The sequence below is a fragment of the Setaria viridis genome, chromosome 9 (assembly GCF_005286985.2).
Source record: "Setaria viridis chromosome 9, Setaria_viridis_v4.0, whole genome shotgun sequence".
NCBI lineage: Eukaryota > Viridiplantae > Streptophyta > Magnoliopsida > Poales > Poaceae > Setaria > Setaria viridis.
The window spans coordinates 11,736,537-11,846,303 of record NC_048271.2 but is presented as its reverse complement, the minus strand read 5'-3'; the positions used below and the strand labels follow the sequence as shown (position 1 = coordinate 11,846,303).

The 109,767-nt window shown below is 45.6% G+C and overlaps 13 protein-coding genes, 1 long non-coding RNA gene, 1 other non-coding gene and 1 pseudogene across 27 annotated transcripts; 8 read left to right on the top strand and 8 right to left on the bottom strand.

The window, feature by feature from the left end:
* Nucleotides 1–600: 600 nt before the first annotated feature.
* On the top strand, nt 601–7,902 carry LOC117838147 (lysine-specific demethylase JMJ26). Of its 4 annotated transcripts, XM_034718062.2 has the most exons (16): nt 777–1,978; nt 2,064–2,429; nt 2,811–2,990; nt 3,079–3,209; nt 3,490–3,589; nt 3,722–3,854; nt 3,933–3,996; nt 4,078–4,861; nt 5,284–5,616; nt 5,906–6,113; nt 6,202–6,413; nt 6,493–6,565; nt 6,649–6,734; nt 6,837–6,956; nt 7,052–7,116; nt 7,251–7,902. In XM_034718062.2, exons 3-16 carry the CDS (start codon nt 2,916–2,918, stop codon nt 7,534–7,536), a joined length of 2,670 nt encoding a protein of 889 aa, XP_034573953.1. In that variant the 5' UTR covers nt 777–1,978; nt 2,064–2,429; nt 2,811–2,915; the 3' UTR covers nt 7,537–7,902. The 4 variants fall into 4 exon arrangements, with proteins under 4 accessions (XP_034573952.1, XP_034573953.1, XP_034573954.1 ...); XM_034718061.2 differs by lacking the exons at nt 777–1,978; nt 2,064–2,429 and adding an exon at nt 601–735; XM_034718063.2 differs by lacking the exon at nt 2,064–2,429.
* Nucleotides 7,903–10,665: 2,763 nt separating this feature from the next.
* LOC117837548 (DEK domain-containing chromatin-associated protein 2) lies at nt 10,666–17,513 on the bottom strand. 2 transcript variants are annotated; one of them, XM_034717220.2, is made up of 12 exons: nt 17,331–17,513; nt 16,054–16,926; nt 15,945–15,978; nt 14,414–14,490; nt 13,657–13,716; nt 13,468–13,578; nt 13,305–13,382; nt 13,096–13,176; nt 12,491–12,866; nt 12,015–12,124; nt 11,290–11,320; nt 10,666–11,214 (listed from the first exon to the last, which is right to left on the bottom strand). In XM_034717220.2, the coding sequence occupies exons 2-12, from the start codon at nt 16,873–16,875 to the stop codon at nt 11,051–11,053; spliced, it is 1,944 nt and encodes a 647-aa protein (XP_034573111.1). In that variant the 5' UTR covers nt 16,876–16,926; nt 17,331–17,513; the 3' UTR covers nt 10,666–11,050. The 2 variants fall into 2 exon arrangements, with proteins under 2 accessions (XP_034573111.1, XP_034573112.1); XM_034717221.2 differs by lacking the exon at nt 17,331–17,513 and adding an exon at nt 17,018–17,157.
* An 894-nt stretch (nt 17,514–18,407) lies between these two features.
* Nucleotides 18,408–21,242, bottom strand: LOC117836010 (isoaspartyl peptidase/L-asparaginase 1). 2 transcript variants are annotated; one of them, XM_034715357.2, is made up of 4 exons: nt 20,833–21,242; nt 20,475–20,708; nt 19,524–19,688; nt 18,408–19,196 (listed from the first exon to the last, which is right to left on the bottom strand). In XM_034715357.2, the coding sequence occupies exons 1-4, from the start codon at nt 20,992–20,994 to the stop codon at nt 18,681–18,683; spliced, it is 1,077 nt and encodes a 358-aa protein (XP_034571248.1). In that variant the 5' UTR covers nt 20,995–21,242; the 3' UTR covers nt 18,408–18,680. The 2 variants fall into 2 exon arrangements, with proteins under 2 accessions (XP_034571248.1, XP_034571249.1); XM_034715358.2 differs by having other exon boundaries at nt 19,524–19,610; nt 20,833–21,238.
* Nucleotides 21,243–26,653: 5,411 nt separating this feature from the next.
* On the bottom strand, nt 26,654–31,573 carry LOC117836482 (uncharacterized). Of its 2 annotated transcripts, XR_004636108.2 has the most exons (3): nt 31,361–31,573; nt 30,977–31,263; nt 26,654–27,304 (listed from the first exon to the last, which is right to left on the bottom strand). It is a non-coding gene; the product is annotated as an uncharacterized lncRNA (long non-coding RNA). The 2 variants fall into 2 exon arrangements; XR_004636107.1 differs by lacking the exon at nt 31,361–31,573 and having other exon boundaries at nt 30,977–31,353.
* On the top strand, nt 28,147–30,578 carry LOC117836481 (scarecrow-like protein 9). Its single transcript, XM_034715917.2, has one exon. The coding sequence runs from the start codon at nt 28,193–28,195 to the stop codon at nt 30,374–30,376; it is 2,184 nt and encodes a 727-aa protein (XP_034571808.1). The 5' UTR covers nt 28,147–28,192; the 3' UTR covers nt 30,377–30,578.
* A 2,680-nt stretch (nt 31,574–34,253) lies between the features above and the next one.
* On the top strand, nt 34,254–39,507 carry LOC140221512 (uncharacterized; annotated as a pseudogene).
* Nucleotides 39,508–42,540: 3,033 nt separating this feature from the next.
* On the top strand, nt 42,541–44,748 carry LOC117835271 (scarecrow-like protein 34). Its single transcript, XM_034714637.1, has one exon. It carries the CDS (start codon nt 42,541–42,543, stop codon nt 44,737–44,739), a length of 2,199 nt encoding a protein of 732 aa, XP_034570528.1. The 3' UTR covers nt 44,740–44,748.
* A 5,881-nt stretch (nt 44,749–50,629) lies between these two features.
* On the top strand, nt 50,630–53,643 carry LOC117840968 (ACT domain-containing protein ACR4). 2 transcript variants are annotated; one of them, XM_034721518.2, is made up of 8 exons: nt 50,630–51,035; nt 51,325–51,397; nt 51,546–51,591; nt 51,691–51,805; nt 51,933–51,997; nt 52,085–52,684; nt 52,771–52,875; nt 52,993–53,643. In XM_034721518.2, the coding sequence occupies exons 1-8, from the start codon at nt 51,023–51,025 to the stop codon at nt 53,323–53,325; spliced, it is 1,350 nt and encodes a 449-aa protein (XP_034577409.1). In that variant the 5' UTR covers nt 50,630–51,022; the 3' UTR covers nt 53,326–53,643. The 2 variants fall into 2 exon arrangements, with proteins under 2 accessions (XP_034577409.1, XP_034577408.1); XM_034721517.2 differs by having other exon boundaries at nt 50,631–51,035; nt 51,918–51,997.
* A 1,061-nt stretch (nt 53,644–54,704) lies between these two features.
* LOC117840967 (uncharacterized) lies at nt 54,705–61,086 on the bottom strand. 2 transcript variants are annotated; one of them, XM_034721515.2, is made up of 14 exons: nt 60,784–61,086; nt 60,567–60,701; nt 60,223–60,355; nt 59,601–59,683; nt 59,449–59,511; nt 58,487–58,660; nt 58,024–58,152; nt 57,140–57,784; nt 56,840–57,032; nt 56,561–56,754; nt 56,178–56,282; nt 55,959–56,101; nt 55,605–55,883; nt 54,705–55,469 (listed from the first exon to the last, which is right to left on the bottom strand). In XM_034721515.2, the coding sequence occupies exons 1-14, from the start codon at nt 61,027–61,029 to the stop codon at nt 55,199–55,201; spliced, it is 2,793 nt and encodes a 930-aa protein (XP_034577406.1). In that variant the 5' UTR covers nt 61,030–61,086; the 3' UTR covers nt 54,705–55,198. The 2 variants fall into 2 exon arrangements, with proteins under 2 accessions (XP_034577406.1, XP_034577407.1); XM_034721516.2 differs by having other exon boundaries at nt 59,449–59,508; nt 60,784–61,085.
* Nucleotides 61,087–63,992: 2,906 nt separating this feature from the next.
* On the bottom strand, nt 63,993–66,010 carry LOC117836947 (BTB/POZ and MATH domain-containing protein 1). Its single transcript, XM_034716477.2, has one exon. It carries the CDS (start codon nt 65,503–65,505, stop codon nt 64,399–64,401), a length of 1,107 nt encoding a protein of 368 aa, XP_034572368.1. The 5' UTR covers nt 65,506–66,010; the 3' UTR covers nt 63,993–64,398.
* A 424-nt stretch (nt 66,011–66,434) lies between these two features.
* Nucleotides 66,435–68,194, bottom strand: LOC117836949 (uncharacterized). 2 transcript variants are annotated; one of them, XM_034716479.2, is made up of 3 exons: nt 67,508–68,194; nt 67,311–67,399; nt 66,435–67,007 (listed from the first exon to the last, which is right to left on the bottom strand). In XM_034716479.2, exons 1-3 carry the CDS (start codon nt 67,905–67,907, stop codon nt 66,708–66,710), a joined length of 789 nt encoding a protein of 262 aa, XP_034572370.1. In that variant the 5' UTR covers nt 67,908–68,194; the 3' UTR covers nt 66,435–66,707. The 2 variants fall into 2 exon arrangements, with proteins under 2 accessions (XP_034572370.1, XP_034572369.1); XM_034716478.2 differs by having other exon boundaries at nt 66,475–67,007; nt 67,311–67,402; nt 67,508–68,188.
* Nucleotides 68,195–87,060: 18,866 nt separating this feature from the next.
* LOC117837445 (E3 ubiquitin-protein ligase At3g02290) lies at nt 87,061–89,854 on the top strand. 3 transcript variants are annotated; one of them, XM_034717072.2, is made up of 5 exons: nt 87,061–87,367; nt 87,661–87,851; nt 88,464–88,845; nt 89,263–89,372; nt 89,465–89,854. In XM_034717072.2, the coding sequence occupies exons 2-5, from the start codon at nt 87,744–87,746 to the stop codon at nt 89,489–89,491; spliced, it is 627 nt and encodes a 208-aa protein (XP_034572963.1). In that variant the 5' UTR covers nt 87,061–87,367; nt 87,661–87,743; the 3' UTR covers nt 89,492–89,854. The 3 variants fall into 3 exon arrangements, with proteins under 3 accessions (XP_034572963.1, XP_034572960.1, XP_034572961.1); XM_034717069.2 differs by having other exon boundaries at nt 87,062–87,367; nt 87,524–87,851; XM_034717070.2 differs by lacking the exon at nt 87,061–87,367 and having other exon boundaries at nt 87,375–87,851.
* Nucleotides 89,855–89,988: 134 nt separating this feature from the next.
* LOC117837443 (uncharacterized) lies at nt 89,989–93,022 on the bottom strand. Its single transcript, XM_034717068.2, has 8 exons — nt 92,867–93,022; nt 92,021–92,165; nt 91,809–91,931; nt 91,674–91,717; nt 91,467–91,592; nt 90,627–90,711; nt 90,490–90,546; nt 89,989–90,395 (listed from the first exon to the last, which is right to left on the bottom strand). Exons 2-8 carry the CDS (start codon nt 92,150–92,152, stop codon nt 90,309–90,311), a joined length of 654 nt encoding a protein of 217 aa, XP_034572959.1. The 5' UTR covers nt 92,153–92,165; nt 92,867–93,022; the 3' UTR covers nt 89,989–90,308.
* Nucleotides 93,023–93,189: 167 nt separating this feature from the next.
* LOC117837442 (ultraviolet-B receptor UVR8) lies at nt 93,190–99,602 on the top strand. Of its 2 annotated transcripts, XM_034717066.2 has the most exons (9): nt 93,190–93,402; nt 94,995–95,252; nt 95,908–96,101; nt 96,195–96,242; nt 97,094–97,166; nt 97,427–97,598; nt 98,118–98,549; nt 98,662–98,853; nt 99,135–99,602. In XM_034717066.2, exons 2-9 carry the CDS (start codon nt 95,000–95,002, stop codon nt 99,211–99,213), a joined length of 1,443 nt encoding a protein of 480 aa, XP_034572957.1. In that variant the 5' UTR covers nt 93,190–93,402; nt 94,995–94,999; the 3' UTR covers nt 99,214–99,602. The 2 variants fall into 2 exon arrangements, with proteins under 2 accessions (XP_034572957.1, XP_034572958.1); XM_034717067.2 differs by lacking the exons at nt 93,190–93,402; nt 94,995–95,252 and adding an exon at nt 95,724–95,834.
* Nucleotides 99,603–99,818: 216 nt separating this feature from the next.
* Nucleotides 99,819–99,890, top strand: TRNAD-GUC (transfer RNA aspartic acid (anticodon GUC)). Its single transcript has one exon. It is a non-coding gene; the product is annotated as a tRNA-Asp (tRNA).
* A 1,095-nt stretch (nt 99,891–100,985) lies between these two features.
* On the bottom strand, nt 100,986–103,495 carry LOC117839023 (probable UDP-arabinopyranose mutase 1). Its single transcript, XM_034719254.2, has 4 exons — nt 103,013–103,495; nt 101,940–102,190; nt 101,680–101,848; nt 100,986–101,572 (listed from the first exon to the last, which is right to left on the bottom strand). Exons 1-4 carry the CDS (start codon nt 103,352–103,354, stop codon nt 101,240–101,242), a joined length of 1,095 nt encoding a protein of 364 aa, XP_034575145.1. The 5' UTR covers nt 103,355–103,495; the 3' UTR covers nt 100,986–101,239.
* Nucleotides 103,496–109,767: the final 6,272 nt, after the last annotated feature.

Sequence of the window (109,767 nt, the reverse complement as noted above, 5' to 3'; positions counted from 1 at the left end):
CTCAGCATCCAGAAGGCGTACTAGTACGTGGCTACCCTTGCGCTCCTGCTGCCTGTACTACCTGTACGGTTGCACAGCCATCCATGGGGGTGGGAATTGGAAACCGCGGCGCGGCGCGGCGCACGCAGGAACACGATCCGCTCCGCTCCGTTTCCCTCCACCCACCCACCTCGCTCGCACCGTTCGAAATTTGAAAACGGGGGTGCGAGGGCCCCGGGCCTTTTTCGGCGGCTTTCCCATCCACCTACGGCCGGGATCCTCCTGCCGCGCCGCGCGGACGGCCTGGATGCGCCGCGGCGCCTCGGTCGCCGCGCCGCCCAAACCGCCTCCCCGCTCGAACGCCGCCGGAGCGAATAAAGAGGGGCGCGGGAGGGGAAAATCCTCCACTGACGACTCCCCTCCTCCCCATTTCTCCAGGCAGCCCACCGCGCGCACGAGCGCGCGCGCCGCGTCGCGCTCTTTCTCCCTGCGCTCGTTCTTCGGCGCCGGCCAATGTCGGGGGAGCCGGTGGGGGCCGCGGCCGGGGACGGCGGCGGGGAGGCGAAGACGGGGATGAAAGGGAGAGGCAAGGGGGCGGCGAGGGGGAAAGGGAGGGGGAGGGGGAGGAGGCGGGGTGGCGGCGACAGGGCCGTCCCGGCGCCGGCGATGGACGGGGTGGCGGTCGGGGACAGGGTGCTCCGGGAGAGGAGGCATCCGCCCAACGCCCTGTGCGAGCGCGACACCGATGACGATGAGGTGGTGCTGGGGATTCTACCCTTCCCCCTCCCATTCCCCCATTTGTTTTCTCGGGATTTACGTCGTTCCCGCGTGTCTCTCCTAGTGTTGTTACTGTTGTTTGCCGCCTAGATTTTCAGTCGTGTCGTGCGCGGGGATATGAACTAAAAGAACATCACTTTTTGGTTGGGAGCGTGAAAATCTTTAAGAAGCCATTCTATCATTTCTTACGATTTTTCCATGTTTCCTTTTATGAATGATCTGCCAGTAACAAAGATGACCATTTTGTTTTGGGGAATCGAGTATTGTTCAGTCACTTGAGCAATTTTTCTGAAGACTCTTTGATGTACTGTCAGATGCACAGGGAAAGAAAAAAAAAGGGAACCTGTGTGCCACATTTTGCCATTTCTGTCTTTTCTTATGATCCGCTGTTTCCTACTAGATGTATGATTTGCCAGTTAAACTCAGATAATGAAAGATGACATTTTTTTGATCGAGCAACAGCTGAGTATTCTTCAGTCACCTGACGGATTTTTGTGAAAATTCTTTGCTGTACTTCCGATGCATACTAAAGGAAAGAAAAATCGTTTAACATTGGCATACTTCCTTGTTCCTTCCTCCCCATGCTCCATTGGCATAGTAGCATTAATTCTTCTACCACATGGTTGCGTTTTTACTTCGTATGTATGTTGATGTTGTAGCATCTTGTGTCCTATTCTCTGAAATACGTCTACTTGCCATTGTATTGATTTTATTCTTGTCGGGTGTTTATGTTTTGAGGCAGTTGACTAATTTCTGTTTTGTTTGAAACATCCAAACACCTTGTCACAAGTTCAAGGTCCTGTTCCAAACGGTTTAATACTTTGTTGGTTTTTTTTATTTGCTTTATGCTAAAGGAGCTTGTTTGCTTACTGTAAGTGTTTACTGTAACTAGCAACTGAGCAAGGATCAGCGAGTTGTTTGTGATTAGCTGATTACTGTACCTTTTCTCTTGCGTAAATGTTCCCTTGGCATTTAGCATCCCATTTCTGTCATCCATTAGAAGATTTACAGAAGATATTTTTCCTGATAATTTTGTTGCTGGGAGGGTACGAGTGACACGACAGTGAGTTGCTCGGCCTCTTGAGCCGCTCCAGGGGCGACTCAGGGGGCAACGACCCGCGCCGCCACAAGCCCCCCGCCAGCGAGCCTCCTCCCCGCTGCCCCCGCCCCTGGCTCCGGCGGTGGCGGGCTCCAAGCCACTGCAGCAGGCCCCTAGCACCCCGTACCTCCTTCCCCCCTCTACTTCCATGTTTTTTTCGTGCTTCTTCTTGCCTGGTGGCCAATCTCCTCCATTGGCGATGTGCTAGCTTGGAGATGTGACCAGCCGCTAGATCCAGTCCCTCAGGGTCTCTCGTCGCTGCGCGCTTTGGTGGGAGGGGCTTCGCGGCCGTCGCCAGCAACCGCTGGCGTGTCAACGCGTCGTGCTTGCTTGCAGATGTTGTCAGGCGTCGAATCCAGGCCCCTGGAGTCTCAATCTGGCCACTTGGCGCCGACGCCCCTTCCTCGCGCCGTCCTCCTCCCTCTACGGTTCCCAACCTCACTGCAAGTTCGTGTCCTCCATGTCCTGTCCTCCCATCAGTTCGTGGACATCATGATGAAAGGCTTATCTGCACAGATGTTCATTGATTTTAGGTCCAGTCTTTGTGTTCGTGATCCTCCTGCTGCGACTGCGGGTGGGTATTAGAGATTGTATAGCTGATTACGCTTTCCATGTATACTTAATTGTATTACCTTGTATACCAAGCCATATTGGCTATATATGAAAGGTTAACCCCCCTCATTAGGGTGTGTGGTGTTCCCCCTAATTCTGCCTCTCTACACCGTTGATTCCTCAAGAAAAAAGAATTTTGTTGCTACGTTACTGTAGCACTTCAGTTTTGGTGCTTGAGATATCTCACTGTTCTTTGGAAACTATTCTAGCATCTCACTACTTTGGCCATAGGATGTAAAGGAAATTTCCTAGTAATTCTGTCGCTACCTTGCTCTAGCATCTCAGTTTCTGTGCGTTTTGGTGTATCCAAAGAACGTTGCAGGCTAAGTACGTTTTCTTGCAGTATGGTGCTGAGACAGTTAGGGACAAGTTCTCAAAGAATGGTGAGGTTAAACAGACTGGAAAGAAGCGGAAGAAAGGGGATGCAGGGAAGTTTTCTGTTACAAAAATGTTGAAGAGAGAGAATGCAGAACAAAAGAAGGCTTCATCCTCCAAGGATAAAGATTGCGACGAAAAAAATAGGGTAAACTACTCATTCCCTGGCATAAGCTGTTTATGGAATGGTTTTCCCTAACTAATTGATGACTTTAAGTGTTGTTTCAATTGTCTAGAAAGGGAAGAAGATGTTGACTGGGGAGCAGGCCCTAATGTGCCACCAGTGCCAGAGGAATGATAAAGGAAAGGTGATCTGGTGTAATGCATGCAGGAATAAGCGCTTCTGTGTGCCATGCATTGAACGATGGTGTGTCAAGTTTTCACGATCCTGGTGTCTACTAATATGATTGCCCATCATGCAGTTTCCTTGAAATGTGACATTTTACATATACAAATTACATACACACGGTTAAAGTCATCATTTTATTCTATATGCATCTGCTAGTTTTTTGTGCTCTGTGCAATCGCTTTTGTCTACTGTGGTACAAAAAATAGGATGTTTTTGCTTCTAATATTTTCATTTCATGTGGCTATGTTATTTGATCTAGTTTATTGTACAATGCTAATCTGTCTTAACTATTAAACAGGTATCCTGATTTGTCAGAAGATGATTTTGCTGCAAAGTGCCCATATTGTCGCAAGAACTGTAATTGCAAGGGATGCCTACGAATGCGAGGAGTTGAAGAGGTTCACGCCTAGCATTCATTAAGTCCTTTTGCCTTTGCATTTTCTCCATTCTTCTGCTTATTAAGTCTATCTTTTTCTTCAAATCTTTCCTTTCTACTCTTCATCAATGTCTTTCCATTTCTCATGAAGCAGCCTCCAAAGAAGGAAATTTCTGAAGGAAATCAAATCCGTTATGCTTGTCATGTTGTGCACTTGTTGCTTCCCTGGTTGAGAAAACTGCAACAGGAGCAGATGGAGGAGAAGAAATTAGAGGCTAAAATAAAAGGTATTGTGTTTCTGTGTTGCACGACACAATCTGGTAACTAAGGTTGTTCATGCTGATTTGGTTTTTGTTTTTTTGCAGGTGTTTTGGTGAATGAGGTGAAGTTGGAACAAGTTGAATGTAATCTAGACGAGCGTGCCTACTGGTTTGGCCTTTCCACGTTTCCTTTCTGCCACAATCTTATAGCAGCAAGCATCTGATTTCTGTTATTCTTCTTCTATTGCAGCAATAATTGTAAAACTTCTATAGTTGATTTTCATAGAAGCTGCAAGTGTTGCTTTTATGATTTGTGCCTTGCATGCTGTGGGGAGATCCGCAAAGGTGAGATTCCTGGAGGAGAAGACATAAAGATGGTAACGCATGATGACTATGAAAATAGAGGCGAGGCTTATGTTTTTGGTACTGCTTATGATGAGAATACAAGGTTCTCTTTGAGAGGGCATAGCTCATCCCCAAACACTGAGCCTTCCAATGGAATGTGTTCTAGTGAAGGCCCAAATAAAACTCTGCTACTGTGGAAAGCAGAAAGTGACGGTAGCATACCTTGCCCACCGAAGGAGCTAGGAGGCTGTGGTGGTTCAGTTTTGGACCTCAAATGCTCATTCCCAGAGAAGATGCTTTCTGAGCTAGAAGAACGAGCTGAAAAAATTATGAGGAGTGAAGTATTTGCAAAAGCAGTAGCAGAAAGGAGTTATCAGTGCCCTTGTTATGACCATTCAGGTAACATAAGAACTCAGGATGTGCGAGAGGCTGCAAATAGGAAAGGCTCAAGTGATAACCACCTCTACTGCCCAGTTGCCACTGGCATCAAGGAGGGTGACTTGGTGCACTTTCAGATGCATTGGACAAAGGGTGAGCCAGTTATTGTTTCTGATGTTCTTCAGTTGACCTCTGGTCTCAGTTGGGAACCATTAGTTATGTGGCGGGCATTGCGAGAGAAAAAGACTAATGGCAGCATCGAAGATGAAAACTTTGCTGTCAGGGCAATAGATTGCCTTGATTGGAATGAGGTTAGGAACTCTTTCCCTGAATGTTTGAGTGCGTTTGTTGACCACTTTCTTTTTGTATATATTTATATATGTTTTTACTTTAGTGTTTCCCTTAGATCTGTTAGTATTCCTAGGTGCATTTGGAGGGTGGGGGTCATGTCCCTGACTTGTTGATGTTTGTGCTCTGTTGCATATCTTTGTCCCCATGCTAATTTTCATGGTGGTACATTTCTGGTAGAAGATTTTTATTACTATGTCAAGAAACAAGACATGCTTTACAAGTAAAAAAAATTACAATGTTGAGATATCAGTGAATTGGACTTCCATTTCAATCTTTAAGCAAATGTGTTATCTGTGTGCACACAGATAGACTGCTCACTGCTTTGTTATTAACAGCTAATCATAAATATTAAGCGCTTGACATGCAAAATTTTATGTTGCAGGTGGAAATTAATATACACATGTTTTTTGTGGGATATACGCGAGGCAGAACTCACCCTACGACACACTGGCCTGAGATGCTTAAGCTAAAGGACTGGCCGCCATCTAGTTCATTTGATCAGAGATTGCCTCGCCATGGTGCAGAGTTTATCAGCGCATTGCCATTTCCTGAATACACTGATCCTCGATATGGCCCACTAAATCTTGCAGTCAAGCTTCCTGATGGTGCCTTGAAGCCAGATCTTGGACCAAAAACTTACATCGCTTATGGATTTAACCAAGAGTTAGGCAGGGGTGATTCTGTGACCAAGCTTCACTGTGACATGTCTGACGCGGTATGCTTTGTTAATGGTGATCCTTTTTCTCATTTTATAACATTTGTGGTTATGTTGTACCTTCGATGTAGAATAAAATTGACTTATGCAATGCTATATCCTGGGTAACATGCGTCTCACTTTCTTTATGTTGCTATCTCTGGCCTACCTTTTCCAAGCTTTGGCTGTACACCCAGCTGGTAACAACTAACAATTGATTATTCTTTCTTTCTTTCTTATTTGCCAGTTGCTTGGGTTTCACTAGTTTACCATGGCAGTAATTAATTGTGAGAAGTGTCTTTTTTATCAGGTAAATATTTTAACACACACAGCAGAAGTGCCTGATGAGACCTATCCACCTAAGAAGATAGAGAAAATCAGAAAGAAAATGAAAGAACAAGATCTTCAGGAACTTTACGGTGTTTTAGAATCCAGCACTGAACATAACCTACCACCAACTTCTACTGATTCCCAGAATATAACTGTTGATGAAACAACCAAGACCTCATGTCATGATGGTATCTGTATTCTGATGGTGAATTGTACAGGTTCACTATGGTTACCCTTGACATAACTTACTGCAACATTCTTGTTTTCATTGTGCAGGCTTGGACACCAATGCTCTACCACCTATTGATACTGAAGGTGACGTTGAGGATAAACCTCCATCCCATGAATCTAAGGAGAGTGGAAAGCATGAGAGAACTGGTGGTGCCTTGTGGGATATTTTCCGAAGAGAGGATTCTGACAAGCTACAAGGTTATCTTAAGAAACACGCCTCAGAATTCCGGCACATCCATTGCAATCCTGTAAAGCAGGTATTGTTTTCCTTGCACTCATTACAAATTTATTTCCCCTGTTTTCCTATGCTGACCAATAGTTATTCTAATGATGCAGGTTATTCACCCAATTCATGATCAGACTTTCTACTTAACTGAGGAGCATAAGAGAAAGCTCAAGGAGGAATATGGTTGATGAACTATTCAGACCGCAGAAATGCAGTGCTTTATGCTGTTATGCTCTTTCTCTAATGTGATGGCATGCTTGCTGTAGGTGTTGAACCCTGGACATTTGAGCAAAAGCTTGGTGAGGCGGTGTTCATTCCTGCTGGATGTGCTCACCAAGTCAGGAATTTGAAGGTGTGACCGAACTTAACTAGCCTTATTTTTTGCTCCTGTTTATTTGAATTTAGGAACAAATATATCTTGTTGCTTAAACTATAGCTGTTTCTATTTGTGCAGTCCTGCATCAAGGTTGCGATGGACTTTGTTTCCCCTGAAAACGTCGACGAGTGTATCAAACTGACTGAAGAGTTTAGGCGGCTTCCATCTGGCCACAGGGCTAAAGAAGATAAACTGGAGGTTGGCATGCTGTGTTCTCAGTTATCTTGTTTCTGTTCCTGATGCTGTGCTATTTGATATGATGACTAACCTGGAGTGAAATCTGGTTCCTTCAGATTAAGAAGATTGCTCTTCATGCTCTGAACCAAGTTGTAAATTTCTTGGATGTTTCCTCTGACGGGTAAGCTGTAGATACAGAAGCCCAGTTTTAAAATTTGGCAAAAGTTTTGCTATAGAAGGTCTGAAGTTGCAACCAAAAAGGAGAAATTTTTTAAGGCATTCTGGTCACTGCTTGTTATGTGGTTGATCGATCAGGTTGAAGAGTGGGGCTGGCCAGCCCAAGAATAAAGATGAAGCTGGAGCTGAAGCTGAAGCTGAAGATGAGAAGAAGCCTAAAAGGAGGGGTGGTCACCAAAGGCGCAAGGTGAAGAGCGAAGGCAGGTCCCATGACAAAGCTGTTGATAAGAAGCCCAAAGGGCAGGGCGGTCGCCGAAGAGGTGAGCTGAAGAGCAAAGATGTGAAGGCCAACGGCAACGCTGCTGTTGAGAAGCCTCCTAAAAGGTGGAGCGGTCACTTGAAAGGCTCCGGCGACAGCAGGTGACTGATGGGTTAGTTTGACAGGGAAGTTGGTCGGCGTTGTTGTTGTAGGCCGACCGGGAAGTGTCTAGACTGCCAAGGCATTGGTCACCCCCTGACGCCATTTCGGCGTGTGGCTTTTGTTCATATGTGGTGATGCCGGCTGACACTATTTTGGAAGAATTGCGTTAGAAGCTAGATGCCCGCTGTACAAGACTCTCGATGTGGCGGGTGTGGTGGTAGGCTGTTCAGCGCATGTAATGCTGCTGCTGATAATTGGGTAGTACTTGACCTGAGTAGTACTGGTCACTCAAGACTCTTGTATTAGAACAAAAGATTCTGGTATATATAGTTATATATCCAGTCCATGGAATGAACCTTCTTTAGCTGATGGATGCAACTGGTTACGGTGATGTTTTTTCTGAGAACCAAGTTTGCCCTTGCACCTGGCCGGCCTGAGTAGTGGAGTAGCAGAGCTCCGACTCCGATGTGCTTTTCAGCTGTCAATTTGTCTGTGATTCCATCCATGATGTGCGTTTTGAATGCGTCCACGCGCGCCGGCCTCCCGGCGAGGAGGTTGGCCGCGGCTCCTTGAGCCGCGCGACCGCCGCTGGGGAATTGTCGCCGCCGCCTGCCAGCTCGTACAAGAACACGTGCACGCGCACGGCGGCAGGGACGCCGTAGACGGTCTCGATCGCGCCCACTGATCGATGACGGTTGACTGCTCGGTGGTAAAATGGTTCCTAGCACTACTTAAAACAGGGGCGCCCTATTTTCTCTAAGAGTGGGTGAAATTGCCAACGGTACCTGTAAAAGGAGCGGGGTTACTCTAACAACCGACCTGCTTGTTTTGCTTGTTTGAAGAGGTGGGTCACGGGACGATATGTAAATGGCGCCTATTTTCAGGGATGGACGATGGGGTGCTCGGCCCCTAGACATCATCATTTTCAGGGCGGGTCACCCCATCACCCACCTCTAGAAATGAGAACCGTTTCTAGGGACGGGTGATAGGATCACCCGCTCCTAAAAAAAATTCATAAATTTTTCATATGATCTTAAATGAAGACAAAATTTAAATCAAAATTATATAGCTCGACGAGATATAAAAGTTTGTAGTTGAAATTGTTTTCATTTGAGATTGTTTAATGCATCAAAATATCCGTTTAAGTTCTCTAATTTTAAAATTTAAAACTTTTGAATTTTCAAATAATTTCGGCTGTATAGAAGCTCAACATCAAACTTGTACAACTCAATGAGACCTAACAAGTTGGTATATTTTTCATTGAAATTGTTTAATACTCTAAATATTATTATAAGTTATCTAGTTTTGAAATCTACAAATTTTTTATTTTTCGAAGGAAAAAATATATGAAAGTTGTAACGCTCAACAACGTCTAAATGCATATAAGTATATATAAATAAATAAGTATATGTTAATGTATAAATATATATGAATGTATGAATACATGTGAATGAGTCTAATGGATGTCTTTTTTAAATACAAACTTTTTCATGTCATCTTGGATGAATACAAACTTTATATCAAAATTGTAGAGCTAGACAAGACATAAAACTTTATAGTTGACAACTTTTGTATTTGAGGTAATTTAATTGCTCAAAAACCGAAACTCTTTAAACTCTTTAGTTTAATTCAGTTTGAATTTCGATATTTTAAAATAAAATAAAAGTTGAGAAATATTTGTAGGGGCGGGTGATGGCGTCACCCGCACCTGGAAATAACATCTAAGATGGGTTATGCCGTCATCCACCCTTATAAATCATTTCTAGACGCAGGTGATGGAATGACCCGCTCCTGGAAATGGTTTTACACAAAAAAATCATAATTTTTTCATATGATCTCGGATGAAGATAAACTTTATATCAAAGTGAGTTCTAAAACTTTGTAGTTGATAACTTTTTTATTTCAGATTGTTTAATAGTCAAAAAAAATCCTCATAACCTCATGAAAGAAACACATTCTACCAACTCAGTGATTCATCCCTACTTAAGCCGTGGCCCCTTTTCTCGGCGCCAACCCCCCGCTCCTGTTGGGGCGCGGTGGCCGGCGGCACGCAGGAGCGCGCGGCTCCCTCTCCTCCCGTCCGTCGGCGCGCCCTGCTTCCACGCCCTCACCAACGACGAGGCGGTCACGGTGTTCGTGCAGGAAGGCGCCCTCACCAACGACGCGGCACGCGGGTTCGACGTCCTGGAGCTGGCGGTGCAGGCGCTGCCTAGCGGCGACCACGCGGCGTCCTGGGTGGAGCTCGACGGCGGCTTGGACGGGCGCGTGCTCTTCCTCGCGCGATGCTCCTCCAGGGCGTTCGAGGCGTCGCAGTTCGCCGGCTTCCAGAAGGGCGTCTACTTCTTGGACGACACAGGCTTCGTGGAGGCGCGGCAGTCGGCGGCACAGGCTCCCCGGCGGGGTGCGGCGGCCGGCAGCATACGGCTCCCTGGCGGCGGCCGGCGGCGAGGTTCCACGCGAGGCCAGCGGCCAACGAGGGCGCGCTGGAGCGCCCGCGAGGCGGCCGGCGAGGCGGTGCACGGGACCGGCGGGCAGCGGCACGCCCGCTGGCAAATTTTTCTTTTTTATTTTTTAATCAATTTCCAGGGGCGAGCCACCCCTTGTCTGCTCCGGAAATGGAAATGGTTCGCAGGAACGAACACAAGGCTTTTTTTTTTAAATCGTCCCTGGAAATGGTTTGCAGGTTGGCAGGGGCGGGTAAGGAAATCTTTGCAGAGGTGGACACCTTACCCGGCTATTACTGCAAACAGCTATTAGTTAATAAAAGCGGTCCTGCAAATGGTGTTTCAACCACTCCTGAAAATCCTGAAAACCGTTTTTAGCAGTGTACATAAATGCATGTTTCGGCAAATTTGTAAGCAAGAATCACGTTTAACAATCGAGCCTCATTTGGCACGCGGGTATTTTACAGGCTTTTGCATAAACTTTACTGAATTTTGCAAGAACTTCACATGAATCAGCTCGACTTCGACACGGGCCAAGGAGCAGGCCTCAAATGCTCAGCCTTGGCCCCCCTCTCCGTGCAATAGAGCTGTGCTCAGGCAGAGCAACGGGGCATATCAGAAGTTAGCAAGGCGACGTAACACAACACCACAAACACTACCAACAGAACACTGGCTGCACAGAGAATGCTTAACACAAATAAACCTTTGATAAAAAAAGAACTCACAGCAACAATGGCAATTACAACCTAACACGCCCGTCCATGTGTTATTTAAACCTATCGCGAACTATTTCAGTACATGCTCTGCCACAGCAAATGCAGAGTTTCAGACACCATTTGCAAATCTAGAGACACAAAAGTTACCTAGGAGTACCTCTCCTATCAGTCAGCTACAAGGTGTGGGGAGTGCTCAGGGCTCCCTACACATCATGTCTTTAACATACACAATCGAAGGCTGGGTTCTCAAGTTGGCGGCTATAATTAACATAGGATGCCTGTACAAGGCAAGGCATACATGTTAAGTACAGGATAATTAACAGCAGGTACTACAGCTACTGGGGGTTCCAGGAATCTTCATGCCTCGACCTCCTTCACTTGAGGCTGTTGCTGTTTCTTCTCAGCATCTTCACTCGCGTCCTCATCCTCACCTGCCTCCTCCGACATCTTGGTTAGCTCATCTTGGATCATAACTTTGATGGCTTCTTTCTTTGGAGTCAGATCCATTTTGTAGTGGTTGTCTACACGATGAAGTTTGTTAGAGCTTCTAGCATCAGTGACTCGAATTACAGCAAAAAGAAAGTTTAGAAACGTACCAAGCTTCTTAAGAATGTCACTGAAAGTTGCCTGCAAAATCAGGTTCCAAAGCATGTCAGGTCTTAACAAGACACTTTGATAACAACACAACATGTGTTTGATAAAAACAACAGCAAAGCCTTTTAAACGGAAATGGAAAAGTTGGGGGAAAATAAGGGCAACTCCAGCAGCTGAAATAAAAGGGTAAAGCGGGAGAATAATTGAGAAAGTACTTCTGCGAACTTTTCTGGAACACCGAATGTAAATTAGGAGAAAATGCTACATCGGTCATAACAAAACAGTCTCTTATCATAGAATATAAGTATGAACTTTATCACCAATTGCCGATGTATTCATAGCCAAACTTTAAATCTTGAACGTGAATGTATACTTTTCGGAAAAGGGACATCAACATACTGGATTCCAGAACAGATGTACCGAAGGACTTTCATGTAAGAAAATATTCTTGACAGCAACTAGGGTGCCATAGTTCTATCAACATTGCAGATATTTTTTTAATAAACTATAAAGTTGAAAAACTAATGGTCAATAGCCGTAACATTTTCTAGTCGTCCTCGCGATTAGTCATCCTAGTCAGTACTGAGGCGACTAGGTAAAACCCTGATTAGTCGGACTTATCGCCCGATTAATCCTCTGATCAGGGCCTGATCAGTGCCATGGCAACTAGGTTTGATTAGACGATCGTATAACACTTTTTCTGTCCTCTACATTAAAAGATACTCACCGTGTTGAAGTCAACTTTTTTGAGGATAGCAGTAATGGTCTTCCTCAATTCATCCTTGCTGGGAAGATCCACTCCGGCTGATTCTCCTTTACCCTTTGTCACCTTTTTACCTAGATGAATTACAATGTCAACATTTTTAGGACAAGTTAATAAATAACCTATGCCTGATTTATATTAAAGTGAAATACATTTCTTGATCATGTCACAAGCAGAACAATAATCATATGCAGTGCAATGCAATTATCACATGATAGTCTATACACTCTCAGTCCATGTGAAAATAAAAAAATGGCAAATAATAAAACCATACTAGTATTTACTAATTCGCCAGGAAAGGAAATAAAGACAGGAGGACGATTTGGCCTTGACATGTCCAGAAATGATGATCCAGTGGAGCAATATGAACTAGAGTGGAACTTTCCAAATATCAATGGATAGGGAGCATTCTGGGATGTTTATGACAGTCACAAACTTACCTGATGACTTTGTTTCTTTGATATCCTTTTCATCCTTTACTGTAGTTTTCTTCTTCCTAGAAAAGACCTTTGCACTGTCATTGGGGCTTTCTTTTTCCTCAGAAATCTTGGATGATGGCTTTTTTACTGGACTTTTACTGATTGTCTTTGAAGGACCTGTTTTATGGCCACTTGCTCTGTCTGTCTTCTTTTTGCCTGAAGATTCTTTTACTTCTGAGAACTTCCTTGCCTTTTCTTTCCCAGAGTCATAGTCATCTTCTTGTTCGTCTGCCTCACTGTCAGACTTCATGGATTCATCACCATCCTCATCTTCATCAGTATCATACTTAAGGGCTTTCTTCCTCCTTTTATCTGAAGTGGAGTCATCACCAAATTTCTGCAGCAATAACCAGCAATGAGAATGGTAGTAATAAAATGATGAAAGCAGGATGACCACTTGACCATGTGCTGTGTTAACATAACAAATCATTGGTTTGTACATGCATAAACTCAGATTAGGATTAAAATAACCATTAAGGACAGCTACATATTATTTTAAATCATATTCAAAGCTTTTGATTAGACTTGTAGTAGACACAATGTGTAAGATAATTTTGGCACTATACCTTCCTCGAACTACTAGGTGTGCCTTCAGGAGTCTTACTTGCACTTTTACCTCCTCTCTTGCGTTTCCTAGAATTTGATCCCTGGCAAGTGGGGAAGGATAAAGAACAGAGAGAATGATTTTGTAAGTTGTAGATTCCCATAAATTCTGATTTCAATCATTAAACATCAGCAACAGTACCAAGCACAGTGTAGGAATTCCAGTTCTCACCTGGTCATCAGACAGCCCAGAATCAGCTGCAGAGTGAGGTTCAGCAATGAAGTCCAACAGCTTTGACACGAGATCTTCCTATATGAGTTATCTCAAACTATATTAGAATCATGCATCAAATTACCCGAAATGTAATTCCAAGAACAAGGCATGAAAATGAAACCTTTCTAATGTTCGATTTTGGAACAGGAATAGCAAGGATCCAACAGAGGTCCAACAGCATGTCTTTCACACATTTGTCAAGCTTTTCCTTTGCCTTGGCCCTCTGCTTTTCCTACAAACAAGAAACTCTCCAAATTAATCAAATTGAATCAGCTGATGGCTATTTAAAATTTTGAGAAAAGAAGCTTACATCACTCTCATGCCAAACAAATCCAGAGAACTGGAGTATGTGCACTTTAAAATCAGGAAGCTGAAACATAAGAGTTAACAGAACAGTTAGAACTTAGCGTTCATATTATTCAAGAATAGTGTCACACTTTTGGAGTTGTTTAAAGTAAGCAAATGGAAGAATACAGCAGCATACTTCACTTTGATCCAAGCCAACAACTACTCATTTTAAATTAATAGGGCTGAAAGTCCATGAAATGGACCAATCCATTGTACAAAATGAAAGGCAAATAATCAGTGAAACTAGCCTCTCGACGTAAAACCTTAGTTTTGCTACTTATAGATAATCCTGCCATACAGGCACGCTATGACCCGTACACACTTTAGTAAAATTCACTTTAGCAAGCATCTGCAAATTGAAACAGCATGCTAATCAGTTAGGGTGCTGTATTATTATTATTATTATTATTGGAGTTTTTAGTTTGTTTACTTCTTTGTTTCCAGAACAGTATATGTACATGACTGAAAGGGTTAACACTTAACACAAATACACAGCCAGTGGTGACGTGGGTAAACTCTTAAATGTGCTTCCTTGTGCTTAAACCTACCGGAGGGACTAGCACTTATTAGGAAATTCAGTGTGGCAGTCTCCATACAGCTGGCCTTGATAAGCCTTGATAGTTTGATACAACCAAGTGCTTGGGTAATACATAATAGATAAATTTTACATCAGGTAGAGGTAGATCCAAAGGAGCATTCTACTACGTCAAAGATTTTACCTTGCCTTTCCTGCCAAAAAGAATATTATGAAGAAATTTAAGATCACCAGGTTTCTTCCTCCCTATTCTGTGTGCCACTGTTCATAAGTTTCAAAAGAAAAGGCAAATCAGGGAAAGAGAACATTAGAAAACTACAGAAATTTCAGAGACTTAAGCATTTGGTGAAACCCTAAAAAGAGAACAAATGTTTGTTCTAATCAAAGACATTGTGAACATAAGAGCAATGCATAAAGAGAGATAAAAGTGAAATCATAGTAGTCAATTAGCTTGAAATCAACATATTTATCTCTTGGATAAGCCAATAATAATGCAGCAATGCTAGAAGATAAACTATTCATAATAATGATGGGGACGAGGAAAAGAAAGTACGTAAAGTGGAAAATGAATGCACCAATGTCAATGAAAAAGAAAGGAAAGAAAATGCTTAATACATATCATTTTTCATGTACTCAAAATAATGGAATACATGGTAGCAAGATGTAACTATAACAGTCATTCAATACTGTGTATAGTCCAAATTGCTGCTTCCCACATAAATTTCAGCAGTAAGGATCAGAAAATACAAATGAAATCTAGTGCTCATCTAAGGTAATGAAAAAACAAAAGCGAAATTGCTATGTGATATACCTATAAGATAATAGGCTCACAAATTTTTTGGCCTTGTCTTACTACTGGTGGACACATATTTAGAGCAGATACCAGAGTACGCAAAAGATATGCAACATAGCACCTATATAGGAGCTTCAATGATGGTTCTGTGCTAACGTGAATATGGGGATACCGTATGGCTTAGTGGTAGAGCATTTTTGTGGTTGAGGTCGGTTCCAAGTCCCCAACCTCCTAAAACTGAAGATGCACAGTAACATGGACCCCAGGACTCTACAGTTCTGCTGCGATCTAACTTGGTTATTGCCTTACACCTCAATTTAAAGCCAACAGCAGATTACCAGATAAACACCCCAACCTACTTTATTCATATAACTTCTTTCTGGCAAGAGGTCATCTGATTAATTATCCAAAATAAAGAATCATACGAGATGCTATAAACAATTTCTATTACAGAAGCTAGTGGAACTGAATATAAACTTTTGAAAGTGCTGGGGTAATATTGGAAGTATGCTTTATGTTGGTTATTAAATATGTCAATAACATAATCACAATAGCAAATAAATTTAAGAAAGATAGGCACATCATACAGGAGAAACAAACAAAAGTTCTATGATTCAACTGACAGATCACAAGGTTCTGTTCTCCAGTTAGACCACAAGGTTCTATTTTTTTCTTTATAGTGCATAATCAAAATAGAAGATGGCCAAAACACAGGGAAAACAATTACAGTTCCACTCGTACCTACAAACAACCAAGTTTCAAAACATTTTCTATCAAGAATTCAAAAATCAGTAAAACAAAACACATCATGTGTAACTTGAAAGAATCTCTTTCCCATAGTAAAGAACAGCAGGGATGGACTGCTATGTAGCTTAACAGACAGTAGAAGCAAACAGTGCTGAGAATGGCAAGGGGCACATACCAGTTGGTATATCCTTCAGAGGAGTCCCACGTCCCTGCGATTAAAAAAAATCAACAATTACATGCGGAAACAAAAAAAAATTGGGACAAAATGGATGCAAGCAGCGAACCTTCTCAACAACGAAATTCCTGTTGGGTTCCTTCTCAATCACCTCAACCAACCTCTCCACTGTTTTCCTCTCACGTTGAGGGCGATCAATACCATATGGGCTCGGGGTCTCCAGCAAACTTTTGGCTTCCCTGGATTTGGACCCATACTGTTTCTTATCCTTTCCCTGGCTTCTATCCCTGGCACTCCTTGCTTTCTTGTTCTTCGGAGTCTCCTTATTCTCTTCCACCTTATCAGCTTCATCTTTCTTATCAGCAGAGTCCTTTTCTTCTCCTTCCTCTTCCTGTTGCTTCCCATCAGCACCATCTTTCTCTTCCTTTGCATCTTCCTGTTGCTTATTCTCTTCTGTTTCTTTTACTTCTTTTTCCTCTTGCTCTGCAGAACCCTCTTTCTCTTGCTCCTTCGATTCATCCACCTTATCCACATTTGTGTTGTCAACATTATCTTCCTTCTCTTCTTTATCTTTGACCTCCGCATTTCCTGCCTCAGCCTCAGTCATCTTTGTATCCTCGCCTTCTTCTGTCCTGGCACTGGTATCTTCCTTGGCATCTGCATCCATTGTGACATCCTCAGAATCCACCTGCTTTGCTGCAGCTGCATCACCATCACCTTCCTTTGCATCCTCAGCCTCTGCCATCTTGACATCTCCATCCGACGCACCCTCGGTGCCATTTTCTGAGCCTTTGTTCTGTTCTTCAGCATCCTTATTCGCTACTGCAGGCTCCTTGCTCTTGCCAGCTTCTACCTTGTTGGCTGTATCCGTGTTATCAGGAGCAGTAACATCAGCAGCTGCTGCGCCATTTGCGACGGCCTTCTCCTCCATTGCAGGTGCTGGGTCGGCCTCAGGCAACCAAGCCGACCCTTATTGCTCTACCTGCAGAGAAGTGGTAACCCTAGTAAGGAAACACGAGGTACAGGATCTGAAAGGGAATTCAAAACCAACAGAAAAGGAATTGACTGCATACTGCCTTCCGCGTCCAAACCCTAGCAATTCGGACCAAAATTGCCGAATTCGGGCGCCACCAAACAAACCCCAGCCTCGCCCGCAAACCAGAGATGCTCCGGAGCTCACAGAACCGCGCTCCGCAGCTACACTCTACCCGAGCGGCGAAGCGACGCCTCCCGTCCCAAAACCCTAGAAACCCCAAGCCCAGCTCCCGCGACCGCTCTCACGGCGCGCGCCCACCCCGACAACAACACCCCCCGACCCGGAGCAGCGAGCAATCTCAAGCGAGAGAGAAGAACAAGACGTGATTTTTTTCTAGCTCCTGCTCTCACCTGGAGCTGGTGGGGGGGCGAGAAGCAACGGTCCGCTGGTGTGCTCGCGGAAGTGGAGTCGCGTCGCCCGCCTGCCGCCTCGCCTTCCCCGTTCTCCTCCTCCTCCTCCCCTCGCGAGAGAGAGAGCGAGAGCGAGACAGGGACAGGGAGAATTTTCGCGTGTTTTTTTTCCTCTCCCAGGGATTTTTAATTTATTTTATTTCTGGGGGCGTTTATCAGGAGCAGTGGTTGCGTCGCTGGGATCGGGACCGGACCCCAGCCCGGAGTCCAATCCGCTTTATTCGCCCGCGCGCGCTGGACGGCGTGGGGCCCTGCTGGCGCGAGAGGAGGCCGCCACGTGGGGCCGGGCGCGCGGCGACGCTGGCTGCGGGCCCCGCGCGCGTCCTCTGGCCGTTCGTGGGCGCTCTGGGCGTGCCTCCCCGGCGGGCTGGTGCTGCTCTTCTTGCCGTGGACCGTGGACCGTGGTGCCGTGCGTGGGCCGTGGCCGTGGCCGCGGGCCCACGAGCGTCGCTTTCCGATTCGAAATCCGGTACTTGGCTGCCGTTGAAACCAGAGGGCGCGCAGCAAAGTTCAAGGACCTCCCTCAAATCAATCAGAAAGAAATCAAAGCAAAGCTGTAAGTTGTGGGTTTTCTTACTTTTCAAAAAAAAAAGTTGTGGGTTTTCTATTTTTCTCCCATAATGGTAACAACGAGATCGGCGTGCATGTTCTACAGTTCTGGTCTCAGGGATGGGGGAGCTCTCCCTACCATCTAAGCAAGACGTGGGTCTCTTTTTCCCAGTAGAATTTCAAGATGAGCTCCAGAAACTTGTTACCAATTACCCGTACGCTTCTTAAACTGCTTTGACGTTGCTTGTTACTTCCATCGCATTGAAGAGATGAGGCCTGATGTGTGGGGCTCATCCGAGTCAACAAGGTGACATAGCGGGTGGATCCAACATGACAGTCAAAACTGCTTAAATCCAATCAAAACAGGGGTTGAAGGGGTGCGGTGGCTAATTAAACACGGTTTACACAGTTGAGTGGCTAAAAGTTTCCTGATTTTCGAGTTCAATGGTCGAAACCAAAATAGTTCAATGGCCAAAAATGAACTTTTTCCTCAACTTAATCCCACTTTGGGCCTTTTCTGGGAGGCCTTGAAATCTCGGTTCTATAATATTACATAAAACGGTATATGATAGAACACTTTTTTAAAACAAACAAATTCTGTTGCACTTACCAATCTTGCGTTATAAAGCCGAAACCAAAAAGTTTTTCTTCCACAACACTACTGAAACTACGAAACTAACCGAGAGGAACCGAAACGCGAATGCAGTAACAGAGAACCGAAACCACGCAGCTCTCACAGGCTCACAGCGCGACGCTGACGCTCTCCATCGGCGCGTCAGCGTCCGTCCAGATGCCGACCTCTTCGTGCCCGGCCTCGGTGGCGCACGCCCTGAACATGGCGGTGGTGTTGTGCGCCATGCACACCTCCCCGGTGCGGGACACTGCGACCAGGCCCACGGCGCCGCGGGGCGCCCCCGCCACGACGCGCGCCGCGGCGTCGCGCAGCCGCAGGCCGCGGTGCTCCATCAGCGCCGCGACGTCGCGCGCCACCGTGTGCCGCATGATCTCCTCGCCTTTACCCGTGGCGGAGACCGCGCACAGGGCGTTGGCGTACGTGCCGGCGCCCACCACGGGGGTGTCCCCGATCCGGCCGGCCATCTTGTTCACCAGCCCGCCCGTGGACGTCGCCGTCGCGAGGTTGCCCGCGGCGTCGACGGCCACGCACCCCACCGTGCCCGTCTGGCTGTTGTCGTCGGCTGGGGCCGGGGTGTCTTGGGGTGCCTGCTGCGACCCTTTCATTGGCTGGGTGTAATCAATCTGAGACGCAGGAGAGAAAATGAAAAGGAGAAGGATCAGCTGAAAAAACAACTCTTGAATATGAGCATGCGATATTTCTGATTTAAACAATGGCTAAATCAAAATCTCTTATACATGTCAAAGCAAACAGGATTCTGACATATCTGCTGAACATTCAAACTTGAAAATTGTACAAATTATTGAATGGGCCATAGATTTTGTCAGAGTCATGGACACAATATGAAACGTGAATCAATCTCAACAGGCCAAGAGGATACCGAATCGTGATAAGGTACCGAGTGTGCCACGCCTAAACTGAACAAGGGGACAGGAAAGTTTTGATGGTACCTGGACCCTGTTGGCCTCTTTGGCTTGTCTCAGTCGCTCGATGTTCTGCTCCGTGATAAAGTGGCTTGGATCCTTGGTCTCCACCCCCTGACGAGTGATAGGTGACCACCAACCAATCGAATGAGAAGCGTGTAGTATGTAAACTAGTATCTCTTGATCTGAAAGCTAAGGTAGGCAGAGCAGATCCTGAAGATATTCAGCTAGACTGACATGTATCATAAAAAAGTATATTGGTAATTTCGATCGATCAGTTTCGAATTGTATTGGTGTCGTTCAATCTGAAAGCAAAGTTTAGCCTTTTTTTATTTTGTTTCGTTTTCTTCCATGAATTCTGAATGCAGTGCACCAAAGAAAATGAACTTGATGATGGTTGCCAGTTGTCAGGTACTGTAGTAAAAAACTACAGGAGATACCGAGCAGTATGTAGCTAGGATCTACTGACCACTCCGTACTTTTTTTTGATAAATATCTACTGACGACTCGATTGACAAACATCAAGTTAAGAGAATGGTCAGGTCGCATTATATCGGTGCCGTTCAATCTGAAAGCAAAGTTCAACCTTTTTTATTTTGTTTCGTTTTCGTACGTATTATAATCGTGCCCTTCAATCTGCTCGTATTGGTGTAGCACAAAAGGTATCTTCAGAATTTTGATTGACGTGCATAAGTCAAGAGAATGGTCAGGTCGCATTGTATTGGTGTCGTTCAATCCGGAAGCAAAGCCCCTGAATTCTGAATGCAGTGCACGGAGGAAAATGAACTTGATGATGGCTGTCACTTGTCAGGCAGCAAAAAACTATAGAGGACACCGAGTACTATGTGGCTATAGGATCTAGTGATCTACTGAGTACCCGCTATGAAGGAGAAGTTCGGGAAGAATTGAACATGATTGATGATGAGCACGGACGACATCACGATTGATGAGCCATGCAGGGCGACGACGTACACGTACCTGTTCCCTGGCGAAGGCCTCGGCGCCGTCGAATGCGAGGTAGATGTGCGGCGTCTTCTCCATGACGAGCCTGGCGAGCGAGACGGCGTTGGCGACGGTGGAGAGGCCCGCGACGGCGCCGCAGCGCAGGGTAGCGCCCTCCATGACGCACGCCTCCATCTCGACGGTGCCGTCGGCGGTGAGCACGGAGCCCCTGCCGGCGTTGAAGTGCGGGCAGTCCTCCAGCTCCCGCACCTGCACGCACGCCACACCATCATCAGGCGCTCGGTCGGTCGGGCCTCGGGTCGGATCGGCTCGAGCATGATGAGCAGGCGGCACGGCCGGGGCCGGGGAAGAGCAAAGGGAACGAAGGACGTACGACGAGCTCGACGACGTCGAGCGCCGCGCGGCCGTCGCGGAGCGCGGCGGCGCCGAGGTCGAGGCAGCGGCGGAGCGCGGCGAGGCGGGGCTCCCTGGTCTCCGGCGGCAGCGTGCGCGGGACGTCCCCGGCGCCGCCGTGCAGCGCCAGCGCCCACCCCATGTCGCCGGCTGGGCTACCCGGGCGCGCACCTGCTCGATCTCCTCCCTCTCACCCGACGGTCACCTGCTCGTATCGTATGCGTGCACTGCAGCTGCAGCTGCAGCCGGCCCGGCCAGGACGGCAACAGCAAACACCGCGAGGCACACGGGTGCGCAACGGAATGGGGGGAAACAGACAAGCGAATAAGGAGCGCAGTCCGCACGTCACACGTCAGGCTCGGCGATGGCAGCCGTTGGTTGGCAGCCGTCCCATCCCACTTTGTCTCCCATCTAAACACACCCACTGCACCTCCTCGTGACGTACGGGGAAAAGAGATGGCGAGATGCCGAGATCGCATCGTCGTCACCCACACCGTGAGTCCGTGAGTCCGTGACGCCCGAGGTCGAACCAGCCCACTCCTAATTTGGCCCACATCCGTACCTGGCGCAGGCCTCCCATCCTATTCGGAGCCCACGATTTTTTCCAAGGAGTTACTATTGGAAAAACACATGCCCAAACTCCTAATTGGAAACCTTGAGATTTCATTATTGGCAAGCTAAGGAAACTAGATAGTAGATCTCAATTTTATGGTTGAGCATGAATATTTAGAGGGGAGGGTTTCTTCTACCGTTCACATTCCGCATTAAACATGTAGAAAAACAAGCCTAGTCCACACAGCAGAAAGGAGGTGTTAAAATTCTCTGTTTTTTTTTAACCAGGAACTTTGGCAATTCACCTTATGGAGGTTTTAAGAATATGTGTCCCATAGAACCAACTGTTCTGCACAAATTGTCACTTTAAACTATCTTCTTTAAGCTTCACCTCTTGATGTGCAATTTACTCGGCCGTGCGACCCACATTATGCTTACTGTAAAGCATCATCAGACAGATTATTAACATGGAAAGTTGTCATCTTAGTTCGTTGCTTTCTTTTAACGATAATATAAGCTATAGGGATCCTTTTGCTCGTTGTGAGTTGTCAACTGTGAACTTGTAATGAACTTGTATTATCATTCTTGCCACAAGAGCTTCAAAAATAAAATCTCATTGAGTGTACTGGGAAGTTCTATGTTTCTTATATAACTGACGTGTATCACTCCTATGTGGTCGAGAAAAAAATATATCTGGATGGTATTTCTAAAAACCATTTTCAACAGTAAAAAAATAAATTTGAGTTTGTTATTATTTGCTCTTTAGATTTCAAAAGCTTGCATAATGTTTGAACAACTTACGAAACCGAGTTGATTAAGTGGGTTAATGATGTGCATAGTGTAGTGTAAAGAGCGTATGAATGATGAAACAGAGGCGAGCATGTTCATTGTTTTTGTCCTTTCAGAAAATATCATCATTCCATAGCCACACAATAAATATACTTATTACATCGCAGTTTCTGAAAATCAAATCAAGTTTCTTTTAACACTCAAACTGAGACATCAAATTAAGCAAGCTAGTCCAACGTCACGGAACAGAAAAGGAGCCCGTCGCAACGTTTACAGCGCAACGCTGACGCTCTCTCCGTCGGCGTCGCCGTCCGTCCAGATGCCGATGCGGCCGGGCATCTTGTTCACCAGCCCGCCCGTTGACGTCGCCGACGCACCCCACCATGCCGGTCTGGCTGTTGTCGGTCGGGGGTTGGGCTTGCTGGGTGGCCTGGCCGGTCGTCGGCTGGGTGTAATCGATCTGAGAAGGAAGCAATGGAATTGGGTTTCTTCAGAGTGATGTGAAGGTTTCATCTCTCTCTTTCCCGCCCAAAACTGATGAACGGAGGGAAGACTGTACCTTCACCCTGTTGGCTTGTTTCGCCTGCCTCGGTCTCTCGATGTTGTGCTCCGTGATGAAGTGGCGAAGGCCTCGTGCGGCCGGGTGGGGCCGAGATGTGGTACACTTGCGTGGAAATTATAATTTGGCCAAGTGCGTAACGAGCGCGCGCACGCAAGAAAACCAAATTATCTCACGCAAATCGCCTCGTTGGCAGCGCCACCACAACCAACCTCGAGCACTAACCAGAAGAAGGTTGTTGTTAATGCGTTGACCTACGGTCAATTAATATGTGCCTTTGCATTTGAGGAGGCTGACAATGATGGGGTGGAAGGATCAGACAAGTTAACGGATCAGGGTTAAGGCCTTAAGGGGTAGTACAGTATACATGCGTCACTATGCACCACCTTGGAAGTTGGAACTTTGACTCTTCATTTCCACAAATCCTAATCCACGTGAATGGGGGAGGCCAGGATACATGCTCTATACTCATCAGGGGATCGGAAATTAAACGTACGGTTTCACTTGTCAGAAAACTGCATTGTGAAAGTGGAAAGGCTTGTAGTAAACCGCAAGACACGATTTGTGCAAGGTGTAGTAGGCTGCTTCCAAAGTGCTAACTTCCCTTGGAACATGCATGATTTATCCTGCACCGACTCACCTGCTCACGTATTAATTAACACTCCTTTCGTTTCAATTTGTTCAAATTGTAGGTCGTTTTGGCTTTTCTAAGTTCATAGATGTTTGTATGCATCTAGACGCAAGGAAAATACAGGTAGAGCGTTTTTTCGGCCCCCGCGTCATCTCCCTGGGGGCGACTCGAGCGGCACCCCACCCTCTGCCGCCGCCACCCCCTCACGGCCCCCTTTCCACCTCGCCGCTGCCAGAGCAGGGCACCGGAAGCCGGTGTGCCTGCTAGGAAGGCGGCGGCGGGGCCCCTACCGTCGGCCCAGGGCGCTTCCACCCCAAGTCAACGATGCGGTAGTGGCGGCCATGGAGGCGACGGCGGTGGCCCAGGGCAGCAGATTCGGCATCCTCGGGGACCGGCCCCCCCGGGCCGGATCTACATAGAGCGGCTGCCGACGGGGTGTGGGGGGCTCAGCGACTTCAACAAGGAAGGTGGCGCTCCGACGGCTCGACAGGGGCGGCGGGCGTCCTGTGCACACGTGTATCGGTGTGTTGGCTGGCGTCGGAGTGGCGCGGTGGCTGAGGACATCGCGCGCGGGGGCCACGGCCGGCGAGGAGGCAGCCCGGTGGCTTAGGTGGTGCACGCGGTGACCGCGTGGATGCGGTGGCGCTTTTGGCCAGGGGGTCCACGACGCGGGCTGCGATGCCCCAAGGTGAAGTTCGAGCGACGCGCGTGATGGTGTGGCAGCGCGGTGCTACGACGCCCTGAGGAGATGCCCCTACGATGCGAGTGATGGTGAGGCAGTGGCCGCGTGCGAGGAGCGGAGGTCGAGTGGTGGCGCGTTTGGGCGGCGAGCGCAGCGGAGGTGGAGATACGACGGCATGGCGCCGCCCCAGATGGGTTGCCGTGGCTGTGGTCCGGGAGTGCCAAGCCGTGAGTGTGCAACGAGGGGTTGGGATGCTCCGGGTGAAAGCCCTTGCCGGTGTTCTTGCTGATGGAGATGATGGTGGCGCCCTAGGGCGTCGTTTTCCCAGTTGGGTGTGTCATGTTGGAGATACAACCCTGCTGCACGGGGTTCTCTGGGTGAAAACCTTGTCCAAGTCCTGAACGAGCGACGGCGGCGCCATTGGCATCGTGCCCTCCTTGGAGGCGTCTTCTATTGAGACCCAACTCGGTTTGTTGCATTGCTAGTCCATTGGTCATGGGCGGCCACAGTCGGTGGTGGCCATACCGTCGTGTGGCAAGTTGGATGGTGTTGACGAGCCCACGTGGAGGCGATCGCAGTTATGGTGGTGGCTAGGGGTTGTCGCATGGTTGTTGGATTTGGCTGCTTGCAGCGAACTGCGGTGGCTGGCATTGCTTGGCAACAGTCAGTGTGGTGTGGGATTGCGTCAGAGGACGGCGCTTGTGGCAATAGCATCGTGGGATGACTAGGCTTGCAGCGGATTGCGACGGGTTGCTCAACTTGGCTAGGCTATTTGGTGCGGCACATCGTCATGCTGGCACGGCGGTTTAGGCTATGTGCGTGGGTGAAGCAACGTGACGAAGTTGATATGCGGTGGCGGCTTGGCAAATTGATGGAGATCTTGGGGAGCGGGGTAACAATGCTCACCACCCTGATGGCAACAGAAATGGATCTGTGACGTGGAGTACTGTGGTGGGCATGGCGAGCCCCCCCTCCCGCACAGTGTTTCTTCAAGGCGATGAGAGTGAGGTGGAGTACAACGACGGATGTGGCAAGGCCCCCGCATGTTGTGTTATCGTGGTGGTGACTGCGAGACAGCATGCGAGAGGTCCGGATTCGGTGGTATCACTTTGTCAGGTGGAGTGTGGTGTTACAGCGGCACTACGGCAGAGGGTCCCGCATGGCGGTGCCCTTCTCGGTGCAGTGCGGTCTACTTCTATCGGTTCCCTGTAGACGTAGGGTCACGCCTGGAGGTTTCAGCGATTACATGAGCTTGAATGTTGGTGGGTGCCATGGTAAGGCTTCAGTTCTGCTGCAGTTGTTGGGCGGTGTAAAATCCACTTGAGATGAGTTGAGTTTGTCGCGTGTTGATGTCCCAATCCAACCGGTCGATGTGTTGTTAAGTTAAGTTGAGTGCGATGGCGTGGCGCGGCATGTGTTGTTGACCCAATCCAACATGCCGGTATTTGTGTTATTTTTTCATTTGTTGTTTTCGCCCCGTCAGGACTTCATCTTCTTTTTAATATAATCGACAGCTCTCCTGATTTGTCAAAAAATTACATCTAAATATACACTATATAGATATATACAAGTATCTATATCTTATGATTTGGAATGGAGGGAGTACTTATTGGCAGCCAGACTGGGAATAATACGAGGCTCGAAGCTGAAACAACTTTCCATAGTTGCCTTTTCTAGCAGCATCAGCGTCCGACACAACACGCACGCACGCACGCACCGTGACCGAGTGCTCTTAAGGTGATAATATTCTTAAGCAAGCGATAAGAGGCCGTGCACGTGGGTGGATAAGTGTCGTATGTGTGCGTGGAGACACAACAAGACTGCATGCACGGTCGGAGCTTCAGTGGGCAGAATCATTTTTATTTCAACACTATCATATATATACATTATTTACAAAATTATTTCACGAATCAGAGTAATAGGAAAATATTATTCACGAAACATCTTCAGCCGCGTACGAAAATGTGTATTTTTGTATACTAGGCACACACGAAATCATATACGGAGAAGAATTACAGTTTTCATTCATTGAACCAACAAAACTCAACTTTCGGCAGACAAAAGTTGAGTTTTTATCATGTGAATCCAATCTGTCCATTCGGAGCATATTCACGTTAGACCTAGTGGGGCATATGCCCTTACTCATGTTTACCTTTTTAATATATTTTAGGCCTCATTCACTGCAGCCACACGACTAAGTAGGTTCTTATTGAATTTTTGAGCTAGATCTACCCCATTTGAGTGGGAAATCTCGTCCACGGAATTATCGCCCATCCACTATCCAATAGCCAAGAATGCTATTTTGGTCCCAAGTTGGACAAAAACCATCTAGTAGATGGTGCTCTATTTTTATAATTGTTTCATTTCGAGGAATACTAGAACATATGTAATAGTATTATTTCTTTAAAAAATAAGGTTATACAAACCACAAGATTAGTGCAAGATACACCATATCATTTTATAAGGCACATATGTATTTTAAGATTTAAACTCGGAAGCCTTTAGACAAGAATTAGCGTGCTGTGAGTTAGGTTCCATTAGTTTCAAAAGTATTTTTTTTTCTATAACTAATATACTACACGAGGAACTTACGATCATAATTTAGTTTTTAAGACCGCATGCTGTGAGTTTTGTACTTATACCACGTCCAATATTTACAAATGGAGGGAATAGCTTGCCCAAAGCGACTCCTTGTCTCGTACATTTCTGATTCAAAATGCACCACCTGACATTCTACTATTTTGTTCAAAGTCAAATTTACTTTCATCAGAGAAGATAGGGAATATTTCGTTGGCAGCCTGACTGCAACTCCGAGGCTCAAAGCTGGAAGAGCTCCCCGGCAGCGATGATATCTGCCGTAGCTGCCTGTCTAGCAACATCTGAAACGACGCCTCATCTCTAGAGCTCGTCTTGTCCCTAGCTCACGTGCAGGGAACACGATGACGAATTCAACCGTAGCTCTCAACGTTTGAACCTCGTCAGGCTCGCTCACCACTGGGCCACTCATACTCTCGTACTGCAAGCTGACATTGACTCGCTCTCGCTTCCCTCGGCACAGCTGAGTGACTGAGTCATGCTAGCTGATACTGCAGGCCAAAGACAACGCGAGAGCCCGTAAGACAGTTGCATCGTTCATCGTTGTTTTCTTTGTGCTCACGCCTCAGTTTGCCATTCCATCTGGGTCGGTCTTCACGTCCGGGTGTCCTCCAGGCCTGCGAATTCCATCGTGCGTGTTATACCTGCAGGAAGACAATGGTAAGACTCTCTTATCTTCAGTCCATTCCTTGATCAAATCAATGTCAAATTCGTGCCTTTGATTTTAGTTGCATATAGCATTTTCAATCAATTTACTAATTTATGTGCATCTGTAAGGGAATAACTGATGTAAGAATCAGTGATTGAGATGGTTATTGGGAAATAATTTTTTTTCCTTGACAAGTAGATGCTTCATGATCTGATAGAGTAATAACATGAAGGGTGACATCTTAGTTCGTTACCATCCTAAATGTTCTCTCGTGATAATATCCAGTATAGCGATACAACCTATTGGTTGCCTCCAATAAAGCTTATCTTTGGGATTTAAACTTAAGCCTAACAGTTTAGTGCTTGTGCAAAACATCAGAAAACTGTTTTCACGGATAGGTAGTTCATTTGGTCTTTTCATGTTATTGGGATGATATTTTCTTCTTGTAAAGTATGGCCAGCAAGGTAAGGAAAGCTGTCATGCATTTTTCATGAAGATTTGCTTTAACTTTCAAGAAATTATGTTACAAGTTCATGCACTCTACAGCTTTGTTCAATCCACTCCTTAGCAAGTCTATTCTCTTCAGCCTAGTTTTTGTTGTTCAATTGGGCATTTCATACTCTTAAAAAACATGAAATCAAACTGCTTTGACTACTTGGAGAATAGTACTCTATTATATACATGTATCATATATAACTAATGCAATCCAGTGCATGTTTTCAGAATTTCTCTTTCAAGAGAATATTAAGGAAACATAGTATCCACTATTATATTTATAATTCATAAAAGACTCTGTTTGTTATTTAATTTTACATATTAGCATTGTTTACAGGGGAGTTGCAAGGAACCCTATGACTTTTTGCTGTGACCAAGCACTCCACCAATGGAGTTCAACGGCAAATCTAGTTCTAACTTTGAGGATTTCCCAAGCAGCATTTCGAGTACTTCTGGGTGCTATGCCCTGTCTCAGAAATCCGTTGATCCAGCCGATGAGTCTAATGATTTGGAGTTATTTTTGCACCCACCAAGCTTCATGAATTATTATCCTCCTGTTTCAAGTACTTTTAACGATCATGGTCATATTACACTGAACAACTCCTATCCAAGTAAAATATATGGTCCCCAATGCTGTGAGGTCAGTAGCAATGCGGCACTAGATTGGTATGGAACCAGTGTGGCAGGTTCTTCTAAGAGCAGTTGGATCAACTCAGATATAACCCTCAACTACATAAACAAGCTGTTGATGCAGGAGGACAGTGATGGCAGGGTAAAATTACATCACGGAGAGAATGCCCTTAGAGATGTGGAAGAGCCTTTCTATAAACTTCTTGGACAAAATAGTTCAGCTTATCCTCTATTACCGCTACGTAGCTGTGATTATCCGAATAACCTCAATGGCTGCATCGACAAGTCTTGGCAGTCATGCAGTAGCTGCTCTGTTGCTATTGACTCAAGTAATAATCATTCTAACCACAACCTGCAAGCCTTTGAAGCTCCATGGAGTTTGTCTGACATTGTCAAAGAGACAAATCATCTCACTCAAGGTACAAACAACATGGAGCATGGTTTGAACATTGATGGCCTTTCCATTGCTGAAAAGCGTAGCCGAGATAATAAATCACTTCAGGTGAATGTCGCAAACACAAGCATGCATGCATCATTTGAGGTTCAATGTCAAAACTATCCACGCACAGAAGGTTTTTATTTGTTAGAAGGAAGGAGTAGCAAGCAGTTGGCCATTTCATTCAGCAGGCCAACCCGAGATGAGATGTTTGACAGGGTTCTACTCTTCTCTGAGCATAAGCCAACAGATGAAGGTATTGTTTTGCGAGAAATGATGACAAGCAAATCAACCAGAAATTCACAGAATGATCAAGAAAGAACATCAGCTCGGCGGAGGACAAGAGGTAAGAAGCAAGAAAAGAAAGAGGTTGTGGATCTGAGAACCCTTCTTATCCACTGTGCACAAGCAGTATCTGTGAATAATCACACCTTAGCAAGTGCCATACTGAACATCATAAGGAAAAACTGCTCTATAAGTGGGGATGATACCCAGAGGCTAGCATCTTGCCTAGCGGACTGCCTTGAGGCACGGTTAGCTGGAACTGGGTGCCAGCTGTATCAGAAGTTGGTCACTAAATGCAGAAATGCTGTGGGCATTTTAAAGGTATTCCAGTTATGTCCTTTCCAGATGGCACCAAATTATTTCTCAAATAAGACAATCCTTGATGTCTCAAAGGGAAAGTCAAAGGTGCACATCATCGATTTTGGCATTTGCTATGGTTTTCAGTGGCCATCATTGTTTGAGCAACTCGCAAGCAGGGAAAATGGACCTCCTAAGGTTCGGATCACAGGTATTGAGCTACCCCAGCCAGGATTTCGACCAGATCAAATGAATACAAACACGGGACACCTATTAGCTGAGTATGCTAGCATGTTCAGTGTGCCTTTTGAATATCACGGAATAACATCAAAATGGGAAACCATCCGCATAGAAGATTTCCACATTGAGGAAGATGATGTGCTGATAGTCAACTGTCTATTCCGAATGAAGAATCTCGGTGATGAGACAGTATCCATTAACAGTGCCAGGAATAGAGTGCTCAATACCATTAGAATGATGAAGCCAAAAGTTTTTGTTCATGGAGTCGTTAATGGATCATACAGCACCCCCTTCTTTTTAACACGTTTTAAAGAACTCATGTACCACTACTCTGCATTGTTTGATATCCTTGATAAAATTGTCCCACGAGATAATGAGTCAAGAATGATCATAGAGAGGGATATCTATCTGTGTACGATTCTCAATGTCATTGCGTGTGAAGGATCAGATAGGATTGAGAGACCAGAGAGTTTTAAGAAATGGAAGTCACGAAACCTGAAGGCTGGCCTTGAGCAGCTCCCATTAAATCCAGACATTGTGAAAGTGACAAGAGACATAGTGGGACAATATCACAAAGATTATGTTGTCGGCGAAGATGATCAATGGCTACTTCTAGGATGGAAGGGAAGGATACTGAAAGCAATATCCACATGGAAACCTAATGAGTCATACGATGGCGACTAAGGCCTAATAAGCTTGCTAGTGTTGCACAACAAAAACAGAGGTTTGAGAATTATATGTGTCAATGTTCTGAACTTGTGATGTACTCATATATGTTTTCTATTGTGTGCTGGTAATGCATTGCAATTGGTTGAATAGCTCGCCTCAATGGGCTTCCAGAGTACAAAACATGGCATAGGCAATGCTGTCCTGTTAAACATTTGCATTTACTGTGCGAGCATATCATTTCTTACTTACAGAGCCAACTTGTCCGGTGGCCTTCCTGTGATATATTTTATGGAATTTGCATTACACTTCACATTTTGATCTTCTAGCATAAATTATAGTTAAACCTTTGTTCTATATATTGTCCAAGCATGTTCTCTTTCTATGGAAGTAAAAGAAAAAAAAGGAACGAGTGGAGAATGGAATGGGCAAGTTAATGCTGAATTACTGATCCTCATGGTTGAAACTTGAAAGTAATTCTTTCGGAGCAACAGGAGGGTTTACCGCCTACTGATAGTATATTCACCAGTTAAAAAGTTATTAGCAGTATAACAACAGCAAGGCACAGCCATGCCCGCCGAGCCAAGCAAGGAAGAAGCGAAGGAGGCGTGGAAGTACCTGGCGAAGTCCGGAACAACCGCTTCTTCTCCTTAGTTTGGCGTACGGGTCAGGCATTGCATCGAACAGCTACCGGGCATCCACCCCGGCGTTCACGTTAGAATCACCCGGACGCGTCCTCGACCTACCTCCCCAGCAGAGCGAGCCCCCGAGAAGAATCGCGCAGCATCGGCTCTGATCTCGACGGAACCTACCGCGAGGAAGTTTAGGGTCGCCACTCGCCAGGCCAGAGGACCGGAGTGCAGAGGTGACTCCATGTTTAAATTTCTCGCAGGGAGAAGAGAAAACTGCAATTTCGCCATCCTCAAAAGTGAGCTTCGTTCAAATGCCATCCCGCAAATGGATTTCGCCATATTATCATTATGAAACGAAAACGATACCCACACGCTAGAATGCCTTTTCTTGCTTTTGTAATTGGTTTTCTGATTTCTCCCTTCTTTTGCCATGTGAGCTGACTGTTATGCCCCTGGCTGAGAGGATAAGGCTCACCCTACTTCCCGCGCCGCCGCCGTCTTTGCTTGGCCCGCACAGCCATGCCCACCAGCACACCGCACGGCCGCGCAGCAACACGTGCGTGCCGCACGTCGTCGGGTAGGCGAAGGTCACGACAAGGGGGGTTTGCTGCACTTCCGTAAGCCTGATTGTTTGCAAGGACAGTGGGTGGGGTGGCTGGCTGTAGGCCCATCGGTCCAGGACATTTCCAATCCGTATTCCAAAATTTACTCAAAGTTGCATTTCATGAAAAAAAAGCCGAGATTATACAAACAAGTGAGCTGGCAAAAGGGAAGGACTGTACAAGATCAATTTTATGGTTACACACATTATAACATAATGAGGTTTAATTAAAGTATGATGCGGAGACCCCACTGGGTCAAATAGTGTCTTGCATTTTGAGATGGAGGAAGTTTGTTGATGAGGACATCACCTGCTTGGATACAACTATATTAGCAACTTTTGATTTAAAGGTGAAACAATTCTTTGTCATGATTGTATTTGATACATTTGATGAATTGATACTGCACCATGACGTGTGTTTATTGTCATTTTCAGAAATACATACGTGGATCAAAAAGAGTGTTAAACACACATGAAAGGCATGGAGGATCAAAAAAGTTGATTGGGGACCAAGTCTAAATATTCCCAACATCCTACATTAGGCCACCACGTCACTTTTGGCTCAAGGAAAGAAAGAGATCAAATCCAACACGTTTCAGAGTTGGATTCGGACTGTAGAATAGCACCAACTTGTGACGGTTACCACGGTCGCATACGGACTCGGATTGGAGCGTTCAAGTACTTCGTGGAATCCTTATGAAGTCTATTTTTGTATGGATTTGGACTCATGTCCATATCTATTCTGAGGCGTCCGCAATGACCAAATTACTACCGAGAGATTTTTCTGTTCAAGGTGCTACGTTGCTTTATTTTGGCCTAATGGGCTGTGTATCAAGTTGGATCTATCAAGGACACGTCCTAAGGTTGGAGCACGACTCCAACCCCCTTGTGGTCATCCTCCCATGTACTTATACCCCTTAGCCACCACTAGGAACACTCCGATTTTGTTTAGATGTAAGTTTAGCCATTGCTACTTCCTTGTAGACGCGTGTGTCAACTAGACCATCCATTCTACTCGATTCAAAATCCCAACTTTGTGATTTCAGATTGGTTTTTATCTCTATATTTGCAATTGAGTTGCTTTGTTCTTGCTTGTTCCTCGATTGGTTGCGGAATTACCCTAGTGGTTTGGTTGATCGTGCTCCATAAGATCGCGATAACCATTGGAGGTGGTGTGATGAGGACATCCCTTCCAATGATACAACCACGCCTACTATGCAGCAAGGACCAATGACAAGAGCCCGTGCTCGAGAGCTAAATTATCAGGTTAACTCATTCCTCACTGTCCATAAACCCTCATCTCAGAATTGGATGCTACTAAGTCATTGTGATGATTTTATTATTATTAGGAATGATGGAGAGGAGCCTAATGGATCAACCAATCAGTTTGGGCATCAAGATCACACAATAAGAAAGCACAAGATCGGACATCAAGTTTAGACTTCAAGTTCGTACAGCCAGGCAACATCAAATTGACGTGGCAATATTTCTCAACTCCGGATGTTGTTTGAGGCATATGAGTACTCATTGGAAAGCTCTTAAAGTTCACTTTCAGATGGATCCAACCTCATGACGAAATTCCACCGGAGCTGAGCAGAATTGACAAAGAGACGTTCGGCCTTCCAGTCTTGGGCTGAAAACCTTATATCTCGTGCAGCCCACTAGGGGCCCTTTCCAGCTTAGGGTTTACACCCTCCCACGCCTCCTTGCTGTTGCCCATGTATAAATACATCTAGCAGCCACCAGGATGAACTTGGGTTTTGTTTTAGATGCAAGTTAGCTACTGCTACTTCCTAGTGAACGCGTGTGTCGACCAGACCACCCGATTTGCTTGATTCAAGACCCCAACTCGTGATTCAGGTTTCATTTGTTTCAGATCCGTGGGTTTATTTGCTTGTTCATCTTGTTCTTGCTTGTTCTCGATTGCTAGCAGGTTCAAGGGTGTTCTTGGCCCGGCAAGAACAGCCAACGTCGGAATCGGTGTACCTGTTGCTAAGGCGCAGCATCCTGTGATTGTTGTAGTCGGACAGCCAACGTTGATTCCACCCCCAAATCGAAGTTACCCCTCCTCTCACCGAAAGATTGGGAACAGCCCCTGCCATATCATGTGGTAATCAGAGCAAGGTTAATCGGTGAGAGTAACTACCCATTCTTTACTTTACCTACAGTCCAAAAATACCCAAAAAGATAGATGGTCTAGATCTGAAATCCCCAAAACAAAACTAGTTGGAGCCCTTGCTGTTCTACCTAGTTCTTGGCTTGTTGAGTTTGTGGTTGCATCATGGTGTCAAGTGCTGGTTCTTAAGTTCTAATCCATTAGAGTTTTGAGTTCTTGTCACGTTTTTATCACCATTAGATTCGCTGCCACTTTCCCCCCCACCTTTTCACGCTGCTGCATTTGCCCACTATTTTCGCAATCCCCACTTCCAGATCTGCATGAGAAGAAATCAGCTCTATTTCTTGCATCCAATCTCCGATTCAAGTGTTTAGATACATTCTGGAAAGGTTACTTTGTGCTCTTTCAGGAAAAATTAACCTTGCCGCCAAATTCTTTCTGAGCGCCTTGCAAACGCTATGGAGATTTCCGCATATCTGCTGTGTAATCTGTGCATCTAAAAGCAAGGAGGGCTATGTGAAGTAATTGTTTTTGTTCATTGTGCCAAACATAACATTTGAGGCCCCTGAAAAGAAAAAAAAAGAAAGAAAACAAAAAAAGAAAAAAAGAGGAAGAAACAAGAAGGAAAAGAAGAAAGGAAGAAAAAGAGTTCTTGTTGCTGCATTACTCTCTTTGTATGCCTTGTTTGCCGCTGTTGGGTGATTACATTTGTGTCTAGGCTCACGTCTCTAATATGGTTTAGCCTAGGACCAGCACAGTACCATTGTGAACATTTATTCAACTTGCTTTGGCTAACGTGGTTCTAGCTGTTCCTTGATTTTTTTTTCTTGCAGCCACCTATAGCTCCACAAATTATCTACTACGTCACAGGGCTGTGCTTGTGTAACATTTTGTGCTGTTCTTGCCGGCTGCCAACACCAACTTCCTAGCGTGGTAAGAACATGTAAGAACTTGATGGAACAAGATTGAGAGAATGGAGTTTGCTGTCACCTAGTTCCACTAGTTGGTAGGACATTTTTTTTTCCTTGTCTAACCATGGCAGGAAATGAGGATGATGGACAAGTTCATTCACCTCGAACAAGGGGCATCATTCAACACTTTGAACGCCAAGTAAGGGTGCATGTTGAACACCTTGATGAGGATGTTCGAGTTACCAACGAACGCCTTGGCCAATTGGAGGCCACGCAGATCGACACCAACACCAAGCTGACCTCAATGGCGAACACGCTTGGGGCTCTTACACCTCTCTTGTAGGTATTTTGGCACGTTTGGATAGGATGGACCAGGAGGGTCGTGATGGTTCGGGACGGCGCAACAACAACACTGAGGGTAGCATTGCTGGGCAAGATGAGGAAGAATATTCAGCTGACACGGAGCTTGATGGGGAGGTAAATGGCCAACATAACCAGCAGCAGCGCCGCCGTCGACATGGTGGACATGCTCGTCAACCACGACGTGAGGTACGCGACAATGATGATTCTTTAGGGAAGATTAAATTTAGCATGCCCTCTTTTGATGGAAAATATGACCCCAATGCATATCTCACTTGGGAGCTAGCTGTTGATCAAAAATTTGCATGTCATGATTTTCCTGAAAACAAACGTATTAGGGCTGCTACTAGTGAGTTTACTGATTTTGCTTCTATTTGGTGGAGCGAATATGTGCGCAGCCACCCAAACAACACTCCACAAACTTGGGATGCTATGAAAAGAGTTATGCGAGCTAGATTTGTTCCCTCTTATCATGCACGTGATCTTTTGCATAAGCTTCAGCTTTTGAGACAGGGAAACAAATCTGTAGAAGAGTACTATCAAGAGTTGCAAACAGGGATGCTTCGTTGTGGTTTGGTAGAAAATGAGGATGCAGCTATGGCTAGGTTTATGGGTGGGCTGAATCGGGAAATTCAGGATATTTTGGCTTACAAAGAATACAATTCGATCACTCGTTTGTTTCATCTTGCTTGTAAAGCTGAAAGGGAAGTTCAGGGACGGAGAGCTAGCACGAGAACTAACATTTCTGCAGGTCGTGCTACCTCTTGGACGCCATCCAACCCCGCTGCCCAACTGTACCGAGTCGCTGCCCCATCTTCATCAAGCAGCAAACCACGACCTTTGACAACGAACTCCTCACCATGCCCTCCTGAACCCACAAAGGGGGCAGCCGCTGCACCAACCAAGAGTTCATCCTCAATTGCATCCTCAGGGCGAATGAGAGACATTCAATGCCTCCGCTGCAAAGGTTACGGTCATGTGCGCAAGGACTGCCCAAGCGCACGTGTGCTAGTTGTGTGTCCTAATGGTGAGTATTCCTCTGCTAGTGATTTAGATGAAGAAACATATGCTTTGCTTGCAGCTAACAATGTAGGGGAAGATGAGGAGCACAACAAAAATGAGGAGCACATTGGAACGGAACATGCTGAAAACTATGAGAGCCTTGTGGTGCAGCGAGTGTTGAGTGCACAAATGGAGAAGGCTGAACAAAATCAGCGCCACACTTTGTTTCAAACCAAGTGTGTGATCAAGGAACGTTCTTGCCGAGTCATCATTGATGGAGGGAGCTGCAACAACTTGGCAAGTGCTGAAATGGTGGAGAAGCTTGCATTGTGCACCCAGCCACATCCACAACCTTACTACATTCAATGGCTAAACAGCAGCGGTAAGGTGAAGGTAACACGGTTGGTGAGAGTTAATTTTGCTATTGGTTCTTATCATGATTCTATTGACTGCGATGTTGTACCCATGCAAGCATGCTCTATGTTGTTAGGACGACCATGGCAATTTGACATTGATTCTTTGCATCATGGTAAAACAAATCAATACTCTTTTATGCATAATGACAAGAAACTTGTTTTGCATCCAATGTCTCCTGAAGCTATTTTGAAAGATGAACTTGCTAGAGCTAGTAAAGTAATGAATCAGGAGCATGCTAAGAGTGAAAATCAGATTGTAGCACATGAACTTAAAAAGCACACAAAGAAGAACACTAAATCTGCCCACAATAATAAAAATGAGATCAAGCTGAAAGGGTCATGTTTCATTGCAACCAAATCTGATTTGGATGAGATTGATGCTAATACTGTTGTTTGCTATGCTTTGATTTGCAAACAAACTTTGTTTTCACTTCAGGAGATACCTTCTTCTTTGCCTCCTGCAGTTACTAACCTTTTACAGGAGTATGCGGACATTTTTCCAAATGAGGTCCCACCAGGGCTGCCACCAACCCGTGGGATTGAGCACCAGATTGACCTTATTCCCGGAGCCTCATTGCCCAACCGTGCGCCATACAGGACCAACCCCGAGGAAACTAAAGAGATTCAGCGCCAAGTGCAAGAATTGCTCGATAAAGGTTATGTGCGTGAGTCTCTTAGCCCTTGTGCTGTTCCTGTCCTTTTGGTTCCTAAGAAAGATGGATCATGGCGCATGTGTGTAGATTGCCGAGCGATTAATAACATTACAATCAGATATCGTCATCCTATTCCTAGGCTAGATGATATGCTTGATGAATTAAGTGGCTCCATTTTGTTCTCAAAAATTGATTTGCGTAGTGGTTACCACCAGATTCGCATGAAGCTAGGAGATGAATGGAAAACAGCGTTTAAAACTAAATTCGGTCTATACGAGTGGTTAGTTATGCCTTTTGGTCTCACTAATGCACCCAGCACTTTCATGAGACTAATGAATGAAGTTTTACGCGCTTTCATTGGCAGATTTGTTGTGGTATATTTTGATGACATCTTGATATACAGCAGATCACTTGAGGAACATCTTGATCATTTGCGTGATGTTTTTAATGCTCTACGTGATGCACGTTTGTTTGGTAACCTTGAGAAGTGCACCTTTTGCACGGATCGAGTCTCTTTTCTTGGCTATGTTGTGACCCCACAGGGAATTGAAGTTGATCAAGCCAAGGTTGAAGCAATACATAGCTGGCCGGTTCCCACAACGGTCACACAAGTGAGAAGCTTTCTCGGGCTTGCTGGATTTTATCGCCGTTTTGTGAGGGATTTCAGCACCATTGCAGCCCCATTGCATGAACTCACCAAGAAGGGCGTTACATTCACTTGGGCTGCAGCACACAAGAGTGCTTTTGACACATTGAAAGATAAGTTAACCCATGCCCCTTTGCTCCAACTCCCTGATTTCACTAAAACTTTTGAACTTGAATGTGATGCTAGTGGAATTGGTTTGGGAGGTGTTTTGTTACAAGAAGGAAAACCTGTAGCATATTTCAGCGAGAAGTTGAGTGGGCCTAGTTTGAACTATTCTACTTATGATAAAGAATTGCTTGCTCTAGTTCGGACTTTAGAAACATGGCAGCATTATTTATGACCCAAAGAGTTTGTTATACATTCTGATCATGAATCATTGAAGCATATTCGAAGTCAAGCAAAACTGAACCGTAGGCATGCTCGCTGGGTTGAATTCATTGAGTCCTTTCCTTATGTCATCAAACACAAGAAAGGGAAGGAAAATGTAATTGCTGATGCTTTGTCTAGACGTTATACCATGCTTTCACAACTTGATTTCAAAATTTTTGGCTTGGAAACAATAAAAGAGCGATATGCCCATGATGGTGATTTTAAAGATGTGTTGTTGAATTGCAAGGAGGGAAAGACATGGAACAAATTCGTCCTCAATGACGGATTTGTATTTCGAGCTAACAAGCTATGCATTCCAGCTAGCTCCGTGCGTATGTTATTATTGCAGGAGGCGCATGGAGGAGGGCTGATGGGACACTTTGGTGCAAAGAAGACGGAAAGCATCCTTGCTGATCATTTCTTTTGGCCCAAGATGAGGAGGGATGTGGAGAGATTCATTGCTCGCTGCACAACATGCCAAAAAGCTAAGTCACGCCTTAATCCTCACGGATTGTACATGCCTCTAACTGTTCCTAATGCACCATGGGAGGATATTTCTATGGATTTCGTTTTAGGACTGCCTAGAACAAAGAAGGGGAGGGATAGTGTCTTTGTGGTTGTGGATAGATTTTCTAAGATGGCACATTTTATACCATGTCATAAGACCGATGATGCTACTCATGTTGCTGAATTGTTCTTTCGTGAGATTGTTCGTTTGCATGGTGTACCAAACACAATTGTTTCAGATCGTGATGCAAAATTTCTTAGTCATTTTTGGAGAACTTTGTGGGCTAAATTGGGTACTAAGTTGCTTTTTTCCACTACTTGTCATCCCCAAACTGATGGACAAACCGAGGTTGTGAATAGAACTTTATCTACCATGCTTAGGGCAGTTTTGAAAAAGAACATAAAATTGTGGGAAGAATGTTTGCCTCATGTTGAGTTTGCTTACAATCGTTCACAACACTCTACTACTAAAAAGAGCCCTTTTGAGATTGTTTATGGTTTTGTGCCTCGTGCCCCTATTGATTTGCTGCCTTTACCAACTTCTGAGAGATTGAATTTTGATGCTAAACAACGTGCTGAGTTGATGTTAAAAATACATGAGACCACAAAAGAGAACATAGAGAACATGAATGCTAAATATAAACTTGCTGGTAGCTTAGGAAAGAAGCATGTTACTTTCGAACCGGGTGATTTGGTTTGGCTGCACTTGAGAAAGGATCGGTTTCCTGATTTGAGAAAGTCAAAGTTGCTTCCGAGAGCTGCTGGTCCTTTTAAAGTTGTAGCTAAGATCAATGATAATGCCTACAAACTTGAGTTGCCTGCAGATTTTGGGGTCAGCCCCACATTTAACATTGCAGATTTGAAACCATATTTGGGCGAGGAAGATGAACTTGAGTCGAGGACGACTCACATGCAAGAAGGGGAGGATGATGAGGACATCCCTTCCAATGATACAACCACGCCTACTATGCAGCAAGGACCAATGACAAGAGCCCGTGCTCGAGAGCTAAATTATCAGGTTAACTCATTCCTCACTGTCCATAAACCCTCATCTCAGAATTGGATGCTACTAAGTCATTGTGATGATTTTATTATTATTAGGAATGATGGAGAGGAGCCTAATGGATCAACCAATCAGTTTGGGCATCAAGATCACACAATAAGAAAGCACAAGATCGGACATCAAGTTTAGACTTCAAGTTCGTACAGCCAGGCAACATCAAATTGACGTGGCAATATTTCTCAACTCCGGATGTTGTTTGAGGCATATGAGTACTCATTGGAAAGCTCTTAAAGTTCACTTTCAGATGGATCCAACCTCATGACGAAATTCCACCGGAGCTGAGCAGAATTGACAAAGAGACGTTCGGCCTTCCAGTCTTGGGCTGAAAACCTTATATCTCGTGCAGCCCACTAGGGGCCCTTTCCAGCTTAGGGTTTACACCCTCCCACGCCTCCTTGCTGTTGCCCATGTATAAATACATCTAGCAGCCACCAGGATGAACTTGGGTTTTGTTTTAGATGCAAGTTAGCTACTGCTACTTCCTAGTGAACGCGTGTGTCGACCAGACCACCCGATTTGCTTGATTCAAGACCCCAACTCGTGATTCAGGTTTCATTTGTTTCAGATCCGTGGGTTTATTTGCTTGTTCATCTTGTTCTTGCTTGTTCTCGATTGCTAGCAGGTTCAAGGGTGTTCTTGGCCCGGCAAGAACAGCCAACGTCGGAATCGGTGTACCTGTTGCTAAGGCGCAGCATCCTGTGATTGTTGTAGTCGGACAGCCAACGTTGATTCCACCCCCAAATCGAAGTTACCCCTCCTCTCACCGAAAGATTGGGAACAGCCCCTGCCATATCATGGTGTATCGGTTGCTAAGGCAGAATTTGTCAAAATTTTTCTTTTTTTTCTTAGCATCCTTGGATGGTTGTAGTCAGGCCGTAAACGTCATCTCCATCCCCAAATCGAATTATCCCTCTTCTCTCATCGAAAGATCAAGATTCAACCCCACAAGCTCACATCATTCGTTGAGAGTGTAGTACATGAAAGAAGCAACAGCGGGTCGTGTTGCTATAGTTTGCTTGAATCGTAGGACGATCATCCTCTTCTTTTCGACGTAATCAAATGCCGGCTTACATATATACCAAATCCAACATACAAGGACGAACATGACATCTTGTATTTACCATAAGCGCAGGATGGAAGATGACGAGCGTCAAACATGTAAGATTTGACGAAGAGACTAACACAAATTTGCAGAGACAGGCCAACTCCAACTTGCCGCCAGCTTGGTGCTCTCTCTTCTCCGGTCTCTCAGACTCTCAACCTCAGCTATATCCAGTGCATTGCATGGCAGTGAACTGTGTAGGAGTGAAATCTAAGTACTCCCTTCGTTTCAAATTGTAGGTCGTTTTGAATTCATAGATATTAGACATACACTATATCTACGTAATAATATCTATGAACTAAAAAAGCTAAAACGACCTACAATTTGGAAGGGATGATTATTATTACTAGTAAATAATTAGAGAAAATGACAGTGTGTTCCACGTATCGCCGGCAACCTGACTGCAAAATCAGAGGTTCTGGAACAGACCTCAGCAAGCAGCTACATCGAAAAGGACGCCCCTTCTCTAAAGCTTGTTCTGTCCTTAGCTTTCTTCAGGGAAAACGATGACAGATTCAACAGCAGCTATCAACGCTAGAACCTCGTCGGACTCGCCCGTGAGCAACTCATGCTGCAAGATGACATTGACTTGCTCTCGCTTTCCTCGGGCATATGAGTAATCGCCAGCCGGATCGCAGGCCAGCAGTGCCCAAGCCAGGCCATATAAGAGGAGTTGCCTCGTGGTGGTTTTCCTTGTGCTCACGGCTCCGTTCGCCATTCATCTCATCATCCAGTTCAGCCTTCGCATCTGGAACACCAGGCCTGCTAGTTCCATAGTGTGTGAAACCATCCCTGCAGGAAATAAAAACAATGGTAAGACCCTCTTACCCTCTGCTCACTCCTTAATCAGCTCCATGTCAAATGCCATCGACCAATGTATGTGCATGCCTAATTGCATAACTGAAGAAACGAAGAATCAATGATTGAGATGCTTGCTGCAAAACATGATCTAACATAGTAATAACATGAAAGGTGACACCTTAGTTTGTTGATGTCATAAGCATTCTTCCCATGCATGGTAATCTCCGTCTCCGGCAGAGAGATCTGCCGAACTAGCGCCCTCTGAGGCTATTTTTGGTATTTATACTTGAGCCCCCGTAGGTAAACACCTTTGCAAAGTGTGTGTGTGTGTGTGTGTGTGTGTGTGTGTGTGTGTAATATGATAGTTACTAGCTAATTTGGTCTTTTCATGTTACTGAGATGAATTTTCCCCAATGTAAATTATGGCTCAACTGTACTTCCACAAGGTACAGAAAGGTTTCATTTTTCATGGCGATGTGTAATAATAAACTAAGTTTACGAGTTACTCCACTCTACAGCTTTGTTCAACTGACTCCTTAATAAACTCATAATTTGATGATCCCTTCAGACCTATAAAACCCGGAAGCAATTCACTATATTAACAAAAAAAAAGGAATTGCAACAGCGAGATGATTCATTACATAACCAAGGTCCATTCTCCACCTATTTTTTGTGGTTGGATTGGACATTTCATACTCTACGGAAATTTGAATATTTGCTATGGTTACTCGCAGATTAATGGCTCTACATGAATAACTCATAACTTTTTCCTACACAGTGCATGTTTTCAGAAGTTCTCTTACAAGAATAAAATTAATGGAAGATGAATTTCTATTATATTTAAGCCTGATAGAAAAAACAGATAGAGTAAAAAGGATATATGATTTATGTATCCTGCATCAATTTTCATTTTCACATACTAAGTTCATTGTTTACAATGCAGTTCTAGACAATCTTGTGTACGGGGCGGTACAACTTTCTGCAATGATCAAACACCCAACCAATGGAGTGCAACGACAGATTTAATTGTAACTTTGAGGACTTCCCAAGCAGCATGGCAAATACTCCTGGGTGCTATGCCTCTTCTCAGAAATTCATCGATCCAACTACCGAGTATAATGATTTGGATTTACTTTCGCACCCAGCAAGCTCCATTAACCATTATCCACCAGTGGCAACTACGATTAACAATGATGGTCACGTTGCATTGAGCGCATCCTCTTCGAATAAAATATATGCTCCCCAATTCCATGGAGTGAGTAGCAATATGACACCAGATTGGTATGGAACCAATGTAGCAGAATATTCAGAGGACAGTTGGATCAACTCAGATATAACCCTCAGATACATAAACAAGCTGTTGATGGAGGAGGACAGCGATGACAAATTTAAACCACATCATGGTGAGTCTGCACTTAGAGCTATGGAGGAGCCATTGTATAGACTTATTGGACAAAATTATCCAGCGAATACTCAACTACTACCACTCTGTAGCTCTGATCACATGAAGACTCTTGATGGCAGCATCAGTAATGGGCAGCCATGCAGTAGCTTCTCTGTAGCTATTAGCTCAGGCAATAACCGCTACAATGACGACTTGCAAGCTTTTGAAGCTCCATGGAGTTTGTCTGCAATTGTTGGAGAGACAAGACAGTTCACTCAGGATACATACACAATGGAGCTTGGTTTGAATGTTGGTGGCCTTTCCATTGTCGAAAAGACTAGCAGAGATAACCAATCACTTCAGATCAATGATAGAGAGTCAAGAAAGCATGCATTATTTGAGGTTCAGTGTCAGAAAATGAATTCGTGCAAGGAAGACTTCGATTTATTAGAAGGAAGGAGTAACAAGCAGTTTGCCACTTCTTTCAATGAGCCGACTCGAAACGAGATTTTCGATAAGGTTCTACTCTGCTCTGACCATGAACTCATAGATCAAGGTATTGTTTTGCAAGAAGCTATGGCAAGTAAATCAACCATCAACTCACAGACTGATCAGGGAAGAACATCAGCTCAGCGAAAGAAAAAAGGTAAGAAGCAACAGAGGAAAGAGGTGGTGGATCTCAGAACCCTCCTTATTCATTGTGCAGAAGCAGTATCTGTAAATAATCATACCTTAGCAAATGACATACTGAGCATCATCAGGCAACATGCTTCAACAAGTGGGGATGATTCTCAGAGGCTAGCATTTTGCCTAGCGGACTGCCTTGAGGTACGATTAGCTGGAACTGGGAGTCAGCTGTATCGCAACTTGATGGCTAAAAGAACGAGTGCGTTGGGCACTTTAAAGGTATTCCATTTATGTATAGCAATCTGTCCTTTCTTGAGGGCACCATATTATTTCTCAAATAAGACCATCACTGATGTCTCAAAGGGAAAACCTCGGGTGCACATTATCGATTTTGGCATTTGCTTTGGTTTTCAATGGCCATCACTATTTGAGCAACTCGCAAAGAGGGAAGGTGGACCTCCCAAGGTTCGGATTACAGGTATTGAGCAACCCCAACCAGGTTTTCGACCAAACGAATCGAGTATGAATGCAGGGCATCGATTGGCTGATTATGCTAGCATGTTCAATATACCTTTTGAGTATCAAGGAATATCATCAAAATGGGAAACCATCAAGATAGAGGATTTCAACATTGATAAAGATGATGTGCTCATAGTCAATTGTATATACCGATTGAAGAATCTTGGTGATGAGACAGTATCCATAGACAGTGCCAGGAATAGGGTCCTCAATACCATAAGAATGATGAAGCCAAAAGTTTTCATCCATGGAGTTGTGAATGGATCATACAGTACCCCCTTCTTTCTAACACGCTTTAAAGAGGTCATGTACCACTACAGTGCACTGTTTGATCTTCTTGATAAAACTGTTCCACGGGATTATGAGGCAAGAATGATCCTAGAGAGGGATATATATCTGTCTGTAGTCCTCAATGTCATTGCATGTGAAGGTTCAGAAAGGATTGAGAGGCCAGAGAGTTACAAGAAATGGAAGCTACGAAACCAGAAGGCAGGCTTTGAGCAGTTACCACTGAACCCGGACACCGTCAAAGGAACAAGAGCTATAGTGAGACAATATCATAAAGATTACGTTGTCAACGAAGATGATCAATGGCTCCTAATGGGATGGAAAGGGAGGATACTCTACGGAATAGCCACATGGAAAACTAGCGAGTCATACAATGGCGACTAAGACCAAAGACATGCAACTGCGCCACAAAAGCAGAGGTTTGAGAATTTCATGTACCTATGTTCTGTACGACTGTACCTGTGATGAACTCGTATGGTTTTAACTGTACGCTGCTAATGCATTGCGAATTGGCAAACTAGCTGATAGGAATGGGCTTCCAAAATACAAAACATTGATACCGGCGATGCTGTCCTTTTGAAACATTTGAATTTGTGATGCGAATGTTTCCTTTCCTACTTACGGAGCCAATTTGTTCGGTTGCCTTTCTGTGATGTAATTCATGGTATTTGTATTACACCTTTAGATCCAAGCATGTCCTCTTCTACGAAAGTGGATGGAAAACGAAACGAGTTGAGAATGGAATGCACAAGTCAATACTGAATTGTTGATCCTCGTAGCTATATACGGTCACGAGTTATTAGTAATATGAAAGCAAGGCGCGGACGAGGATGGCCAAACAACGGGCCCTGCCCTCTCTGCAAACAGGCCACGGAGTCTGCCTTTCACCTGATGGCAGAGTGTAGATACACGAAGCGAATCTGGAATTCCATGGCAGAATGGACGGCTGAGCCAGGCCTACGCCCAATGGAATGGGGGCATAGTACAAACACCGTCGAGTGGTGGACTGCCATCACCACAACGCCACGTTTCACGAAAGGCAATCAGGTGCCTAGTGCTCCTCGCCTGCTGGGAAATATGGCTAGAAAGTTATACCAGAGTCTTCAACAGGACAGAATCCTCAAATCAAACTCTTGTAGCGAAGATAAAGGAAGAGGGGGGAGCGTGGAGAGTACCTGGGGTGAAAAGCCGAGTATGTCATGAGTAGTCGCTTTTTTCTCAGCTTGTACTTCTCCTTCTACATTAATGAAATAGGCACAATCTTATGTCCGATCGTTAAAAAAAAAGAAAGGAAGACGCCTGCCAAGCAAGAAAGAAACGAAGGCCACGTGGGATGGACAAGTTCATAGTACCTGGCGGAGTCTTGAACAACTACGTCTTCTTAGTTCTCCTCAATTCCTCAATGCCGGAGCACGTTTTTCATTAAGAGGGAAAGTTGAGCTCATATGCATCACTCTCATGCCATTTTGAAAAGACCTCACTCAACATCGGTTGTTGTAATAAGCACCATGCGTTATTCGTTCTTTGACGCTGACTGAAACATGCAGGAACAGCTAAAACAAACATGCAATCTTTTAAGAGCTCTTTTAAGGTGCATAATACTACCAGGTGGTAGTATAGAGTATAGACTGTTTTTTTGTATGGGTAAAATTGTAATTAGCACGATAGGTAATGTCACGGAGGCACGTCGCAGTGAGCCAATCCCGGCTGGTGGCGAGGGGGCGGTGCTGCGATGTGCTACCGGTCGAGCTCGACCTCCAGCACGTCCTCGAGCTCAAGCACAGCGGCAAGCGCCGGCCAGCACGCTGGATCTGCTCGTCAATAGCGGGCGCCGAGGGCTTGCAGACTAGCATTTGTCCACCCACGTGAGTGAGTCCCCTGTACCCTCTCTCTTTACCCCTTTCTCTCTTTCGTCCGGCTCTCATCCTATTCTCCACTCTCCTCTCTGTCTCTTTCCCTGACTCAGATCTAAGCCGCGGAGCGAGTGAGAGTGAGACTATGAAGGAAGGCGACAGTGGCGCGGTTCCCACGACGACACACTACAGGTGTGGCGAGGCAGTAGGAATAAGCTGGACGTCCCCAACGCGACCCCTGCTCCGATGATTAGTGCTCGGCGTTGGTGTTCTGGCACTGGCGCCCACGACGCACACGAGATATATTCAACAAGTCCATTAAACATATTTCCAATCATACATCTATATTATCCATACTACTGATGCATATTACCTATGCATATTACCTATACTACAGCTTAAGGTTTTAGTAGTATACGATTATTCTCAACCGTCAGATCCTTATATACGAGTTCTTTTCGAACAGTAGTATAAGGTAGTATTGTGTACCGTCAAAGACCTCATCTTCTGAACATGCATGTTCTACCGCTTTTGCAAAACCATGACCAGGTAAATTTCGATCGCATGCCATTTTGAAAAGTCCGCTTAGAGTCTGGATCTCAAATTCAACATGATGTACCGGCCACAGCTGGAGAGAGGATAGAAATATGCCGGGACAGACCAACTCAAATTGGCAACAGCTTGGTGTTCGTCTTCTGATCAACTGCATCCACTCAACAACATACTGAATTGTATACTAGACGCCTTATTGGCGGCGATCACGACAGGACATGGCCTAGCTAGCTAGTTGATGCCAAAGTCATTTTCTCTGATTCGAGTTTGGAATTTCTTGCTAGCTTATTCTCGCATGGAATCGTGGAAAGAAGATGCATGGTAACCGAGTATACATCGCCATGGCCCAATTTGCATTTTGGTCAAGCCTGCATTGGCCGCTTACAAACATAATAACCCCCTGTAGGCTGTACATCGATCACTGCCAATCAATATAATTCATCCTTCAAAGACAGGGGAAAATACGTACCTAATTAACTTTGTTTTCATGCCTTGATACGTGTCTTTGTCGTCCAATGTAATGATCGCCATCTGATGCTGCTTTCATTTGAAACAGGAGCATCATGCAACCAGCAAAACATTTTAGAACATTCTCTCATGGCAGAAGCACTTGATGATCGATCGGTAGGTCTGGTGATGACTCACAAACACCAACTTGCCGCATTGCTAATAAATGTACAACTTGTCTACTACTTCTTTTTGGCCCATGGCGTAACCGAATTAGTGCTCGAGATGGCACGCTTCCATTGCAGACTAAACACCATCTACTAGTTCTTGTGAGCGCTCTGCGCTCATCACCATCATGTGGTTGCATTGTCCAAACAGGCCCCAAGCATGAAAATTATGTCCTTAAGATACATACTACTTTGGAATGTAATTAAGTGAATTTATGAAATTTGTTCCAAGTTGTTACGAGTAGCAATTTTCCGGTGCCATGCATGGAGCAGAAACTCTCCTTTTCACTACTACCAGTTCAACTTGTTAGTTACGAAGTGATGATGATATGAATATCCTTCGAAAGCAGTACAATGCATAGGAGGAAAGGTGTTTTTACCGGTAATGATGCGACGCGATCGATCATTACTACTCCATCGTCTAGTCATACGCTGATATCTCTTCCGCCTTTAAAGGCTTCCTTCCATGGTAACACGTCACTGTCACCAACCGTATCATGGTAGGCCTAGTTAAAGTTGTCTACACTCACTGTGTGTTCTCCTTGATTCCCTCTCAGCTAACTCCAGAATCTTCTATAGATTAGGTGAAGAGCTGACCCAATATTGTGCCAGGGGTTCGTTCGTTGCTCCAAAAAGTGATGATATAGTTTATGGCCATTTCCGCACGAATGCAATCTCCCAACAGAAGTTGTACTATCTCTTCATATAATAAAGGGCCCTTGTCAACATGCATACGTGTTAATCTTTTGTATGTACATGTTACTTCCTCCATTCTAAAAATTGCAGGTCCGTTTTAGCATTTCTAGGTCTAGAAAAATCAAATATTAATAGCATAATGTTTTCATGAACTTTTATAGGTAGTATAAACCATTTGTGCCTGATCAGAAAGACTGGGACCCAAACCTCGTTATTTCTCTAATTCATCCAAAGCTCTGTTTCCAGTGCCGCGACAAAGAACCAATAAATCAAATGTAAAAAACCATGTGGCATTCTTCCTAATTAATCCCACTAAGACTCTACCTTAGGAGGGAGGGATTAATGTGGTAATGTGACCCCTGAGGCCCTGACGGCTTCTTCCTAATCCCACTAAGATTCTACTTTATAAAAGCTTGTGGCACTTACTAGTAGTAAACACGTATGACTCATAATGTTCGTGGTGTTTGGATCAGTAGTTCATGGACTAAACTTTAGCTCCTAAACTTTAGCCCCTAAAATTTAGTCCTGCTGGGCCGTTCGGATCCATGGACTAAAATGGGCTAAAATCCATAATGTTGTTGAAAAACACACTATTACCCTCTTTGCCTGCCTCTGGCGCATACACCTTCTTCCCCAACCTTTGCACTCACCGCCCTTCTTCCTCCTCCATATCCGCAGCGCGCACGGCGACCAGAAGCCACCGCTGCTGCCGACGGTCGCCCACCACACGCGACGCTGGGGTCGCGCAGCGAGATCCGAGGGCCAGCGCGCCATCGCCCTGCGCCGACGGATCTCCGCGCGAGGCGAGGCGGAGGCAGAAGAGGAGGCGGCAGGCGTGGGAGGCGGAGGAGAGAGGAAGTGCAGGAAAGGCACCACACGGAGGAGAGAGGAAAGAGGGCAGGGGTGGAATTTGTGGTCCTGGGAGCACTTTTAGCTCCTTTTAGGGCCTCTTTGGGGGTTAAAATTTAGCTCCCAAAATTTAGCTATCTGTCACTTTTAGCCCTTCTGTTTGGATCCCAAGAGCTAAATTTTGAGCTAAAAGTGTAAGACTAAAATTTAGTCCATGGATCCAAACATGTCCGATCTTGATGCTACTTTAATTTGCCGAGTCCGGCCGCTTGGTGCCAAAGATCAACATGGCCCTTTCCACTGTTGATTCTAGTATATATGCAACTTGTCATAGAAAAAGTCTACCTGAATATCCATGCAAGTACCAAAGTTAGGTGTTCCCTTCTTTTTTTCCCCTAACTAATTCACAGCGCGACTAATCACTCCTTGGCCTGCCTCTAGCTAGGCAGCCTAGTCACATCATGATATGTTTTTATTCTTTGCATGCTTTTCTTGCATGGTAATGCGTCATTATCAAGCTTGTCATCGTGGTAGGACTAGTGGAAGTATCTGAATCATTTTCTTCTCCTTTTGATGCTCGTCTTGTTCAGCAACCAACTCAGGTTATTACCAGAATCTTCTTCGGGTTAATTGGGTGATGAGGAGCTGACCCTGTCGTGACTCAGCTCAGGGGGCTGCTGAAGAGGCGATTAAATTTTGTGCTTCCATTTGACCCTGTCGTGACACACATTTTTTTGGGGTCCTAGTTGATTCCCCTTTTTTTTCTCTCCTTTTGTGACACCCTTGAGAGTTGAGATAGGATTACCCCTAGAGCTTGATTTGAATTAGACTCCGGAGATACTTTTCTCCCTATATAATGGATGCAATTTTGGGCCTGCCGAAAAATTTCGACCCTTTATTTTCATATACATTTTTTTTTGCGAATTATTTTCATATGCGTGATAACCAACTGCAACAACTTGTTGTGTGAGTGGAAGCAGTGCCGGGAGATGTGCGAGACCGCCGCTCCACCTCAAGTTGCGTTGCACTTTTCGGACTGTTCGGTGAATAAAATATCAATTTAACTAGCTCAACGCTACCCTGTTGGAGATGCCCGATCAGAAGGGAAACGAATTTCGATCGTTTTTTTTTTCATTTTATCCTAGGTGCCGAGAGGATACGTCTTTATCCAAACAGTTAGGCTCCTCTGGTTCTGGTAGGAGCGGCACACCAGGCCATGTTTTTATCCTGGCACTCCAAACAAGTGTCCTTTCAAGTGGCACGTGTGCGCGAACGAAAGAACGAGAAAACCAGACCGTCCTGGGCGCCGACGAGCACGCAGCACAAGGGCATAAACGGCATGCCTGTTCATACACCCGTGTGCCACAATTTCTCCAGGCTTTTGGCCGCACTAGTACAATACTACTTGACTCTTTTTTTTTCGCTCAAAAAGGAAAAAAAAAGAATATGCACTAGTCGAGTGTGAAGTGAATCCGCCCCGTGCATGGCGTGGGGCCCAGCGGGGAGCGGCCAAGTGTGGCTGCTGCTCTCCAGGTGGCGGTTGGGTTGCTCGAGGGGCGGGCGGAGCACGAAGCGAATCGGGAGAAGCTCGGGGGTGTGCGCGTAAAAGGGGACCGGGCATGTGGAAGAAGCCGTGGCCCAATCCCAGCCAAGATTTCAGGGGGGAGGGAGGCGCAAAGAAAGCGCACGGCGCAACGACCCCCCCTCGGCCCCCTCCCGGCGAGAGGAGAGGAGCAGAGCAGAGGAGGCCACAGTCCCAGGACATCCCATCCCACCCCTCTCTTCTCCGCCACCTACTCTCTCATCTCTCCTCTCTCCTCTCTCTAGGTAGGATCGCCGCCAGCCAACCACACGCCCGTCCCCGCGCGCACTTCCCCACTGCACACAAATACATACCACTGTGAGAGAGGAACTCGGGAACAGGGAGCGGGGGCAAGAAGAGGAGCATTCGTTTCGGGAGCAGGAGCGCTGCAGTGCCTGGCTGCCTGCTTCTTCCCTCCCTGCTGCCGGCGGCGTCTCGGCCTCTCCCCCGGCCGGCCGGCCATGTCCTCCATGGGTGGGTATCCCTTTCTTTCTCCTTCTCTGTCCTTTGTCTGTATGCCTCTGTGTACTGTTTGCTTCTTCCCTTCCTCTGACGGATTGGGCCGCGGCGCCGGTCCTCCGTGGCCTCTCTTCCCTCCTTTCCGCTTCCCTCGCCGGCGACGGCCGGTGGTGCTAAGATTCATTTCCCGTTTGAATTCCACATGATGTTTATCCCCGTTTCTTGCCGCCTTATTGCGCCGTACATCGAGAAAATTGTGCGGGAGTTAATGGTTTCCATGTGGTTGTCCTGGCTGTGGGCGCAGATGAGGGCTACGGCCCTACTTGGGACAGCGACGACGAGTACGACAACTTCATACGCAAGATGAACCCGCCAAGGTGCGCTCCCTAATTGTTCACATGCCGCCGCCTCCCTCCTCTCCTCTCCTCTCCCGCCACAAGAATCAATCCTCCACACTGCAGTATTGCTAGCGTTGAAAAATCACACGTGTCATGCCTAACCCCTGGTCAATTTTGGTGATTGCAGGATCGTTATCGACAACGAGTCCTCAGCAGAGGCCACGATTGTCAGGGTATAACATTCTGCTGTTCGCTAAATCGCGCTTAAGTTCATTTCCGTGGTATCGAAACTTACCATTCTGGTATGTTCCCCCATGTTATTGTGATTGTAGGTAGACAGTGCAAATGAATATGGGATACTGCTAGAGGTGATCCAGGTCATGATTGATCTCAACCTTGTCATAGGCAAAGCGTATATTACCTCAGATGGTGGATGGTTCATGGATGGTGAGCTCCCACTATGCACGGCCTGATTGCTCCTGTTTTTTGTTGTCCATCTTTTGTACCTAACCAGACACAGACTTGGTAATTTAGTTTCCTGCTTGTGCTTTATTTTCAGTCTTCAATGTGACAGATAAGGAAGGAAAGAAGATCAAAGACGATGTAACCCTTGCGCAGATTGAAGACTACATCAGAAAAGTATGATCATACAACCATGTCAACAATCATGCCTTCTTTGTAGTCTACTCCTACAACTACTAACACATATTCTTGGAACATTTCTAGTCCTTGGGTGCAGATTCAAGATACATACCTTCACGCCGGAGATCAGTAGGCGTTGCTGCTGCAGCTGACCACAATGTCATCGAGTTGATGGGGACAGACCGGCCAGGCCTGCTCTCTGAAGTCAGCGCGGTACTTGCCAGCCTCAAGTGCAACGTGGTTAGTGCCGAGATCTGGACCCACAACACAAGAGCAGCAGCTGTGATGCGGGTCACCGACGAGGACACTGGGCTGGCGGTCACAGACCCCGACAGGCTGGAGAGGATCAGGGAGAGGTTGTCATACCTGCTTCGGGGAGGTGACCTGTCCCGGGGAGCCGCCATGGCGGTGTCATCGGAGACTGCCACCATGCACACTGAGAGGAGGCTGCACCAGATGATGCTTGACGACGGCGACTATGAGCAGCTCCAGCGGCAGGCCCCAGAGCAGTCTCAGAGGCCTAATGTCACCGTGAGGAACTGGAATGACAAGGACTACTCGGTGGTGACCATCCGGTGCAAGGACAGGTCGAAGCTTCTGTTTGACACGGTTTGCACTCTGACAGACCTGCAATATGTTGTTTTCCATGCAAACATTGATGCCAAGGATAATCAAGCTTACCAGGTGAACACACTGACCCAGACATCTCTCACTTCATCAACATTATTCAAGAAAACACTGACATTTATATTGATGCTTCCCTTGTGAAGGAATTCTATGTAAGGCATGTGAATGGATCACCGATGAACACTGAAACTGAGAGATTGCGAGTCATCCAGTGTCTTGAAGCAGCCATTGAACGGAGGGTATCTGAGGTAACAATGCCATTCTTCTTATCTGAAACCACATTACCAAATATGCAAAACCACTAGTCATGCAGCTTGCAATTGAAATTCACCTTTTTTTTCTTCTTCCTCATTTTGCTGTCCCAGGGTGTCAAACTTGAGCTGTGCACTAATGACAAGGTCGGCCTACTATCCGAGGTCACCCGCATCTTCCGCGAGAACAGCCTGACTGTCACCAGAGCAGAGGTAACCACGAGAGGCAGGATGGCTGTCAACACGTTCTACGTCCGTGGCTCTGCAGGTGAGGCGGTCGATCAGAAGACAATAGACTCCATCAGGCAAGCCATCGGCCAGAACCTCCAGGTGAAAGGCCAGCCTGAGCCACCGGTGGCGCAGAAGAAAGAGTCCCCCACATGGTTCCTCTTCGCCAACTTGTTCCGGCCGAGGTCTCTCTACAGCTTCGGTTTGTTCATGTGCTGATCACATCACCTGCCATGTCCTGAAAATCACCATGTAAATTCATTAGCCATGAAGCCAGATTCAGGGAAACTGGGGGATCAGGAAGAGCAAGCGTTCTCCAATCAGTTCTAGTGGTGCAGGATGTATTCGGGTCTAGATAGCATATGTGAATGTTTATATATCATCGTTATCTGTAAATATAGTCAGTTTCGCCAACCTCACGTTGTACATACATTTATAATGTAGATAAAGGATGTAAATATAAGCTGTACAGATTACAGGATATAATTGAATCCCAGATCGTTGCCACCTCAGAAAGCTGGTGCCTTTTTTTCCAAATATTTTCACGCGAAAAAGGCATGTGGCAATCTCTTTACATATCTTCCACGAAATGAGAGGCCGAATTGGCTCGCTTTGCTATCGAATTATTGAAGTTGATTATTGCAGTTGTCCTGGCCACTGGAATCTGCATGACAGCAATGGCTGCTTCACATTCTGTGGTTGGAGGCTAGATGCAGGTCAGTAGTCAAAAAGCGTGCGGTTATCCCCTTGCCTGAAGCTTTGGTGATGGGGATGGATTGCATCAAGTTGGTGCTGATGGCCTACCCTGGTGCAGAGAAAACTGTATCAAGCTTCTGTGGCTCATCTGTGATCATGCCACCCATCACATAACCTCCGGTATTGGAATTGATCGACGATGACGAGGAGCTGACGTTGCATCCTGCTCACATTTTGCCTAGAGATATGGTGGCCTGACCTGTGCCTGTGGCTGAAAGCTGAGTGAGGGGCCAAAAAGAGTAGCTGAAATGAGGATCTAGAAATAGGCAGCTCAAGAGTAAGCTGAGAATGTTGGTCACAATCCGGGACCTCTCTAGTCTGTAATGACTAAGCTACACCCTTTGCCCATCTCAATAGTGGTGCTTTTGGCCCCCCTGCGATGATTGGCTGATAGCACATACTTCTGCTTTTGATCGGTGACATCTGATCCACAAAAGGCAGCTGCACTAATAATGCACATCGAGGTCAGGAGTGGAGCCTTTCACCAGCATGACATTGCTGAACAGCAAAGCAGCTTTCTCCTGCATGCTTTGCACCGAGAAAATCGGCGCAAATGCGGATTAGAAGCACGCCATCCTCACCAGAGAACTCCAGTGGAATGGTCTCAGATGGCGAAATGGCATGTCTGGTGAGCAGTTAGGCAGATGCAAGTGCCAAGAGCAAGACAGTACGAGCATGACTGTGACCTTGCTCCTCTCCACATGTAGGAATCGATGCACTTGAGCATATTCAAGGCAAAACAAAATTTTATGGAATCCTTCGACGCAGAAGACAAACCGAGTGCAAAAGCATGCGTAACTTGAGGCTGTGATGCTGGTGCCATAACAGCTACGGAAGTTCAATTTCAGATCAAGGATTTGCTTCAAATATGGGGGAAATGACTAGTACAAAACTGTGTTCAGTGTTTCAAGATTGCCATACCCATACAGCTGACATATCAGAGTACAAGAAAACTGGGGGAAAAAACCTCTTCACTGTGCTAATGAAAATTGCAGCCACACTAGTATAGCACAGAGCAGAGCAACAAGAGAACTAAAGCCTTTGCCAAGTGTGGTAATCAGTTGAATCAACGAGACCCCTTGTAAAGTGCTGGAAGCATTGCAGATAGCTATGGTTGCTGTTCCAGGCAAAGCTATGAAAGGGGGTATGCTCTATACGGCTAACAGGGATATCTTGACCATCTCCTTTTATAGTTCGGTGCGTCCACCAGCTCAAAGTTAGACAAAGCAGATCACACTACTTCTAGTACCACGGGAGGAGGATGCACAAACTGAGTGGCAAGGGCAACATAACTCGTATATTTACATCGGCTGAACTGCTGAATACGGTGAAAGTGTCACCGCCTCCTTTTTCTGCCCTTTCCTTTCCCCAGTTGTCCAGATTTAAAAGCACTTTCCTGTTCTTGGAGGAACGCTAGGTTTTTGCCCAACTGCTCAGCTTTCTCTTGCTCTTGCTTAATCCTCTCTTTCTCCTTCACAGCATAGAGGAAATGATTATCTTTGCGCAGCTCACGCGCTGCCCCCTTCTTCTCACTCTTGAGGCGTTTGTTCATCTTCTTCCTTTGTGCCCTATCTCGATCAGGATCATAATCAAGACCCTTTATGTAACTGCAGAAAAAAGAAGTATTGGTAAAAAAAGATAATGTATTTATATGTTATATAAACCAACTTAGACCCATCAGATCAAAACAGAAAAGAGAGCATATGTCATATACTGACAACACAAAACCAATAAATACATACTTCTCTTCGAATTTTGGATTCAACTGCTTGATTGGTTCAGGCAGCTTCTTCCGCATTTGGAGTGGCTCTCTTGAAGCATGGTGTTCATCACTTCTCTTTTTAATCAAGTCAATGACTTCATGGAAAATGTCTCGTAACAGGCCAGACACTTCAGATTTATCCAAAATTTCTTGCAGCAGAGAGGATATTGGAAGGAAGATTTCTGGGAAAGAGCTTAGTTCTTCATGTATAATAACAAAGCCTCTTAAACACTCGGCCACAGAAAGGAGTACACCAGCCCTGCCAGAAAATGAACTGTAAGATAACAAGAACAAACAATATTCACTATCCAGTAATGAAGAGACCCATGCTTACTTAAAATCATCAGATGAGAAATAAGGGGCGTCAGGATCCATGCCCATGATTTCAAGGATATTCACTGGATTCACCTCATGCACTTGCTCACGGATACTGAGCCATGGTTTAAGTGTCTTGAGTTCCATAAATTGATCATTGATCTACAAGCAAGAGGATATTTTGCTTAATATCAATGAACTAGCAGAAACTATGCTCCACACCTAAATTAGAATTTACCTGATTGTGCAGATGAGTTCCTACTTTTCCTTTAAGAGATGTTACCAAAAGAGATTGCAGAAAAGCAATAGCTTCAGGACAGAACTTCTTTGATTCTTTAGTAGCCTGCAGATGTAAAATTTGCAGAGAAAATTATTTATGCTATTGTCAAAGAAAAGGTATGGAAAACTTGGCCATACATATGTTAATACATATGTTAATTATTTATGTGATTGACCACTTCCGGACTAGTTTCTGTCCTCCTTGGAGCATGAAAGGGAGATTCAGCTACAGCTTCTAAGTTCAATTAATATTCATTCAATTGGGTAAAATATCTTGAAGGATTCTTAACAGACAATCTTTAGCATTCCAGAAAAGAAATTAAAACAAGTTTAAGAGCATACCACAAGCACCATGGAACACAAGAAAGAACCAACAGCAACATCTCGACCAGATTGGATAGGGCATCGCATCAGATATTCGCACATAAGTAGAAGCATTGGAGTTGCTACAACGTGGCGGAAGTCGGAGCAGGGGAAAGTAAGAGACCATACTCTCAGGAGAAGTAATGTCTTCAAATTTGGCCAGCTGTTTTTTCCTGTAAGGAAGCAATATGGTAAGATACTGCATTATTGAGAACAAAATCAATTTCCAATAAACCATGCAAGTCTTATCCCACGAACCTGGAACCTTAATATCTTCACATAGACGAGTGCGTGTATGAATAAGTCGCTCTCTTGCACAAATGGCAGCAAAATATGGAGTCTCTCCACTCATCTCAATCAACGGCTTAACAAGTGTGTTGATTATCTTGAACTTTACTGGAGTTTGAGTAGCTAAAACTGCGAAGTACTGCAGGAGAACACCATAGAAAACCTGGAAAAGGGATCTGAACATTAGAGAATAAGCATTGAAACCACAAGGTCTAATCTGAAGTAGATATCACAAGCACTTCAACTATCAAGCACACGGCTATCACGTACTTGCATTTTCCTTCGGTTTTCAGCTGCAAGCCTTATTGAATTGCATGTGCGTATTCGACTGATAATCTCAATTATTTCAGTTTCAGAACGACCATCTAGCAAGGAGGATAGATCTTTGAGGTTATTTGGTGCGTCGATAACAAAAGGAACGCCACTATCCTTGACTTGCGTTTTCACATTAGATTCTTTTTTCAAATTTTGTGCATCTTTTTTCATCACTTTACCACTGATCTCTTGTTCCTTCTCATGGAAATCCTCCATTTCATTGTCCCCTACATCAACTTCATCATTGTCACTTTGCTCCCAATCTCTAGCAGACATATTACCGAAGTCATTGTCACTTGAATCCTGTTCGCCATCATCATCATCTTCCTCATCATCAGATTCATCATCATCAGCATGTTCATCATCGCTTTCTTCATCATTGGATGCTGCTGCATCATCACCAAGCTTTCTACCCTCCTTTTCATAAATTTCATCAACCCAACCCTTTTTCTTCCTTATTGAATCATCGGTGAAGGAATCGCCAAGATCATCACCAGATATAGGTTTTGAGTTATCCAGCTTCATGTGGTCATCATCCTCGTTGTCATCATCCTCATCAGATGAATCAGCAGTTCCAAGCATTCTTTTTTGGCGCTCCTCCTACAACGGAGACCAGCATCAAGAGCAATTCAATATCAGGAGTACTTCGTTGCTCCACAAACAAAGAGACCACACATTTAGTAGCATTACAAGAATAAACATAACCATATAGAATGTTGGATCAGCAAAACATACTCATACTATTCAGATAAGAAACTTAAACTCAAACTTATGAGGAGGCAAGCTTTAAATAAGAGCAACAATGGTTGAATTCATTGCAAAAGTAATAACGAGCAAACCTCCAACTTCTCAAGACGCTCTTTCTCTTCTTTTGCTATTTCCTCTGGGGTTTTAGTCCTGTCTGATGGACGGGCACGTTGATCCATCACCATTTCTTTCACCAGTTTTTCATATGTGTCCGACTTTGCCTGACATGTAATAAGATAACAAAATATATGCTACTTTAGTATAGCGAACTGAAAAAGTACCAATTCCACAGTGTAAACATGCAGGTTGTCCATGAAAACAGCCAGAATCTGTGAACAGGGAGGAATAGCAAAGTGAACATAAGATATCATGCAAAACCACTGATGTTACACATACCCAGATCTCACTTGCATCACAAGCCAATCACTTAGAGAAAAATGACTAGTGCCCCATATGAGCCACTGAGCCCATCTATCCTCATCAATCTACAGTTCTACCCGTACTAGCAGCCTACCAGAACATTTTGATTCATGCAATCGTGCAAAGAATGACTACCTTGGTAAAAATCTCCTTCCCTGTCAAGCCAGCACTTGAATCGCTTTTGTTCACCTTAACCTTAGCTGACTCTGTCAAGGACAATAACGCCTGTGTCTGGGCCAACGATGCAAAGTTGCTGTCTAACTTATCTACAAGATGCTCATCCTCTTCCCTCTCCTTCGCTTTTTGGGCCTGCATCAAATAAAGAAAATAGTGTAACCATGCTCTAAATGTCAGGCACCACTAAGAATTTTGACGAAATACAAAATATGACAGGCTGACGGCAAAACGGGAAGTCTTCTAGGTGAAATTGGGAACCTGAGCACCCATGGACAGCATGAAATATGGTTTAACATAAAGCAGCAGATATGTAGCATAATTCATTAAAACAAGTACTCCATCCCAAAAAACAAGTCATTCTGCAATTCAAAATTTGTCCCAAAAAACAAGTCACTATACTCAACTTGGCATGTGGGCATGTAGCACTCAATTAGCGCCAAATATGGCTAATAAATAGGGGCAATCGAGGTCATCTTACCTCCTTGTTAATCTGTCCTAAAATTTCTAGGATGACTTATTTTGTGGGACGGAGGGAGTATGTTATTAGCATTTCATAAGTGGAAGCCTTGGCCAGTGCATGTCTCTAGGGGAAGAAGTCAGAAAAGTTGACATATACCTCAGGAAAAGGTTTGTGAGAAGAAAAGGTACCAAGAGTTATAACATATGCAAGTAAACCATCAATCAAAATATAATAAGTTCAAACCAAATAGCTAGTTGTTTCAAATTTGACACTTCAGAGTGACAAGAGTTGAGATGTCAGCAGAAGCCAGAAGGGCAAACATACAATGGACCCATAGGTAAAGGGATAGATGTTGTTCTAGGTAACAGAACCAGACCAAAAAGGCATCAACCACATAGGGAAACACTGATCCAAAAATAAATAATGTATTCAGAATAATTAAGTCGTACATATACTCCACCTTATAAAATTTACTCTTTGAAATGATCTCCATCATAACTTCCTTCTTGCTCTTATGCCCCTGCTAACACAAAGCAACTAGAATGAGGCCAGAGCATATGGATCGGATAATTGAATTTACATCAGAATTTCCAACTGAGCTATGAAACTTACATGTGTTTCCTGTGGTAGATCAGTCTCTGAAGGGCGGTCACCACCTTGGAGAGATAGCCGCTTCTTTGAGAGAACCATTTTACCTGAAATTATCAAAGATTGACGGCACAATGAACAAGATAGGAACAATAACATCAACTGATATTGATGGGAAGAAAAAGTCCTTATAATGCTATAATACGACAAAGGAAACATTTTGCCAAGTGATCCTTAAGGTTACAAACTCAAAATGTCAGAAAAAATTCAGCAGATGTTTGTCACAAGGCAAATGGGTAACTACAGGAGATTTAGTTATTGAAACATCACAAGTACTCATGCCAAATTTATGCATCTACATCAAAACGCAATTTTATTTCAGTTTCTGTATCAACAAAAAGCAAACCAACATATGAGTGTGGAGAACATGGTGAAACAAGACGATCCTATGTCTAGCAACCAATTCACAGTAATGTTTTTATAAACAAATTCGTGATATACAAAACAGAAAATGCATGCCCGTATCGCATATGCAGATACATAGACAAAAACAATATCGCGGAATGTACAGGATAAAAGGGCAGATAAACTGAAGTGGATTCTGGATTGTGCTGCAATACAAGAGACGAGAGGACTGCAAGCGCACCTTCCTCATCACTCTCATCATCAAAAGGCACCTCTTCATCAAAATCATCCTTCTCCGAGAGCATGCTATGAACATTGATTTCATCGTCATCATCATCAGGTAGATTGTATTTACTTTCTCGTTTCAACTTTGCCTATTAAGTCAGTAGAAAACAGGAAGGTTGAGAAACCATAACAGGTCTTTAGGCATTAGAATTCATCATTTTAAGCATTAGTAGCATGACATGCGTATCTAGTCTGCACTTAGTCTTCAAGGTCAAAGCATGCCAATGCCTTGAGAAATGCTAAAATTATGGTGCTAGCTTTAATAAGAGTGTAAATGAACCATCTCTTGGCGCGACATACCAATCGCTCGCGCTGCTGGCGGAGGATGGCCTTGTCAAACTCGGGCAGCGTGTCGTCCCTCTCGCCGATACGCCGGTCGTGGAACACGGACGACTTGGCGCTCTCCTCGAACTCCTTGAGCAGCGTGTTCTCCCTCTGCGGCAAGGGCAAGCGGAATCAGCCACCAAATCGATGGACGGAAGCGCCGCCTAAGCTGAGCAAAATACCGACGGCTTACCTTGCGGATGGCCTCGGAGCGGGAGCGCGAGACGCGCTGCTCCTCGCCCTTGCGCTTCTTGCCGAGCACGTCGAACTTGCGGCGCGACCAGATGGCCTCGAACGGGTTGCTCCGCTCCTCCGCCGCCGCCGCCGCGCCGCGCGCCTTCATGGCCACCTTGGCGGGGCCGTTCTTTCCCTTCTTCTTCCCTTTGCTCTTCTTCTTCTCGCCCGCCGCCGCCGCCGCCATGGGCTTCGTCTTCGCCATGGCCGCCGGGACAGGGGAGGGGAGAGGACTGGTGACGGCCGCCGCTAGGGTTTAAAGGTTTCTCTGTATTTCGTTCTCCGCTGAACTCTGTTCTTTCTGAAATGGAATGCTGGGCTGGTTCTTATTCATGGGCCAGAATGCACCGAGGGCCAAGGCCCAATAATATAATTTGGGCTAGCACCGTGGGCCACCTTGAGCTTGTGCGCGCGTCAGGGACGGACGGCAGGAGGACGCCGGCCGGCGTTTTCACCACCTGAGCCCCGACCTGCCCGGCGGCCGCTCACTTAAAAATAATTCAACTACTTTTATTCAGGGTCATGTAAAATAATTTTTTGGATTAATTGACATTTTTTTGGAGGGATTATGCCGGGGATGACATCTGTTTAGTAGTTTTGACTTAGAGTTAAATGCATCATTAGTACATAAACTTGATGAGGGGTGCGTTTAGGTACATCATCTCTCAAATTGCTTATTTGAGAGAAAAATTTAGCGGGTGGGTGCAAATAGGTCACGGATGACACATGTAAAAAAAAATGCCGCCTAGGCTACATTTGACGCTTATGTGTGTATAACCCATCACGCAGCACTATTGCAAACTGGTCATTAGTTTATTTGCTCGTTTTACAATTAGACTCGCGTGTAAATTTGCCTACTTAGGCAGCTTATATATTGACGGAGGAAAAAATAATTTTACGGAAAGGCTTAGAGGGTTTTGGCCTTAGGTAATGCGTAATGGGAAATATTAAGCACTCCTCCGTATATCCGCACCTTTACACTCACTGCCCATTGAATCTCAACTCACACCTACACTCTAATTGCAGTCTAACACACAACATGTTAAAAATCAAGTCGATTATACCATCTAGGATTCCCGCCTCTCTTGGCTTCAACTTGTTTTATATTATTCTAAAATCAAATCAATTATGTGAACGGCAAACATATTCCTTGTTTTTATATTATTTCATTTCACTCTAAAAATGAATAATTTTATCGAATATATATTTTAAAATATTTTTCAACATTGTTGGGCTAAAAAGTCCTATAAACAAAACCTGAAAACTAACCCTCCTCAACTTAAATAAATTATAATATAAGCAAGAATTTTTAAAAAAACATCAACTAACATGCAAGGTTCCTACGTAGTGATCTTTTGCCCATGTGTTATTTCGGTGACTTATACGCACCCATCTGCTAAGTTGTTGTTTTCAAATAAGCAATTTGATAGATGATGTACCTAAACGCACTCACTCGCCAAGTTTATGTATGTTGGGTTATGATCCAAATTCTTGGGCCGAAGTGAAGCGGGCCGAAGCTAAATGGCCCATTAGCGTTTGGAGGGACTACACCATCTATTAGTATCATATTGCTAATAGACGAGGTTGTGGGGGTTTTTACTCCCTATATATATGGACCACCTCCCTCATGGAAAAGACGCACCATAGACTTCTATACGGGAAGGCCCCAAGTTAGGGTATCCCCAAGTTGTAAATTTCCATTGTAACCACACCCAGATATAGTGAAGATTGTTGCTGGCTGGCGCCCGTGGTTTTTCCCTCTCGCATTGGGAGGGTTTTCCACGTTAAATCTCGTGTCTCTCTGCGATTGATCTTGTTTACTTTGTCGTTCCTCCGCCATCGCGTATAACAAGTGGTACCAGAGCTGAGTTTTTCAGATCAGGGCAATGCGATGGCGTCGATGAAGTTTGATCTACCGCTACTCGACTACAAGACGAGATTCTCGCTGTGGCAAGTGAAGATGAGGGCGATACTCGCCCAATCACAAGATCTGGATGAGGCGCTTGTTTGCAGTGAATTTGACATGAAGGATCTTGGTGCTGCTAAGAAAATTTTAGGTATAGAAATTACTAGAGACCGTGCTTCTGGTTTATTGTTTCTTAGTCAGCAAAATTATATTCAGAAAGTACTTCATCGTTTCAACATGCATGATTCAAAGCCTGTTAGTACTCCCATTGCACCTCACTTTAAATTATCAGCTGTCCTAGCACTGATGAGGAAGTTGAGTACATGTCCAGAGTTCCGTATGCTAGTGCTGTTGGGTCTTTGATGTATGCCATGGTTTGCTCTCGTCCGGATTTATCTTATGCTATGTGTATGGTCAGTAGATATATGGCTAATCCTAGTAAAGAGCATTGAAATGTTGTTCAGTGGATTTTCAGGTACCTGCGAGGCACATCAGATGCTTGTTTGAAGTTTGGCAGGACTGAAAAAGGACTCGTTGGCTATGTTGATTCTGATTATGCTGGTGATTTGGATAAGCGAAGATCGCTCACCGGTTATGTTTTTACCATTGGAGGTTGTGCTGTGAGCTGGAAGGCACATTTGCAGGATGTTGTTGCGCTGTCCACAACTGAAGCAGAATATATGGCTATTTGTGAAGCAAGTAAAGAGTCAATTTGTCTAAAAGGTTTGTTTGCTGAAATTGCTGGAGTTGATTCTTGCATTAACCTGTTTTGTGACAGCCAGAGTGCAATTTATCTCACTAAAGATCAGATGTTTCATGAGAGGACAAAACACATTGAGGTTAAATATAATTATGTTAGAGATATTGTTGCAAAGGGCAAGTTGAAGGTATGCAAGATTAGCACTCATGAGAATCCTGCTGATATGTTCACAAAGCCAGTTCTTGTTGCTAAGTTTGAGCTTTGCTCAAGCTTAGTTGGTATTACTGTTTAGCCCAAGAGGCTATTTGGCGCTGAAGGTGTTTTCTTTGTTTGTTTCAGGGTGAAGGTTCGTTTTATGCTACAAGAAGGAATTTGTCTCAAGGTGGAGTTTGTTGGGTTATGATCCAAATTCTTGGGCCAAAGTGAAGCGGGCCGAAGGTAAATGCCCCATTAGCGTTTGGAGGGACTACACCATCTATTAGTACCATATTGCTAATAGACGAGGTTGTGGGGGTTTTTACTCCATATATATATGGACCACCTCCCTCATGGAAAAGACGCACCATAGACTTCTATACGGGAAGGCCCCAAGTTAGGGTATCCCCAAGTTGTAAATTTCCATTGTAACCACACCCAGATATAGTGAAGATTGTTGCTGGCTGGCGTCCGTGGTTTTTCCCTCTCGCATTGGGAGGGTTTTCCACGTTAAATCTCGTGTCTCTCTGCGATTGATCTTGCTTACTTCGTCGTTCCTCCGCCATCGCGTATAACAATGTACTCATGGCGTATTTAACTCTTTGACTTATTACAAGTTGGTATATCCTTTAGTGTTTTATTATCTTACGTACCACCCATTTGATCATTTCTTTTTAACATTTGCTTCACCATATACATATAGCGTCTTCATCCATAGTTCCAGCCACTGAAGAATCAAGAATGTATCCTGCCAGGAACCAATTGGAACACGTCTACGGTGCTGCAGCAAGCTTGGCGATCAGGTCCTCCACAACGGAGGGGCAGCTCTTGCTCAGATGCTCGAGGCCGTTCACCTTCACGACCTCTCTTAGATTTGCCGGATCATCGAGGAATCGCAAGCACGCCTCCTTAAGCCCATGGCAATGGTGCTCCCCGGCGAACACGAGCATGAGCGCCACGGTCCTCACGTCCACGAGCTTGCGCAGCTTGTCTTCACAGAGCAGCCTTAGCCTCTCCATCTCGTACCTGTTCGCCGCCGCAACCAGGTCCGGGAGCATCGCCGCCGCTTCCCCTTGTTCTTCCATCTCCTCCGGCAACGAGTCGGTGTACACGTAGCGGAGCAAAGCCTCGAAATCCTGTGCTTCCATGTCCTCGATCCGCACGGTGATGACAGAGCCGCCGCCGGCCGTGCTCCCCTCGGCCGCCGCCTGCAGGCCGGAGAGCTCGGCGCGGAACACCGGGGATCGGGCCATGAGCACGCAGCGGTGCGCCATGAAAGCCTTGCCGTCCACCTCGAACGCCACGTCCGCGGCTTCCCCGGTGGCGAGGAGGCCGCCCAGGTCGCGGTTCAGGTCCGGCGGCGGCGGCACCGCCGGTGCTGCGCCGACGCTCTTCGTCTGGATATCCTTCATGACCGTGACGTCGCACCTTATCGTGAAGCTGTCGCCATGGAGGTGCTCGGATGTCTCGAGCTCGCTCCTGTAGATGAAGGCCGGGGTGCCCCAGTTGGCGAGGGTTTTGTTCCCGCTGTTGGTGAAGTAGGGCCCCGGCTTTCCCTCGCGATCGAGCAAGCTGAACGAGTGCCGGGCTCTGACGACGCCCTGGGGCTTGGCAGCGTCGTCGTCGAGCCGGAGGGAGAGGGAGATGCAGTTGTAGTAGGGCCACGACGAGGTTTGGGCGCCGGGGTAGTAGCTGATGCGCCAGCTGTGGCCTCCGACGCGGAAAGGTGAGGACTTGATGTCGCTGCCGGTGGGGATACCCGTGGTGTGGGAGTAGCCGTCGATCCTCAGCAGGTGCTGGCCGCTCTCGGTCACGGCGACGATGGCTGACGCCGACCGCAGCGGCGTGCCGCCGCTGGTGGTGGACGCGGCCGTCGACATGAAAGGAGAAGGACCAACGAGAGCTCTTGGCTCCCCTGGTCCGTGGGAGATCAGATCACTCTGCCCGATCAAGTTTTGGCACCAAGGGATTTCATCATGCACATCAAGCTGGTTTATATGTAGTATATATATGAGCGAGAGAGGATAAGACTATGAGAGATTACTGTAATTTGATGCGATGGTAATTACATTAAGATAACTTAAATTCTCCAGCTTTCTTGCAAGCAACCAACAAAAGGCTACCCGTGTAAGAAAACAACTGAATTCCAACACCACTGCAATCCAAGGACAGAGATGCTGCCCAGATACGTACGTGACATTACCTCTGCAAACTTCCGAAATCCTGGAACCTCTGCAATCCTTTGTTCCTATATCTTCGGTAACGGGGGTTCTCGGTATGCCAATCTTGGGAATAATTCAGCAAGTGGGTAATGTGTCCTAGTGGAACGACACTGACAAAAGAGGACCTGAACCTAGATTTCGTCCCTTTTTTCTAACTACTATCCGTCTATCCGTCTCTATGAAAATTATGCTGGAAGTTTAAACGGAACTCAAGTTAAGATTACATTTTTAAGGGTCATTTTAAAAGCAAAATCTAAATGTAAAAAACCGTCACCTCTTTATCTGGGCTGATCCAAACCCTGAGCTGGCCCATCTCAAGAATTTTAAAGGCCATTCGGGCCTATTCTGGGTCCACTTCGGCTTGGAAAAGAAAAAAAAAGGAGAGATTTAAAAGCCCACTCTCTCTCTTTTCTCCCACCAAACAAGTGTAGGAGCTAGACTCGGCTGATCTATGACCTACCATTCCAATCTTCATATACTGCACGTAGAGCACGTGTTCTTTTTTTTTACAGATTTTATACTGCACATAGAGCTCCTGAAAAGCATGGATCTAGTGGCATGTGTGTTTTGTTTCTCAAATTTTAAACTGCACAAAGGTAAGCCTCCATATGTTTGAAACTTGAGAAATGTAGTGTTTTACACATAATACCGAACAGTTTTCTGAATCAACTTGCAGTTTGATTAACTGTTTGCCGTTTGGATTGGTTTACAGCATCCCCAGCCAGATGACACTGATAGCCAAACTCTGTCTCTGCTGACGGTTGAGTCACCAAGCTGACAGCCTGACAACTAGTTTTCCATTTCAAAAAAAGAAAAGAAAAGAAAAGAAGGCGCTGATAGGCAATCATCAGTTGGCCGGACTAGGCGAGGAGCCAGAAGTCCTTGTGGCGCTTGCTGGAGACGAGGTAGCCGCCGGAGCTCCTTCGCCGCACGGCCAGCGCCACGCACGGCGCGTGCTCGATGCAGTACTCCACCATCGTCCCGCCGCTGCCGGTGGAGCCCCCGCGCCACCGCCGCCGCCACAGCGCCTGCAGCCACCGCGCCACCGCTCGCCGCCGGCGCTGGCCCAGCACGAGCAGCGACGCGCCGTGCCGCCTCGCCGCCTCCACCACCGCCGGCGCGCGCTCTTCCGCCTCCACCGCGCACGTCTCCACCTTCACCTGCATCATATCGTAACGAATTATTGTACGGTGGACGTACGTCGTATTCACGAGCTAGTGCGCCGATCGACTCCATAAAATCCGCTAAGTGGCTGATCGCTTTCCATCGTGCTGGATAGAAAGTAATCATTTTTCCTTTGGAAGATGGAATTAAATTTGACAGGGTTTACGTGGAAATTATATATTGTTTCTTATGAAATTCCATCCTAATCAAAATGGCTTTTTTGTCTGGAAATTATATTGTTCCATATTTCGTTTCAAAGAAAAAAAATGTTTTCCATAGGAAATTACGTTCATGCGTACCTCTGGCCTTGTTGATTCACACAGGGTCTTGAACGCCTCCAGGTGCTGCTGGCTCTTCGTCCCCAGCATCTTCACGCAGGAATCACTTACTGCTGCGAAAACATTAGGAGAAGGATCAACATTTTTTATCTCTCATCTCTCAAGAAATTAAGAGAAGAAGAAGGTGACAAGACTGGAGTATAGTATTAGAGACTGACCGTCTTGGGCGACCGGCTTGACGACGGTGAGGAGGACGACGGTGTCGTTGCTCCGGACGGCCTGCGACAGCGCCCACTGGAGCGCGCCCGCCGCCTCGGCGCGGCCGTCGGCCAGCACCATCACCCGCCGCCCGCCGCCGTCCTTCCTCTTGCCTCCCGCGCCGGCGCCGCCGCCGCCCACCTCCACCATCAGCGCGCCGTTGCCATTGACGTAGCACCCTCCTCCTCCTGGACTACTCTTACTGCTCTTGCCGCCGCCGGCACCGGCCAGTGCCGCCACGGCGAGCTGCCTGGAGGGCGAGCAGTAGGTCACCCCCCGCTGCACCCGCTTCCTCCTGATCACCCGCGTCGCCGCCGCCCGGCCACCGCCGCCGCACAGCGCCGGCAGCCTCCTGGCCATTGTATGTATCAAGTTGGTGCCTGTCGGTGCTCAAGGACGCACACACTATCGTCTCTGCAGATGGGTGCAGTGCCAGCGGTTTGTGTATATATAAACAGGAGCTAGCTAGCTAGGAACGTGCAGATGCTGTAGGATTAGTGGCTAGCGCCCTACCAGTAGTTCGTTCGTTCGTTCAGTCGGTACGCGTAGAGCCAGTAGACGTGCAGGGCATGACTTGAAGGAGAGGAGAGAGTGGTTAGGCAAGGGGCAAATCAATTGGATCGAAATCGAACTGATCGTACCATTCCATTCCATCCCCTGAACACTGCACACGCGTGATTGGCGCGCGGATCGATTTAATTTGATTCATTCTGTGATTTTCCCCCCCTCGGGCGGATATGATTTTATTACATGCACGATCTCACACCTGTATCCTAGCAACGGAAGATAATGCACTTGGATGTGTTGCAAGCTTTATTTTTGGCGGCAACAGCTGCCAACTACTCCATCAGTCAGGTCAGGTCAGGTCTGATACTACTAGCTGTACGAGCGTACGTGTACGAGCGATCTACCACCTACGTGCCCGTGCATGCACTGCCACGATGCTTGCAGGTGATTGGTTCGTTCTCGTACCATCGTAAATTATACTACTATATTAGTCAAATAGTCCAAGTTTAAACGGACGCGGATGTCAACGTACACCGACTACTGGCAAGTACATGTATTTAGCATGGACACACCGGATATGAATTCTGTATTTTACGAACATGACATGTATACACTGTAACAATCTTTCAATTTTTTTTTTGAGATAATGTGGGATGTACACGGTAACAATCTTTCAGATAATGTGGGATGGCACATCTGAACAAAAATTCTAATAAGATGAAATTAGGGAAATACTTTATGCTCCCTTCGTCCGAAACGAATATAATTCTAAATTTGTTCTAAGTCAAACCGTCAAAAGTCTGACCAATTTTATACAAAGAAGTACCACTAGTTGAGATACCAAATAAGTTAGATTTATCATGAAACATATTTCATACTTTACCTACTTAGTTTCATAAATATTAATAATCATCTAATAACCATGGTCAAACACTCAAAGTTGAGGTAGTTTGATTAAGAACAGAGCTAATTCACGAGAATATACGCTCTAGTACTAGGCCACAACAAAGGTTGCTTTAATTTTGTCCTGAAGGAGATGTCCTCGATCTTTAGATCAGCAACTTCGACAAGACGGAGAAACTCGTGTTGAAAAAACTCCTATTTCGTTCCTTTCAAATATTTCACGTAGTGTAAATGATGGCTCCTTGTCTATCTCTTGATGCGTGCTGCTAGTACTCTCGCGTACTTGTGACCCAAGCGATTGCAATCCACTTACTTCTCTTGTGACGCCGCACAAACAAATATATATTGCTGTATGGAGAAAGATGCTCCTGGCAATTCAAGCCTTCTGCTCCCTGTAATCACGGAGGCGATCACTTGATTTTTTATACCTCCGGATGCACGCTGGCCTTTGTTTTCTATCTAGTGCCTTCTTCCCTTTTCAACTTTGTGAAACGTGTACTATTGCTCGATGGTCCCGTACTCCCACCATCATATCCCCAATCATGGGCAATACCGAAATTAAATCTATTTCTTTATAAAAAAGAGTAAGTTATCTATTGCCTTCCTTTTCCTTAGTAGGGACATATTCAGCTTCCTTTAGCAGACAAACTATTAGTTGCAGCGGCTTGTTCCCAAGTGATTTAGTAACGTCGATCAGCAAAAAAATTTTATATAATAAATTTATAAAACATTGACGAGACATCTCACAATACCAATATACAACTATTTCTCTTCTAAATTAAGTAGCTTGTCTGTGATAGCTTTTAATCGATTTGACTAGATTCTAGAACTTGATGAGATTAAGCGCCTGAGCTCCCCTCGCCCCCGCGCTGCCTGAGCTGGAGCTGGGGCCCAAACCCGAGGTGGCGACGGGCCTCTCGCCGCCAGCCCTCAAAAAGATAGGGGACGATGAGGCTACCGGGGGCCGGCGTGCCCCTTGCCCCCGCCAGCGCACGATGAGCAGATGGCGGCAGCGGCGGGAGGGATGGCGTCGGAGGTGGAGGAAGGGGAAGAGGAGGAGGACTTCGAGGATGCGCTCACCGACGAGCAGCTGCGGGAACAGTACGAATCCATTGTGGGACGTCAGATTCAGGTAACCCACCTCAATCCCGTCCCCCGTACTTGCAACCTCCCCCTTCCCCTATGGGTTGCGCACGCAAGGTATTCGATATTTTGCTAGTGTGCCTGTTCCCTGGACCGGAAAGCAACATGAAAGGTGGTATGACCACGCCACCGTTTCTTGCCGGCGTAGGCTCACACTCGCACCGAGGCCTTCGGTCCCCGGAGGGCAAGCGGGGAAACATAGAACAGGGGAGGCTCCTAGTGCAGAACTCCGAGGAAAGAAGGAGGCAAAGGGAGCTTTGGGGCTTGAGTTAGTAGAGGAGCAGGGTGAGAGCTGGTCATCGAACCCACTGCTAGGGTTATGGAAGGTAGGGACTGGATCTCGGTTCTGGCCATTAGCAGATGAGGAGAGCTCCAGTGACGAGGAAGATTTTGAAATCTCTGTTGAGCTGGCACAAGTGGAAGCTCCAGAGGATGAAGTGCATAGAGGTGCATCCCTAGTGGATTGTGCTGCGAAGCTCCAGAGGATGAAGTGCATAGAGGTGCATCCCTAGTGGATTGTGCTGCACTTTCGAGCAATGAATCATGAAAGCAAACCTTTAGCTTCACAAAGACCCAATTCGGGGGTCCAGTAATAGAACAATGAGCTCCACGAAGAAGATGAAACCATGGAAGGGACCTTAGCCAAAGAGACAACCTCCACCAAAATTGTCACTAGGTGACATATGGGTGAGAGATGTCAGGGCTGCGGGTTCATCACAAGGGAGAATGTGCCTAGAAGCGTTTTTGGTTGGAAAAGGTAAAGCAACTACCGAGCCTGATGAGGACGAAGCTCCAAGGCATGCTGCTCAGGCCCATGGGAAGAAACAAAATTCAAATTTCAAAAGGATCAAATGATTCAAATTCAAGGGCCTATAACATGGATTAGAGAAACGGGTTTTGTCCAAGTTGGGGCCCACTAGGTGTTCCAATGCTATAATGGCTTGGGACAGCTCCTTAAAAATAGAGAGAAACCCAAAAGGCGCGCCATTCGTTGCCCACACGCTGACCAAGATGACGCTTTGGCTGGAGGTTACAGGGGGACGCATTGCGTGGGGGTAACCAAGGGTTACACCAGCCATTGCTCACCCAAAACCCAAAAAGAGACATCGTCTGGTGAGAAGAAGAGGGTGTCAGACGAGAGAGCAAACAGAAGAGGTGAGATGAGGCGGGATTTTGGAGGAAGAGGTGCAGCAGGGACCCATGATGATCATGGTGGTCGTGTGTTCCGTGAACGGCCACTGGAGATGGAGCCGCATGATGGTTTTGGGGGTGGCCGGCGAATGGGCAGCAATCAAAAAAGCGAGATGGAGAACAAGATAGGTGGTGGTGGTGGGGAAGGAGAAACAAGAGTCCATGGGAGAGCCTTTGCGGCAAAACCAGGTGCTACAACTAGGATAGGCCGAGAATGGCAACGTCCAGGACATGGCGGATGGCGGGGAGCACAAGGACCGGGGGGCTCAAAGGTGTTCCCCCGTGGCTGGGGTGGAGGATGGCGTAGATGGCAAGAGCGAGCCCATGGAGTGGTTCAGGAAAAGGAGCAAGGCAGGATAAAGAGGGGACTAACCCCTGAACAAGAATCCTACAACAAGGATAGGATGACAACAGAAGACGGTGAACAGAAGAGGAGTGCAGGGAAAAAAATAGAAACGGATGTAAGGATGACAGAAGCTGAGGTTGAGGAAGATCATAAAGGAGAAGACTCAAAAACAGGGATCAAATATTCTAGATGCACAAAGAAGGAACATGTGGCAGCAAGATGCACAAACATGGTTTACTGTATTATTTGCAACATCAACGAGCATGTCAATCATAGGTGCCTAGTGCTCACACAACCTTGACCAGTAGCTTATGCAGTTGGATATGCAGTCCATGGGTTGGGATTTTATCATATACCACACCCACCTTTGCCTAGAGCAAGGAAAAAAAAATCCAAGATGGCCTTGATCAGAGTGTGGGGTGGGCAGCTATCTAAGGAGCAGGTTGTCAATCAGCTTCAAAGACTCTATCCAAGTAAATGGAAGTGGGAGCTAGCTGATCATGAGGACAACACCTTCATTACCAAATTTCCTTCAAAAGCTAAACTCCATAGGACAATAGCATTTGGAGGAGTAGATGTTAAGGATGAAGGAGTCCAGACAGGAATAAGGCTACAATTTGAAGCTTGGCATGAGAAAGAGGAGGGGTTCTTACTTCCTAAAGTATGGGTGAGAGTCTTTGGGATGAGGAAATCCCTTAGAGAATTTATAAACCTGTGGGCTATCCAAGCCAAGACAGCCATAGCCCGTCCTTGAAGCTCAATCAGCCGGTACAAAGCTGACATGCACCTTGTTGTGGTAGATAGGGTGACCAGCGAGTGTGAGGCTGCCAACACCTCCATGTTGTTGACGCGGTCCAGCCAAGCCGGGTCCAGCCGATCCCTGGCGGGAAACAAACCGATCGGGTCCAAAAGGACCTCAAGCGGGTGTAGTCGGCAAAACTGGGTGAGAGCCTGCAGGGCAGCTGACTCCCAGGTGCCCTCGAGGGCGTGACCGTAGGTCAAGACCTCGAGCTGGGGCCACTCGGGCTGTACAGGGGGTGGAGGTACAACCACTTGCACGTTGCACCGCTGCACTTCGTGCTCCTGGTACTCACGTCCCGCGTAAAGGGGTGGAGACTGGTACCCAAACCACCTCAAGGTATCCCACAAAATAGCAGGAAAGCCCTCGAAGTGTAGGCACGTGGAGTGGGAAGTGCCATCGGCGCCACGAAACACATGTCTGGGAGCAGCCATCTGGAACCAAGGACAGAAACAAGTGTGAGACAGAAACCCCCAAGAGAACAGATCGGGCAGAAAAAACACTCGGATTTTTAACCATATCGCAAACTGAGAAGGGTAACTAGAAATCCTTAAAGCGAAGAAGAGCTTTACCAAGGCAAGGTTGTTTTAGGGATGCAGCTTTACAGATTTTTAGCTCATGGCACATGCACGGCCTACCTCGTCCTTTCAACCAAAACAACTGCCAAAAGCTTTGGTCTTACGCGGTCAGTGCCGATGGCAAGGCAACAAGTACGTCGCTCCCTATAGTAGCTAGTCGGTTTCTAGCATCGTTTCCCTAAGCGAACGCAGTTAGTGTACCTGCAGAAAACACAACCACATGAACCTTTCGTGCCAGCACTCACGAAAGCGTCCCCAAGCATTACCGTTCACTATAGAAACGGCACCCATGCGTTTAACGCTGCATGGGCAGCACAACAACCGTGGAAATAGGTCCCCTTTGAATGGAACCATATAACCCTTCGCATACTCGAGATGCGGAATCTGCGCACGTATAATAGACGTGGGTGAACAACTGTGATGATAGGATCATTGGAATCGAACTATACCACCCTTCGCATGAATTAACACACGGAACCTGCGCACGTATGATAAACGTGGGCGAAACAACCGCGATGATAAGGTCCTTCGAATAAAACTTCCTATCAACCCTCGCATACCGTGATGTGGAACTCAGCACACGTATGATACACGTGGCGAAGTGCTAGAGGTTAGCAAAATAACCAATAAGTAGTAGCCACCTAAAATAACCCCAAAATCCCCTAGGGCCTCTCATACTAAGGTCATCCTTAACGATCGTACGAGATTTTTCAACCCATTTCTTGCAAATTTTATTCAAAAAGAAAGTGTTTTAGGACCCATTGTGTTCTCTGTCTTGCTAAACCGGCTCTGGTACCAGCTGTGGCGGAACACCTCGGATTAACTTAGCTAAAGCACGGTTAAGTCGCCTAACACGCGAATCCCATGCTTTAACCAAGTTAACTCGACGATCCGTCGGATTTCATCCGATTTAACCACTTAAATAGGACCGAGTTAGCATAGCTCACACGAAGGTGAGTGGTTCCAGAGAATACAACAGATCAAATAATTAGTCCATAGTTTATTACACCTGGTTCGAAATCAGAGTTTTACAAGGTTCGACAGCAACGGAAGATAAAATAAATAGCGGAAGCTAGCGCCGGGGTCGGATGTCCCTGGTGAGGCCAGACAGGACATCAGTGATCCCGCTCCTCGCCGTCCGAGGAAGGATCCCACTTGACCGTCCACCCAGGAGGAGGCTGGGGCGGCCAAGTGCCAACAGCAGCAAGCTCGGAAGTTTCAACTTCACCTGAAAAGAGATGCCACAAGCAAGGCTGAGCTTCTAAGCTCAACAAGAGTTAACTGACCGGTGGGAAAACTATTCCACCACTTCTAGACATGCTAGGCTCTTTGGCTGAGGGGTTTGGTTTGCCAAAAGCAACTATAGTAGGTCCTTACTTTCAAAGTTTTAGCTCAGATTCTAAGTTCATTAACCAGTCTACATTGGCAACTTATACTAAACAAGCATAGATCCAACATTATGTGTATAAGCTCAACATCAAGTTCATGTCATCATCAGATTCCTTCTTTACTCAGTGTAGCATAGCGATCAAGCAGTCTCAAACTGTGAGAGGCAGACGAATCGATTCGAGTTCCTTAACCATGCATGGCGAACCTAACCTTACGATATCCGCGCAGCACCGAGGGTCGCTTCCTGTGTCGGCCGTCCCCATCAATTCCCTGACCCGTGTCGGGCCCACTTCCCTTGGTGCAAGGTTCCACAGACCCGGCATTTGCCGTTCCGTGACCACACTTGCCACCACATGCGGCCGCAGGGGAACTCCGTTCCAGAGACAGTGGATCGAACCGCTCACGTCCAGGTTCAATCAGGTACTAGGCTTTCCCATCCCATAATGGGTATGAGATTAGTACTTTCAAACACTTGATCACGAACACCACCACTGTCGGGCCTTAAACAGATTCAAGTAAACAGACGGGGTGATCAGCCAACCACCAAAAGAGTTCACCAAACCCTGCCCCGTCCATCGTCCTTATAGTTGTAACCAGAAGGAGAACAATCAACTCCTATAACTCGCGAGTGACAGGAAATCACTCGACTTCTGCCGAGCCCTATTAAGCATTGCAACTACTCGGACTCAATTGACTAGTGTTCAGATCAAGGGAACTAAGTCATGCATCTATGGTTTCAAACAACTCCTATAACGTAAATGCACATACATATGAAGGAAGACATGTGCAAGTTTAGAAAGTTAGGTTCATGCTCCGGGGCTTGCCTGCGAGCGGGGTGGAGACAAACTGGTCCTCGGCGGGTTCTGCTTCAGCTCCTGCGGTCGGCGGCTCAGCTACTGCTCCGTCTTCTGGCGCCGGATGTAGTTCGTAAGTGCCGTCGGCGAGATGTAGTTCTACACGAATGCAAATGCAGGAGTTAGCACTTAGACGGTTATTTCAAGAACACTTGCACTTTTTAGCTCAGACACTTGTAGCAAAGCTACAGGAAAGGTGGAGGAGTCCAACTTCTGTTGGGGGGCACATGATAAAAGAGTCGGATTGGGAGAAACTTATGATCTGACCCTTAGACTTAAGGAATGACTGTACCGGGGTCCTCAGACTTAACACAGAGAAGTCCCCGAAATTTTACACAGATACCCTCGGGTCAAAGAAAAAGATACAGTCGAGCCCTCGGGCGAGGCGGATAAGGGTCGGCGAAACAGACAGGGTCTGGCGAGACGAAAAAGGGGTCGGGCGAACCGGGAAGGGGTTAGCAGCTTACCTTCAGGTCTACTGGTGAAGTCTTGGGGTCGGGAAGGAACAGACTTAGGCGGAAGACTAAGGCGCTAAGGCTTTGGACGGCGGCGAGGTTCAACGGTGCTCTGATGGTGGTGGGGCTTCTTGTGGACAACAAGCAAGCTCTAGCACCGTGCGGAGGAACAGGCGACTGGTGGGTTGGGAAAGGCGGGTGTTGAGCGGAGAGGGTTACTTCTCAAGAGCTTAAGCGGCAGTGCTCAAGTGCGAGCAGAGTATGGTGCGACAAAACAGCGATGGCGAAGGAAACTCCAGTAGGGGCTCTGGTACTCCATTTTATAGCTACGCGGAAGAGAGAGAGAGAGAGTTTGAGCCGCACGAAGATCGGGAAGAAAAAGGATGGAGTGCTCTGCCTTGGCGACGATTGAGCGGCGATGGGCGGCGAGGCAGAGCTTCGGGGACAGGGTTTTTGGTCATTGGGCACTGGAGACAAGGCGGCGCAGGCGCGGTTTTGCCGAGATTAAGAGTTGGCGAAGGCGAGCAGGGTCTGGTCGCGTCAAGCGGCGGATTGTGGGTGGCGACTTGACTGGCGTGTGACAGGAAGGAAGGCACTGCAAGCGAGGTCGCAACAGGCGAGGTGATAGGGCGAGCGGCGGCACGAGCGAACGCAAAACAGCGGCTTGCCGGGGCACATCACTGGCGAGGCGGAAAAAGGAGCTGTCTCTGCTGGAGTCATGGTTGGCGAGGGCGGTATCGTCGTGGTGTGCGCTCGTGGGCGACGTGACTGTGGAGAGACGGAAAAGCCGGTAGACATCGGGGCGTGCGGCCGGGGATCCGGGCGAGGTGATGGGTGCGGGATGTGAGGCGGTCTGGCGCGGCAGCGGCAAAAACCTCTGCCACGGTGGCGACAGGGCGCCTTGGCACGGCCGGCGAGGGTGCGAGCGAGACGAGGCAAGGCAGAAAGGGCTGCAGGGGCTTCTGCGCGCGATTGGGAGGGAGGCGCGCCGATCTGTCTTGTCGCGGCCGGCGACTGGGCGAGGCGGCGCGCGTCGGAGAGATTGAGCCACGCGGTGGGGAAGCTCTGAAGTGGGGCGCACGCTGCTCTGGCGCGTTTGACTCGAGGGAACCGGGGGATCTAGTTGTGGGTCCACCACTCAGTCTCTGGTTCTCCCACCGCTCTAAGATTTTGAAGGAACACTGTCTTTGGGGACTTAGAGAGAACCGGCGGTTTTGGTTGGGTTTCAAGGGTCGGCTGATGGAGACGGCAGATTAGTCTTGAGATTAACTCGGCTGGTTAACCAAGGTCGTTACAATTACTTTGAACTAGACTTCAAAGTGAAAAAGGTAGGAACTGATGAGAATGGGGAGGAGGTAGTCTTTTATTGGAAGGGGGATGAAGTAGGAGAAGGGAAAGAAGAAGAAAGTGGGGATGACACTATGCAGGATGATCCAGGAATGGACAAGGAACCAAAGACAAGGAAAAGTAGTAGAGATGAAACTGAGAAAGACAGTAATACCACAGGAGAGAAACAAGCTGATCAAGGCCTAACAAATATGGACATGCTGAAGGAGAAAAAGCAAAACATGAATGAAAATGAGTTCATGTTATTTCTTAAAGAAAAGGCTGAGGAGATATTTGATACAGCAGTAGAGATAACTCTGGAAGATTTAGCAGACAAGATTATGAGAGAGGAAGAAGAGGAGACAGGGACAGATAATTACCTAGAGAAGAAAGAAGGGGAAGATGAAATTCAGAAGGCTGCTGTAATTCCTGAAGCACTGATCACTCCAACAAGGGCTAGTCCAAGGTTGGCACACTCAGTGGATGAGCACATCCTAGCAAAGATAGAAAAGAGGGCAGCTAGGAAAAACTTGGAACTCATGGAAGGTAACCCACTAGATTTCTATTTTAATTCTTGTATTGTTGATAATGCTGTGTGTAGGGTTAAGCACTTAGGGGTTAGTTTGGGCTTTTATTAAAGTGAGGTGGATAAGACAGTGAGAGAGATTCTAGTAATAGGAGAAAATTCAGTTAAACATGATAGGGAGATAGATAACCAGAGTAATAGTTCCTGTGAAAGTGATGGAGAGAATGAGAGTTTGAAAGAAATAGAGAGCAAGGCAATCGAGTACCTATGTGGGGAGTTCCTGGAGGAGGGTTTTGATGATGACAACATGCACTTAGAGTGTAAGGCTGAATCAGGAATCCACAAGCCTTGTGCTAAGCCACAAAGAAGAAAGGCTTGTAAAATAAAGCTCCCTAAAAATAATATTAAAATTGGTTCAAAATGAGGGGAATATTTTGGAATAGTAGAGGTCTTACTGACTTGCCTAAAACAACATTTATCACTGATACTTCTAAAGAGCATAACTTAGATTTTATAGCTCTTTTGGAAACGGGAAGACGAGATTTTATCCCATCAGCACTTAATAATTTTTGCAGGGGTAAGAACTTCATATGGCACTGGACAGAATCTCATGGGAGATCTGGGGGGTATTCTCCTAGGGGTAAATTTGGACGAGCTAGATATAGGAAGTATTGATGAAGGGGATTTCTATGTTAAATTTCGGCTTAGAAACAGGAAGAATAACTTCCAGTTTGTGCTGGTGGTTGTTTATGGAGCAGCTCAGCCTGAATTTAAGGAGGTATTCCTCACTGAGTTAGTCCATGCATGTAGTAAAGAGAGTTTGCCCATAGTGCTAGAGGGATTTTAATATTATCAGGAACCCAAGTGAGAAAAATAATGAAAGATATAAAAATAAATGTCCTTTCCTTTTTAATGCTATCATATATAGCTTAAATTTAAAGGAAATCAAGATGTCAGGAAGAAAATATACATGGGCTAATTCCTTAAGAATCCCAACATATGAAAGACTGGATAGAGTATTGGTTAGCACAGAATGGGAGCAACAATTTCCTCTGGCCACAGTTGATGCCTTGAGCAGGGAGATCTCAGACCATACACCTCTGTTGCTAAATACTAGATAGGAAATTCAGACCAATAGGCAACCCATGTTTAAATTTGAACTGGGGTAGCTCTTAAGGAAATATTTCTTTGAGTTAGTATCAGATGTATGGAACAAGGAAAGGAAGGGTTCCACTCCTCTACAAAAATGATAGAATAAGATCAGGAGACTAAGACAATTCCTGAGAGGGTGGGCAAAAAATATAAATGGGACATATAAAAAATAGAAACAAGAACTGCTTAAAAAAGCAAATGAGCTAGATAAAAAGGTGGAATCACAGATGCTAAGTTAGCAAGAGATCGATTTGAAGCAAAGCATCAAGGATAGGCTGGTACAACTTATGAGAGAAGAAGAAATCAAATGGTTTTAAAGAGCAAAAAGCACTAGGTTGTTGAAGGGGGACAGCAACACCAAGTATTTCCATATGATAGCAAATGGCAAGTATAGAAAAACTAGAATTTTCGGGCTTGAGCAAGAAGAGGAGGCTATTGAAGGTGATGAGAATCTTAAAAAATACATAACAAAGTATTATAAAGGCCTTTTTGGTTCACAAAAGAGAAATAACTATTCTATGAACGAATCCATGATAGAGGATCTTCCTCAAGTGTCAAGGGAGGAAAATGAGATTTTAACTAAAAGATTTACTGAAAAGGAAGTTAGAGACGCCATTTTTAAAATGAACCACAATAAAGCGCTAGGACCTGATGGATTCCCACTAGAATTCTACCAAGTGTTTTGAAGTCTTATCAAGAATGACCTAATGTCCATGTTTAAAGAGTTCCACAACTGCAGGCTCCAGCTTAAATTTTGGGATGACCTAATGGCCATGTTTAAAGAGTTCCACAACTGCAGGCTCCAGCTTAAATTTTGGGATAGTAACTTTAATCCCAAATCTTAAGGAGGTCAAAATGATACAGCAATACAGGCCAATTTGTATGCTAAATGTTAGCTTAAAAATATTCATAAAAGTGATAGCTAATAGACTGAGCTTGGTGGCTAATAAAGTCATTAGACCATCACCAACAACCTTTCTACCTGGAAGGTATATTATGGAGGGGGTGGTCATTCTACATGAAACTATCCATGAACTGCGTAGAAAAAAACATAGTGGAATTATTCTCAAACTAGATTTTGAGAAAGCATATGACAAATTCAATTGGACAGTTTTGGACCGGCCTCATGAAAACAAAGGATCAATTCCTATCCATGGGCAAGTTTGAAGTACATAATGGGAATCAAATAAGATTTTGGGAAGATGCATGGGTTGAAAATGAAACTTTGACGAAAAGATTCCCATCTTTGTATAACATAGCCAGAAAGAGAAATGAAACGATTGCCAATGTTTGTAGCAATGTTCCACTGAATGTATCATTTAGAAGGGCATTGACTGGAGATAAACTCAAAAAAAAAGCTTAAACTAGTGGCTGAAGTGGCAGAACACATGCTAAATGACCAAAAAGATGTTTTCCTTTGGAAGTTAAATAAAAACAAGGAATTCACAGTGAAATCAATGTACAAACACATAATGCAGCATGAAGGAACCCCATCTTTGTGTGCATCCTGGAAAATAAAAGTTCCTCTCAAGATCAAGGTGTTCATGTGGTATTTGAAAAAAGGTGTTATATTGACAAAGGATAATCTGGCCAAAAGAAGATGGCAAGGAATCACTAAATGTTGTTTCTGTAACTCTGAGGAGACAATACAACATTTATTTTTCAACAGTCTAATGGCAAGGTTCATTTGGAATGCTGTGTATCTCTCTTTTGGAATTCAACCACCGACTAGTGTGTCTAATATGTTGGGACCTTGGCTTAGCAGATTAGGAAACAAATGTTGATAGGTGCCTCAGCTCTTTGCTGGGCAATTTGGTTGAATAGAAATGAGGTAGTGTTCAAAAGAGCCATTCCTAACTCGTTTGTGCAGGTGATTTTCAGGGGGACTTGGACAAGAACATGGGCGATCCTCTTTAAAGAGGAAGAGAAAGCTACTTTGAAGGACAATTGCCGCAAACTGAAAACTACTGTTTTGGACTTCTTCAATAAGAATGGATGGAACTGCAGAAATAGATTACAAGCATAGCAAGTCTAGTCTGGATGGGGTTCTGATTTTCTTCTCAAGGGAGTCTCTCATGGCGCCTGGTTGCCAATGGATGCCAGCAGAGGGATCTTCAGCAAGCCCAGCTGGAAATTTTTAAATTCTGTCATGAACTAGCGTTCTTGGCCTTTTGTTTCTGTTGTCTAGAACCTATGTGCTGTTTGAGGTGTGGGTAGTGTGAGAGTTTTGGAAGACAGGAGCAAGCTTATAGTTTTGCTGAAGGTTGCCATCAGGATAAGCGTCAGCAAGTCTGATTGGCAGCTTAGAAGTTGTTTCAAGAGTCTGTTTCGTCGGTCCTCGTGTTTCTCTTGTGTAGAACTCATGTTGAGTTTGAGGTGTGGGCAGCCTGAGTAATGCAGGTTGTAGTCGGCAGCTGTAAGATTTCAGATTCTGATTGCGGAGGCTGGAACATTTTCCTTAATCTAAAAAAATAGTTTGTCTGCAGGGGTGCTTCTACAATTTTGGAGATGGGGGCAGTATCCACAGTACAAGATTGTCAAGTGTCGTGGTACTTGGGTTTTACAAGTAAAAAGCACCCCTTCTCTATGTAGCTTATGCTAGAAAATAATTTAATAAATTACTACATCTGATGTGAGGAATATTAGCTGTTTTGCCAAAAATTTCAAAAGTATTTGGTTGCCATAAAAATGTAGATAAGTTTCAAAAGTAGCCTAATTTCGTGAATTTTAATTCTAAAAATTGTAAAAGTACATTGTATTTTTAAGATAAATGGGTTTGTCTTCATTTGTTTATCACTAGAAAAAGTTTCATGATTCTTGGAGGTGATTTAGAGGTTGTTTCGGCCGACTGAAGTGATAGAAGTGATGGAAATGTCAAATAAAAGATGGAAATTAGAAACTGGTGTCACATCAGGGAAGGAATTGAGTTATCTTTCAATGTCAAATAAGGAATTTCCTCAAAGAAGAATCCTTGAGTAGAAATTTGAAATGTAATTTTGAGAGGGTCTATTTCAATGGAAGCCTTAGTTTGAAAATATCAATATACACTGGATAAACAACAAGGTGGCAAGTTGTTGTTTTGGAAGTTGTTGGCACTCATGCAAAGCAATTCTAGATAAACCTTCAATTCAAATCTTGGGCATCCAAGTGACCTACTTTAGCAACAATTTCCATGTGCAAGCGAACCATAACTAGCATTTGTTCATCAACGGGAACCAAGCATTATGACTTTATGAGCCTGTACGTTTAAGCTATGAACCCCGCACTCTTAACTTTCTTTGTCACCTTTGTTTCTTTCTCTTTGCAAAGGATGGTGCTTCTGGTGGTTTTAGCGAGTTTACAAGGTAGAAAAGTTAATGCTTTTGCAACAAAATATTTTTTATTGTGAAGATTCGAAATTGAAAAATCAATTATATTTTAGTTCTGATCCGACTTGCAGAACTTTATTTTTGAATTTTGCAATGTAAGATGGTAGTACTACTTAAAGGTAAAATTATAAGTAAATATAGTAGTAATCACTGTCGTAATATTTGTAACTACAACAGGCTGCAGCATAATTATCTTCACATAATTCCCTAGAGCTTTTTAGATGCCATAATTTCGATTTAAACTGCTTGCAACGAGTTAGGGCGCACATGGTCATCAATTAGATACAACCTTCTTCAGGTGGACTAAGATTGTGTATCGAAGCCAAAAAATAGCTGTGAAAGGCTATGTGAATGAGATTGTTCAAGAAAAAGAATGACATTTATATATGTTCAGTTGTGTATAGGCATTTTGCTGATCTAACAAGCAAGTGCACTCAGAAAAGCTGTTCAGGTCGCATGATAAGGGACTTCTTCCAGCACGTCAAAATCAAGTTGAGCTCAGCCGTAGGTTAGGTCGCTTTGGTGTATCCGGCGATTAAGTGCCTTGAAGCCTGCCCAAGCTCTGATTTGTCGATTACTATTTACTAGCTAGAGATCAGCTTGATGACAAGCCACACGTTGCTGTCATTTGGAAGCTAATCTCCCCGTTCGGTAAATACCTTTAGTTTGGTCAGTCGCATCTGCTTGTGCTTGCACGCCCCGACACTGATTTTCTTACTAGAATTCCACCGACGCCGATGATAATCATCTCATTACTATAATTAATGCACTAATGCAGGTTCAGTGAATGACACGGTGCGCTGATGCAGCAGGCGAGCAGCTAGCTGACCACTATCTAGTTTCCTAGCAGCTTTAGTTTCATCACAGCGAAGTTGCAAGTTGACGAAACTCTTCTCCAGCGTTTTGAAGCAAAACAAGAAATGAAATGGTAACGGGGAGAGGAGGAAAATAGGGTTTCATTAACATCAACACCAGTGTGAAGCTAATGTTCTAGTATCTTCATTTGTAAATGCAATGACTTTCTGTTGACTAGCTGTGAAGTTAATGTTCCCATATAATTCAAATATCAAATTTTGTCGTGAAGCGCCCATTTTCATTGCATTTACGAATGAAGATATATAGAACATTAGCTTCACATTGCATTTAACACTAGCTGTGAAGTGATGATAGCTACACATTGCATATGAGTAGTATCTATCTACCGTTGACTAGCTCCAAACTACGGTCTTACATTTACAAACAGAGGACCGACGTTCCATTTCATTCAAATTTCAAGTTTTGTTCTAGACCTGTTCTATACAAAACTTTGCCTTACGTCCAATCAACCGCTCACATTAACCTTAAGCATCATATTATAATCTCAAGCCCCCGCGTCGCCTCCCGCTCGGGCGACACGGGCGGCGACCGGAACCCTAGCTGCCGCCGCTCCCTCCCTCCTGTCCACCCCACCTCACTGTCACCGGAGGGTGCCATCGGAAGCCCGCACAACCCCTAGGAAAGTGGCAGCGGGGTGATTTTGCCCTGTCTTGGCCGCATCCGCTCAGATATGGGTGGGAGACCGGGAGGTGGCCATAGCGAGCAAGGGGCGGCGAGCTTGTGCCGGCGCGGTAGGGCTGGCCAGGGGCCGCGGTGGCAGCGCAGCGGCGCAGAGCGAGGAGGCCTCCTGGCTGCCGTGGGGCTTGGCGAGCGATCGATCAGGCGTCGGAGCTGGGCGAAGGGGCTGCGGTGGCGCGCGCGGCGTAAGGTGAGGCGACGGCCGGCGGTGGCCTGCGCGGGGCGGGGAGGCAAGGCAAGCGCGACAACAGGCGTAGGGTGAGGGCGACTGTGGCAGGAACCCGGCGGGGCAGCATGGCCGCGCGCCTGCGGCCCAGGAGGCGTCAGGCCACGCGCAGGGGCGGCCCGTGCGCGGTGAGGGGCTGCTCATGGCGGCGCCCAGATGCAGACTGAGGAGGTGGTGGCCTTGTGCTGGATTCAAGCAGCGGGCGGCTGCTGTGCTGCAGTGGAGCGAAGGCATGGAGAGGATGTGCCTACGAAGTTCTCAGTTGCGTCGTGGTGGCGTGGTCGACGGCGGCCTGCACTGCTGCTTTTAGCGACGCCGTGGTGGCGTAGCTGCCTGCGGTTGCGCGGGTGCGCATTAGCGACGCTGTGGGGGTGTGGTTGACTGCATTGACCCCCTCTATGCTCCGGGCTGCTTCATTACTAGGTCGGGTTAGTGTGGCAGCGAGCGAAAGCCTTGCGACGATGACGCCTTTAGGCGCCACGCTCCTCCTTGGAGGCGTCGACATGCTGTCTACTCTCCCATCGGTGGGATGTCCTCATGGCGAAAGTCGTGCTCTAGTCAGAGCAACGATGACGATGTCTTAGGACGCCGTTTCTCTCGTTGGAGACATCGTTTCGGAGGATCCCTCGGTGATGGCTGGTGTCTGCTTTTTTTGGAGTGGCCACTAGGTGGTTGGCGATGGTGTCGGCGGTCTAGCGGCAGTCAATGGTGGCTACTCGTGAGTCGGCTTCGCGGCTTACAGCGGGATGTGGCAGCTAATCTTGCTTGGCAAGGTTAGCCGGTGCATAACAACTTCGTGAGAAGGCGCAAGCGGCTACGATGGAGCGATGGCTACATGACTTGCAGCGGTTCATGGCGACCAACCCTGCATGGCAGCGGTTGGCTCAGTACGAATCATCGTCGGTTACAACGGCGCAAGTGGTGACTTGCGGGTCCTTAGCTTCATCAGGCGATCGACGCTGCTCGTTTGGGGTGGTGGTGGACCGATGGTGGTGGTAGGGCCATTACCATGGTGGCGAGCGTTGAGGGGCTGCCACGTAGTGAGGGAAGGTTGCGGTTCATGTCGATGTCTCAATCCGACCGGGCAGAGTGTGCTGGGGATGAGTTGAGCTCGGTACGTGTTGATGTCCGAATCCAACTGGCCAATGCGTTGTTGAGTTGAGTTGAGTGTGATGGCGTGGTGCGGCATGTGTTGATGGCTCAATCCAACTTGCCGGTGTTTGTGTTGTTTTTTTTCCATTTGTTGTTTCACCCAGTCTGAACTTCATCTTCTTTTTTAATATAATCGGTAACTCTCCTGCTTGGTTCATTTTAAAAAAAAACCTTAAGCATCATATACTATCTTCACTCATAAATGCACTGATTTTTTAAAAAAAACTTTGCCAAATTCGAGTCAGAGAGGTTTTTCGATTGGTCATATGAGAATAGCATCATTATATTTTTTGTAAAAGGTAATTGCATAATACAGTAGTTTTACAAATGTCCATTAGCATGTTCAGATACACAGTTATGTCAGAGTGATCTGATCTATCTGAAAAAGGTACCATTTACCAAGCTAGTACTTTCTCTGATCACTAGCACGAGCCACGAAGGCACAATAACATAAACCCTAACATTAAAGTAATTTTTGGTACATGTAAAACATACCGTATCGTTATGAAGCTACTTTTCTAGATCGGCATAAACATTTTCATGGACAAAAAATATACACAAAACAAAATGAAAAGTCAAAGACTTAAGGTACGTTTAGCTGCACACGCAACGCAACTGCAATACGCAAGTAATTGGCACTCCTTATCTACACAAGTTTATTAGCTAGTGAGACGGATAACATGAGTTAGCTAGTGACATCATCATCATCCTTAACTATGCTGAATGGACCTCTGGGTGGCAGATAAATACGATGTAGAAAAATAAACATGAATTAGATGTCTGACGTGAGAGTGAACGTGATTAGTCGCATGTTTAGATTATATACTATGCGACTCCACCACCACTCAAGAGGTGTTTTTTTTTTTGGGATACGAGATTAATGTGCAAGTTGCAGTCTGGCCGCCGCCATTCCCAACTAAAAAAGCCACCGTAATAAAGAGCAAAGCTGCCCGTCCAAGCAAACTTTTTTTTATGGGAAAACAAATGCATCACTGAATAGACGATAAGTTATGGAACATTTTGCCACTCAGGGACAAAAGTATCATTGATGAGGAATAATTTAAACTGAATGACTGTTTCTGCTGGTTTACTTGCCGGTGACTAGCCAAGCTAATGAAGCTGATAGGCACACTGAGTTGCCATTTCAATACGTTTATTAACACACATCAGATATTTCAGATGGTCCACTTTTCAGTGACTAACTGGTTGGCCTATACCCCTATACCAGATGGTTCACATGTCAGTATCCTGTTTATGTAACCCTTCTTGGTGCATATAGGTTAAAATGGAAGCCATCAAACTGACTTGGATCAGTAAAATAGATAGGCCGGTCCATTAATCAGGAGAATTGAACGCAGTCAGTCCTGCGTCAATATAATGAAATGGGGCCTCCCAACTCCCAAGCAACACTACTGATCCTATCTATGCTCTGGCCCTATCTAAATTTCTAGGACACGTTTTGCTTGAACACCCCTTCAAACTCAAAATTCCTTTTTTCACAAGCCTCATTAACTTATCAAGCTAGTAACTCTTTTATGGTTTCAGTATCTACAATTTGGGATCCAGGATATTTGTGCCAATATTTTTGGGACTATGCTTCAAGATCCTTATGTGAAATATTTTTGTTGAGTTACGGTGACATTGTTTTTAATAAAAATTCATAACATATGAATCTTGATGCAAATCCATATTATGACACTCCTACAAATGATGATGATGTTTTTTTTTTGCAAATAGGATACTGGGAAATTGAAATAACCCCAGTTTACAAGTTACTATTATTAGTCAAACTTTACTGCAAAATCATTAAGCATAAATTCCTTTCACCAATTCTTAAGTACAGTACAGCAATTGTGTCCACCAATATGGAGGACATATGATCTGCCTTTTTCCAGCAGGTAATCAGGGAAGATTTGGACTTTGGTGCTATCATTAAAAATAGCAATTAGCACCTTTAAAAGTGCTACAAACAGTAGGCTTTGTTGTTTGCCAAAGCAAGGGCTAGACTCGTAATTAGCGCCGTCACCAAGATTCTTCTCCCTCTTTTATTTCGTTTTTATTTTTATTCTCGCTCGCTTTTTCTCCTTTTTTTCCTCTCTCACTTCCTTTCGGCCCCTCCGTTGCACTCGTTCTCGGTGCAACAGCAAATCGCAGCTCGCAATGCCTTGCGTGCCAGCTCCGATCTCCTGACCCCAATCCAATCCGCACCCCACATCCGACTCCACCAACAAACAAATCCGTATCACCCTCCGATTATCCAGGACCGTTGCACTGCCAATCCGCGTGGGGGGTTGGGGGTTTAACTCGATCGCTCCGTGGCCTGTCTTCCAATCCGCCGCCAAGAACTCGCAGTAAGAATCGAGTCGCAAAATTGAGTCTTTTCTGTTTGTTTGTTGAGTAGTCGCAGCAGCAGCAGTAGCACCTAGTCACTGGCGCCGCCGCACTCGGCGCCGTCGCCGCGGCCGGAGCCTCCGGGACTGATCCTTTAATTGGCCACTGCTTCCCAGATACGCGCGAGGAAGGGGAAGGGAAATCTGCGCTGATTTGCAGCGGCGATTCGAGTTGCGCTCCGCCTTTTTATCGCGAGCGATCGGATTTATTCCGTTCTTTCTTTTTTTGTCCCTGAACGGGCGGCGGCGAACAGGGGAGAGCCCAAGAATTGGAGGCGGCGCCGCCGGCGCTACTAGAATCCGCTGCCTGGTTCGAACTGAAGGGGGGAGCCGAGGGATGGGGTCCCTGCTGTGCTGCCTGCGCTACCCAGAGGACGGCTCGGTGGCGCCGCCCGTCTGCTGCTTCTGCCTGCCATGGCCTTTCGTTTACCACGGCGTGGACTCGGTATGCTTCTACCACTGCGCTATACTGCTATGTATCTCTCACCCGTCTGTCACTGCAACTGTTTTGGGTATTAGCGTGTTGTTGTGGTAAGGCCTGAATGAATTTGTTGTGCATTTAGTTTATTTTCTGCATGTGTAATTGGGTTATTTTGAGGATGCTTACGGATCCTGCAAAATACGTGATAGGATTTGGGGATCCATGCCAGCACTGTCAGGTGGTGCCCGTTTCCATGTTCTTTGATCTTGCATGCATTAGGCCGTTTCTGAGATTGCCTTGTTGCGATGGACTCCACGGAGTTTCAGCTTACATTGTTGGATGGAGCAGCATTGTTTGTCACACTAAGGAGGTGGTGTGGAACAGTAAAACGTATTATAGCAGGTTTTAAATTTCTAATAAACTGCCATAATTTGTTTGCAGCTCATCCGGTTTGTTATCAGTGACTTTGGCAACATATTTTGAGATCTATTTTAGAAGTTTGAGCTCACATGACTTGATGCATGTTGTATAGTGGACTAAACTGTCATCTTTGTTTATTCTGTTCACATACATTTTCTCTGCATCTGGTCTTTCAGTCAGTTGTTGTGCACTGTCTTCTAATCACCTCCTTCCCAGGGCTCTGCTGCTCGTCACAGAGGTGATACACGGGTCGCTCCTGATCGTGGAAGGATTCCTCTTGCAGCTTGCACCTCTGCAGGACAAGTAGATTCAATGGATACTTTCCGCGCTCCTCCAAGGCCTTTGCCTTATGATGATCCTCGATTCAGCCCTCCGATGGTGCAACACCCAATAGTGTCAGGACACGACAAATCATCAACACATTTTCAGAAACCTGGACAACTTACAGAAAGAAAGAATACTGATATTGGATCAACTTGCACATCTCAAAAGGTTGATGGGTCATCAGTAAAACATCACTTAGGAGGTTCAAGAATTGATGGAATACAAGTCTCTGATTCTTCTGACAATGAGGATGACTGTCCTATATGCCTAGAAGGTTAGTGGAAACAATTGACACAGATCTCTCCTACTCAGAAATTGTCTTTTCGTTCAGCAGATACTGGCTTTACAATTTACAGGTTTGGGTGTCTTTTATTCATGAATAAAAGGAGATCAGTTAAACCATGTAGTTTTAATTGCAGACAGAAATACATGCTCATTCATTTGAATCATTCTAAATATGGACATGCCTAAGTGCTCAGTGATGATGGATTGCTAGATTACTAATTTGCTTCGATGACAATTATGAACAGAACATCATGTTAGCTAATTTATAGCTGGGAAAAGAGGGGTGAATATGTTGGAAAGATGTTCTAACTATCGTAATACTTGTTATTATAGTTTATGCACAACGCCATGCATTTATGACTTCAGTATTTCCTGTGTTCTGAATATTATACTTCTTTATCTGCAGAATATGGTTATGAGAATCCAAAGATTGCATTGCAGTGCAACCATAATTTCCACCTTAGTTGCATTTACGAATGGATGGAAAGAAGTCAAGCTTGCCCAGTCTGCGCAAAGGTGAAGATTATTTGTACTTGATCAATATTGTTATTTTAAGCAGGCAGAAAACATTTGTATTAGATCTCTAACGACAAAATGTCCAATTGCAGGTTATGTTGTTCAACGATGATGAATGACCCTGCTGAGGCAGAGTCTTCATCGATGGCAAGTGGAAAACCCAGGCTAAATCCAATATTCTGTGTACATAGCACTGATGGAATACAGTCGCTAGATTGTTTGCTGAAACTTCCAGCGGCGCGCAAAGATTTGATTTTTCTTTGTAGAGTAGAGAATCCATCCCCCACTTTTTTTTGTTTTGTGCCAATTTACATTTGATATTCTAAACTGATGGGGTCATTGATGTTACATGTCCACGATGATGGTTACGTTAGGTTTTCATGCTGAAAATCTTAGGTTGTGCAAACCTCAGTTTGTGGCTGATATTCAAAGTGAATTAACAAGAAACAGATTAGTGGCCATTAGTGCCACCTCTTGGCCAATGATTTGCAGGAGGATTCTGTCTGAAGGTTTTTGACAAAATGCCAAAGGTCTAAATTCAACCTTTAACTATATATTACCATTGCAGAAATTTCTTAGGTAAAATGATATATTGGACCAGAAAGACAGTGAAATATTTAGTCTAAATGACAACAGATCAATTCAAATGCTTTGTTGGACATCTTTGCATATCCCATTCCCATCAGATATGAATACAGAGTAGACTCTGCTTTTTTCAACATTCTGATCTATCTTCCATATCCTATCACCTCAGAATTTTATTCAAATGTGTTCACTAATAATGACCACATCACAATTATGGAGACAAATAATTCCATGTATTCTTTTGCAAATCATTTATAAATTAATTGTACTCCAGCTTATTGTTAAAGTCTGGACTTCAATTTTTATTCCTTCAAACATACACAAGCACACTAGATGTTCCTTAGACCATCGTTAAGCTCCATCCTTTGCAGCCATCTCAAACGCCCTCATGAATGTACTTGGAGGCTGGCCACCACTGAGTTGATATTTTCCATTGATCTGAAAGGTAGCGCAGTGAACAACAAATGGATAAATTATTTAAACATTGACCGGATCAAAGATGATAAATATCATCATCAGTTAGTCCTCATACCACAAAGTGAGGGACACCGGAAATACCAGATGAATACTTGTTGAGTTCTTCCTGAACCTTTTGACAACAAAAAGGATATATGAGCCCTGTCATCACAGGGATATGGCACTGAGGACAGAGTTAACTGGAATGCGTACCTCATCGACTCCTCTGGTAGGGTCTTCAAGCAGCTCTTCTGCGCCTTCTATGCCCACCTTTCTTGCAGCATCCAACAAAACCTGCCTGCGATACATGAACTAATTTAATCAGATGACTCAACATTAATAGAGAAAAAAAACATTCCAACATAGAAAGGATGCAACATGCAAAATACTTTCAGTTTGCATGATAAATTTCGGGAGGAAATCGGAAAAAGAACCTCAAACATAGAATGCTTTGAAGCCTGAAATTATTGACAACTAGCACCTTAGTGGTGGTCCATCATAATTTGATAGCTATATCCTTTGTAAACAACAATGCAGGTCATATAACCATTCAAAAATATGGGCCAGAGATTATATGCATTTTTTCTCACAGTCCCAGTCAAAATGAATATCAGCCATACCAGTAAAATAGATCTAGCACATGACTTACTGCAAATTTGTCTTATTCATCAGTACATTTTCAATAAAACTTGCATTTAAGTGTCTCAACTCACAATTGAAATTGAAAAATATATGCTTAGATTAGATGTACAATGAATATTCAACCACTCCCAATATTTGGACATTGTCAGCAGAACATATGCATCGAACATCGATTGTGAAAGCCTTATTTACACAAACTGATGCAGCTTCAATATTTCCAGTGGATGACCAATGACTCAAAATATGATTTTTTTTTCATATGGACCAATTAATGACAGGGCTAGATAAAAGATAATCTAGGAGAAATATAAAATAAATTACAGAATACACAGGCTAAGGTAGCAACAAAAATAAATGCACAATAAAAGATTACGATTAATACCATAATCAACAAATTATATGAATACTCACTTGTCACCGATATACTTTCCTTGGCAAAAGTAACTCTGGAATAATTCTTCTACAAGAGCATTTTGCTTGCCATAGCCTTGATGTCCAGCAAGTGTTATGAGCCTATGGCTATCCATTGTATTCCCACTGGATTAAAATCTTTACATCAGTGTGTGATGTTGCATCACATGAATGTGAGAAGCAATAGCTTTAAAACCATGTACTTACGTCAACCCTGACATGTCATATTCAAGTCCAAGTCCTCGAAATATCTGAAACACGAGCATCAGAGCATGTCAAACAGCTAAATACATTTTCTGCAAAGTGAACAAAGTATACTATGGCAAGGCCAGATGAAAGAACCTCTGTCATGCGAGATGTTGCACGCTCAAATTGAGCAGGGCCGAATTTCATCTTGTAAAAGTCAGATTTCCTGATGCCTTCCTTAGGCGCATCAGGGTTCAGAAAGAACGGATGCCAACGAACCTATCAAACAAACATGTCCACACTAGGTTAACACTGCATAAATAAGTTCTGAACCCAGATCATGACGGTGATTTGAAGAAGAGTGAAACCTCAAAATCAAACTTGTCCTTGCTTTGCTCCATCGCTTTCTCGAGGTTCTTTTTACCAACAAAACACCAAGGGCACACTGTATCCGAGCTCACGTCAATCTGGATGAGCTTCTTCCCAGTGTCTGAAGCCATGGATCTTGTGCACCTACAGTTTGCAGGCAGCCAGCAAACAAATTGGTTTAGCTTCCCTCTAAGAAAGCTTTGATCGACAATTTGGTAGTAGCATGCAGCAAGATGCTTGTTAATGATTCCTTTGTGCTGAAAATTACTGGATTAAATATCGAGAATTTCCATGACACTGAGAAGTGGGGAATATTTGCCCCTTCCAGTAAGATTTTGGTTGAAGAAACTGCCTCATGCATGATAGATTGTCTCAGCATAGCACAATTTAATCCCATGCTTTTGCTGAGATGACCATATCCTCAATTTATTTTCCCATTGTTCTATACAAAAAAATCACTGCAGAACACAATACAATTCTCAAACCAAGAAAATGTGTTGAATTCAAAATTAGGATCAAATTGTTCTTCACTGCCAGGTTTTTGTAACCAAACACTCAACGACTAACGCATCAATCTTGGTCTCCAGTAAGATAAGAATTAAAATCGCGGTAACCCCCAAGGCCCAAATGACGATGGTATCAATATGCCCAGAAAGAACCGCGCTCCATCCTTTTCCTAACATCCTCACAAAATTATGCGGCAGAAAATAGCAAAATTTCTCGCTGCGGTCAACTAGTACCTATCACCTAAAGCAACTACCATCGCCATCTTTTGAAGCAAAGGCGCTTAAATAATTAGCATAAACGACGATTAACACAGATGAAACTATAAACAAAAATCAAACCTGAGAGCGCTGGGTTTCGCGACGGACGGGATGCGAACAGAGAGGAGGAGGCGACTTGGAATACAAAGCACGAGAAATTTCTTCGTTTCCCTACCCCTTTTGTTGCTAGGGATTTGATCCACGTTCCCCCCTCTTGTAGTTTGCGGAAGGAGGAAGAAGCAGAGGCAGGTAGCTGACGTCAGGACTCAGGAGGAGGAGTTTGGTGAGCTCGGTCTACGGCTATATACGCGGCACGCTCCTGTGCACCCGGCGACCTACCATTACCAACCTGCCCTGGACCGGGCTCACGTTGGGCACGTGACCTCCGCTCTCCGCCGTTCCTGTCTATCCTTTCCCAGGACCTCGGGAATCCAGAATTCCAGAAAAATCCGGTGGTCGGTGCCCATAGACAAGTGTGTGTGCCCCGAGGAGGAACAAGGAAGCGAGGCCATTCCGCCGCGGGTCAAACGAAGGGAAGCAAGCCAAGCTCCCCACCTTTCGCCGAATCCGCCCGAAAGACTGCATCGTTCTTCCTCCTCCTCGTTCCATCCATCCAGGTGAGCGCCGGAGCTTCCTCTGTCCTCTCGGATTTCTTTTCTGCAGCGCATGGTGTTGTTTCTTGCGCTAATTGGCTCCTCAATTGCCGCCTGATTTATTTGAGGAAACAGAGGTTGGGGAAATCGGGGACCTTGTTAGGCTGGGGAAAGATTGGCTGTTTATGCAATTCATTCGAATCATGGATAGTCCCAATTTAAGCTTGGTCGGACAGCGGCCCCCTTTCCCGTAGATTAGGGAAATGATTGTTCGTTGTATCTCTATAGTAACTCGAGGCTTGGTTGTCCTTCTTTCTTCCAACAAGAGGTGACATATTCCTGAACCAGTTGCATGTCCTGATGGGCATTTCGAGAACTATTGGGCGGAGTGGTTCTGGATGCCTTGATCCTATTCTTCCAGCAGTTTCTTTTGTACGCTATGATGAGCTACGGTTGTAGTCTCTAACAAGTTGGGACGTTTTAGCCAAGGTGATCTAGTTTGCAACTTCAACTTGCTCTACTTGCAAAATTTTGTAAGTCCGACTTGGGAATCTTTGAAAGATCATGGCTTTAGAGCAAAGTTTCTCATCCAATCAAATTTCCCACATCGAATTGCCAATTTGATGGTGTATTTGTTGAATGTTCAGTTCCAAATGGTACATTTGTTGTCCTCTCTATATCTACTGTAGGATTAGCAGGTCAGATGGTCTCACTGATGTCAATTCTGTCTTTTGATGACGACATGAGTTATTAATGAGAACTTGAAAGAAGACACGAAGGTGTGAATGGAAACAACCATTCATCAACTCTGGGCAATTTTTTGGCGATGATTTTGTTTATATAATTTATTCGAGTCATGGATAGTTCCAATTTTAAGCTTGGTGTGGCAGCCCCCTTTCTCTTTGTAGAAATGATTGTTTGTTGTATGTCCTGATGGGCACTTCGCGGGCTATTGGGAGGGAATGGCTCTCCATGTTCTTTCTGCAGTTTCCTGTTTACCCTGCGTTGAGCTGTGGTGCCTTATGCTCGTATAGCTCCATCGCTGCACCATCTTTGACAAGTTGGGACCTTGTTAGTCAGGGCAGTTTAGTTTGCAGCTTAAGTTTTCCCTCTTTGTGAAATTTTATAAATCCGACTTGGGAACCTTTTTATTTTGAGGGGAACTGAGTTGGGAACCTTTAAAAGATCATCATTGTGGTTGTGAATTAGAGCGCATTTTGCTCATCCTCCCAAACTTCCTGCATCAAATAAATTATTTGATGGTGTAATCGACTAATTGTTTTAAGTTCAGTTCCAAAGGGTGTATTTGTTGTCTACTGTAGGATTAGCAGGCTGTATGGTCTCGATAACGGCAATTTTATCTTTTGACGATGACGTGAGTTATTAACAAAAACTTGAAATAAGACATGAACACCCTAATGCCGTGAATGGAAACCAACATTCATCAAAGTTTGATTTTTTTTGGCAAAACTGCTTTGTTTTATCATTTTAGGCTATGAAATAGCATCTCTACGGACTTACTTCCACCGTTCTGTCTGTTTGTTTATTAATTTAATTGTTGCACCGTTCTGTCCGTATGTTAACATACTTGTCTTGTATGCATCATAATCAACTAGGGGCCATGGATGTAGATGATGTGCTCAGCAACCTGCGTGTTGTTGGTGTTCCAACAAAAAGCGCAATTTACATATGGGGTTATAACCACAGTGGCCAGACTGCGCGAAAGGGCAAGGAGTGCCACTTGAGGATCCCCAAGAGCCTCCCTCCTAAACTATTCAAATTGGGGAATGGGGAGAGCCTAAGGTGGACCGATATTGCATGTGGTCGTGAGCACACTGCTGCAGTTGCTTCTGACGGATCACTCTTCACCTGGGGTAAGTCCTTTCTGCTCAATTTGTTTGCAGACTTGCAGTAGGTGCACACTAGAGTGTCAAATAAATTAACGAAATTGAAATGAGAGATATTGCACCATAATATTGGACTGAGGTGTTACAGTTGAGCTATATATTTCTTTGTTTTGCCAGTAACATTAAATGCTAGTTGCAACTGTATATAACCTTCTCTGTAGTGAAAGAACTGTCTACCGATCAAAAAAAGAAAGAGCTATGCTTCTGTTCATGTGTACTTGGTGCATTTGCATTTCTTAGAAATTGTTTTCTCACGTTTTTGTTGTCAGTTATGCTTATGCCATTAATTTCACTGCCTTTTTGTTCACAACTTCACATTAATTTTACTACCTTATTTGCTCTTCTACGATGGTTCTTTGATCAATTCCCTGCTGTCGTGCAACTCCAATATCCGTAGTTTAGTGACAAGTTCCAAGTAATTGTAAATACTACTGTTATTCTCAGAAGGTGCATCTAATTCAGTACTGAGATTTAAATTGGCTTGATTCAATGAGGATTAGAGCATGAGGAACTTTTTCTATTGGAGTGCTTCATTGACAGTGATGAAAGGTACTGCTTGATGTACAGGGATTTTGTTTGTGACTGGAATGCGTTTCTTACAGTTCAACTCGAATACATACAGGTGCTAATGACTTTGGCCAGTTGGGAGATGGGACCGAGGAGAGTGCAAAGGAACCCAAGAAAGTCAAGTCACTGGAGACAGAGCTTGTAAAATCGGTATCTTGTGGTGCACATTGTACAGCTGCTGTTGCTGAGCCTCGAGAAAACGATGGCACGGTGTCCAAAAGCAGACTTTGGGTTTGGGGACAAAATCAGGTTTTCTGCAATAACTTTTCACTGGATCAGCAATCCTTGAGAGGTTAATACAATTATTCGACAAAGTATTCACCATTTGCATGCTTGTGGCAGGGTTCAGATTATCCTCGCCTTTTTTGGGGAGCTTTCACACCAGACACAGTAAGTTCATGAAGTAGTGATATTAGTCACTATATTATGTTTTCCTGTTAGTTTGCCAAGCTCATTCGATTGGGGGAAAAACATAGAAACTTGTGCTAACATGATGCATTGCATTAAGTAGTTGGATCCTTATTTCTTATGCAATATGATGACATGATTTTTACCGCCCGACCTTTGACGGGAGTATATGATAGCCTTGCTGGGTGGAATGGATTCAAATATTCCATGGATTTTTGTTTCTTTGCTTCCACTATTCTTTGGGTTTAGTTTCACTGGAAACCTTTCCAATTTTGTCTCAAGAAACTCATGTAGATTTCTCACCCCTGGATTAGTTTATACCCTTGTCTTATTTTGATCTCATTTAATCCTCAAGGATTCAAGGTGTCTTTGGTTCTTTTTGTGTCTTTGTTCCAGTTGACAAACTTGTTTGTGGAAAAGGTGGCACTTTGTATGCTTTCTAGTCAGATTGACTGTATGTTGTGTTTTTATCTTTCTAGAACCATATCTAGGTGTACATTCTGGCATTGTAAATCAATAATCACATCATAATGGATTAGTGCTGGGTCCATGACTAGAGCAAGTTTGGAGAATTTGAATGGGTGTGTGGATTTGCTCTCAGTGCCACTATTCTCTCCTCCGTACCAATAGACAGCTCTGGTTCTTAGTGCTAGTTTGTGTACTTAAAATGTATATAGGTTTGTGCCATAAGTCTTTAGATGTTTTAGCTTTGCTCAAGTAATTGTGTAATCCAGAATGAGAAACAGGCTGGACGTACTTCAAAGTTATTGACACAGTGCATTTGGTGTGCAGTTCTTTTATGTGAATTTTTTAATATATTTGCATATTCGCAGGTGATTAAGCAGGTTTCTTGTGGAGCTGTTCATGTTGTGGCTCTATCTGAGGATGGTTTGCTGCAAGCATGGGGTAATGCGCAACCTGAGTCTTAAAAGACACGTTTCTTACTCATGATTTTTTAGGACAACTGTACCGGCCTGTTCTTTACTGACTTGGTGCATACCTTATCAATCAGCAGTGATAGAACTCAATGTTTAGGCTTCAAGATATTTTACTTTGACTATGTGAAAATCACTTTTGTAAAACCATCAATGGGGTGCACGCCCACTTGGTTTCAATTTTTAGTTCCTGACTATTAACAGGACATGTGCTATTTTCTTACTAACCAGGCTACAATGAGTATGGTCAGCTTGGCAGAGGCTGTACTTCTCAAGGACTTCAGGGAGCTCGTGTATTAACTGCTTATGCAAGATTCCTTGATGACGCCCCTGAGCAAGTGAAGATTGTTAGGGTGTCATGTGGCGAGTACCATACAGCGGCTATATCAGAAAATGGGGAGGTGTAAGTCATCTCAAGGGAGCTGTTCTCTGCTGTCAGTGACTGTTGTGTGGTTTATCACGTGACAACATAGAAGCGTTTTGGAGTATTGAAGACTAACCACAACTAACTGTAGGGCTAACTGCAAGAGAACAAGCCAGTTTTATTTTATCTAGATCTCATGTAGATCATTAGTCTCAATGTAGCATCTGTGTTGCGCCATGCATTTTTGCTGCTATTTACGATATTTGAACGCAAAGGTCCAAATCTTATCCTCTTGAGTTCCCCAATGTTGACAAAGAAACGTGTCTAATACTTAAGACTTAAACGATTGCATTACTATAGTTGAATTATAACTTGTCCATGCTCTGCGGATTCTGTCGATTTACTAGCCTAGATATTGCTGAGATTGTTAGCTTTCATTTTTCAAATTGTTCACGGCAAGTCAAAACCTTAACCATTTCACATCTTAACTCTTATCATTACACGCCTACCAAGCATGAACTTGATTGTTTCTACTTATAAGATCTTCGGGTTTTGTAGGTATACTTGGGGACTGGGAAGCATGGGGCAGCTTGGCCATTGCTCCCTCCAGTCTGGAGACAAGGAGCTGATCCCTAGGCGAATTGTTGCCCTTGATAGAATAATAATTAGAGACGTGTCTTGTGGAGGCGTTCACTCTTGTGCTGTAACTGAAGGTGGAGCTCTCTATGCATGGGGTGGAGGACATGTGGGCCAGCTGGGTGTCGGGCCCCAGAGTGGCTTATTCTCTTGCTCTCTTAATGGATCTGACATGCTACTTCGCAATATCCCAGTCCTGGTCATACCATCAGGTGTTCGTCTTGCTACCTGTGGGCACTCTCACACACTTGTATCTATGAAAGATGGCCGTATATATGGGTGGGGCTATAATAGCTATGGTCAGGCGGCAAATGCAAAATCTACTTATGCTTGGTTCCCCTCTCCAGTTGATTGGTAGGTTCCAATTGCACCATCTCATTTTCTTTCTGGGTTAAACATATGACTTTTTGTTCCTACCTTTGTTACAATCAACTCTAGGTCCTTAACTATCTTTCGGGTGATGCAGGTGTGTTGGTGAGGTGAGGAGACTTGCTGCTGGAGGTGGACATTCAGCTGTTCTGACTGATGCATGTTCGTTAAAAGAGCTGTGTGAGTTCAAGCTAGCAGAGACTGTAAACCTTTCTAATGCTGAGCTAATAGAAGATGTTGCATCACGGACTGGTGCTGATGCCTTGGCACGCTTGTGTGAGAAACTAAGGTACACATACAGAAATTCGAAGGCAGGTCGTGATTGTTTTCGTTGCTCTCATACTGAATTAAACTTATGAATATAGTTCTTTGGGATCTAATTCCCATAAAAGCTAAATAAACTATATGTATCTATTAGAGTGAGAACTGGTTGTCAGTGATCAATTAGTGCAGTAGCACAAAGTTCGCAGTACCAGTTAAGTTTGCTTTTTTTAGGCCTTTCATTCCATTGTATTTTACCTAGCCAAGCAATACGTTCTTCTATATTTCTGATTTTTGGCATTATCGCAGGGAACATGTGCATGATCAAGGAGAATGTGAGCTCCTGGAAAAGCAAGTTCCTGGAGAAGTCAAAGCTAAGGCCGGTTAGACACTGATGAATAGTTGAAGCGATCAAGGCTGAAGCCGATTAAACCGATAGCAATTCATCTAAACCTTAATATCTTTGATCTCCCAGTAATGTTATCGATTCAGACATTAATTGTTGTGGTCTATGCGATGGTGTGTGGACTCCATCAATTTTATTCTGATTGGTCTGTAAACTTCCATTTATGTGCCTCTCAAGTGTATCGGAGGGCCAGAGAGGCTCCGTATGTATCATGGACTTGGTCCGACAGTCAGGTTGTTGTAGAACCTAATGGAAACCTGTGGGTGCAACTGTAAGTGTGATAAACTGAAATTTGCACCAATGCTTGTGCACATTGTTGGTCAGTATTGCTGGTACTGATAGTCTATAAAGAAGGATCGATGCTGACTTTATTGCCTGGGGTGGGGTGGCTGTTGCTTCTGTGTGATTTTTGTTCTTGTCACGTGGTAAGCCTTTTTACCGGTGGTTATTGGTGCTACAATTGTCATGTTTGTGAATCTGATGTTAGGTCTTATTCATAGTTTTGAGCATTCAGCTGATGTGAGGGACTCGTGCTAGAGAAACTATCAATCGTTAAAATTAATATGCTGATGCGATCATTCAACAAGGTCGTTGTAGTATAGTGGTTAGTATTCCCGCCTGTCACGCGGGTGACCCGGGTTCGATCCCCGGCAACGGCGTTTTTTGTGTGAACCTTTTTTTCCCGTTCTGTTATTTTACCTCCTTTTGTGTTTTTTTTGTGAACTTTTTTTCCCGTTCTGTTATTTTACCTCCTTTTTGTGAACCTTTTGTTTTTCCCCCCGTTCTGTTATTTACCTACTCGGAAGTTCAGTGAGTTTGCGCTTCCAAAACCACTTGAGATGGAAGTCTGACAGTCTGGATAAAAGGAGGTGAGATAATTTCTTGTCCCGTTCTGTCTAAGACTATTAAGACGCGGACATCTCGCACGTTCCATCAAATTCGACAAATGCTAAGGGCAAGTACATTGGTGTCGTCTAATAGGTAGTCTCATGCATTGACACGTAATCTTGAGACGATTCAACAGGCAACTCGTACAATGGGTTGTCCTATAAGTTGTCTGGTAGTGGTATATAATTCCTTAATTTGTGCATAAGAAAAATAAAATATTATGAGTTGCATGGCAACAATAACTCATACAATGGTTGTTAAGTTGTCTCGTAGTCCTACAATTTAGCTCATGAGGTGGTTGTTTCGCGAAGCAACGACCTCTTTCTCTCTCCTCGCTCTCTCTCCTCCACATCATCAAAAATCCTACGTGACACTGCATGAGACGACCTATGAGACCGCTGACGTGTAGCAATGTACTTGCCCTAAGCCTTCTCAAGTCCAATTCACAGGCGATCATGATGAATGCTCAGAAATTCCAAGGGGCGAAACCAGCCGTGACCGCAATCTGGGTCATCACTCCTACATATGCGGCCAGCTACACTGACAACAGTGCTGGTTTTCTTTAGCATTCGTGGAATTTCGTCCTGATGCAAGACAAGATCAGCCGTTTCACGGGTTCAGGCCCAGGTTGAGCAGCTGCACTGGTGCTTTACTGCAATGGTGCAAGGTCCTGCCGCAGTTCAGATTTCAGAGTTCCACCAGCTAGAAGCCTAAAACTCAGAATCAGAGCTGCCCACAACATGCCAACAATCTGAAACCTGAAGTGGTCGCCAAGCCTCTTCAGCTCTTCCTATCGGGAGAGCTGGACAACTTGGCAACGTCAAGACAAGACAGCAGCAGTGCATAACACCACCCAGACACAATGCTTGAACACAAACAGTGCTTTGATTCTCAAAATTACACGATAAATTATTGTCTTGAATTATGTAAATGATAGTAACGACAAATCCCTTTCATCAACTACAAAAGAACAACGGTATCATAACAACAAAGAATTATAAAAGCTGCTGCTGAATTAATCTCTCTTCCCTCTCAAAAAGAGCTATATCTATGGGGCCTAGGCAGGCCCCAATCATACTTTATCACTTCGAAGGGGAAGTGAAGACTCCAGGGGCTCCATCTACTTGGCCTTGCCGTTCTCAGCTGCGGCGGTGGTCGGGTTCAGCTCATCCCAGGCCTCGATCCAGGTGACCATGGCATCGGCGAGCTTGGCGAAGTAGGGATCAATCTTGCCCAGCTTCTCCTTCACCTGCCCAGAGAGGTAGATGTAGCACTTCTGGACTGTGTCACACTCCTTGGGGATGGTCACGTTCTGGAAGAAGGGGATGATGTCCTCCTGCCAGAAGATGCCCTTGTATTCCTTCTTCAAGTTGACGAAGGGGTTGCTAGCCTTGCTGTGCCAGATGTATGGCAGGCCAGTCTTGACACCCAGGCTCAAGTGGTCGCAGATGACCTGAATTTTATTTGCACAGTTTAATACAATGACATCAATTGGAAAACATATGATTTGTAAAGGAAGCAACTAATGCAACTGCAGCAGAGAGAACAGAGACCACACACCTTCACACACCACCCAGCCCACATGTCGTCGTAGCGGCCAATAGGCTGGCCATCACCCATGAGACCAAAGTACATGGCAGGGCCAATGAGATCCCTGTCGAAGGCAAGGTTCATGCCGCACATGGGGAACAAGGTTCCCTTGGGGATTGTCATGACAGCATCAACATACCTGAAACCAAAAAAAGGAGTTAGCCACAACCCATGATGCAGCAAAATAGTTGCCAGAATGTAAGATGAAAAATGAGAACAAACCGCAGCACCTTTCATTCCTCTCCTTAGGCTTGACCAGCTGTGTGGGAGCATCATAGTCAGGGATGTTCAGCCACAGGCCGTGGGAGACAGCAGTGTGGGCACCCTCCCTGAGGCTGAAGGGGTACCCACGCACAAAGTCAGCACCCTCACGGTACGGGTCGTACAGGGTGTTGAAGAAGAATGGGGTGGATGGGCTGAGGAGGTTCTTGATGTGCTGCTCAAGAGCATTGATGTCCTTGCCCGATGGGTCCTTGGCAACCTGAATGACAAACAAAGACATATGGTTAATGTGACAAAATAGCATAAGTGCAATTATGTTGCTTGTTGTAAAATCACGATGTTGCTACTTATAGGATGACAAAAACTCGCAATTTGAGTGCATTGCTCGATATTACTGCCAATGTTTCAGACAGATCACGATGTTGAGTTCCACCCTCAACATTATGATCTAGTGGTGTGGATCTTACAAGGTGAAAGGTGAAAATTTCAAACAATGTCTAAGAGTTGAACCTGGTAAAAGGTGAAAAAAATTTCACCCAGGTGTGAATTATAAAGAGCTAACCTAAGTTGACCTGAATTGTGCTTACTGCTCGGATCAGATCTGATTCGAGTATCCTAGTACTAGATCCAATGACAGCAGAGCATTACAATAAGTTTTGGCTAATGCATGCCAAGTTGTGATCCGCGACGGGATCACATAAACAAGGGCCCCTGACCAAATGAAAAGGACCCCTCTAACGACAAAGGCACTAGCTACCAGTACTAAGCGGCAAAATCATAACAACCACGGGCAGAGGAGGGGTGGCTGCTGGCTCTGTTCCCTCGGAACGAAGCCACTACAGTTACTGAGCACAGCATGATGTCACGGATCGAGATCCGCAATGCCAAACCACCACCCAAGCTACGGATCAACGGAATTGACCGCGCGTGCCGAGATCCAGATCTGATCCGGCCGGATCTGGGCGAATTCGAGCGAATTGGCCCCAGATCCGGCGCCAAGATCCCGCCTTTCGATCGGATCCAAGCGTCAATTCAACGAGAATTAAACGAGAACAGTAAGAGAAGAGAGAAGAGTGCATACGAAGCAATCGTCGTCGATGGTGTAGATGTACTTCTTCTTGGAGACCATGTAGCCGAAGCAGCGGCATGCGGAGTCCTTGAAGGAGATGCAGGAGGCCTTGGGGCCGAGGATGCGGTTGATGTCGTTGCGGTTGTAGAGCTCGTAGTCGAAGCCCTCCGGCACCTTGATGGTCTTGGCCGGGTCGCCGTCCTGCACGATGATGAGGTGGTACGGCTGGAAGAAGGGCCGCCACATCTCCAGGAAGTCGAGGTTGCGGATCGTCGGGATCACGATGTCGAGCTCGTCCTTGAGCAGCGGCGTGGAGGGGACGTTCGCCCCGGGGACCGTCACCGTGCCCGCCATTGCTGCTGGTGCCGCCGCGAGGTTCCGCGCCTCCTCCGGATCTCGATCTCTCGGCCCCCCCGCGCTCAGCTGCCGGGAGAAGAGGAGATCTTGGGAGCAGAGGAGGAGAGAGGAGGGGTTGGGAGGTGTGGGGTGAGCCGTGGGAGGAGGTGGCGTTTATATAGGACGGAGGCGTAGGGAGGGAGAGGACTTTTAATTTCCTCCCCTCCTCTATCTCTAGTCTTCCCTGCCCTTTCTTGGTTTTATTTATTTATTTACTTTTTTTTGTTTGTTATCTTTCTGAGTAATTTTTTTTTTTTGCGTCATGTGTGTGCTGAATTTTCGAATGGGTCCAAAAGAGGGCTTGGATCTGGGGCTGGCATGTCGGTGCGTCGGAAGCTACCGTAGGTGCAGTAGTACTGATGCGGACACGTTTTGATGCAAATTCATTTTAGTGCCTCCATCACATACGTGCCTCTGCATAGCCATATATTTTTCTTCTTTTTACTCCAGTTACCAAATTTGAAATTACGGTCTTACTTGTGCAGCCACATAGTAGCTCCTCAAGTATTGTCCATCTTCTTACTATAAGAGTGACGCTTATAAGCGTCATTTAATAGATGGCATTCCTTGAGTTGGCATCTAATAGTATATATCTTCATATTATACCTACATAAGTCGTATATTAGAAAATAATATGCTTATCTACTTGAACAATAATAATATAGTAGTAAAGGCCTTGACAATGACTACAAGGTAGAGATTAAGGTTTGGAGGCTTTAGAGTATAAACGAAGGGATAGGGATGAGAACATGAAAGGTACAAAAAAAGTGCGGGGACTTTGTGTGGCTATTAATATCACGATAAAGTTTGTAAATACATCATTCTTTTTGCAATTTGGAAAAAATAGACAATATTAGCAAGAGGGAAAAGCATGTTTTATTAACATACGTAAATTCTTAGCACATACATTCATTTCATTTTTTTCCCAAATGTTGTGTGGGTCAATATTGAAGTAATTGTAGGGGGGAAATGCTTATTGCTACTACTTCAATCCACTACAATTTTGAAATGATCGGTTACAATCGTATTACAATTTACAAGATTACATTTCTATTTTTTTGTTGCCATTATGCAGGCTAGTGAAGACATATTTGTAGCGCTTTTATAGCCTATTGATGCAATTCATTAATTTTTTTAGCAGTGACTAATTTTAGCACAAATCAATTTCTGAAAAGGATGTAGTTCGCTATGTGGGCTGATATTTAAGACATGGGAAATGGGCACAATTTTCCTAACCAAAGGGTACCCCTTGTACCATGCTTTTACAACTACTAACTACTGATTGAATCCGTTAAAATTTTGGAAGTGATTAACAGTCCATTACAACTGTAGCGCAAAATATCGGATTTCCAAACTTTTTCCGCTATTTTACGGTGGCTACCTTATGCTCGGAGGGTTACGGATGTAATGTGTTACGGATTTAGCAGCAATTAACAATGGACTACAACTTCAGCAAATTGCAAAGTTCCCAAAAAAAAACCTTTCTTTTTCTACGAATGTGGCGGCACCATCAGACAAGGATGCAAAACGGGTACACATTCGTCACCATCAGACCACTCTTGCACAGCACTGATGTTTTTTTTTTCATTTGCTTTTAATCTCAGCACTGATGATGTTGAAGTAGTCCAAACGAGGTGAGGACGGGGAGGGTGAAAGAAACTGAGCAGACCCGGTAGTCCGGGGGTTGATGCGTGTTGGGGCGACGGAAGCAGCCGCGCCAGGTAAACGGCGGCAGACGCGTCCGGCGGCCGCGGTGACCGACTGCGAGTGAGCTGGCCGCCGGGGGGGGGGGGTCCATACTACCAGCCTGCCTGGCAAACAGAATTGCGCGTCGGCGTGGGGGGTACGTGGAGACACAGGCAGCCGGGGTGGGGGAGTGGCCGAGTGGGGGATCACCGCCGCGCCGCTTCCTAATCGTAGCTGTCCGGGTGTGGCGGTCGCGGTGGGCATGTGGCCTCGCACGCGGCCGTCGACCACGGTTAGGCAGGCCTGGTTCGGTTTGGTTGGCGGGCGACGACCACGCTGCTTCGTTCGTTTGGCCAGATCTCCCCGCGTCGTGCGTGCACCGGTGGAGACGGGGGGAATAACGGGTCAAACACCCGTGCCGAACGCTCTCTCTAGCTCCAGTACTAGGAGTCTCTCTCTCTCTCGACTCGGCTCTCCTTTTTCCACGCTGGCTGGCTGGCTAGTTCCGCACCCCGGGGCGTCGCCATCTAAGCTGCTCAGATCTACAACACATATTCAGCTCATCGGGTGCCCTCACACTCACATTCCTCCCGCGATCCGTGCTATTTGTTGACCTGTTGCGTATATGCCACTCTACTCGCCAAGTGCCAAATATTCCTATACTTTAGTTGTGCTAATTTCCAAGGTATGTCATCTTTCCCTTTCGGAAATTGATGGAGGAATAAATAACGAGCCCAATTAATTTATAGGGGATTTCCTTACATGATTTGGGCTAGGGCTGGATATCGGCTCGGCTCGGTGCAGCTCGTTGATGAAACAAGCAGAAAAGTTAGCTCGGCTCGTCTCAGTAATGGTATATATCATGTCGCGAAGCAGGATGCAGACCTCGTCTAGACCTTTGCATGACCACAGTATGGCTGCCGTTTTTTTTAGGTGGGGGGTGGGGCGGAGCCAGGATTTAACATTAAGGGGATTAAGGGGGCGAAGAAGAGTCATGTGAACTTTATGTAGTAAATTTCTGTATATAAAATCATTAACTCATATATTATAAATTAATTCATTTAGCTAGATGCCATCCATTTCATCAAAGCTACTATTTTCTTTTTGCTAAAATCTAATACTACTCCCTAAGTTAATTGACTAGTGCACAGTTTAATCAACTAATTTTGGAAATCCTATTACCTAATTAGTGTTGGCATCGAGCATAGGGGGGCAATGGCCCCTGCTAGCTCCCCCCTTGGCTCCGCGCCACTACGTTTCTGTCGCACCACGCTTCTTTTGGCCGCTCGTTGCCGCGCAGCGCTTGGCTTCGTGAAGCCTGCGGCGCGCCGCCTGGCGTGGATCTCGTTATGGAGACGAGACGTGGAGCGCTGGAGCAAGGTTCATGGACTCACGGATGGCGGCGGATGGGGATCTGTGGCGGTGATCGGTGCGGGAAAGGAGAAGTCGGGGAATAGGTGGAGCTGGAGGAGGGATATTTTGCTTGGCTGCTTGCGTGCAGCGGTGTGTCCCAGCTAATCCGGGCTGACGTCTCTCCTCCCGCATGACGATGCTCCCCTTCTGCTATTCTCAACTTCTACCGGCCTGATTTCAAGTGCCGCGGCATCCTTTTTGGGTCGTCTGAACTCTGACAATGAATTATAAAACAAAACAAAAACTCTGACAATGAATTATAAAACCTTATTAGCTTCTTGTCCGAATGCATGAATGACACGCGGAGCGAGGGCGACGGACACACCCCGGGCGGTTCGTTCGGCGCATCATCATACAGTGCTGTCGATCGATGCACATTAGTACGCGTCACGACGCTGCGGATTGGTGGGTCTCGGAATCCGGTCGAGTGCCAAGTTCTCCGGTATAGACGGCACATACCCAACGCACCAGCAGCAGCTATTAAGGTCCGTGCACGGGCCAAACCCGATCGAGCACAGCAAGTCAGAGCCCCCCTCGCCCCCGCCAGCGCGATCCGGCCAGCCAAACCAAGCTGCGTCGTGCACAGCTGAGAGGCAGGGGTCGTAGGGAGAAGCAAGAGATGAAAGAAGGGCACGGCGGCGGCGGCGGCGGGTCTGCGGAGACGAAGGAGGGACAGGTGTAAAGCCGCGCGCCTTTTCGTTCCATCGGTGACGGTGGCAACACCACCGGCATGGTGGAGGTGTGGAATCAAATCACACACGACGCGCCGTGCCGTGCATGTTCGTTTCACATGCGCAGGCAGCCAGAAATATCCATATATTGGAGACACAGATATACTACTCCTACTACTCCACACTGCATGCTGCTCTCTCTGGTAGCAGCAATTATTTTATAGATCCGGGTAATTTCCAGAACCGAATACTACACTGCTGCTCAACTCACATGGTACTATGGTAGCCTCTCCCTTTTTAATTCTCAACCATCCATCCATCCATCCATCTCTGCCGGATTTTGTAACTAAGCAAGGATCAGCATGGTATACAAGAACTGTCTTCTTTCCCCCCTTGTACTCCCCTAGTACTAGCTAGTTAATTAGGCCGGTAGCTTATTTAATTTTCGTCATGCATGCCGACGACCGACACCCATGGCCATTCCATTCTGCAGCTGGCCCGGCTAGCTAGGATGATCCAACCTAACCATTCACTATTCTTTTCTTTGACACGTACGTAGCTGGTCCTAATACTACTACCAGCAGTTTAATAGTGTTGCATTACATGGTGTGTGGGTGGATCAGATCATCAATTCACCTCGCCACTTGTTGTTAATTCTCCCTCCTCGTTTCCAATTCCGACCCCAGCAATGATTGTGCCATATGCGCTTGAGGAGTGCCGCGCCACATGCGTCCCTGCTGGACACTGTACCCGCATCTCCCCGTTGATGAAGCGCCTTTATTTGACATATACTCCCCTATATATATATAGTACGCGTGTAGTTCTCGCCGTTGAAGAGTACGTGCATTGCGTAGCGTATAGCGAAGCCCCCCGGCTTTCTCCCTTTTCTCCTTTGCGCCTTTTCCACGCTGTACCGTGCATGCATGGCCGGATCGGGATCACGGCGGTGCGAGCGGTGGCATCTCGGATCTGATGCTCCATTGCCGCCCATCATGCCCCCTCCTTCCTTCCTGGCCGAGCCAGCCCGCAAGTGAAACGCACATGCCTTCGCTGCCTGGGCATGCCACCGACACCCGGGGTCGTTTCGTTCTGTCCATCCACAGTTTTTACCCGTGTCCTGAGTTTCAGCCCGCCGCCGACAGCTTCTTACTTGGTGTACGTGGCCGCGCTATGTTGAGCAAATAATAACAGAAGATCCCGATCCGAGCCTCCATATTTGTTTGGTTTCGATTTGCTAGTTCTGATGGGACGACTCACGGCTTGTATTTGGGATCGCTGGATTGGTACGGTACCCGAGAGAAAGAGAATCGCTGCATCGCATTGACCTCGTCGACGATGCATCCGTACCCTGCGTTCTCCAAAAAAAAAAAGAAGGAAAGCATGCAGCAGCTGTACTGTACCCCTAGGCTCTACGTACTTGATGGGTAGGGTACGGGACTAAGGCAACTAGGCGTCAAAAGGTCAAAAGCTCAGTAGCTAGAAGTGCAGATGAAGTTGTGGCTCACCGCGTGACCTTCCTTCATGGGAAGATAAGAGCCACGACTCGCTGGCTCAGCTAGCTCGGGGGTGAGGCCCGTAAGGGACCACAACGCCTCACCAACTTCTTGACTCAGAAAGACTTGCGCCGTACGAGAGACATTAAATGTATGGTGTGGTCCCTTGACCACCCCACGCTGGAGACATGATCGGGCGAGGGGAGCCGACCTTTAACCAGGGGTCCGAGGGTGAGGCTACACCCTTCGACCGCCCAAGACGGCCTTTAGGATCAGGCCACGCGCGGCCGTACGCACCCTGACGTCATCATCGCCTTCGCCATCAAGGGGACCCGTCAAGATCAAGGCCATGCCACCGCGCTAGGCCCGGTACGGTCCCGTAGGCGAGGTGGGACCCAGCAACAGATGTTACAACGAGGAGTGATCCTGAGCGCAATAAAGAGGTCGGGGAAAGACGGGATGAGCGGCGCGCCCCATCCAGACCACTAATCACGGCCTGACCATTCGTCACCAGTACGGACGACATCAATAGCACCCGTCCCGTTCACTGCCACGGAGTTGACAGACGGGACGCGAGCACGCCACAGAGCAGGCCGGCCGTGCGTAAGCAACCCACGCCGTACAGGAGCCACCGTACAAGGCGTGCGAAGTCCATGACCAGCCATGGGGACATGAAAAGAAGACCTCTTGGTGCAAGGAAGACCTGACCACGCCACAACCCCCGACCTCTGAGGTCGGGGCCCCCCTCCATTTCTCAACGTTGTTGCCCGGTCCCTAGCCTATATAAGGGGAACCGAGCCTCCTCTCTCTCTCTCTCTCTCTCGCATTCAACGCATACATCCACACATCGCACGAACGCTTGCTTGCAAGCACCCCGTTGTAAGTCCAGTGCACTTGATACAAGGAACATGACTCCTGTCGAAACTGGACGTAGTGATTTTCCCGAACTAGTATAACTCCTTATCTCTTGTGTGCTAGCCATCGGAAGTGAGGAGAGGACGGCATACAATCACTAGTCGGCGGTCCAAAACACCGATAGTTGGCGCACCAGGTAGGGATAGTTGCACATTCCTCACTAGCTTTCGATGGCCTCTTTCGGTCTTAGAGC

What these genes read in the sequence shown, in the direction of transcription:
- LOC117838147 (XM_034718061.2), top strand. Translation starts at nt 646, where the DNA reads ATGGACGGGGTGGCGGTCGGGGACAGGGTGCTCCGGGAGAGGAGGCAT. An exon ending in AAAGCTCAAGGAGGAATATG is followed by an intron (nt 6,566 to 6,648) that starts GTTGATGAACTA and finishes TGCTTGCTGTAG; the next exon opens with GTGTTGAACCCTGGACATTT. An exon ending in ACCAAGTCAGGAATTTGAAG is followed by an intron (nt 6,735 to 6,836) that starts GTGTGACCGAAC and finishes CTATTTGTGCAG; the next exon opens with TCCTGCATCAAGGTTGCGAT.
- LOC117837548 (XM_034717220.2), bottom strand. Translation starts at nt 16,875, where the DNA reads ATGGAGGAGAAGGCCGTCGCAAATGGCGCAGCAGCTGCTGATGTTACT. An exon ending in CACCTAGTAGTTCGAGGAAG is followed by an intron (nt 12,867 to 13,095) that starts GTATAGTGCCAA and finishes TTATTGCTGCAG; the next exon opens with AAATTTGGTGATGACTCCAC. An exon ending in AAAAAGTTGACTTCAACACG is followed by an intron (nt 11,321 to 12,014) that starts GTGAGTATCTTT and finishes CTGATTTTGCAG; the next exon opens with GCAACTTTCAGTGACATTCT.
- LOC117836010 (XM_034715357.2), bottom strand. Translation starts at nt 20,994, where the DNA reads ATGGGGTGGGCGCTGGCGCTGCACGGCGGCGCCGGGGACGTCCCGCGC. An exon ending in TCGACGTCGTCGAGCTCGTC is followed by an intron (nt 20,709 to 20,832) that starts GTACGTCCTTCG and finishes GCGTGCGTGCAG; the next exon opens with GTGCGGGAGCTGGAGGACTG. An exon ending in AAGAGGCCAACAGGGTCCAG is followed by an intron (nt 19,197 to 19,523) that starts GTACCATCAAAA and finishes CCTGCGTCTCAG; the next exon opens with ATTGATTACACCCAGCCAAT.
- LOC117836481 (XM_034715917.2), top strand. Translation starts at nt 28,193, where the DNA reads ATGGAGTTCAACGGCAAATCTAGTTCTAACTTTGAGGATTTCCCAAGC.
- LOC117835271 (XM_034714637.1), top strand. Translation starts at nt 42,541, where the DNA reads ATGGAGTGCAACGACAGATTTAATTGTAACTTTGAGGACTTCCCAAGC.
- LOC117840968 (XM_034721517.2), top strand. An exon ending in CGCAAGATGAACCCGCCAAG is followed by an intron (nt 51,398 to 51,545) that starts GTGCGCTCCCTA and finishes TGGTGATTGCAG; the next exon opens with GATCGTTATCGACAACGAGT. An exon ending in CAGAGGCCACGATTGTCAGG is followed by an intron (nt 51,592 to 51,690) that starts GTATAACATTCT and finishes TTGTGATTGTAG; the next exon opens with GTAGACAGTGCAAATGAATA.
- LOC117840967 (XM_034721515.2), bottom strand. Translation starts at nt 61,029, where the DNA reads ATGGCGAAGACGAAGCCCATGGCGGCGGCGGCGGCGGGCGAGAAGAAG. An exon ending in GGAAGGAGATTTTTACCAAG is followed by an intron (nt 58,153 to 58,486) that starts GTAGTCATTCTT and finishes ATTACATGTCAG; the next exon opens with GCAAAGTCGGACACATATGA. An exon ending in TTCTCATCTGATGATTTTAA is followed by an intron (nt 55,884 to 55,958) that starts GTAAGCATGGGT and finishes ATTTTCTGGCAG; the next exon opens with GGCTGGTGTACTCCTTTCTG.
- LOC117836947 (XM_034716477.2), bottom strand. Translation starts at nt 65,505, where the DNA reads ATGTCGACGGCCGCGTCCACCACCAGCGGCGGCACGCCGCTGCGGTCG.
- LOC117836949 (XM_034716478.2), bottom strand. Translation starts at nt 67,907, where the DNA reads ATGGCCAGGAGGCTGCCGGCGCTGTGCGGCGGCGGTGGCCGGGCGGCG. An exon ending in CAAGCCGGTCGCCCAAGACG is followed by an intron (nt 67,403 to 67,507) that starts GTCAGTCTCTAA and finishes ATGTTTTCGCAG; the next exon opens with CAGTAAGTGATTCCTGCGTG. An exon ending in GTGAATCAACAAGGCCAGAG is followed by an intron (nt 67,008 to 67,310) that starts GTACGCATGAAC and finishes GATATGATGCAG; the next exon opens with GTGAAGGTGGAGACGTGCGC.
- LOC117837445 (XM_034717072.2), top strand. Translation starts at nt 87,744, where the DNA reads ATGGGGTCCCTGCTGTGCTGCCTGCGCTACCCAGAGGACGGCTCGGTG. An exon ending in CTGTCCTATATGCCTAGAAG is followed by an intron (nt 88,846 to 89,262) that starts GTTAGTGGAAAC and finishes CTTTATCTGCAG; the next exon opens with AATATGGTTATGAGAATCCA. An exon ending in CTTGCCCAGTCTGCGCAAAG is followed by an intron (nt 89,373 to 89,464) that starts GTGAAGATTATT and finishes GTCCAATTGCAG; the next exon opens with GTTATGTTGTTCAACGATGA.
- LOC117837443 (XM_034717068.2), bottom strand. Translation starts at nt 92,152, where the DNA reads ATGGCTTCAGACACTGGGAAGAAGCTCATCCAGATTGACGTGAGCTCG. An exon ending in GGAAAGTATATCGGTGACAA is followed by an intron (nt 90,712 to 91,466) that starts GTGAGTATTCAT and finishes CATGTATCGCAG; the next exon opens with GCAGGTTTTGTTGGATGCTG. An exon ending in CCGGTGTCCCTCACTTTGTG is followed by an intron (nt 90,396 to 90,489) that starts GTATGAGGACTA and finishes GCTACCTTTCAG; the next exon opens with ATCAATGGAAAATATCAACT.
- LOC117837442 (XM_034717066.2), top strand. Translation starts at nt 95,000, where the DNA reads ATGGATGTAGATGATGTGCTCAGCAACCTGCGTGTTGTTGGTGTTCCA. An exon ending in ATATCAGAAAATGGGGAGGT is followed by an intron (nt 97,599 to 98,117) that starts GTAAGTCATCTC and finishes CGGGTTTTGTAG; the next exon opens with GTATACTTGGGGACTGGGAA. An exon ending in TTCCCCTCTCCAGTTGATTG is followed by an intron (nt 98,550 to 98,661) that starts GTAGGTTCCAAT and finishes CGGGTGATGCAG; the next exon opens with GTGTGTTGGTGAGGTGAGGA.
- LOC117839023 (XM_034719254.2), bottom strand. Translation starts at nt 103,354, where the DNA reads ATGGCGGGCACGGTGACGGTCCCCGGGGCGAACGTCCCCTCCACGCCG. An exon ending in CCATCGACGACGATTGCTTC is followed by an intron (nt 102,191 to 103,012) that starts GTATGCACTCTT and finishes TTTGTCATTCAG; the next exon opens with GTTGCCAAGGACCCATCGGG. An exon ending in CCTAAGGAGAGGAATGAAAG is followed by an intron (nt 101,849 to 101,939) that starts GTGCTGCGGTTT and finishes TTTTGGTTTCAG; the next exon opens with GTATGTTGATGCTGTCATGA.